The sequence below is a fragment of the Vigna angularis genome, chromosome 1 (genome assembly GCF_016808095.1).
Source record: "Vigna angularis cultivar LongXiaoDou No.4 chromosome 1, ASM1680809v1, whole genome shotgun sequence".
NCBI lineage: Eukaryota > Viridiplantae > Streptophyta > Magnoliopsida > Fabales > Fabaceae > Vigna > Vigna angularis.
The window spans coordinates 14,308,796-14,429,641 of NC_068970.1; the positions used below are offsets into that span (position 1 = coordinate 14,308,796).

The 120,846-nt window shown below is 30.1% G+C and overlaps 9 protein-coding genes and 1 long non-coding RNA gene across 12 annotated transcripts; 8 read left to right on the forward strand and 2 right to left on the reverse strand.

Annotated features, from left to right (window-relative positions):
- Window positions 1-12,512: 12,512 nt before the first annotated feature.
- On the forward strand, window positions 12,513-13,595 carry LOC108339810 (dehydration-responsive element-binding protein 1E-like). The gene has a single exon (XM_017577025.2). The coding sequence runs from the start codon at window positions 12,581-12,583 to the stop codon at window positions 13,322-13,324; it is 744 nt and encodes a 247-aa protein (XP_017432514.1). The 5' UTR covers window positions 12,513-12,580; the 3' UTR covers window positions 13,325-13,595.
- Window positions 13,596-28,082: 14,487 nt separating this feature from the next.
- On the forward strand, window positions 28,083-31,527 carry LOC108329219 (uncharacterized). Its single transcript, XM_052870989.1, has 3 exons — window positions 28,083-28,808; window positions 30,598-30,724; window positions 30,821-31,527. The coding sequence occupies exons 1-3, from the start codon at window positions 28,113-28,115 to the stop codon at window positions 31,393-31,395; spliced, it is 1,398 nt and encodes a 465-aa protein (XP_052726949.1). The 5' UTR covers window positions 28,083-28,112; the 3' UTR covers window positions 31,396-31,527.
- A 5,417-nt stretch (window positions 31,528-36,944) lies between these two features.
- On the forward strand, window positions 36,945-42,319 carry LOC108338433 (protein HOTHEAD). The gene is made up of 5 exons (XM_017575725.2): window positions 36,945-37,282; window positions 40,096-40,435; window positions 40,519-40,820; window positions 40,887-41,272; window positions 41,522-42,319. The coding sequence occupies exons 1-5, from the start codon at window positions 37,201-37,203 to the stop codon at window positions 42,152-42,154; spliced, it is 1,743 nt and encodes a 580-aa protein (XP_017431214.1). The 5' UTR covers window positions 36,945-37,200; the 3' UTR covers window positions 42,155-42,319.
- An 8,155-nt stretch (window positions 42,320-50,474) lies between these two features.
- LOC108335813 (molybdenum cofactor sulfurase) lies at window positions 50,475-52,580 on the forward strand. Its single transcript, XM_017571988.2, has one exon. The coding sequence runs from the start codon at window positions 50,624-50,626 to the stop codon at window positions 52,418-52,420; it is 1,797 nt and encodes a 598-aa protein (XP_017427477.1). The 5' UTR covers window positions 50,475-50,623; the 3' UTR covers window positions 52,421-52,580.
- A 5,483-nt stretch (window positions 52,581-58,063) lies between these two features.
- LOC108329211 (E3 ubiquitin-protein ligase SIRP1) lies at window positions 58,064-58,597 on the forward strand. The gene has a single exon (XM_017563321.1). It carries the CDS (start codon window positions 58,064-58,066, stop codon window positions 58,595-58,597), a length of 534 nt encoding a protein of 177 aa, XP_017418810.1.
- Window positions 58,598-63,664: 5,067 nt separating this feature from the next.
- On the forward strand, window positions 63,665-68,724 carry LOC108326113 (hydroxymethylglutaryl-CoA synthase). The gene is made up of 12 exons (XM_017559429.2): window positions 63,665-63,924; window positions 64,523-64,629; window positions 65,530-65,662; window positions 66,102-66,245; window positions 66,440-66,598; window positions 66,824-66,897; window positions 66,991-67,066; window positions 67,223-67,278; window positions 67,367-67,454; window positions 67,630-67,770; window positions 67,864-68,013; window positions 68,344-68,724. The coding sequence occupies exons 1-12, from the start codon at window positions 63,862-63,864 to the stop codon at window positions 68,533-68,535; spliced, it is 1,383 nt and encodes a 460-aa protein (XP_017414918.1). The 5' UTR covers window positions 63,665-63,861; the 3' UTR covers window positions 68,536-68,724.
- A 3,632-nt stretch (window positions 68,725-72,356) lies between these two features.
- Window positions 72,357-73,751, forward strand: LOC108336929 (transcription factor TCP9). The gene has a single exon (XM_017573374.2). The coding sequence runs from the start codon at window positions 72,515-72,517 to the stop codon at window positions 73,589-73,591; it is 1,077 nt and encodes a 358-aa protein (XP_017428863.1). The 5' UTR covers window positions 72,357-72,514; the 3' UTR covers window positions 73,592-73,751.
- Window positions 73,752-87,409: 13,658 nt separating this feature from the next.
- LOC108331872 (bifunctional dTDP-4-dehydrorhamnose 3,5-epimerase/dTDP-4-dehydrorhamnose reductase) lies at window positions 87,410-88,701 on the reverse strand. Its single transcript, XM_017566862.2, has 2 exons — window positions 88,105-88,701; window positions 87,410-88,015 (listed from the first exon to the last, which is right to left on the reverse strand). The coding sequence occupies exons 1-2, from the start codon at window positions 88,555-88,557 to the stop codon at window positions 87,566-87,568; spliced, it is 903 nt and encodes a 300-aa protein (XP_017422351.1). The 5' UTR covers window positions 88,558-88,701; the 3' UTR covers window positions 87,410-87,565.
- Window positions 88,702-94,580: 5,879 nt separating this feature from the next.
- LOC108341903 (uncharacterized) lies at window positions 94,581-96,909 on the forward strand. 3 transcript variants are annotated; one of them, XR_008246189.1, is made up of 3 exons: window positions 94,581-94,776; window positions 94,895-94,975; window positions 96,132-96,909. It is a non-coding gene; the product is annotated as an uncharacterized LOC108341903 (long non-coding RNA). The 3 variants fall into 3 exon arrangements; XR_008246192.1 differs by having other exon boundaries at window positions 96,197-96,909; XR_008246193.1 differs by having other exon boundaries at window positions 94,582-94,776; window positions 96,289-96,909.
- Window positions 96,910-99,103: 2,194 nt separating this feature from the next.
- Window positions 99,104-105,518, reverse strand: LOC108334191 (homeobox protein HD1). The gene is made up of 6 exons (XM_017569934.2): window positions 104,981-105,518; window positions 104,745-104,865; window positions 99,843-100,033; window positions 99,596-99,727; window positions 99,377-99,513; window positions 99,104-99,300 (listed from the first exon to the last, which is right to left on the reverse strand). The coding sequence occupies exons 1-6, from the start codon at window positions 105,257-105,259 to the stop codon at window positions 99,285-99,287; spliced, it is 876 nt and encodes a 291-aa protein (XP_017425423.1). The 5' UTR covers window positions 105,260-105,518; the 3' UTR covers window positions 99,104-99,284.
- Between the last annotated feature and the right edge of the window lie 15,328 nt (window positions 105,519-120,846).

Here is a 120,846-nt window from a genome sequence, read left to right on the forward strand (position 1 = left end):
TGGAACTTGTGACCTAATTCCACCCACTACAGATTTGGGTCAGGTTAAGTTAAAAAATGAAATTTTAATATGGGTTAAATTTGAGTTCGATCTACTAAGAACCCGACTCATTTGGTTGAATTCATGGTAAATTAGGTTTGCTCGTCAATCCACCTGAGTTTGTTTTTGTGCTTACTTTTAAATTATATTTAGAGTTTAAGATAATTTTGGATTATATTATATATTTTTTTTATTTTTGAATTGTTTTAGAATTTAACATAATTTTGGATTAAAATTTATTTAGATTTGAATTAGAAAAAAATTGTTTTTGGAATTGAAAGAAAAAAACTTATAATTAAGTAAGATAGTAAGCCAATTCATTTAACTCACTAACTCATGGTATGTTGAGTTTGAATTTTTTTTCACTCGTTAATAAATGAGTCTGGTTGAATTGATTCATTAAGTAATTAACTGTGATTATCATATAGAATGTAGTTGGGTAACTGTGATTATCATATAGAATGTAGTTGGGTGGTGTATTTTGACAACACTACAATAAATATTTTTAAAAGGACCGGTGAATTTTTAAAATTAGGGAACGAGTCATTAAATACTAGTAAACTGCATAAATGAATTTCATCCGTAAATCTTTTTGTTTTTCTATAATAGATAGTTTGCTGAATTCAGTTTCGAATGATTAGATAAATGAATGGATTTTGTATATCTGAATATAAGATTATGTACATGCTACACGGAAATACCAGATGATTATGGACCGTGTAATACTAAGTGTCAAATACTCCGGTGAAAGCTTCTGATAGGTTTAGCATAGCAGAGATATAAAGAGTGTTTCATCATACACCAGCATGATTGCAACAATTTCCATGTCTACAGTATCAAACATTTAATTAAATGAAAACATCCAACCAATATAAACGTGCACGCACTGGTCCAGTAGGGTTTATGAGTCAACAGTCATGAAATATGCCGGACGAAGAACGAAAAGATTGAACAAGTCGGTCGTGAAAAACACCGTGAGGTTTATACAGACAAACATGATCTTCAATGTTGTGTGCTGTTGTTTACGTGGAGTGAATTTATTGATCGAAAAGGGAATACTGACATTGATTTTTTTGTCTGTGAGGAAATACATTTTTGAGTGATGTGCAGAAATTTCAGCAGCAAACTTTGAAAATAAGAAGCAAAAGATTTTGACTACAGTAGCCACATAAATGGCCGACATCTTTGTTAGGGACCCCACGTCTCTTTCCCTTCATTACTCCAACTCTATTTATATCTATGGAGTTTATGTGTTATATATATATATATATATATATATATATATATATATATATATATATATATATATATATATATATATATATATCAAGTGGTTTGGTTTGGTTTGGTTGGTGACCTCTCTCTTTCTCTCTTTTCCTTTTCTCCCACAAGCTTTTAATATAGAGCAAATCATTTGTGTGTGTGTATATATACATGTTTAATATACATGTTTAATACACATGTTTAATATCTCCGTCAAGCCACAGATTTTGTCAAAAAGATAAACTGAAAGACATGAAGGGATTCAGCTGGGCCATTGTCAAGCCAGTTGATGCATGTCAGAAGGTGGATTTGAATATTGAAATTTGAAACACGATCCTTACGCGACCGTTTCTACCACCTTTTGTTTCTTCCTTTTCGTACTCTCAGTTTTCAACATTTGATATTGCGGCATGGCACATAATATTTTTTGTCATATTTTTACCTTTTTATTCAATATAAACATTTCAGGATCTCAAAAATTTGCTGGTATGGTGGGGATTATCTTTTATTTATATGTTGTTTTCGGGTTCTATTTCTAATATATGAGTTTAGTGTTATTACTTATATCATCTTAAAATATAATTCATGTACTATAGGATACCTAATCCTCCAACTGTCGACCAATAACCCGACGACAATTAAACCACTGCAGGACATTCTCATGCCCGTAATGACATTCGACCACATAGCGTGGTCGACCACTAGATAACCGACCGTAATAACATGCGACCATGTGGCGTTGTCGACCAGTTGAGGCTCGACAACCGACATGAAGCATATGTGCGACACGTCGTCCACTTAGGTCGACACAAATGATGATCGAAATACAGTATGCGACATCGTGATCTAGCGGTTACAGATAAGCAGTTACACATCTTGGCTACACAGCGCCGTGAATCACGGCCATATATCACGGAAGTAATTGACTCGGTATCAGCACACGATATGATGGTTACAACTTCTAAACAGTCAATTTCAGTAACCGACCGGATTTTCAGGTAAACGGTTTATTATGTTAATTTAAATATACAAAGCACACCAGAAAAAAGGTACGTTTTTCCCCTAGGAGAAAATTAAGAAAGATTTGGTTGTTCTAAAAACACCCCTATTGACTTGAGCGTCGGAGTGCCTTTGCAGGTACCCAGCCCACCTTACTCAGAGACTTGGAGAAGAGAGAAAGACAACATAGTGAAAGCAGCACAGAGAAGGAAGAGAGTAAGGTTGTTAGGTTCGTATCTTGGTCTCCACATCCCTACTGAAACAATTCATATTCTAATATATAAATTGATATTATTTTTAATTTATGTTGGATTTTGAATTTTGCAACATCTCTTCGTTTCTTTATGAATTGTCTTAGAAAAATATGTTTTTTGCACGTGACATCTAGATTTTCTTTTTAACAGTAGGAACATATAAATACTGTTATATATATTGTAGATGAAACAAAATAAAATTTAATAACGAACAAAGTAGTTATAGTGCGCGTAAGTTGAGTGTTCAGTTCCTAAATGTTTTTTAAAAGGGGCATCCTGCGAGACATAATCATATTATTCCCTTTGACCAGATTTAATTGGTTAACTGTATGTGCTCAATTCACTTCCTCCTTCAACTTCAAAATAAGTTATCATTTCTTGCTTCTTTTCTTTTTTACTGTTGCTGCATCTAATCATCTTATGATTTTGGTTTTGAAAAGTAAAAGAGAAGAAAAAAACATCAAAAGAATGACAATAAGAGAGAAAATTTGGTGCAAAACAAAATGTTTTTTAAGCTAATTATAGTAAGAACAAAAGTATTCTTTTTTACCTAATCGTGTAGACAGTAGAAGGAAAAAAATTGTATATATTACATTTTACCCTTGTCCAGAAACCAATTATTAAATAAGTGTTATAAAATTACTATATATTTTTCGTTTTGCCCAGCAAAACAATAATTGAAAACTTTTCTTTTTGTGACAATAAAGAGTGTCACATAGTTATCTCAAAAGCAACTCAAATTATATCAAATACTTCAATAACTGTATTAAAGGTGTTGGTCCACACTTTTTCACAAATCCTTAAAATAAAGTTTGCTAAAAGATTTAAGTCCACTGATTTGAATCTCATGACCGAAAGAAAAAAAAAACGTCATATATATAGTTAAAATCTTGATGTCAAGTCCCGTCAAAACTTAAAAGAAAAATGTAAAATGATTGAATAATATGTATAAAGTTTTACATCCTAAGTTCAACTTACATGGATTTCCATTGGAGGTCACAACAAAACTTAAAAAACATTAAAATCATATAAGGAGTGTTTCGGGATGGGTCTAGATCAACTGTCCAAAGTTTGGTGATTTAAAATTAGTTTGAAGTCTAAATTTTTTTCATAACTGTTTATCCAAACTTTTTGAAAAATACTTACCGAAGACACTCCGCTTAATATTAACAATTTAAATATTAATTACTATAGTAAATATAGATCACTTATCTATTTATTTTAAATATATATTTATAAATTTTAAAGTGATTTTTTTATTAATATAAGTTTAATTACAATTTAATTATAAATAATATACTTTATTTCTAAATTAATAACATTAAAATTAATTGATCTGACTCTTAATCGATCATTTTATTTCCGTAACTATTTAATTTAAAAGATGACTCACATAAGTCTAAATAAAGACTGATTATCCAATATGTGTGACTCACTATATAGTCATACCACTAGTAAAAAAAAGGCTTTCTAACGCGGTTAATAGGTCTTAGTTTGCACAAATCCGAAGCAAATATAAATGCGGTGACAGTATTGCAATTTGAGCAAACTTATAGGCTTCGGTTCAACAGGAACTGAGGCATAATAGCAATATTAACTCGGTTAGAAACTACCCGAAGCATATAATCTGCGTATAGGCACCGGTTGGAGGAAGGAATCAAGGCAGTAGAAGTCAATTACTTCGGTTAAAGGAATAATCGAGGCAAGTTACCCTACCTACTACTGCACACTTACCCTACCTACTGCTGCTCTTCTCTCTACTGCTCTTCTCTCTGCTGCTCTTCTCTCTGCTGCATCCAAAAAATACTTCTCCACTTTTCTTCTTTCTCGCTGCATCCAAGCGACCCACTGCATCCAAGTGCTCCATCATCATCTCCACCACAGGTCGCCGATAGGTGGTCGCCGCCGCTACAGTGTTCTCGCAGCGCAAGATCTAGATGTTAGTACTGCCATCCAACCACTGCCTCACCATCGCGCCTCCCCGTTGTTGCCTCTCTGCTGCTCCCTCCCCGCTGCGTCCACAACGTCAACGCCGCAGCCTCCCCGTTGTTGCCTTGTTGTCGCGTGGTCAAGACAGTGTTGCCACCGTCCGTCGAGCTCCCTCTGGTCATTGGCGACCTGCTTTATCCGGGCGAGCCTCCCGTCACCAGCTTCATCCATTGGGGAGCCACAGAGCCCACAGTCGAGTGCGGGGAGGCTCGAGGTGGGGCTCAAAGCACCGTAGTGGCCGCGGAAAGCAGGGCTGATGTTGACGACGTCGAGGAATGGGGCTTGAACCACTGGACCGCGGTGCGGATCGGCGGCGAGTAGAGAACCACCCGAGGACGGAGGAGTGAGGGTGGATGGCGGAGGGGATGACAGCGCCGGAGGATTCATGGAAGGCGGGGGAGCAGAGGAAACTGGTGACAGTGGCGAGGGTTTTCTTGCTTCCTGTTGATAATTTTTTGGGTTTTCTTGCTTCCTGCTGATAATTTTTTGGGTTTTCTTGCTTCTGCTGATAATTTTTTGGGTTTTCTTGTGTGCTTCTATCCTCTGATTCAAATTCAGCCTCAGAAATTGAAACAGCGCAGGTATCAATTGATTCAGATTCAGCCTCACTGATTTGCTACCATTTCATTTGCAACGTGATAAAGTAAAACAGGCGATACTATGAACCCGAATCCTAAAATTTGAAAAAAAAAAATACGCTACTGCCTCGGTTATCTAAAAACCGAAGTATAATCCTATCTTGTTTTATCTCGGTCCTTGACCTAGACATAAAACCTACCTTTTTACCTCGGTCATATATACTTCGGTTGCATAACCGATGCCTATAATCAAAATTAGCCAGTATCTTTTCTTCTTATAGTGTACTGTATGACTAATACTGTACAAAGAAAATAAAGATTTCATATATCTAAAAATACCACAAAGAAAACATTCTATATTTTATGTTGTGTGTAATGTGATTCTTCTGCAATACAAATTTAATGACGTTTGTACAAATCATAGGAATTTGTGTAGGGCTACATAATGCTAAATCTTGTGCAGTGTGATTTAAAAAAAAAAAAACACACATATATATATATATATATATATTAACTAATTTCTTTCATAAATATTTTAAAAGAAGAAAAATATAAAAAATTGTATTAATTAAATTAACTTATTTACAAGTTAACTACTCGGTTCTACTAATTTCTTTAAATATTTTATTAATTAATTGACATCTTTTATTGGATCCAAATTATCATTATTGGTAAATTATTTTATTATAGTTAATAATTAAAACTTGTTTTTGTAAGAATTAATGGTCTTATATTCAATCCATTACGTGTTGTATTATTATTGACAATCTAAATAGATCAATATTACTCGTTTATTACTTATGTTGTATATGTTGACAGTGTTATCAAATCGAATTAAAATTCATGGGTTAATTTGATTTTCACAGATTTGAGTCAGATAAAATTTAAAAATAATTACAAATTTTAATATACAAATAAAACGGAACCCGACTCATTAAGTTTTGATGAGTTTTAAATTTTTAATAGTTTTAAATTTTTAGGGAGAATTGCATAAATAAGAAAATTAAGAAGTAAATTTAACCAATAATTGAAGAAATAAAAAGGATAAATAATTGGTCCAGAAAAAAAAATTAATTTTTTTCAAACTTAAAATCCGTGGACTCTATGGACATGTGATAATATTAAAACAGTGTTTTGATCGCTCTTCCGGTTTGTAGAAGGACTTCTCAATAGGAGAAGAAAATCTATATGCAAAGACTTTATGACACTTAAATTAACAAAAGAATCAAGAGAATGAGTTTATGAACGAAGTATTCTTAAAAAAAAAATACTAGTTGTACTTATATCATTATATGATTAACCTGTATCATGAATTTATATTTCTATCAAAATAATATTTATTTAAAAAATATAATAACAATATAATAAATAATAATAAAATGATAAATAATAACCATAATAAATTATCGAGATTTAATTATACATAGGTTAAAAAAATCATATTGAGTCGAACTTTTTAATATGTATAGACGAACGGGTTCTAATGTTAATATTTTTTAACAAACACATGTAGCAATAATTAAACACTAAACACATCTCAATTATATTAATAATTAATAAGATTCAAATAAAACTGAAGTTATTATATTAAAATGATAATTTTTCCTATTTACTAAAAATGGAATATATTACTATTTTTTGGACGGATTAATTATTTAAAAAAAAACTAACCTGTATACTTTAATATTAAATATTTTAAGATGAGACCAAATCTAAAAAACATTTAAGAAAAAATAAATTAGATTTTAAAATTGGTTCGTTTTAAAAGTTTAGCAAAGTGGGCCTAAAATGGACCACCACATTTCTACACTCTCGGCCTCGGGCTTGGTGTCGATGCATAATAACGAATTGGACCCTAAAAATGGGTTAGAAAACCCAAGAAGTTGACCCACAAAATTATCCTAAAATTCAACATATTATTTAGTGAGTTCTTTCAATTGTTTTAATTCCTTCGTAAGAATTCTGGATTGAAGGTGCAAAAATGTTTCGAAATAAAAATTCACAAAATTCTATCATTTGCTTCATTCAGTCAAAAAGTTATTGTGCGCATTATATTTTGCCAAAAGTTATTTTGACATCCTTTTTAAGAATATATATGTTTGATACACCTTTTCAATAATAATAATAATATATATTATAATTTTAAATTAAAAATAATATAAATATAATTAAAATATTATTAATTTTGATTGTTAAATGAGTGTATCTTGTTGTTTTAGTGTCAAAGTATAACCTCTCTTATGTCATGTAACACGGAAGAAAAAAAGCCCCACAACAATTTGCGAAATGGTTTGGAAATTTGAGAATTTTAGTACCCCTCTATGTAATGTGAATGAAGCTATTTTATAATGTTTCAAAAACAAAATACTAATGACACACATTTCACATTTATTTAACACATATTATAATAATAAAATAGTCATAAAATAATGAACTTTTATATTATAAAAATAAATAAAAAATAAAAAAATAATATCAAATGTAAAAAAATTATGCATTAAAATATCATTTATGATACTAATAACTATGCTAATTTTAAACCTAAATTTATGTATTAAAATAATTTTATGTTTTTATTTAAAAAATGATCAAATTTTACGTTGTATTAGAGTTAATTAAGCTTATACATCACAATTTAGCTTATATTATTATTTAGAAGATAAATTTATATTTTCTTAGTAACATGGCAGGGCCAAGTAATAATATATTAAAGAGAATTTCACATAAGAGAACAAATTTGTATTTGCTAATTTAGATGGGGTAAACTGAAAAAGAAAAAAACAAGGAAAACCGTTCCCTTCCTGTTTGGAAATAATCTCTTATTCAAAGAACTATGGATTTAATTAAAAAAATAAACGTGTTCTCTCCAAATTTCCTTCAATGATCCTAATCATGTAGACTTCCATTTCTTTTATTAAGAATCACATAATATTATTTTATTAAATATATAACTTCTAAATTCTAAAAGTCTTGAAAAGTTAATCTCTTCATTTTTTTTAATGAATAAAAATAAAAAACCTTTTAAATATATATTAATTTTTTACTATAAATACTTTTTATTTTCAATAATATTTTTAATTTGTTTTACGAGACCAAATATTTTTTAAAAGTTGTAATTTTGAATTTGTATAGTCAGTTGGACAAAACTAAATTAACTATATTACAATATGGTTAACTATACTAAAAAAACTAAATTATTAGAATAATAATTAAACTATACTCTCTTAGAGATCAGTTTTAAAAACCTCAACTTGTATAAATTAATTGATAATTGAAGTGTTCCTCTTATTTCTTTTTTAATTTTTCCCTTTGTCTTTTACATTCTACAGTCACTTTTTTATTTTATCTATATAAAAATAAAAAAAATTGTATAATTAAAAAATTAAATTTTTAAAAATTTAAATATAACTTAAAATTTTTAAATCTCTTTTAATTGCTTAATTGAAGAGTAAAAGTAATTTATATATTATAGAATTTTATAATCAACTTTTTTTTGGCTATGCCTTACCTTCGATCTCAAGCAATTAATTTACCAATTTTTTCATAGTTGTATTTCTCTAACCAAATCAAAAACAATGATGAGTTATTTTTGTTTTAAAATTATACAATTTAAAATTTATTCTCTTACTTTCTAAAATATATAATTTTAGATTATATAATCAGAAAGTAAAAAATAACTTTTTAATATTGTGTATTTTATTTTTAAATTACATAAAATGACAAAGTAATAATTTTATACTTATAAAAATGTAGACTTTATGAACATGAAAACTATAGATATTTAACAAACATAAGATAAGTGGTTGAAAATAAAAAGACTCAGTCTCATATTTTAAATATTTTCTTACTCAAGATGTTAAGAGCATTAATTATATCAATAAAATAAAACTGTTAAAACTTTAAGTGACTTAATAGGAGGTGTTAGTCATTCTCATCTTTACTGTAATATTAGAGTGTGAATTCACTGTAGGAAGAAGAGTAATTAGTACTTATCGTAGTTGTTTAACGTCTAAAATAGTAAAAGTATAGTAAAAGTACTTGTTTGCACGTAAGAAGATGGTTAAAAAGAACATATTTTTCTATATCTTTTTATGAAAATCTTAAAAGACTTGATAAATTTGAGCAAGGTGAGTTTATATAAAAAATTTATATATTTTTTAGTTTATATTTAAAGTTTTAAAAAATTATGAAATATTTTATTTTATTTTTGTAGAGATAGTTTGGATGAAATTGGACCTTGAAGTGTTATTATAGTTTGGATGATTAAAGATGTGTTGATAATTTATATTTTATAATACAAGTTATATTTGAAGATGTATTAATTTTTTGAATTTTTTTTATGGGAGGACCTTTACTCTTGGGTAGTGATAAATATTTCCTATCTACTTAGTTTTATGTATTTTATTTTTGTTTATGAAAAACTTATAGTATGAATGAAGTGAATAAATACTATCACTTTTAATTTTTTAATTAAAAAATATTGCAGTTTGATTCAAAACTAGTGCAGTTTGATTCAAAATTAGTGTAATTTAGTTCAAAAATAGTATAGTTAGGTTCAAAATTAGTGTAACTCAATTCAAAAATAATATTTTGCTTCAAAAATAATACAGTTCAGTTCAAAATTAATGCAGTTTAAGAATAATTAAGATACATAGCAGTTCAATTCGTATTACAACAGTACAATTTAATATAGTGTAATTTGGTAGAAAAAGAATGGTTTAATTTAATTTGTATAAACTAATTTTTAATTCACACCAATCAAATTATTTTTAGCTTATTGTAGGTTTTAACAGTTTAGTTAATTTTATTCATCCTAATCAACATGAGATGAACAATTTTCTAATCGATGACATAACATTTAAATTCATTGCTTAGTTAACATATAACTGTTTATACAACATGATATATATATATATATATATATATATATATATATATATATATATATATATATATATATATATATATATATATATATATATATATATATATATATATATATATACACACGTGTGTGTGCACGCGCGCGGGCGTTTACCATCTAATTGAACTTAAGTTTAGCATGATTTTGTTCATATTAAGTCAGAACTTAGATTGATTAAATAGTTTTCGAATTTAGATTTTTTTTGTTGAATTTAGTTGGTGTTGTATTTTCAAAATATATTTATGAACACTGATCAAATATGTTTTAAAATATATTCAAATGATTTTTAAAATATTAACATAAGTGTATATTGTTAATGATTAGTAGAAGACATAGCAAAAAAATATTAAAATAATTTTCATGTATGCAGATACTATTTTAAATAATTTTTAAATTTTCATTTTTTAAATAGATTTTTCGTTTTATAAGTACATAATTCTTCTTTTGTTGGTATTTTGATTCGATGAAACTTTTTATATTGTAAACTTTTTTAACCTCATGGGTGTTTTTAACTCTGACCCATGTAAATGAGCCATAAGAACTAGGGTTGGACAAAAATAACTGATCTATACTGTACTATAGTTAACTATACTATATTACTAAAAGTTCAGTATACTATTTTATGGTTTAGTTTTTAAAAACTGAATTTATAATAGTTTTAGTTCAGTTAACTGTGAGAACTGTATCTACTCTTTTCTCTTCTCTAGTTCCCGTTCAATTGCTCCGTCTTATTAAGAAAACATTATTTAATAATAAAATATTAATAAAAGAAATCGTTCAAATAAAAAATTAATAATGAATTTTTTAAGACAAAATTTTTTTATCACAAATTTTTATATTTTTTTATCAATAAACATATATTACTTTTTAAATAATATTATTTTAAGTAATAAAAGTAAAATATATTTTTTAAATTTTATTTTATTAAATGATTAAGTAACATAAATCATAAAAAAGAACTATATAAAAAAAATAATACTTTAAATATATTATATTCTTTAACATATTATTAAATATGTAAAAATATGTTAAAAAAACTTTTAATGATATTAAAATGTGTGTAAGCGCACACACTAAAATAACTATTTATTTTAAAAATCAACTTACTTTAAAATAAATATCAATATTATTATTTTTAAATGATAATATTTTACATACTAAAACTAAAATATATTTTTTAACGTTAAATTTTATTAAATGAATATATAATGAAATATCATAAAAAAAAATAGTAATGTAACAAAAATAATTAATATTATAGAAATATCAAATGACAAAAAAATTAACAAACGTTTATTAAAAGTAATTTTTCTAGTATCATCTTTTATTATATTATAATAATTAATAAATATTAGTTTAATTTTTACATAATAAAATATAAATAATAAATAATTGATTAATAAAACAATTTTACGAGGGAACAAAATAAATATAAATAAAAAATTATTTTAAAATAAAATAAGTAGATAAAAAGATAAAATAATTATATACACATATAAAACAAAAAAATATAAATAAAAAATTAAAAAAATAAATATAAAAGTAAAATAATATTTATGACGAAATAAATATAAATAAAAAAATAAAAAATAACATAAAATAAAATAAATAAATAAATTGTAAAATAATTTCCATACACATATAATAATAAAATAAATATAAATAAAATAAAAAATAATAATATCAAATAATAAAAAAGTTAATTTATAAGACACTTATGAATAAAATAAAATAAATATTAAAATAATTTTCAATTAAAAAGAACATGTATTGTTATACTATTCAGTTTAAAAACTAATACAATTCAATTTTAAAACTAGTACAATTCAGTTTAAAATTAGTATAATTCAGTTTAAAATTAGTATAGTTAGTAATTCAAATTAATTTATATTGTAGTTTAGTTTAATTTAGTATAGTTCAGTTCAGTCCAGTTTGATAAAATAAAAAACAGTAGTTCAGTTTGTTTAATTTGTTTTATAACTCAGTTCAGTTTAAACAAATTAATTTTTAATTTAATATATATTTTAGTAATATAGTTCAATTTTATTTCGTCAACCCTAATAAGAACTATGTCAAATTGAGAGGTATACAAAATATCATGTTTTATTGTTTTACTGTGTGGAAACGGGTACTGTAAGTGTAAAATTGGAAACACGTATTGTACTCTGGTTCGCCAAACAGCCAAATGGTTCAAACCATTGGTGTTGATTGTATTATCTGAATCTGGTCATTGGTCACTGCAGCTTTTAAGATGGTACAACCAGTCAAAGTGTTAACTTTCGCAGGTAGCAACAGATAATGACAATGTTGCGAACGTTACCAAGCGGAAAGAGCAACTGGCAAAAAAACCCGTGTCCGTGTCTACATCGTAGCCACGTGCGTCAATTTCCTGACTTCCCAAACCTCAAAAAGTTACTTATATTCAACACCACTGATAACATAGTTCACTAACATCCTCTCATTTTTCAGTCAGTCAATTTCACAACTCAACCACCACTAAACCCAACCAATCCATTGCAAACATTTTTCCACAAATGAACGTTAATTCCAAACAATCATTACCCCACTCCAACAACGGTTACTACTTTTGCTCCTCCCCGGAAACAAGCTCCTCTCCCAACGCCCTTCACTCCGACGATGAACTACATGCATTAGCGTCGGCGCGCCCCAAGAGACGTGCGGGGCGCCGAATCTTTAAGGAGACACGGCACCCCGTGTACCGGGGGGTGCGACAGAGGAAGAACAACAAGTGGGTCTGCGAGGTTCGTGTCCCCAATGACAAATCCACAAGGATTTGGCTCGGAACGTACCCAACCCCTGAGATGGCCGCACGCGCGCACGACGTTGCCGCGCTCGCCCTCCGAGGAAAGTCCGCTTGTCTCAACTTCGCCGACTCGGCGTGGCGGCTGCCCTTGCCGGCGTCTACAAATGCGAAGGAGATACGGCGAGTGGCGGCGGAGGCTGTTGTGGCGATTGCTGCGGAAGACAGTTGCCTCGAGCAATTAGAAAACGAGAATGTGAATCCCGTGGTTGACTGCGAAGTTAGCAGCTGTGGTGCCTGCACTGATGAAGATGGCAATAGTAGCAAAGTGCTGCGGGAGTTTGGTGATTTGGATGAGATAACAGTACCAGTTACATTAGGATTTGAAGACATGCATGAGTGGCTTCAGAACTTGGCGGATGAGCCTCTGAGATCTCCTTCTTTTTTAACATATGTTAGGGACTGGACATCTCTTGAGGATGATGTTGAAATTTCTTTGTGGAGCTTCTCCTTCTGATGCGCATGCAATTATGCGTTTTGCTGTATGTAGTGTGTAGTTTTGTTTGTTTTCCTTTCGTTTTTAGTTCTTGTACATGATGACCAAATTCTAGCAGGAACTAGGCGATGCAGGCAGCTACCGGGAATGATCAAGTGTAAAACTCTGACTTTTTATCGCCTAGAATATTCAGTTTAAGTGTATCGTTTCCTTGTATAAATTCTTGTTTATAATTGATTCTTTTTTATTGATTTTAGTTGAAATTATGGTATTTGTATTGCTGTTCAAATTATACTATTTGTATTTCTGAATTTTCTACATAGTTTTATAGTAATTTCATTGATCACTGTATTCATTTTCAGCCTCTAAAATATGACTCATACTATCAAAATGATACGTTTCGATCGTTAATTAATATTCAATGGTAAATCATGTATGACGAGTCACTTCAGTGACAGAAGACAAATAGGTCCAACTCACTCATGAGATAGCACGTTTTTTTAGATACCTAATGAGAACGATACCAAATATGTTGTAAAGGTTGACAAGAGTAGAATAAAGATCACGAACAATATACTTTCTGAGGCGTGTAAATCACTGTCCTTAAGGATTTATCCGCGGTGTATTGCGCAAGCCCCCAGGATATAATAGGAACTTCTCAGAATTTTTGAGGATCTCAGAACTAACAAGGATCTCTTAAAGAGAAATAATGAAACCCATAATAAGAGAAGAAAAAGAGCTAAAAAGAAACTAAAGAAAATCTATGCAAAGGAATGAGAGAAAGCTCAATAACAAGAGAGAAAGAGAACACTCGGTTTGATGATTATTGGAATGAAAGCAGCTTCTCTATTTATAGAGAAGAAAATAACCGAAGTTGGCCCAAGGCCCAAAACCAACGGGAAAATCCCGTATCTTGATAAACCCTCTTCACGGTTTAATCCCAAGCCTTGCGGGAGTGGTTTTGACCACGAAAGGTTGCAGCCACGTGAAACCACTTCTTTCGGAAGAAGGATGCAACAGAAAGCTCCACCGCGAAATCATATCTTTTGGAAGATATTTTGCAATATAACGGTACTCTTTTTATAACAATCCCCAACATATTGCAAAAAATATATATAAACGAAAGAGAAAAGAAATTATTCTAGGTTTCACAAGATGTAATGCATCAGAACTGGTATAGCAAGCTATATGAACCAGTCCTAGATCAAGAAACTTAGCACACAGTGTAGTTGGTATAGCAAGGTATATGAACCAAAGACACTTGAGTGTGTTAGAGGTTTATCAATCACAGTACACCCCCACAATCCTTGTTGTTATCGCTGTGATGCGCTTACTAGGCCATGCGCGTGCCCGGTATTCATGAGTGCTCTAGAGATCATGCCAAGATCTCATGCAAGCGGCCCCACTTGACACTCATATAGGTGATTTCATCAAGTGTATGCTGTAAATCATACACCACCCGTAAGGGATATGAAGATCATTAAAACTTTGATTAATTACAAAGTTTAACCTCTCAATAATGCAGTCTCTAGCACTTTCACACACACCATAGGAATGGACATATTTGATTTAAAATAAAATTAGTGCTATCAAAACTAACAAGTGACTTGTTTTTACCCATATGAACCTTATTCATGGGATCTCCAATTACAAAGGTTGGGTTACCATCATTTGTTTGTTTGCTAGTGGCTTAAGTCCCATTCCCCTCGATGTTTCTAAGATCATATTTCTTCCTAAGGGTTTTGTCAGAGGATCAGCTAGATTCCATTCTGACTTCACATAGTCAATGGAAATAGTTCCACTCTTTAGCAGCTGCTTCACCAAATTGTGTCTCAATTGGATATGTCTATTCTTTCCATTGTAATTCTTGTTTTTAGCTATAGCTATTGCCGATTGGCAATCACAGTGTATTGACACCGATGTGGTTGGTTTCATTCCTAGTGGAATGTTTGCTAAGAAGTTTTTCAACCACTCAGCCTCACTTCCAGTCATCTCAAGAGCGACAAACTCAGATTCCATTGTTGATCTTGCAATAATAGTTTGTCTGGAAGATCTCCATGTAATCGCACCACCCCCAAGTGTGAATACATAACCACTAGTGGATTTTGTCTCATCTGAATCAGAGATCCAGTTAGCATCACTATACCCTTCTAGTACAGCAGGAAATCCATTATATTCAATGGCATAATCCATTGAACCTCTTAAGTATCTCATGAGCCTGGAAAGTGCATCCCAATGTTCTTGATTTGGACATTGAGTGTACCTACTTAGTCTACCTACTGCATAAGCAATATCAGGTCTAGAAAAGCTCATCAAGTGTAGTAAGCTCCCAATTATCTGGGCATACTGAGGCTGAGATAATGATTCTCCTCTATTTTTCATTAATTTAGAGTTAGCATCATAAGGGGTACTCACGGGTTTGAAATCATAATACCCAAACTTCTTAAGAAGTTTCTCAATGTATTGTTCTTGGGATAGTAATATACTATCTCCCTTCCTTATGATTCTAACACCTAAAATTACGTTGGCTTCACCCATGTCTTTCATTTCAAAGTTCGATCCTAGAAACAGTTTAGTTCTAGTAACAATCTCATTGCATGTACCAAAAATTAACATGTCATCCACATACAAACATATAATGACACAATTACCATTTTCAAATTTAGAGTACACACATTTATCAGCATCATTAGGTGAAAAACCATCACATAGCAATACATTATCTAGTTTTTCATGCCACTATTTTGGTGCTTGTTTTAATCCATACAAAGATTTTAAAAGTTTACATACTTTATTCTCTTGACTAGGTACAACACACCCTTCAGGTTGAGTCATATAAATTTCCTCTTCTAAATCACCCTTTAGAAAGGCAGTTTTAACATCCATCTGGTGTATCACTAGCTTATGGATTGCTGCTAAGGCTAACAGAACTCGAATAGAGGAAATCCTAGTCACAGGGGCAAAAGTATCAAAGTAATCTATGTTGGGTTTTTGAGTAAAACTTTTTGCTACTAATCTTGCCTTATACTTCTCTATAGATCCATCAGGATGATACTTTTTCTTAAAGATCCACTTACAACCAATAGGTTTTACTCCTTTAGGCAAATCTACTAAGGTCCAAGTATTATTTTTCTGAATTGATTCAATTTCAGTCTTAATGGCTTTATCCCACTGTTTTGCATCAGGAGCACTAATGGCTTCTACAAAGTTACTTGGATCATTATCAACTAGATAGGTATAGAAATCATTACCAAATGAAGTTTCCTTCCTTTGTCTTTTACTTCTTCTTAATTCCTCACACATGACATCACTATTATTATTATTTTCTATAGGTTGAGACGTCTCACTAACCTTTAAAGGAAAAACATGTTCAAAAAACTCAGCATTTTTCGTCTCCATTATAGAATTTCTTTCAAGTGTATCACTTTTAAGAACTAGAAACCTATAGGCAGCACTATGTTCAGCATAGCCTAAGAACATACAATCAGAGGTTTTAGAGCCTATTTTCCTTTTCTTAGGATCGGGTAACATCACCTTAGCTAGGCACCCCCACACTCTTAAATATTTAAGGTTAGGTTGATAACCTCTCCACAGCTCATACGGAGTTTTACCAGTTTTCTTATGAGGTATTCTATTTTGTAAAAAACACGCAGTAAGCAAGGCTTCTCCCCAAAGGTTATCAGGTGCACTAGAACTAATAAGAATAGCATTCATCATCTCCTTAAGAGTTCTATTCTTTCTCTCAGCTACTCCATTAGACTCAGGTGAATATGGTGATACCTTCTTTAACACAATAGTCATTAAATAACACATACTCACCACCTCTATCTGATCTAATCCTCTTAATTTTCTTATTTAATTGATTTTCTACTTCTGCTTTATAGGTAAGAAAAACATCAAAGGCTTCATCTTTATGTTTGATTAAGTCTACTTTGGTGTATCTAGAATAATCATCTATAAAGGTCACAAAATAATTTTTACCTCCTCTAGACATTGTTTGTTTCAAATCAGCTAGATCAGTATGAATTAACCCTAACAATTCAGTTTGGCGTTCTACAGCAAAACATGTTTTCTTAGTTATTTTAGATTCTACACATATATCACATTTACTACTCTGTTTATCATGCATATTAATTAATCCTAGTTGTTTTAATTTCATAACATAGGAAGAATTTAGATGTCCTAATCTAGCATGCCATATATCATATGAGTCAATAATATAAACAGAAGAAGATGATTCATTAATATTTTTAGAAATGTTAAGTACAAAGAGACCCTGATCACAATATCCCTTCCCCACAAAAACATTATTTTTTGTCATTACAATCTTGTCAGACTCGAATGACACTTTAACCCCCACTTTTCCCAGTAGTGCTACAGAGATTAAATTAACTCTGATTGATGGCACATGTAGCACATCACTCAAGGCCAGAGTCTTTTCAGATGTGAGTTTGAGAAGAACTTTCCCTTTTCCCAGAACAGGAGTGGTCCTGGAATCACCGAGGTAAACGTGTTCTTCTCCATCCCCTACACTCGTGTAAGAGGTAAAAGCACTTCTGTTTGCACAGATATGCCTAGTAGCACCAGAGTCTACCACCCATTTGCTCACATTGGTCATCAGATTTACTTGAGAAACGACCGCAGTAATAATGTTATCTCCTTCGACTATATTAGCCTTAGGAGGATTGTCGTTTCTTACTCTGCGTCTGCACTGCGGTGCATGATGCCCTGGCTTCCCACATACGAAGCAATTTCCTTTCTTCTTAAAGGTGGGGTTAGAAGTGTTGGGGCGAAATTTTCGAAAATTATTTTTCTTATTGTGATCAGGTTTGTGTTCGTACCTTTTTGGAGCAGGTTTGTCTTCTACCATGTTTGCTTTTGCAGACAATGCTTTGGCCCTCACAGCAGCACATTCTTTCCTGTTGGTATCTTCAATAATTATGTGAGTGATCAGCTCTGAAAGTGACATTTGCTTGTGTCTATGTTTTAGTTGTTGCTTGTAATCAGTCCAGGAAGGCGACAGTTTCTCGATCAGAAGCTCTGAAACAAACTCATCTGGAAGAAGAAAATTCTCCGCTTTGATATCTTCGAGTAGCTTGTGGTACTCATTAATTTGCGACTTTATGTCCTTATCTTCAACCATTTCCCAGCGATAGTAATTCCCAATGATGAATCTTTGTCTGACTATATCTTCAGCAGTGTATTTGAGAATCAACGAATCCCAAATTTCTTTCGCTTCCTTATAGGAACAGTATACATCGAACAAATCGTTATAGAGTGCACTAAGTAAAGTATGACGACATACCTTGTTTGCATGAACCCAGTCTTCAACTTGTTTTGAATTTGGAGGGAGATTGGAGTCGGGTTTTGAAGATGAAAGAGCAAAAGCGACTCCGTACATGTCTAAGAGAGTTGACACGCGTTCTTGCCAGCGTCGGAAATTCTGACCAGACAAGACTTCAATTTTTGATACATCCGGGAAAGGTTTCGCGAAGACCGTCTGAGTTCCGGAAACATTATTCTGATTCTCCGGGATTGAGTTGTTGTTGTTGTCAGCCATAAGTCCTTAAGATTGTTGTAAAGGTTGACAAAAGTAGAATAAAGATAACGAACAATATACTTCCTGAGGCGTGTAAATCACTGTCCTTAAGGACTTATCCGCGGTGTATTGCGCAAGCCCCCAGGATACAGCAGGAACTTCTCAGAATTTCTGAGGATCTCAGAACTAACAAGGATCTCTTAAAGAGAAATAATGAAACCCAGAATAAGAGAAGAAAAAGAGCTAAAAAGAAACTAAAGAAAATCTATGCAAAGGAATGAGAGAAAGCTCAATAACAAGAGAGAAAGAGAACACTTGGTTTGATGATTCCTGAAATGAAAGCAGCTTCTCTATTTATAGAGAAGAAAATAACCGAAGTTGGCCCAAGGCTCAAAACCAACGGGAAAATCCCGTATCTTGAGAAACCCTCTTCACGGTTTAATCCCAAGCCTTGCGGGAGTGGTTTTGACCACAAAAGGTGATAAGTGTGAAAAAGAGTTATTTTTATACTTATAAATGAGCTCAATCTTGTAATTATTCATGTTGTTCCTCATTGAAAAGTTGTAATAGGTAGCAGATTATTATGTAAAATATTGTACAAGAAATGGTGTATTATTTAGACTCTGTCAACCAATTTTCGCAAAGCGAAAGCCAAAATTCGCTTTGCCAGAAGAAGGAAATTCGCATAGCGCACCAGTACTTGTACGCTGAGCGAATAACATCAATTAAAGTGCATCAGTTAAGAAAATTCGCATAGCGCACCAGTACATGTGCGCTGAGCGAATTAATAAATTTAAGTGGCTTTAAAAGACGTGACAGAGCGACATAAACATTTTCGGCGGACAGAAGTTCCGGACAAAAGAAAGAAACGAAAACATCTCAGGAACTTCCGGAGACTACTTCAAGGCATCAAGACACCATTGTTGCAAGGGATTGCTTCAAATGTGTACGTTTTAGATGACTAGGAGTAGTTAAATTTCTCTTTCGTTGGGATTGGATGTAATGAACTTACTCTGATGTAATTTTCCTGTTCAATATATGGTTGTTCGTTCATATGCTCTTTCTTGAATTTATTATCATTATATGAAAATATAATGTTATTTGAATGTCTTTGATTACTAACGTTGAACATGAACGTAGATAGAACAATTAAGTGATTGGGATCTAGGGATAGACTCAATAACTTGATCATTCTTAACATGGGACTTAATGCAAATTGTATGTTAAATTGACTAAGGGATTATCATTTTAATATATTAATTTAGAACTAGTTGCTAAGGGATTAAGACTAGTATGCCTTGATGTGAATGTTTGAATGAAGTAATGAAATATTGAACAGAGTTGTATATTCATATGATTCATGAAACCTAATTCCAAAGAAGTTTCTTTTAAATATAAATTCCTTGCACACCAACTGTTTGATAAAATACCAAAAATAGTTTCTTGTGTTGTTTTGTACATTTTGATGTCTAATTGAGTTATGAAAGGAAGAATTGTCATGTGTTGCCCAAGTCCCTTGGGAGACGATACTTTTACTTATTCATTGTATTACTTGGAATGATTTGATATACTTGCCAATAAGATATCAAAAGGTTGCAGCCACGTGAATCCACTTCTTTCGGAAGAAGGATGCAACAGAAAGTTCCACCGCGAAATCATATCTTTTGGAAGATATTTTGCTATATAACGATACTCTTTTTATAACAAAATATGCACAAGCTTCACTAACGTAGAAATTCTCAAACCATGACCTTCTAAAAATCCTTCCATGCAATGTTAATCATGTGCGGAATTTGAACTATTAACATAATTCCAACCTGGAAATCTAGATACAGACTTGAGAGAAATAATAAATTATAAATATAAAAAATAAAACTAAGAAAAGGCAAGATATTAACAATTAATAATGATTTAGAGGTTTTGACTATAATATTTGGTGTGTAAGGGTCTTGTGAAACACTTTGCACCTTACCTTCTTATTTATCAGCAAACTCATTAACACAGCGGAGGAGGAAATAAGTTGCAACGGTACCATATTGAGACAAAAAGTTATGTGATTCTATATTTTTTTTTTTATATTTGCTATTTAATCATATATTAAAGAGAAGACATGGATTGACACGATATGTCATGTTTTCTATACATTTTAATATAATCTTTTATATGTTTAATTCATAGTTGTTAGTAGTTAAATTTGAAATAACTTTTTAATGCACGTAAATATTCATAATATTTTATGGTACTAAAAAAGAAATAAAGAACACAATTTTTTTTTCACGTTAAATATTTGACATTCAGGATATAATGTCATTTAGTTTAAAGAGATCAACTTCGTATATCGCGTTTGTAGCATAAAAATATATAATATTATTCTCTTTGATAATATGTGTGAAAAAAATATTCAACATACTAAATTTTATCATCATTTACTATTCAAATTCAAATCATGTATAATTAATTAACTGTTTTTGTTTTTTTATGATAGACTAGAGAAGTGAGTGAATTTGATAAAACAATGTAAAATTGAACTTGTTTGATTGATGCTTTGTTTATTTCACGGAATAAAAATGCATTTATTATTGTTTACGAAGCACACAACAAAATAAAATAGCTACACAAATTGAAAAAAAATATTTATTTAACTTTCTCTTCAACATTGAAGAGATTTGTAAGAAAAGTGTGATGATTTTATTTTTAAATAAAGTTATTTTTAATATAAATAATAATAATAAATAATAATGATGATATAATGATAATATAAATAATAATAATTTTTTTCTTTTTATCAATTAAAATATTTTTCTAATCTATTAAATTCATCACATCACTCACCATTTTCATAAATTTACATCTTAAATATCTTCATTTTTCACAATCTTTTCCTTAACACAAAAAAATCACTACCACAAAACAAGTTTTAAGTTTGTTATTTCATACCTTTTAAGTTTGTTTTATGATCAACTTAGATTCTATAACGAATTTAAGTCTCTTGTGACCATAAAAGTCTTAAATTTACTGTTTTTTTTTATTTTATTTGTTTAATCATGAAACAAAACCTAAAATACAACAAATTTTTAAGAACAAAAATATATATTTCCAATGGTTAAATTCAAGTACATAATAAAAAAATATAAAATCAAAATAAATAATAAGATGTCTAACTTAAAATTTATAGTCTAAACAAAGTTTTATTTAAAATTTCAAGTTTAAAAGTAACCTAAAAAAAACTTAAACAACACCTAATAAAAATTTAATCTCCAATTTAGAGGAGATAACTTGCTCCTTGATGTGTTATTTCGACAATGGTCTCCTTTATTATTGGTGATGAATCATCGAACACCTAGAACAAACAATGTTATTATGTAGTGGTGTACCTAAACATATCCTTCAACAATTCCAACAATTTTGTGAAACTTTTATCAGTTTATTCATTTTTTACTTTCAAATGAACAATTTCAAAGTTGGAGACAATCGTGTACAAATAATGCATCTTGTATATAATTTTTCCTCTGAAACAAACTTCAAAGAATCATACATGAGTTCTTCCAAAAAAAATTTCACTAGGTACCATATCCTCTAAATGATCATTCATCCACTATTCAACATATTCAATTGTTTGTGACAAGTAGGGTTGTCTAATACTTTTTCATGCCAAGTCCAAATTGTATAACTCTTAACTATAGCATAAATGAATAGATGATCACTATATCGCTCAAATTTTGACGTATCTAGTTCAAACAAAAAACACAAGGACAATAGCATATTGCAAGAAATAAGCAATCCCATTTTCACAGTCTTCATTGAGATGACGTGCATTCATCTAACTTCAATCTATAACTATATTGGTAACAAACTCCATCATTCTCACATTTTAATTTCTCACAAAGTGAGCTATCCATTTGGAAAATATTTTCACTAAATCTTAAATGAAAACTAAGATTCATTCAATGACTACATCTAAATATAATTTAAAGTATAATATAAATTACCAAAACATTCTGCATGCAAAAATAATTTAAATAACTAACAAAACATATAATAAATAAATAAATTATAAAGTAATCATTACAGAAAATCAAGTCAAACAGGGTGAAGATAGATTCCAATTCAATACCCATGCAGGCAGAAATTTAACCCTCACTTTTAGCTTAATATATATGTTTTTCTCTTGTTTCTCTTATTTTATGACATGGTCACTATTTCTATTCTTTTCTTCTTCCTTCTTATCTTTCGTATCCCCCATTCCAATTATCTCCATTTAGTTTGAAGTGTTAATTCAAAAAAAAATAAAAAATAAAAAGTAAATTCCTAACATACACCATATCATCAAGACGAAAAAAAACCAAATTATCAAAAAAACATTATATAAAAAATCACTCAAACTATACATTGAAGTTAAAATAAAAAAAATAAACATATCAAAAGTGTGAGTAATGTATCTTTTTATAGTAAATACATTTAAGAATAAATTTTAATTATTAATAAAATTTATATGTGTAAATACTTTTAAAAATATTCAAATTTACATAATAAAAAATCAATAATAAGTAATAGTAAAAAAGTTCAATTGCATAGAAAAAAGGATTATATATATATATATATATAAACTAATTATAATCTTAAAATAACTAAATAATTATAAATTAAGATTTGAAATTAAAAAAAGAACGAACCATACCAAAATGTGACAAATATATATTTTAATTATAAAACATTCAGTCAATCATTTAAAAGAATCTCAGTCAAATATTTGATGGTGGGATTTGTCCGATTAATTGTTAAGGATATTTTAAGTTTGATTTGGTTGTATAGTAAATGATATGTACAACTCAGTGCACAGTACAATCTTTTCAATGATCTTGTAGAAGTACAAAAACTTCTAGAGAAAAATTATAGACACCAAATTTAAAATGTGCAAAACTTCCAACGCATTCTATCTAATTGTATTTAATAATCAAATTCATCTAATATTAATTCACTTTAACTCATAGATAATTCTAACAGAGATAGCTATAAAATAATTTATTTTAACATGAACTTAAAACTTTAACTTAGTAAAAAAGAAGAATAAATGAATCTTAATTGACATAGATAAAAAATAATTTTATTAATATTAATTGAAAAATTATAATTAGCATAAATTAAGAAATTACTATAATATAAGTTTTTATTCTGTATAAGAAAACCTTACATGAACTAAAACGTATAACAGTATATGTGGACGTTGCTTGAAAAAATTGTAGTTGACAGACACCATTTAATAAATATTGTTAATATTGACCAAAAGAAAATCTAGAGAATATTGATTGATATGATCTTTAAGAAATTATTTCTTATGATGATAATAAAAGAGAAAAATAATTTCACTAACATAAAACTAACAATGTTTAACCATCTTCATCTTTATTCGTGATTTTGGTAATATAAAAAGATAATAAAAAAAATTAATTTTTACTAAAACAAATATGAAATTAACTAGCTATAAATAATATGAATGTTAGATTTTTTTAAATATCTTATCATACAGTCCCTCCAAAATGAACAAAATCTTTGACAGAAGGATGACAGAACAATAGAAAGAGAAAAAATAAAAAAAATGGAAAACAAGTTCATTAATCATATGGGATTGTCCAAATCCATAGTCAATATTTTCACTGCTAGCAACATCATCATCACTGCTTAGGTAGCCATTTCCATTCTCTTTCTGATATCTCATTTTCTTTTTTTCTCACTAAACATTGCTATTATTCACATCTCACACAACCATTTTCCATTTCCTATCATACCATAATCGTTTATCACATTTCTCATGAATTTAATTATAGTGCAAAATATCTTTTGTTTTATTGTCCATCATTAATATGCATAACTTAAATAATTTGTCATTTCTTCTTATCAGTTCAATTTTTACCTGTCTATTCCAACCACTCATCATTTCACTTCTCTAAAAAGATCTATTATATAAAGGATAATGTTACTTTTTAACAACATTTAAACCTTACTTACGTGTTATTCTGGAATTGATCCATATTGGTGTTTATGATTATTATTATTGATTATAGAGTAATTTTGGATCAATCACATGATAACACGTAAATAATGTTAAAATATTATCAAAAAGATATTGTCAAACTATTATTATTCTTATTTAAAACAGAATACACACATCCTTCATATATATAAAAAAAAAATTTAGTTCGTTATAACTGTAAGTTGGTGGAAGAATTTGTTATCGATTGACAAACGTTATTGCAACTATCATTAGTTAAGGTTAATAGCTACTGTGTAAAGGTTGAAAAGTGAAAAAAAAATTTTAAAAGTTAAAAAGTGAAAATGTGAATGCACTTTAAGTTAAAATACTTTTTTAAGTCTATTAAAAAAGTTACAGACTTAAAAATATTTAAGTCTATTAGAAAATTAATAGACGTAAAACTATAGTTATTTAATTCTATTAGTCAACTATATACTTTAATAACAAACTTTTATTTACTAAACTGTTTTGTCTTCTTCTAAGCAAACTTAAAATCACATATTTAATAAATCTATTTTGTATAAATGAATCCCACTTTCTCCTTAAATTTACTTAAATTCACTTATCTAAATTTATCTTAAAAAAAAACACACCCTGCTTTAATATATATATATATATATATATATATATATATATATATATATATATATATATATATATATATATATATATATATATATATATATATATATATATATATATATATATATATATATATATATAAAGTCATTTAAGCCATCAAACCTGTTATAAGGTTTACAATTTTCTTTCACAATCCTAACCAAAGTTACAATAGCCAACATATTGTGTTTTTAACATCGTGCATATCAAAATTATCTAACTTAAAAGAGTCATTTGTCTTAGAGAATATTCGTGTATCATGAGTAGTCTTCTAAAAAGGATACGACAATAGTAATATTTGTAAATTATGTATGAAAATAAATAGAAGTCACTTACGCAATAAATCATAAGAGAAATTTCTATTGTTAGTATTAGGATATTTGCTCTATCTTGCCAACTTATACACCAGTACCATACCTTATACATTGCATTTGAAAACTATTCTAAGACGTTATGTTCATAAGTTCTTTTAATTTGTTATTGTGTTCAAGTATTCACTTATCATTCCTCTCCATTGAAAAGTAAACATAAAAAAACATGGTGATGATGAAAATCATATACCAACACATTAGGAAAAGTAGCTTTATAATGCAAATCCTTGAAACCATATTTTAGTCGCATGAGGACTCTTACTTTCACTTTTCTCTGATTTCCAAATTACTTTCAAAATTTTCTTTTATTACCCTTAAAATTTCATGTATCTATGTGTTGAAAATGATGAAAAAAACTTGAAAAGCTATAACTTTAACGTAAACAAAACAAGTGAGACAATACTAAAAATGTTTTCAATTCTTGCATGTTTTATATGTTGAAGCATAGTGTTTCAATGTAATAGGTTGGGGAGTTGTGGGTGGTATAAATATTGAATGATGTCTAGAATTTTAATTTTGAATGGGGCCAGGGGCTGTCCAAAAGCAAGTGTGGATTGGCTGGTACTACAAACTAATCGTTCAATTAGTCATAATATAAATATCTAGAAATTACCATTTAATAAATTTAATAATTTAATATACCCACATAAGATTTGTTCCATTAATTTCTTCATAAAAACTTAGATTAAAAAGATTCAAACCAACTGAAAATAAAATAAAATTATAATATATAAAAGATCACAAATATTTGTATTCTAGTATCTTAATTATATATTTATTATATCAAATGAAGATTAATCACTAGGACTTCCCACATGGACTTTGTGGATACTGGTGAGAAAGCATACATAATGGCACTGATTTGGAATAGAGTCATCATGAAATAGTTTTCAGGGCAGATTTTAGTGTAGAATTGAGTCCTCCGATTTATTCATATATAATGGACAAAAAGTATTTAACAATATTTTCAGTCAGTGTGTTAAAGAATTATTTTCAAATTAAATTTAAAAGTTAAAAGAAGTTAATATTTTTTTTTTGTTATAGTCAAAGGAGTACTGTCTTTTGTTACTTTTGTCATCAAAACAGCAAAGTAAAGAAAACACACACAGGGAAATACAATATCAACAATACTTTTATATATGTTCGTGACTTCAATGCCTTTTTCGAAAATACTTGTTATGTTAGTTATATACAAAACTCATTAAACAGAGGATAAAACCATACAATTTTACGAAGATAACTATAGTTTTAAATAATAATAAAAAAGGTGGTTTAGAAATTAAGAATATTGATACTTAATAGAATTTATGAAATATGTATTAGAAGATTCTATGGAACTGAAAACGTATCATAATAGTGTTAAAGAATTTAAAATAAGTATTTCATGTTGAAAATACCTTATTAAAATTTTTAGAAATAGGTGTCTTAATTTAAAAATGACAAAAAGAGTCAAATTCGATAAGCCAGTTCACTAATCAAAGTTAAAAATGGTGGACTAGAACAGTCAACTTGGCCGGACAATCTATTATTCACCTTTTTGTAAAAAATAAAAAAATTTAATCTATTTTAGGTAATATTAAATTTTTGATGAAAAAAAAAGGGTCAACCACCCGACTTTTTTTGATGGATAAGAGTTGGTTTAACATTTGCCAACTTTTTGAAATGTGGAAAATGCTTTTATACATAAAAATGGAGTTGAAAGCAAATAGTAAGAAAAGGATGATGAGATTAGTGTCGGAAGTGGTAAGTCAACAGGAGGATCAGAAACACGTGGCACGTGCCTAAGCGCGTGGAGAGAAATTCATAAATAGTCAACTACAGGTCTATTTACAGTCCAAAGTATGCAGTGTGTATTTGTTTATCTAAAATAACTCATTACACAACAAACTTCAAACTGAGGCAATATTAATAAAGTATTCCCTCTTGAGATTCAAATTTTAGTTAAGAAGCATCCAAGCTTCTTCTTTCTTGTATCTCCACTTAAACTTGATTGTCTTATAGTTTCATCGCACGCTTCTTACTTCAATACATCTCAAAATTTGTCTCCTTCCCACACACTCTTATTTTATTCATCTCACAGACTGTTAAGTTTTGAGATCTTCACCGCCGAACCTTCTATTGTCTTTCCCCACTCACAACTTCTTTAACAATATATATATATATATATATATATATATATATATATATACTCCCTAAACTCTCTCTATATTTCTCCACCCTACCTTCTTTTTCTTCAACTACGATCACATGGCTTTCGCTGCTGCCAAACCTTTCTCTAATAATTCTCTAATGCACACTACCAAGCATCCCCCAAAACGTCCCCTTTTGCTCAAGGACTACCTCAGGGACGACCTCGGTTCCTGTTCATCCAACGGTTTTAAATCGTTGCCGCGCCGACGATGCTGCACCACCGTGGGATTCTTCGTTGAGAAAGATCTCCAACTCCAACGCAAAACAAGGAACACACTACCTCGACGTCGACGATCATCCGTGTCGGCTCTGCAGAGAGCTTCCGTGGCCGTAATCAACGCGATAAAATCGCTTCCGACGTCACAAAAGGGTGGTAGAGCGAAGAGAGGTGGCGTTCTCTGTAGAAGCCTCTCGAGGAAGCTGTTGAGTAGAAGCTTCTGGAAAAAAGCAGCAGTGGTGAGGGAAGAGGGAAGCCAACAAGGCGTGCCGCGGAGGAGGACATCTTTCCGGGAACTCATTATGCTGGATCAGGAACATCATAAAGCGACGTCGTTCATTGAGTATACTGCATTAGCTGCCCCGAGTTTCACCACTTCTTCTGGTTGTGGCAGTAACAGTTGGGGAGAGAGTGAATTCACGTTTGCATCTACCGCTGCTTCCTCTGAGAGCTCCAACGAAAACTACCTCCTGCTTGAGACAACCAAAGAGTATACACCACGACGTCACAAGGTAGAAGAAGAAGTGGTAACCAAGGTAAGTACTACTCTAATTTCCAACTTTCGATTCTTTCACTATCCTTTTCTTTAACTTATATATATATATATATATATATATATATATATATATATATATTGTTCATCATTTAGAAAACGAAAAATGTTCAAACTTCAAACTAGTCAGATCCGGGAAGAAAAATACATATCAGCTTTTAATTAATTTGAGTTTATAATGTTCATGTGCATGTGTTCTATATTACTATGATCTTTGATTATTAGTTTTTAATAAATAAGTATAAGTAATATATATTTTTGTCTAAACTGTAATGGAGAATCCGATTCCCTGTACTAAACACAGCTTGTAGCAGTGATTTGCACGTGTAGAGTGGGGATAATTAAACGTTTAATTATTCACGAGAAGATGTGAGGTCTGCGTAAGCGCCTTCCGCGGCGCTGAAACTCACTACGATTTTTTTATTAAAAATTGTGATTAAATGAAAGGTTTAATAGGTCGGCAAGTCCCTATTCGTTTCAATTGGGTCTTTCAATTTTGAAAGGGATCAATTTTGTTCCTAATTTAACAAAATTGAGTCAATAATATCCTTTCCGTTAAATGTAATGGACGACATTAACTTTTTAAACATGTGGTATATTGAAGCATCCTTCAAATAAAACTGTGCAACCTACAAATAAAAGGATGCCTCAACATGCCACATGTTTAAAAAGTTAATGCTGTCCATTACATTTAACGGAAAGGGTATTATTGACTCAATTTTGTTAAAATAGGGACCAAATTGATCACTTTCAAAATTGGAGGACCCAATTGAAACGAATTCACAAATATAAGAACCTCCGAATCTATTAAACCTAAATGAAATAGTAGTATGGAGTAGTTTATTAAATAAAATATTGTTTGAAAGTCCTTAACCGTTGGTTTATTCAGTCCAAATAGGTGATCGTTTGGGAAGTTGGGTTTCACCTAATCTTGTCATTTTCAGGACGGCGGCTAAGGATACACTGCTTTGCTTTTTTAAATTATAAATTTCAGTGCGTTGCGGCACGAGAACTAGTAGGGTTGGGTCTATGCCCTAAGTTTACTCCATTTTGACTTCTCCTTCCAATAATTCACAACTATTTAATACTACTATATATATATATATATATATATATATATCATTATTAAACATTTTAAGTATTTTAAAGTTTAATGATTTTTTTAAAGTAAGAACACTGGTTAACAAGGGTAGTTCATATTCACCATCCAAATATTTTTTGTAACCAAATATTTTGAAAGATTTAAAAACTAAAAGTAAATTAACAATTATTTTATTTCAAAACTAAAAATGAATAAATAAAAATCTTAGAGGGGTAACCTGAGAACAACTTAGTCTTGATCTTAATGGAATTAAGGTATTTGAAAAATAAAACGAACACAACAGCAATTAAATATAAGCTAATTAAAGTATTGTAGTTTATACAGATATCCTTAAAATAAAGCGTTTGTATTTGAAGCATTGTTGAAACTTCTGTCCACATCTCTAAATAATAAATTGATAAAGCATTTGAAGAAAAGTTGAACGTTTTGGGTAAAGTTTGAGTATTTTGATACCACTTCATAAATTTGGTAATAATACTCTATTAAAGTTAAACTCTTGAATGAATCCAACTAAATTATAGTACAGAATTGATTATGTGCCCATCCACTCCTATTGTTAGAATTCCAGCATTAATAAAACTGTCAGTTGTATCTAAAAAAGCTTTGATGATATATCTCTTTCTCTGTAATGAAAACGAGACTGATTAGCGAAATGGATCTTGTGAAACAGGAATACTGGGCAAATGAGAAAGAACAGTTTAGTCCTGTATCGATACTAGATTGTCCATTTGTAGATGAAGAAGAGATTTACAAGTGTCGTTTCAGATCCACTTCCTCTGTTGTTTCCATCACGGAAGGTAATGTCTTTCTTTCGACAAAAAAATGTCATAAACTTCGATGCCATTCTTCCACTGTTTTTGTTTTTTCTTTTCTGACAAATGAATAAAATACAGGAAGGAAACACAAGCATATGCACGAAAGATGCCATTTAGAAAGTGTGGCTTCACCGGAGCCGGTGATTTTAGAGAAAAGGTTTGCGCGGTTAGAGGCGGGGGATGAAACACTCAAGCATTCTACAAAACAACGTTCCCGCGTAGTAGTGCCAGCAGCGCGTACTCGAAATAACTTGCGTCCTGCAAACAATCACGACATTGAGGAGAACGCTCGAAATCTTCTCAACTTCGTTAAAGGATCAAATCCACAGAACACTTTGATACTTAAGGCAGAGAACCTGCTGTTTGATTACTTCAAGAAGAGTGTTGGAGAATGTAAAGAAATTGATCTGTCAAAAAAGCTTCACCTTTGCAAGGTAGCAGAGGATTGGATAAACGGGCGACCCCAAGAACTGTATTTGGATTGGGAAGAACAAGGACGAAGGTCTGTGTATGTTAGGGAGATGGACAGATGTGAAGGGTGGAAAAACTATGATCAAGAAATACAACAATTGGGTGGGGACCTGGCAAACGAAGTCTTGACAATTCTGGTTAATGAGTCAGTGCTTGATCTTATGATACGTGCCAGCCACTGAGATAACATGCTGCCGATTACCTTTTTCCATTGTTTCTTTTTCCTTTTACATCGATTGTATTCGTCTCTTCTCCCTGTCTCGGGGATACGAGACTCTAAATTTTGGAACAATTAGGGAAAATTTTTGCTTTTAGTTACCATGTTTTTCTTCCCCAATATCCTGCGTATATCGCTTTGGCTTCTAGTATTTATTAGGACTTGGGAAAAAAAATTAAATTCATCTTCTCCGAAGAGCTTGCACACATGAGCTCTTATAAACTTAATTACCTATCAACATTTTGAGGACTTGTATTTTTACACAATTCTGAAAAAAAAAACTTTAAAATATAAATGTTGTATAGATTACTTATATGAAACCCATTAATCAACAACGCATTAAGATAAAAGAAAATAGTATTAAGTAAATGTAAAATATTTCGTGTTTTGAGTATGAGATTAACGTTAATGATTTAATTAAATTGTGTGTTTAAAGTCTGAATGTTGTCAAAAATTTTAAGTAATGTATCGAATTGCTAGAAGAGTGTTGCAGAAGATGTTAAAGTCAACTCAACTTTAACGGTTAATAATTAATGTAACAGTAAATTGTAAATTACTTATCTATTTGTAGTCACTAGTTCAATTATAAATAATGACATTTCATCTTTAAGTTAATTAACATTAATGTTAATATGCTAATTCATGACTAAGCAGTATGATTGATGTTGACCGAATTTATTGGTAGTTTGCTAAAGTAATCAAACTATGACTGACCATCCAATCTATGGTTGATAGAATAATGTACATTTTGTATTAAGAATAATAAATTAAAATAATATTCATTACATTTTAATATTTTAGGATACTAATTGTAAAGTTTATATTCTGATTATTGATAAATATATTTTTATTTATATTTATTAGAATATTTTAATTAACTTCATCACATTAAATGTTTTTGACTTGAAAAGTTAAGTAGGTAGAAAATTGTTACAGATTCAAATAAAAGAGTAGAAACCGTATTATAAAATTAGTTATGGACATGTTATATTGATTTCACACATTCGTACAGTTTTAGTCAGTTACTTACCATTTCTTACTCTTAGTTTTGAGATTTTATAAATATTTTCAATACAGAAGAAACTCAAATGATAACAGAACAAGTCAAGTTGGAATGAAAAATTATCTTATGAAGTAAACTAAAAGACCAGGTAAGGCTTGATACGGAAAATAGGCCAACTCAAACTAAAGGGCCTGCAGATATGTCTAAGCCCATAAATCAACTAAAGGTCAGTATGAATGATGGGCTCAGGACAATACTTAAAAATATGTTTTCCTTCAAGAATGTATTTTCTACTTTCCTGAACACATACTTAATACAAACAAAGTCATATTTATTTTGTATTTTTTACTTTATTTAGGTTAAAATGAGTCTAAGTTTTACATTGAAAAAAAATAAAAAATAAAAATAAAAATTTATTATCACCTTAAGATTTTGAGAAGAAGGCAATATCAATTATTTATATGGTTAAACTGAGATTGCATTGATATTGCATCATATAAAGATTAAGATATATTAATCCATTATCTTAATATTATAAATAAGTTTCATTGATATTGTATTTTCCTAATGCATCTCTCCTTGATAAACGTGCACTTTAGTGTTGTTCAAAGATCTAAATGAGTTTTAGGAAGTAAGTTCATACTTCAAGCATTATGGCAATTCATCAATATAATTAATTTACTTGGTAACTAAATATCACTTATTCATAGTTTACTCAGCTGTGCTGTCTTATAACGAGTAATATGTTCCAGAAGTTCGTTTTTCAAAAATGGTCTGGTCTGATATCTAGTACTGTTGTGTGTTGGTGTGCATAGTTATCTACGACAACAATTACAAATGTTTTGGTCAGGTCTATCAGGTTTTGAAGTCATGTTCCCGATTCATTTTGGATGCGTAATCATTTTCAATCGTAATGTGCAACCAGGAAAAAAAAAGTTTGGCATTTTGGAGATCCATAAATTATTAAAAGAATTATCATGGTGAATAAGATACTTGATAATTTAGTTATTGACTAATCCTAATAGTATGGTGTTGTTATTATTCTTGTCATTGTCTTACAGCTAGAGATCTTGCTATTATAAGTGCGTCCATGCAAGAACAAGACAAAGAATCATGTTACTGCTTGACATTCAACAGTGGTACTAAGTCATTTGATTATGTTATAGAGCCAAAAAGCATTGGCCATGTATACATGGGGAGATTTAGCAATGCTGCCAATTGGCTCAAACCAAATGCAAAGGAAGACAAGTTCCCTGTTGCTCTTTTTTTTTTTTTTCATTATTAAAGCATTAAAAAGTATGTTGTAGATTAGAACACTAAATTATTTTCAGAACTTTTCTTGATTAAAGCGCCAAAAATTGTGTTACACTAACTGTATGTTCACTTGAATGGATTTGGGAAAGAGTGATTTAATAGATTTGAGAGGATTTGAAGGTAAATTTTTTGTTGTTTATTTGAGTGGATTTTGGAGGTAAATGAGAGTGAATTTGGAAATAAAGTTTGTGAAAATTAGTATAGAATTTGATTGATGTGACAGATTAAAAAAATTTACTTCCAAATTCACTCTTACTTATCTCCAAAATCCACTCAAATAAAGAACAAAAAGTTTATGTTCAAATTCTCTCAAATTCATTCAATCACTCTCCCTAAATCCATTCAAGTGAATAAAGTGTAAAAGTCGTACTTCAATTTACATCTAAGAATTTGTTTAGCTAAATTACTAATTATCTCTAATCGAAATTCTTATTAAACTAAATTATTAAATTATACCTTATTGGATTGAAATTCTTGACACGTAAAGTCAGCATAAGAAGATTGAAACATAATAATAATTGTTCTTAAATAACGTGTTCATAGATGAGTAAAGCTACTCCTCCACCAACTCCAAATCTAATACATATTTGTTTATATTTTGGATATGCAAAACGAATTCCAATAAACATCAACTCTACCAAATTACCTAAGTGAGTAAAAACATGTCTTCATCAAATGTTGTAAGTGAATCCCACCTGTTTCAAAATGAATTTTTTATCATGTCATTTTCCAAACCAAACTCAACAAAAACAGGTTTTAACCTTACAAGTACATGAGTCATTTTATAAAGGGCATTGAATCGCCGCAAAAATAAGATATGGTATTATTGTGCAATTAATTTCAGTAGCCCTTGCTGGCATCTCCAACCGTATTCATTTGTGTCCATTAAAGAATTTATTGTTTCTTTGTATAGAAATTATGTGAAAGCTCCTTTATTGAAGAAACTGAAAATTGAATCTCGTGAATACCATGAGTTCATCCCCACAGAAGGAATTGGTGAGATGTGGACCAAGTATTTCCATAAAAGCTGTCCTCAATTTATGTTTTGCTACGCCTCCAAATCCTCTTATAAAATATTATTTTATTCATTTTTATCTATAAATATATTTTAATCATTTGCTATTTATAATTGAATTTTTAAAAAGTAAAGCAGTTTAATTTAATAACAAGACTTTTATCTTAATTTACGATCAATGTTAGAAAATTGGGTTTGCGAATAATCGAGTATCGTTGTTTCAATTGATTCAAAAGAAAGAATTGTAACTTTAAATATAATGTCTGCATTACGTACTTTCCAATGCTTTAAAATATTTACATACATCACTAATTCCCTGTTATTTTGTCATTATAACGTAATAAAAGTCGTTAAATGAAGTCTTGCTGTAATGACCGTAACCAATATTAAATTAAACTTGGGATCTACTAAATAATGATTCGAATTTAAGTTTTATAGAAAATAAATTCAATATATATATATATATATATATATATATATATATATATATATATATATATATATATATAAGTTAGTCTGATCAATTAAATTTTTTTAATGAAAGCTAATCATCAATAAAGTCAACTCTTTTAGTGTGTTGAATAATTTTTTTTAATGGATGATTTTGAATTAATCGTTCTCAAATTCAAATCCTATTTGTCAATATCGATCAGTGATATATGTTAAAAAACTTCTGATATTAAAGTTAACTTGGTTCAAATTATAAGGATACATAATGTGTAATTTATCTTCTTATCTCGAATTACTATTTATGGACTTTATAATGAATATTTTATTAAAATTGATCTAATTATTATTTAAACATAACTAATTGTGATTTAGTCTTTAAATAAGATAATATTAGAATTTGTTTATTTTGCTTAATTGCTTTGTGTTTGTAATGTTTCAATCGTTTAGTTTGATTCACATCTAATGGTCTTTCAGTTAATAATTAACCTTGTATATTGCACATCAACAAATATTTTATATTTATAATATATTAATAATAAAAAAGTACAATTGTGATATATTTATAATTAAAATGAATTAGAAACTTAAATACACTACCTGTATTAGTAAAATATTCAATTTTATTTTTATTACTAGGATTTCATCATGGTAGATGAAATATCATCTGGATAGGACACATATCATGTATGTATTGTAATAATATGATATTTTATGTATTGTATCGTCATTTAAAGAGAGAAAAAAACTGTAATTATAAGAGTTATATGAAAAAAATATATTACGAGAATCATTAACATAATTAATACAAAACTATTTTATAAATAAATATTTATAATTTATATGATATTTTTGAAATATTATGTTATTTATACACAAAAATATATTATTATAAATTTTTAAAATCTATAACTTAATTCATATTGAAGAAGAGTGTTAGTATTAGTCAAATTCATTTATAGTTTGTTCAGATAGAAAATTTTGGAATATAATTCAATTTTATATAAATTTTGAGTTTTTTTAATTAAATATGTCGTCAAGTAATGAATTTTAAAAATAATTTAATTAGAAATATGATCATTTCAAAATTTATCTAAAAGTGATAATTTGAAAATTTCCATATATATTTTTTTATTTGGTTATTGTTAGGATATATTTTACAGAGATATTGTTAACTTTGTTCAGACTAATATATCTTCAACCTGGTAAAAGTAAGAAGTCATAAGTTGAACATCATTAATATCAATAAGGTCTTTTTTATACTAAAATCGATCATGATTATGTTAAGATCAATTTTTCTTTGATATAGATTAAAGTTATTTTGTGACGAACATTAATCACAACAAATACAAATTTAATTGCATGTGAAGTTACTAAAAACATATTTAATATTTTTTTGTCAGTTAAATGTTTTAATAAATTTTGGTTTAAAAGATAGCTTTAACTAGTGTTAATATAAAAGTATTGCCACACTATCCAGCACACATTTTACCTTGTTTTATTTAATTTTCTTTCTGCACTTTTTTTTTTTTGTATTTCGTACAACAAAAAAAGTGTGGAAACTAAAAGAAAGTGATAAGCATGAAAGAAGTAGAAGATGAAGGGACAGTGGCAGTTATTAGGTGCAATAAAAAAGGCCAACTGTCTTCCCATAAATCGTGTGTTTGCTGTAGAGTTTTGGATTGGTGGCAACCACTACTATATATTTGCAAGCCGAGGACATGGGAAGCTAATTTTGAATGATGCCTCTTCAAATTCTCTGCATTTTCTTCACTATTTATTTATCACGTCCCCACACATATGACTAATTCGAATTAATCTCAGTTTTCCGCGACCAAAACAGCTAGTAATCTTTATATTGCTCAAATATGGCCGTCATGATCGTTGAGATTATTCCACTTTCAACTCTATAAATACCATTTAATAACCTCACTTCATTACTTCATTACTTCATCACTTCACTTCAACTTCTTCTGCCTCACAACTCTGCAATGGCTCTTTGCTGCTCCACCTTCTTTTTTGCTGCTCTTTCTTCGATTCTTTTCTCAGCTCCACTCCGTGCTTCCCAAAAAGGTCATTCTTCTTTTTCTTGTCTTATTCAAATGTATTATCATATACTTGTGTAGATCGGTCAAATTTTGCAGGGTTTTACTCCAAATGAACTGCATCTGTGCTGATAAACTTTTTATCAGGACACAGTCAAAAGTAAAACACTCATCTTCATGCTTGAGAGTTAATGGTTTAACATCTATGTTAGCTTTTTAGGTTGAGTATCAAGACAATTTAAAAGTATAATTTTTTTTTGTTTGAAAGTATGATTAATAGATTTCACTGTGATTTCTAATGCATTACGCACATGATTTTTAGGACACATGTGTTAGAAGTAATTACTGACAATATTAAAACATGATTTTGGTTCCTTATAACCATTAGCTAAACCTTTTGATAGGCAAAGCTATATAATATCTGTGGCATTGTGCGGAGTGTGGGACACTTTCTGTTAATTGGGTAGCTTCTGATGAAAACCGAACCAAACAAAACAAGAAAGCGATTCACTCAAACTGGACCGAACTAGAAAATGGTTCTTCAACCGAATTGACCTATTTTTTAGTTTATTTATACAGTTGAAAATGATTCGAAAGTTTGAACTCTTGGGTTGAGTTTGGTTTGTAAAATTACGGTTAGGTTGAATGAGGAAGATTAATCAAACTAGAAAATATTTCTTTCCAAACTGAAGCTTGTTTAACAGGGTAATCTGGTAAGAATGGATAGGGTAGAATTTGGTTTGTGACTCAGTTTTGATACATTTTGTCATTAATTAATACGAAAGTATAGAGCCAGAATAGAATTTCACCACATCAGTGGTGTGTCCTTGCTAACCTGTTAAGGAAGTGTAATAATTGCAAGAAGGAGAAAATAAAGGTAAATTCTCTCAACTAACCACCACATGTCTACTCATTAGCTAAGTAGGACCATCAAACATAGGTAAACCAAACACTCTTCTCTCAACTAACAAAACTCAACTCAGTTTGCAGTTCTTTCAATCTCTTGAATAACGAACTAGATGCTCATTCATTTTGGTCCACTCAAATAAATGAGACAGAAGAAAATGGAACACAATGCTCCATTTTGTTCTGTTTCATCTCCTAATGGAAAAGTCTTGAGCCATTCTTCTTAGATATTATCAGTCTTGGGTAGGAGATTCCCTTAATTTTGGTAAAACAAATACTTTTTTTAACCAACTATTTCAACATTTCAAGAGAATTAATTTCCGATTACTAACTGTCAAATACCTTTAATATGTAAAGAAAGTATGCATTCATAGTTAACTTTTAACTACTGTTTAAGCATTAATTATGCGAGTTATAAACGAGTATATTAAAATTACCAATCAACAACAGAATATGTAAAATGTCTATGCATCTTTTATTTGGGGAAGGGGGTATAACAAACTTTAAAGAAAAGTTATCTATTCGTGTGAAAGATGTCCTAATTAAATAGGGCAGTTGAAGAATGCCCTTGAGCTTTGGGGTACTCAGCCTCTGAGATTGATTTTGATTTTCAAATGCCAGCAATATTGTGACCCATGTTTTTCTTTATTTGTTGTCCTTTTAATGCGGTGATAGAAAATGACGAGAAAAAACAGGGGAAACATTTTGCATTGTCACAGCTCGATGAGAACGAAAGTGATGAAAAGGAAACTTCAACTAAGTCTTTCCTTCACATTAATTAATCATCAATTTGGTCCACACATTGGAACTCTCTAACTCTAATTACATTTATAATGCTACAGTAATTAAGTCAGGGAGGTGATACTTAAAAAAAAAAACATTCACTTGATGATTGTTATATTCATTTTTTTTTTATTTATTATTTGAAAATACTAATATATATTATCATGTTATTAAAATGAGTGGTAAAGTAGTTGCTTTATCTTTTTAGGTTTTGAAATTATCATTTTTGTTAAGTTAATTCGCCTTCTTTATTACGAATAAAAAATCCATGATGGCATACTCCTGTCATTACTTTAAAGCTAAATATATTTGATCTTTGAACTTGTAATTAGAATGTATTTCTAATAATAAATTTCACATTAAAATTGTGTGTTCTAATTGGTTTTATAGTTCATTTGATTGATTTATAACACACACACATACATACATATATATATATATATATATATATATATATATATATATATATATATATATATATATATATATATAATATGTAAGTATACTAAGATTAGATTTTAAATAATATATATTTATTAGGTATTAACAAATTCTGAACATGCATTATTTCAAAATATTATAAATTATTTATTTCAATTCTTGACATTTAATATGAAATCTTAACAAAATGGATTGATCGGGGAAAATTTTCTATTTGACACTTCTTATCTTAATGTAAAAACTATCCAAATTTAATCAAGTTACATATAATTCAATATTATTTAATGTTATTATTTAAATGGGAGTTTTATCCTTCATAATATTATTTAAGAATAGTTTAGAAAAAAATGATATAAAATAAAAATTAAATTAACTTAATTAATATTATTTATTAAAACTGTATATTTTGTTTATATTTAGCTATGCAACTAATTAATCATGTGACAATGCTTATATATATACCAAATTCGGTAACATTTATCTACACCATCCATTTACTTCACTTAGACAAACATTAAGTACTTTCCCGAGTGCACAGTACTAGCTAGCTAAGAAAGGGAAAACACTGTTAGTGACAGTTAGATTGTTTGGTTCTTCTCATCATTCATCATTCTTTCCATTTTCAAAACCTTAGAAAGGGAAAACACTGCTAGTGCGATTCAGATTTCTTGGGAAATCTAACGAAGAGGTGTTGGTGATACGAATTTACAGTTTCCAACTACACATTTATGCGCAATGCAACGGCGGCACCAGACATCTCATACTACGACTACATCGTAATTGGCGGCGGCACGGCAGGTTGTCCTCTTGCTGCGACACTGTCCCAGAATTACAGCGTGTTGCTCCTTGAACGCGGTGGCTCACCCTACGGGAACCCCAACATCACCAACTTAGCAGCCTTCGGTGCTGCCCTCTCCGACACCTCCCCCACCTCTCCCGCTCAGCGTTTCATCTCCGAAGACGGCGTCATCAACTCAAGAGCCCGCGTCCTCGGCGGCGGAAGCTGCTTGAACGCTGGCTTTTACACTCGCGCCAGCCCTCAATATGCAAGGTAGAGGCAATACGCAACCTCATTGTTTTGTTATCGTTGATATTATATATGATAAGGATTATCGATTGTTTGTTTATGGGTAGGGAAGCGGGGTGGGATGGAAGGGCTGTGAATGAGTCGTACGAATGGGTGGAGAAGGTAGTTGCGTTTGAGCCAGAAGTGAAGCAGTGGCAGTCAGCTGTTCGGGAAGGGCTGCTTGAGATAGGTGTTGTGCCTAATAATGGCTTCAGTTATGATCACATTGGTGGGACTAAGGTAGGAGGCACCATCTTTGACCACCAAGGCTTCAGACACACCGCTGCTGATCTTTTGCAGTATGCCAACCCCTCTGCAATTACCCTCCTTCTCCATGCCACCGTCCACAGGATCCTCTTTAGAGTCAAAGGTCCCTTCCACGTCTTCATTTCCTTTTTCTCCACCCATTAATACTCACCAATTTAACTCATTGCAGATGGATCTAAACCAATGGCGCATGGAGTTGTGTTCAGAGATTCATTGGGTCGTAAACACAAGGCGTACCTGAATCGTCATCCCAAGAGCGAGATCATTGTTTCGGCTGGTGCGCTTGGAAGCCCACAACTTCTTATGTTGAGTGGAGTTGGGCCCAGACAACACCTTCGGGCCCATAACATCAGTGTAACATTGGACCAGCCTTTGGTGGGTCAGGGAATGTCAGATAACCCCATGAACGCCATCTTCGTCCCATCCCCTCAACCGGTGGAGATATCTCTCATTGAGGTGGTGGGCATTACAAGTTTTGGCAGTTACATTGAAGCTGCCAGTGGTGAAAACTTCGCCGGTGGTTCCCCTACGGACTACGGAATGTTCTCCCCTAAGGTACTCCCATTATATACTTCTTAGTGTAACCACGAATAACTTACATTAAACAACTATATTATATGAAAATTAATCAGAATAACCCGATCATATTAAATTATAGGGTGAAATTTGTAATAATTATTAAAAAAATTACGTATAAAATAATTGATGGAGTGGATGATGCAGTTGACATATTGAAGTTAAAGTCAAATTTAATAATGAAATAGATTTTTTGAGAAGATAAAAAGGATAAGTTGGTTGACGCAGATTGGTCAACTGTCGAGGGTGCCGCCAAAAGAAAGGACCCCAGAGGCCATTGCTAAGGCAACAGAAGCGATGCAGGGTCTGGACCAAGCAGCCTTCAGAGGAGGGTTCATCCTGGAGAAGATAATGGGTCCGATTTCAAGCGGGCATTTGGAGCTCCGAACCCGCGATCCAAATGAAAACCCGTCGGTGACCTTCAACTACTTCCAGGATCCCCTGGACTTGGAGAGATGCGTGCAGGGCCTTAGCACGGTGGAGAAGATAATCGAATCCAAGGCATTCGCTTCCTTCAGATACCCCAACATGCCACTCGCCATGCTTTTGAACATGACTGCAAATTCCCCCGTTAACTTGCTGCCCAAACACACCAACTCCTCCCTCTCTCTCCAACAGTTCTGCAGAGACACGGTGATGACCATTTGGCACTACCACGGAGGCTGCCAAGTTGGAAAAGTCGTCGACAGGGACTACAAGGTTCTTGGTGTCGATGCACTTCGCGTTATCGACGGTTCCACCTTTAACTACTCTCCTGGGACTAATCCTCAGGCCACTGTTATGATGCTTGGCAGGTACATGGGAGTTAAAATACTCACTCAGAGACTTCGTGCCACTGCTGCGGATCAAACACAACAATAAATTGTATAGTTTTTTCTTTGATTTCATCTTTTCATCAACGTTGCTTCTGAGGCAGCCCAGCAATGAGAAAAATAAGAAATCGTCATTATTCTTGTAGTTGATGAACACATAGAAGTTAATTAAGCTAGGCAGGGAGAACATTTCTTCTCGTATATTTTTATTACACGATGGATGTTATTTCTTGCAACATCTTCAGTATTTTTTTTTTTACGTTTTCAATTAAAAAAATCATAATTTATTCTCAATTCAGCACTCATTTTTATAATACCATTAACTTTATATATTTTATCAAGTGAATCTTTAATTTTAATTTAAGAAAAATATAAAACACGTAAGTTGTTAGTTCAATTTGTCTTTTCCTTTTTTTTTTACAATTCCAAACAATACTAATTCCAAAGGGGAAGGTTCGACAGATTGGCGTGGTATTAATAGACGGGCTATTGAGGAACTCAAGATTTTAGCAATATATCACCAATAATTTAACTAGTAAAAGAACAATTGATATATATTCTCAAAGAATTCAAAGATTAAAAAAGGCTGCACATTCTATGGTACATAAGGAAGTGGAATGAGCTTTTAGTATTTAAAAATATCAGTAAAATCTGTATAGTGAAATTTACTAAATAAAATAGGATCCTGATACGTGAAAATCTTTATACAAATTATATACATTTATATTTTTTAATCTGAATATAATATTTTATTATTAGAAGTGGTCTTTGGATAAAATATAAGAGATATAATAGTGTACGCCTCTGCAATACTCTCGAGACACTACAAACGTAAACCTTTGAAACTGCTATCGTAGGTTTGAAGAATGAGTCACTTGAAATTGAAAGCACTGAAAAAAAAAAGAAGGAAAATAATGAGAAGAATATAACATGGGATATTCCATATAAGGGCAGAGATATTAATATTGTTGCCAGTTTTTTATACGTTAAAGTAAGAAAGCATCTACCAATTGACAACACCTCCAACAGTGAACCCTTTCCACGTTATTCCTAAAATCCTTCTCCAGAGGCAAACATGGCTGGAAGGATAGAGAATTCTGGAAAAAGAAAGCGATCTAATAAGAATCTGTAAACATTGGAGAAAGAATTTGAGGTTGTTTTTGAGAGACAAGATTTCCATGCTTTGCATGGAATGCGTAGAAAGCAGGCACTGGCATATGCTTCAGCATATGCTTCTTCTTCAGGTCACTATAAATATGCCTCAAGAGCTGTCTCACTTAGTATAAAAAAAAACACAAACAAGACAAGAGAAGAGAAATTCTTATTCATTCGGGACGTAAAGTTTGAGATAAGCGAAGCAGTTACAGGGCATCTCTTCTTTGGCACATACTCGAGTCTCCCAACAACAACCTAATCGGTTTGTGTGTGCGGTTTCTGTTCTCGACGCGCCAAAGGAGAGTTGCCCTGCAACTCATTCTTGCTTAGCACAACATCGCAGCAGCACCATCTTCTTCGTGTGATCAAAGGGTATTGTCATTCCTCTTAAACCATAAATATATAGAACCTTGTTTCAATTTCAAGTTCTCCATGAATTATGAGAAAGAAAAAGACATTAGTTTGACCGAGTGTGGCAGTTCAGATTTCAGAGACTAAAGTAAAACCGTGCTGCACTCGCTGTTTATGAAATACTCCATTTGGAACAAACTCTATGTGCCGATAGTTCTTGAAAAAGTAACTGAAATAATTGATTAATATCCTTATTATATCTGATTTATGCTATCAGTTACCATTTCAACCTGGTTAATTTCTGTTTACTAGTTATTGATCTCTACAAATTCAATGATCGGAACATCACACACCTCATGCTGATATTTTTTCATAAATACCCAACAAATAATAGGTAAATAATCATACAGATCTTTTCGGATGGAGTAGATAGCGGGTAAGTAGTACTCCAGTTATCATCCCTAAAAACAACAAACCTTTTATACAAACATAATTTCTCAAGTACTTCTCTCTTTGATAAATTTGTAAGATATTTTCATAAAGAATCCAATGCTTAAGTAAAATAAAAATCATTCTTAAGCTAAAAGATAATTTAATCGCGATCAGGTTTTCACATTTTTTTTATGTGGAAAAGTTCTAATTTACATTTGATCTAAATGAGTGAAAGACATACAAGGAATTCGAATGAGAATGAGAAAAAGAGATGTTACTGGATTTAAAAGAAAAAGAGGATACCTTGCTTGATTCACAAAAGAAAAATAAATAAATTTACTAAAATACTAAGAAGAATCAAATATTAAAGATATAGTTGTTAGAAGTGGCCTCTAAGACTAACTCAACCCCACAAAACCGGCTTGTAGAGTGAGGTTTGCACCACTTATAAACTATGAATTGACCTTATCTCTAGTCGATGTGAGACTTCCAACACACACCCCTCACGCCGAGGTATATACATCTCGAGCGTGGGATTAGATATTTTTAATGGATGGTCCGATAGCGGCCCGATAGTAGGTGGAACAATATGCCTAGCAAACAACAAATATCACTAGGATAAGCTCTAACCATGGTTCTAATACCATGTTAGAAGTGGACTTTAAGCCTAACTCAACCCCACAAAATCGGCTTGTAAAGTGAAGTTTGCACCCACTTATAAACTATGAATTGTTCAAGCATTGTTGTATTCAATTATTGGAAGAAACTATATTTATTAAGCTTTATTTCACAATTTAATCAAATTAATTTGTGACGATACTTTGGGATATATATATATATATATATATATATATATATATATATATATATATATATATATATATATATATATATATATATATATATATAAACAGTATTTTCATCTAATATTTTTATGAGTAATTAGCGAATAAAAGAATGAAAAGATAATGAACTGCACGAGAAATACAAAAGATTAACAATAAAAACACACTAAAAAAATGAACCGTGAGTAAAAAATTAATCTTTTATAAGATCATTTTTCTTTTCTTTTCTTTTCTTCAAACCAGGCACCTTTATCTATTTTGTTTTACTCTCTTTCAACTTTATTCAATTCAACCGAAAATTTCGTTTACTCTATTTCATTTCATTTTCTAATTCACTTCTCTCCTCGTATTATACTTCTCTCAACCAAAAACTTAGTTTATTTATTTAGTAAAGAAAGATTTCAAGATTTCTCAGCCAACTAATTTTGGAAGTAACTCAAAACTGAATGGAAATAGATTTTAAAATGCCGCGTTCTTTCCTTCAAAAATTTGAATTACGCAAAAATATATAAATATCTTTCCTCTCTTCTCTTTACTCATTCCCAATTTCTTATTATGTTAGAATTTTAATAGTACAAAAGTTGTAATATGTTATTACCAGAGTGTGAACTTCATACATTGTGTTAGAATGTATTGGATTAGATAATCTTAACGTATCTTCTTGAATGTTGAAATGTATGTCAGTAAGAATGTTGGATAACAAGTATGAATTTCACAATATCTTTACTAATGAAATACATGATGACTTTCGAACTCTATCTCATTTGTGTGATTAAATAAACAATATCACCACATGTTATCCATTAATGATTATTAAAAGCTATAATAAAACTATCAAGATTTAGTTATGGATCCTTGTTGGCCATATCACTTAACATATTTGGACTTGATATATATATATATATATATATATATATATAAAAGTTCTCTAGTATCAGAAGTTTGATTTAATATAATGAATGCTAGTGATTGTTCTTGTGGTCAGGCTTCGCCAACTTGCAAAGTTTACATGATGATTGGCTATTCAACTAAGCTTATATATTATTTTACCATTAAGTCGAGCTTGCAGGTGCATTTGTCATTCGGTCGAGCTCATATGTCGTTTGGTCATTCAATCAAGCTTGCATGTAAATTAGTCATTTGGTCGAGCTTACTTGGAAATGAGCCATTTGGTTGAGCTCATATATTGTTTGACCATTCAATCGAGCTTGCATAATTGGTCATCCGGCCAAGCTTACCTGTAAATGGGCCATTCGACCGAGCTCGTGTGTCGTTTGGCCATTCTATCGAGCTTGCTTGTAAATAGGTCACTCAACCAAGTTCATTTGAAAGCCACTATGCAAGAATAATTATTCTGTCTTATTTTGTAGACTTTAAGAAGGCTTTATGCTAGGCTCTCGACCTGGGTAGACTCAATTAGGTGTTGCCGACTTTAGGCGAATTTTATTGGTGTTATCGGTTTTGGTAGATCTTGTTGCTTATTTTTGGCTAAACTGATGATGACTTTTAACTTGCTTTTATACTATATTTTTATATCATTACTTCACTTCAAGCACCCACTTCAAGTATTTATGACATCATTCTTAATCTTTTTCGCATTTGTCCTCACTTTTATTATCCTCTCTTGAAATCGCCTAAGTAGAAAAAAATGAAAGTGGCCAAGGTGAAGATCAAGGTGGTCGGTCGAGCTGGCTTGTGTTCAAAGGTCGACTAGAAGCCGACGAGTGAAAATCTAGAGGTGTCACAACTAAAAGGAATCGAGGCAAAATTCAAGAATATTTAAGTGAAGGCAACTAAGGTGACAATCGAGATGGATGGTCTGGTTGGCTTGTGTACGGAGGTCGGCCAAAAAGTTGATGAACAAAAACTAGGGTTGGCATAAAGCTCCATCTGTTTTGGTAAGCTAACTTCTGAATTCTACAAAACAAAGGACGAAGGTAGGCTTTGATGTCCAAAAGACCAACAAGTGTTGGTCTCTTCAAGAGGAGGTGATCTATCTAAATGAAAAGGTTATTGACTTTGAGGTCAATGTTGTTCCAGATTAAGAGAATATCAATTTTATAACTCTTGTACTTAGATATTGTAATGTCGAGAGTTGCTCTTGCTTTTGTACTTGGATATTGGAATTCCAAGTTTCTCTTGTACTCGGTCTCATGCTTTATTTCAAATGGAATAACTCAATGTTTCTTTTGCTATTTTGTTTTATTAACTTGATGACTTGTGTCACTTGGAAAGCTTTATGTTGGGCGAGCTTCTCAACCAAGCATATTCTCTGCTCGAGCTTTAAATCACTTCTTTAGTATGTAAGATATTGTACTATGGTGTTCGCATTTAATTGTTAATCTTATCCTATTGTCATTCTCTAGCAAGATGCCACTTAGAGAGAAAGACAAATAAAAAATAGGTTATGAGCCTTGTTATGTTAATCATAAAAGAAGAATGAAAGAATAAAATGTGAATATTAGTTGTAAAGATGTTTATATATTATTAAGACTCAAGCGTGGAGCCGTTGAGTTCATTATATTGCCAGTTAGATGCATGATGTATAAGTCATGCACGAGTGTGCTTTGGTAGTAAATGATTCCTCTATGTTGAGAATACTCTTTTCATAACTATCCTCGAGCTTTTAAGTCTCAATTTTGGTTGGTTGTCTTCACTTGCCATCGCTACCTTGAGCTACTAAAGCTTGGTGAAAACTTTACCTTTGGATCATGAAGGTGGTTGTTAGGGACACAATGTTTTCTCTCGTGAGGGAAATGAGCTTCCTTAGTCATGGTAGATCTGAAACATTTGGAAGATCTCATACAACAATCTAGTCTTGACCAGCAGGTGTCAAGAACTTTTTTAGATGATTTAATTTTTTTTCTGAAAATCTTTTTCTTAGTCGAACTTCTTTCCAACTAATAAGTTTCTCAAACTAGTTTCTTTATTACGTTGTATATTGTTAGGACCAATAAATCACTTATCCTTCAAAAATCTTTCCGTGTCAAGTTTCTTCTAAGCAAACAAAACTAATTTTTGGTTGGTTTATCAATTTGATATTTTGAAACGAGATATATAACTTTTTGGTATATTGTGTTAAAAGGTGGTATTAGAGAGTTTTCAATTACTTATATTTTTTATATAATTGTGAGATAACCTAGTCAGTGCGTTACAATGTAACATCCAAACTACAATACAAAAAATAACTAAATCAACTGCATCATTTGTAATTTACATCTTTCTTCACACTTATACTAACATTATAAGTTGTCGTATCAACAATTTTTACTACATTATAAGTTTAAAAATATCTTTTAAATTAAAAGAAAACGTATTATTATATTAACCAGTAGTGAATTTTACAATTATAAAGTTATGTTTTTTAATATTTTGAAAAATAATGTCTTTCCATTTTTAAAATATAATTAAATTTGCAGATAAATTTTGTTGGACAAATTTTTTAAAGGCAAATCGAGTTTTATTTATGGAAAATGAATAAAAATAAATTAATTATAATACATGTAGTCAAAGTGGCGGGTCCAAGCACAAAATGGTACATTCATAAAAAGAACGACGTCGGTGCTCATCCATTGATTCTACTTGTTGACTGCCACAAAAAAGGGACAAGATAATCCACTGCTTCACATGTTCTTGTGGAAAAGATAATCTACTGTGCCACGTGATACCATGCTTTTTTTTACCAATATTTATCAAATTATACTTTTAATAATATTTTTTTTGACAATATTTTAACACTAGCTAGGTGTCATTATATTAGTCCATATTGATATTTATGATTATTATTATTATGTGATTGGTTCATGTTAGTATTTATGATTATTATTATTCATTGTGAAATAATTTTAGATCAATAACAAGATGACACATAGATAATATTAAAATGTTATTAATAAAATGTTGTTAAAGTATCATTATTCTTTATCAATAAACTTAAAATTATGGATGTAAGTTTTTTTTTAAATTAGATGCAAAGATAAGTTATGACAAATTGGTACAAGTGTGAAAAAGTCATTATTTTATCAGACGATTTTTGACATTTGAAAAATGAAATTATTTGAAAAATGAAATTATGGAATCACATAACCATTTTTGTGTAAATTGAAGTTATGTCAATCAATCATAATTTTAATTAATATTAATTACACTTAATTAAAATTGTAGAACCAGTATATATAATTTTACTAAAAGTTTTTCAAAAATAAAGATATACTAGTCGTGCAGTAGAAAAACCAATTTATATATTTTCATTGAAATAAAGTCATCTTGTAATGACTTTGGTTTAATTTTTAAAAAAAATATATGCTCTGAAATGGTGCAAGTGCTTAACTACTTTTATGCAGAAATCATGTCCTTAAATTTTTTATTTAACGTTTTTCTATTTTGTAGACTTTAAATTTCTTTTAACGTTCTTCTATTTGTATAGAAGTAGTATTTTGCGTATACGAGTTTTCCTTTTTCAATTTTAATGCACTTTTTACTTTTTCTTCCCTCAAATTTTACGGCATCTTTTTCATTTTTAAGAGCATGACTTCTCTTTTATTAAAATTTTCAATTCTTTCATTCTATCACTTCTTTTTATTTTTATTTTTTATTTTTGTTTTTTTAATTTGTATATAAACATACTTTTATTTTTAATTGTTTTTTTTCAAGTATTTGATTAGTTTATATTTTCAAATTTTTTATGTTTTTAAAATTTTTAAATAGTTAACCTTTTTATTTTGAGATGTAGTTTTTTTAAATAATATGGCTAATGAAGTAAACAAAGAATTGTATTTTTTTTTTAATTTATAAATTTGTTATACTTTCCTTGTATAAAATTATTATTTATTTGAAGTCTTTTCTAATAATCTATTTCTTAACATTATAAATGTAAATTTTATTTATTAAAAATATATATGAATATTGTAAAAAAATATGAAAAAGTTTTAATGTTTTAATTTAATTAGCTAATAAAATTGTCTAAATTATTTTAAAACAAAAAATGTCTATAAAAAATTAATAAAATGGAAGTTGTATATTCATATAACAAAAAAAAGTAATTATTTAAAAATTACGTGATTATAAAGATTTTTTATGTTCGTTGAGTTGATTGGAATTGAAAAGAATGATTTATATAACGAAATTTCTTTAATTTTAAAGGATAAAAAACGTATTAAAGCTGCTTTAAAGAGTATATAAATAATTTATGAGAAGCAGTAAAAAAAACTGTCATTTTCTCAAAGCACTAGCCCCTGAACGATTGATGATTGTGCTGACTGCTGGGTGCTAATTTACTGTGAAAACAAATCCAAAACCCACCCTCTGTCCTTAACCTTGGTTGTTTTTTTACCCTCTTAACAAACACTTTTCATCTTGACTAAGATGGCTCAGATGGTAAGGTCCTTGTGATGATCTCACCACACAATTATGGACCAGCCCCTTCCAGACGCAGCTGTCCTGGACAACGATCTTCACCGGTAATCTCTAACCACATTAATCAACATATCTAGTACACCATCTTCTGTAATAAATGTGTCACGAACTTCTCAACTTTGTTGGTTAAGAAATCAGTATTCTCATAAGCATAGTCAACCCTACATTGTATGACCTAAAACCTTTCCCTGACACAACCAGAAAACGTTAACTATTTGGTGGTTGAACGACCATCAACTATTTAGCCATTTACATTTAAAACAAAACTCCTAAGTCAATGTTTTGAAATTTGAGGGGAAGACCGAGTCCAAACACCCAAAATGCACTCATCTCGTGCTGAACCAGCAGCCTCACAACCCTGCTTTAATGGCTGCTTTCCTTCTCCATTTCTTGCCTCCGAGAGGACCCATAAGCCTAAAGTCAACAATGTAACTTCATCACACGATGACTTCGCCGCAGCCACATCCTCTAGCCTTCACCCTCACACACAATTCACCAACCCCGACTCCCTTCCATCTCTGCACGACTCATACATCAGCTTCACCAAAGCATTCCCTCACTTTTCTGCTACTTCTCAGGTTGATCAAATTCGAGCCCAAGAATACCATCACTTGAACCACTCCAACGCCTGCTTCGATTACACTGGATATGGCCTTTTCTCCTACGCTCAGCAACAGAGACCTTGCCCCAATGCTTCCATTGTTTCTTCTTCTTCATCCTCATCATTCTCGCACTTTACACCAGACGCCTCCTTCTTTGATGTATCCTACAGGTCGGTGAACTTGCAGTCCCAGGTTCTCTACGGTGGGCACCAGTCAGAACTGGAAGCCAGAATCAGAAAGAGAATCATGTCTTTCATGAATCTCTCTGAAGCTGAGTACACCCTGGTTTTCATTGCCAATGAGGTATCTGCTTTTAAAATTGTTGCCGATTCTTTCCAATTTCAATCCAATAGACGCCTCCTCACAGTGTATGACCACAGCAGCGAGGCATTGGATGTGATGATTGAGAGTTGCAAGAAGCAAGGGGTGCGTGTCTTGTCATCGGAATTCTCCTGGCCCAATCTCGGAATCCAGAGGAGGAAGCTAAAGAAGATGGTCATGAATAAAAGGGATAAGAGAAAGGGTGGTTTATTTGTTTTCCCACTTCATTCAAGGGTAACCGGAACACCATATTCCTACGGTTGGATGTCCACGGCTCAGGAAAATGGGTGGTGCGTCTTGCTTGATGTGTGTGCATTGAAACCTAAGGAAATGGACACCTTGGGTATGTTACTTTTTAAGCCTGATTTTATGGTTTGCTCCTTTTACAAAGTTTTTGGTGAAAACCCCTCGGGTGTTGGGTGCTTATTTGTTAAAAAATCTAGTGTGTCTGCTTTGAAAGATCCTTGCAATGCCACAAACATAGGAATCATAAGCCTTGTCCCAGCATCTAAACCTGAGGCTGAACAAGTAGTGATTGAAACTGAAACGGCTCATCTGCAAGAAGGGCCATCATCAACCTCAGAAATTGAAGAGTTAAGCACACCCTTTGACTCATCCACGGATAGAAACAGATTAGGTACTAAAAATGAAAGCTCAGAGATTCAATGTAGAGGATTAGACCATGCAGACTCAGTGGGTTTATTACTGATCAGTAACAGGACCAAGTATCTGGTCAATTGGCTGGTTAATGCTCTGATGAGTCTTAAACATCCGCATCATGAAAATAAGCTTTCCCTAATTAGGGTCTATGGGCCTAAGATAAGTTCTTTCCGTGGACCTGCTGTGGCATTTAATATATTTGACTGGAAAGGGGAAAAAATCGATCCTGCACTTGTGCAGAAGCTAGCTGATAGGAAGAACATATGTTTAAACAGCTCATTTTTGAGAAATATAAGGTTCTATGACAAAAATGAAGAGGAGAGAGTTTGTGAGGTTGAAGGGTTGGGGATGTCGAAGAAGACACGTAGCCATGAATCTGGGATATATGTTGTGACTGCTGCACTGGGTCTCTTGACAAACTTTGAAGATATTTACAGACTATGGGCTTTTCTTTCTAGGTTCCTGGATGCAGACTTTGTGGAGAAAGAGAAATGGAGATACATAGCTCTAAATCAAAAGACTGTTGAAGTATGAATTTCTTCCTTCCTATTGTTTCATTTCCTTATTTCTCTCATTGCTTAACATTTTTATCGTTACATTATTTTAGAGTAATGTTTTGTACTAAAGTTTTGTACAATAAATGTATCTCTAGAGAATTTTTAGAATCTATAAATTACGCGACCTTTATTTTTCATCGGGTATCTTATACTGTTTTTTTTTCTTGAATATTATTGCTTAAATTTAAACAATTTTTACTTATATTTTATATTTTTAGGCAAATATGCATATAACAAAAAAAAAACCATACACATAAGACTTTATATATATATATATATATATATATATATATATATATATATATATATATATATATATGCATATCTTTATATTACTTTTTATGTATGTAAAAAAATAAATAATCCTAAATGAAATATATGAAATAAAATAAATTCTATTAATTACATTTATATTTTATTTACAATGTACTTCATTATATTTTATTTTCAAATACATTTATTTTAAATGCTTGAATATATGACATAAAATAAATTGTGTTCTAAGTCTTTACATAAATACATGCTCCTAAAAGTATCATTTCACAATTTATTTGACTATATCTTACTTTTACTAAAAGAAATATTTTAACATCGAAAATTTAAAATTTCATTCCTATATACAAACTTGTTGTTTCTACCGTTAGTACAACACTATTTACACCCTTAATATATCTCAATGAATTTCAAAATAATAATATAAAAATAATATTATTAAATGAAAACAATCTTTTAAACTTATTAATATCAACTAACAAAAAAAATTCCACATTTATACACAAAATATATACATTCTAATAATGACTAATAATTATGAATATATTCTTTATGTATCTTAACATTAACATTATAGTTGAAATCTTTTTTAATATTATATGTTTATTAATATCATAAAACATAACGCACACAAACCTATACATATATATATATATATATATATATATAAAAGTCTCAAAATAAGAATAAAAATGAAAAACAAATATCTATCTAAAAAGGTATTTGTTCTCAAAGAAAAAAATTATTTAATCAAAATCCAAACACAAGTTAGTATAGGTAGGGTCGAATTAGACTCAACACAAAATCATCTCAAGTTGGTTAAGATGTGTTAGGTCAGGTCAAGCTAGATTAAGACCATATTAAGCAGGTCAAGATGGACATAACTTATAGTTGGGTCACATATAAGACAAACAGAGTTAGGCTAGGTCTAAATAAACTCATGACAAGCTAAGTCCAAGTCAAGGTCAGTTTATCAGACACGAGTCATGTTGATTCAAGTTGAGCCAAGCCTAATTTGAGCTAAATTCATGTTGAGCCAACTTTAGCTTGGACCAACTCAAGTTAGACTAAGGCAAGCTTGTTTTAAGTAAATTAAGTTAGGTTTGACCCATATTAGGCTAAGTCTAGATGAGGTTAAGGCGAGTCATGCCTAGGTAATATCAAGTTAGATTAGGCCCTAGTCAAGCTAAGTAAGGCCTAGGTTAATGTGGGGATAATCTTGTAGAGCTCATGTTAAGTTAGGTTGGGTTAAGACCATATGAAGCAAGTTAGGTTAGGCTAAGGTCGATTTGCGTTTAGATTATTTCAAGTCTAGGTCAAGCTAAGTTGAGTTGGGTCCACGTTGTACTAAATTGATTTATGTCTTGGTTAGTCCGAGCTAGATCGGTCAATGTTACTTGGACTGAGACAGGTCTAACCCACTTGGGCCCTAATTAAGCCCAGTTAAGTTTGTTAAGTCTTAGTTTAGGTTAGATCAACCTAATCAGTTTAAGTTGGTTGAACTATTATGATGCCAAGTTAGCGAGCCTAAGTAAAACTGAGTTGAGTCAAGCCCAAGACAAGTTTTACTTAGTTTAGGTTGGGCACCTAGTTTAGGTTGGGCTCAAACAAAGAAATGTAAGGTTATGTTGGATCCAATCATGTAAAGTTGGGTTGGATTGAACCTAAATCAAGTTGGATTGAATTAGACCAAAGTAGCTTGGGTTGGATCTTACCTAAATCAATACGAGTGTTGAGTGTAGGTCAGATTGAGCTCATATTAGCCTAGGTATGACCCAGGTAAGACCATGTTATATTAGGTCAAGCCTAACCCAAGTCAAGACGAGTCAGGCTACATTTAGTCCAAGTCATGCTTGGTTAATTTGGGTCGAACTCATGTTTCGTCAAGCTAAGTATATATTGAGTTGATCAATATTGAGTTCATACTTAATCATGTTGGATTAGATCAGGTTAGACTCAAATTAGAAAACGTTTAGTTAAGTTGAATCCAAATCATATAAGATTGAATCGAGTTATGTCTAAACAAGTTAGGTTTGACTCTAATTTTTTATTAAATTAAAAATAATAGAAATTAATTAAGAACTAACTTTCCATTAATGTCAAATATTTAAGAATTAATTTATAATTTAGAATATTTAAAAATTATTGAAAATATTTAAAAATTAATTAAAATTTCATTTTTATATTATAGTGGAATAGTTAAGGTTAATACATTTTTATGTGGATTACAAAATTAAAGTCAGGCTTTTCAGAGCTCAATGGTAATAAACTTAATATAAAAAGAAATGAAAGTTGATCCATGGATCATAAAGGACATTTGTCATAAATCACATTAACAGGTCCACCAAATACAAGAGGTTAAAAAATTGCAAGGAAGTTTAAATATATGATATTTCATGTAACCAAGGATTTCAACTTTAGGTGATGATAAACGTAATATATGCATACATATACACTTCCCATAGATCAATGACTCTCCTTGTAAGAAAAAATGGACCACTTTTAATACTGTTTCTCTTTTTTATGTGAATATGAATTTGACGTATTATTTTTGAACCAAAATGATTTTTTAAACTACACTGTCTTTAATCTTTATGTATATACTCTATCTATTTAACTATTTCACTCTTTTTTTATCAATATTTCTAAGTTACATTTAAATATTTACATAAGGAAAGTGTAAATATTTAAAAACAACTTTGTATCATAATTTCAATTATTTATTATAAGTTTAAATATACTCAAGAAAAACGTAATTTATGTTTGTTACAATTAAGAAAAAAATATATGTACATTTATTTTTTATTATAAAGAACGATAAAAAACATCTAAGTATAATTTAACAGTTAATTCAGTATAAATATATTTTAGAAACTATTGAGAATGTGTGATACTCGTGCTAATGTAACTTGATCTCTCTGTTTAAAAGTTACTAACTCGTTAATATTCGGATTGTAATTATTTTTTAAACTCGACAAACATCAAGTTAGTTCGGTAGTTGTTCATTTAATTAATTTAGGTGAATTAGTTACAATATTTTTTACCCCCATTAATTTAATTGTATTGGTGGTGGTTCATTTATTTAATTTAAGTAATTTGGTCACAGGAATAAAAGGTGTTATATTGCTTTGTCATTGAAACTTAAATATGGAATTGAGATTTGTTTCTTGTTTTTGTTTTTTTTTTTTGCCTTTATACATCTATCATCTTTTGAAATTAATATATTTTAAGATACAGGTCACATTTTTAGGTGAATATATATATAGGGGTTTGCTAACGCGCGTACGCCTGTTTTTCAGTTGGTACGTTTTAGTAATGTGTACCGGGTTTTAGTAGACAAAAATATCCTTATATATCATGAATTCTAAGTTTTAAGGTTAAGGGTATTTTAATAATTTTCATTCTCAAAACTAAAAAAAAAAAAAAGAAACCCCCAAATCCTTACTCACCTCTCTCATTCCTCTCAACCCTTTCTCTTTCATCTTTTTCACTCCAACCTTTTCTCTGTCATCCCTACTGTACTTCCAATTGAAAAAATCAGAAACATTTGCCTTTAAACAATTTGCCTTTGTAAAGAGTTGAGTCATTAACATATTCACCTTCAGGCAAAGGTTCATTCAAGATCTCTTCAATTTCACCATCTTCACTAACCTCTCTAATTTCATCATCTGCTGAATCACCATCTCTAAGAAAATCCTCCAGGCCAATTACCAATTCTTTTGGATGTCATTATGCTTGTGAAAATTAGATAATATACGACAAAAATTATAAAATGAAAACTCATTATAAAGTCATTTTTTGTAAGAAATTATTTAACAATGAGTGTTTCTGATTTTTTCAAGGCCAATTATCAATTACTTTGATGTCATTATCCTTGTGAAAATTAGATAAAATTATATAAGACAAAAATCACAAAATAAAAACTCATTATAAAATCATTTTGTAAGAAATTGTTTAACAACGAGTATTTCTGATTTTTTCCAGGTCAATTACCAATTCCTTTATGCTTGTGAAAATTGGATAAAATTAGATAAGACAAAAATTATAAGATGAAAACTCATTATAAAATCAATTTTTGTAAGATTGTTCAACACCAAGTGTTTTTAATTTTTCCAATTGGGGCTACAGTAGGGATGACAGAGAAAAGATTGGAGTGAGAAAGCTGAAAGAGAAAAGGTTGAGAGAAATTTTTGATTTTTTCAATGAGATGACAGAGAAAAGATTGGATTGAAAAAGATGAAAAAAGTAAGGGTTGACAGGAATGAGAGAGGTGAGTAAGGATTTGGGTTTATTTTTTTTTTTAGTTTTGAGAATGAAAATTATTAAAATACCCTTAACTTTAAAACTTAGAATTCATTGATATATAAGGATATTTTTGTCTACTAAAACCCGGTACACATTGCTAAAACGTACCAACTAAAAAACAGGCGTACGCGCGTTAGCAAACCCCATATATATATATATATATATATATATATATATATATATATATATATATATATATATATATATTATCTAGAAACAAATGAAAAAGTCTCTTGCTCAAAAATTCCTCATATGCGAGTTTTACTGTAAAGTATTACTCAAGCGAATGAATTTTATTTAAACGATAGTTCACTTTTGAAATAATATATTTTACTAGTTTAGCATTTTAAATCCTTAAATAATATATGATGTTCATAAATGTTGTGTTTTGTAATTTTAATGTTTATTTCTCTTAATTTATATTGGTTATTAAATTATTTTAATCAAAATATGAATAAATTTTTAATTAGAATAAATGATATTTATATGTATTACAATAAATATCATCTCTCTTAAAAAACACGTTTTCTTTACCATATTGATTTATTTTTTACTAATTTGTCATGTGTTTATTAGTGTTTTGTAGATGCAATATTGTATGTTCGCACATAACGTGAACTAGGATCACTCCTACAAGAAACACGCGTATTAGCGGTGGATAATTATCGACGGTCAGATGTTCTTCGGTAATTTGCGTCTGTCGTAATATACTAGCGGATACGAGCCTTCGGTATTGTACACGATGACTTAACCAAAATTTTGGTATTCTCTCGCTCATTTGCAATTTCAGCAGTTCCTTTCCCCCAAATTTCTCTCTTCTCTTTCCCGAAATTGAAATCTGAGGGCATTTGAGGGTACCTCCAAATTTCTCCTCCTTCGTTTGGTTCCCTTTTGTTTGCACATCATCAGTCCCTTCCATCTTCTGTTGGCATAGCAGTGTTGTGAAGAGCGCGAGCATTTCCGGTGGTTGAGCGTGTTCGTGCAATCTAAGAGGGTGCCTCCCTATTAAGTTCACAATCATTCGCAGAGGGAAACACCTCTGATGGAGACAACGGCAGAGCCAGAAGCGAAGACCTACTGGTGCCACGAATGCGATATGAGCGTGTCCCTCACGCTCCTTCCCTCGCCTTTCCTCTGTCTCCACTGCTACACCTCCTTCCTCGAACTAATGGCCTCTCCCTTCTCCCAAAACAATGTCGAATCACCCTTCTTTGGCGTCGTTTTCCATGACGCACTCTTACTCCTCTCCCCCAAGCCCCTCCCCGCCAAACCCTGCCCTTTCCCCTCCGTCAATGTCACACCCTCGCTCCTTTCCGCGCTCGACCCCAATGGCGTCGTTTTCTGCACTGTGTGCAAAGACCAAATTTCCCTCTTTGACGCCGAGGCCAAACAGTTGCCCTACAAACACCTCTACCATGCCAGTTGCATCACGCCGTGGCTCGACCTCCACGCGTCGTGCCCGTTGAGCAGGCTCCGCCTTGAGGAAGAGGCGGCACAGGAGGAGGAAGACGAAGGTGACGACGTGGTGAGGGAGATCCGGAGGGAGCCTCGAGGTGCCCAAGCGCCTTTGCTATAATGTGGTGCTCTGTCTTTTCTTTTTTTTATCTTGCATCGCTTTTTTAGTGCTAAATTAGACCAGAATTCTGCTCTGATCAACTAGCTTCACTATAATAAACTCTAAAAATGACAAATTGAAAGAAACTTACAATATATATATATATATATATATATATATATAAAGAAATTCAATTTCTCTTGCTATTCTTCTCCAGTATAATTGCTAATGGAGAAAGTCTTCTACCAGATCCTCTATGTAAACATATATTTTGCTGATTATATTGTGATAATTGTGAGTTTGAAACTCCAATTTCGGTTGGAGTTCGAGATGACCATTGGAGAGATTATATAATTTTGGTTCGGTTAATGTGTGTGTTGTAATTGTTGAAGAGTGTTATTGATGACCAATCCTAATTGTGTTTTTCAACTGGGATCTTGAAACTTGAAACTTGATTTTGTTGAAGGAGGGAATACGTTATTGCTAGACATTTCAGGCACAAGGATCCCTTAAATGCTAGATCATAGAGGCATAGGCATTTTTGCCCTTGTACTAACTATTCTTCAGGTTCGTTACTGATCCATATCTAACCTTGCCTAGATAATTTTCTATATAAATTATGATAGCAAAAGGAATTAAGAAAAATAAGTTAATTAAGGTAAGGTTGGCACTCATATTTGCGGCCATTAACATAGTTTTTGGGGATGCAATTATTTAACTGTGTTATGCATGATCATCCAACATCAATGCAATGTTCTTTCTATTTTTTGAATGCTATATTTAACTCAAATCAATATATAATTAAATCAAATCCATATATAATTAGATTCAAAATAAAGACTATTTATTAAATTGAAAATTTATCATGTTGTGTTTGGTGTTCTTTGACAGTTGTAATTTTGTTTTCCCTTTGCTAAAGGAATCCAAATATAATTTTTTTTATTAATTACAATTACGACATGATATTTTATTGTATTGTTATTTCATAGTTATTTTATTTATATATTGCTAATACTTAAATTTATTTCATATATAAGGTTAATAGTCAAACTTGCATATTTTCATAAAACAATAAATATTTATTTTTTATTTTATTTATTCGAGTGTCCCATTTATATATACTGGTTTTTTATTTCCTTAACTTTGTTAATTCCTCTTATTACAAATTGCGGTTCCTTCACAGTATACACCAACAGGAAGTGATTGGAAGATAGGCTATGGGTTCCTTTTTGGTATTATGGTTACTGCAGCGATTGTTCTTGAAGAATTGGCTTATTTGAAAAGATCAGAGATGCGTTTTCTACCTCCTAACTTCCAAATAGACCTTGTTGGAGGAGCTACATTTCCAAGTAATCAAGCCCTTTCTTTCTTTTTTTCTTCCCTCGTTTTATATAATATGTTTAGTGAAAATGGCGCTGAAAAAAAAGAACTTTTAGTTCTATCTACTGATTATGTTATATACCACTTTTATGGAGCAGGGGGAATGTTATTGCTACTAGTTTTACAGTTCCACAAACGTTGTCAATTGTTTCATTTAAAGCAGCCCATACATAACCAGCTACGAGTTTGCCAAGTTGGACAATCCCTGTTTGGTATTCTCACTCAATTTCACGAGATTGAAGTCTTCCTATTTTCTTATTCATTCTTCGTCGAATTTCTTTTGAAGATTGCCAAGAATGTAAATGACAAAAGAGCTTTCTTATTCATAAGAGCTTTCTATTTACAGTTAGATTTTATAATTCATAGCCTTTTTTCTTCTGTACTTTGTTCTTTGTTGAATGACAAAAGATTACATTCATTAATACCTTCTTCAAGAGATATGTTCCGGAAAATGATTTAACTTGAAAGGAAATTACAGAGTTCATCGCATTACCAATTGTATTACAATTTGCTAATGATTTTAAATGTAGTTCAGTGATTCTTTACCCTTTAATCCTGCTTGATTCTTACCAAAGACCTTTGCCTTTCGGTAATTTAACGACAAACAATTTAACGACGACCAATTGGTCGTCGCTAATCCGTCGATAATGGGCATTACCGACGGCTTTTTGGCTATTTTCGATGGACTTCGGCCGTCCGTAATGTCCTTCTTTTTTGTAGTTACAATGATAGTGAAATAATAGTGAAGATATGTATATATGTGTTTTTGTTAGACATCTTTTATTTTCATTCTTTTGTATGTATTTTGAATTGTTTTGTAATGTATATAATCATTTTATATGGTTATTTTTATCTATTAATTGTTTAAAGAAAACAAATTTTAAATTTAACTTATTTAAATAAAATTAACTTGTAAAATAAAATTTATATTTATTTATAATTTGAAATTATTTCTATACAATGTAAGTTCTTCATTACATCTCTTAATATTTAAGATTGAATATCTCATGTAGAATTATGGAAACTAATAGTAAGTGACACAAAGTCTAATATTTTGCTATAAAATGTTTCAAATTATTCGGTTAGCATTTGAAAAAAGTGAACTTAAATTTAATTTAATTCATAAAACTAACTTGTAGAATAATATTATGCATTCATATATATATATATATATATATATATATATATATATATATATATATATATATATATAATAGGTTGATTCATAAAACTAATTTATAGAATAATATTATGATAGGTGAAAAATTGTATGTCATAATACATTCAACATATTATGATTGGTAAAAATATTTACGTCATAATACACTACATATTATAACAGGTAAATAAATTTACGTCATAATATGTTTTGTCATATTATAACTGATAAATGAAAATTTGTCATAATAAATTGTGCATATTATGACTGGTTATAAAATTTACGTCATAATATGTTCAAGCTATTATGACTTATGACGTAAATTTCTGCTACGTCATAAAATGCGCAGACCTACTATAAGGCCCAGAACTATGTCCCCAATTTATACGTTATAGTAGATTATTTTTGTACGTCATAAAGTGTGATTTTTACAGTAATGTGTAAAAGTATTTCTAACAAGTTTTTGTTAACAAACACATTTTTATGATTTATACTTTTAAATTACTTTAATATAACAAATTCACATTTATATTTCATTCATATATATATATTCTCTAAGGATGTCATATAACAACGGTTATAAAGAGACTATAATAAAAAAATTGATCGCCGACAATTTTATCTAATAAGAATTGTTTTTTATCGTTGTTTTATGCATCATATGCTATAGTTAATTTTTAACCATTATACTATTTACCTTACAATAACTATGCTTAATGAAACTATTAGCATATAATATACAATTCGATGGCTCTATTTACAACTTTGATCATAAAATGATGATTGTATACACATCCATCATTAAAAATCTAATGACGATGAACACATACAATGATGATTCTATATATATCCATCACTAAAAATCGTTAGTTTTAATGACCGTCCGAACAATGACCATTTTAAAATCATTATTATGAAATATTTTTAATCGTCATTAAAATTCTATTTCTCAGTGGTTGTTATGAGAGATTTTTAATTTTCATTAAAATTCTATTTTTCAATGGTGAAACTTTTTTATTTTAATAAAATTCTAAGAGATATAACTTATTTATTGACTTAAACCTCAAAATTTTGAGTTTTCCATTCAATCGTAATAGTAATAGAGGTGAGTTTATTAAGAGTGGAGCTCCAAATAGAAAATTTGATTAAATTTTTTATTGCAAGACTTTGCCAAAAATTTGTTTATTTTTCTTCTTTCTTCATATCCACCCAACTAATAGAGGACTAGATTCTCTTCACCTTTCTCTTGTCAGAGTGAATTCACAATATAAAGTTATAGTGAGCAATAAGAAATTATAAGTTCTTTCTAGATGTAAACATATACTTCTTTCTATAAATTCTATTTCTTTCTCTTCATCATCTACGGAAAAGTGCATGCATGTAGGATTTGTTTGAGAAAAAAAGGATTTTTTTTGTGCAATTAAGTATATATGGGATATTTGATGATTACAAAGTTTTGAAGTGATAGAAGAGTTTTAAAATTTCGATTTGACTTGTATACAATGAATGTTCTGAGTCGGGATCCTTGCATGTGAATAATATTTAGCTCATTTTAAAAGTTTGTTGAATTTTTGGGTTAGACGATTTATATTGTTGAATTTATGTATTTGGATTTGTTTTGTGATTAATGTAACTAAATTGAACTGTAAAACAGTCATAAAGTTAAATTAAATTGCTATATTAATTTAATTTAAAAAATGAGTTACCTATAAATGGATCTTTTTTAACTACATTGATTTATAGTTTATGACTTTGTAAAACATATTTTGAAGATGAAATATATATTCATAACAGTTTAATCAACTAACATGGTTTAAATAACTCAAAAATAATTTAAAGAAGATTACAATATAATATAGTTAGATTAGATTTATTTAAATTATTATACCGTTAAAATCCAATGCTTTTATAGTAACTCATTTCAGAATACTAGAATTCAATTCATTAATTTTTCTCAAGATAATACGTAGCCTTTGGAGGATCAAAATTAGCGTGATTGCGAAAGAGAGAGACAGAAAATATTTTTGCGAGGACAATGATGACGTAGAAGAAGCACAGTTTGAGACTGTTTATATACCCTCTCCCACCAAACTACAAATGAAATGGTTGGTGAATTTTTTATTATGTCCTTCAATGTAACAAGACACATAGTTTAGATTTAAAGATAATAATTTATTGTCCTGTTAACGCTATTTTTATTTTTTAAAATTACATATTTATCATATTAATAAAATATAATTCAAAAAATATTTTTAGGCCTGTTTTAAAATGTGTTTGATTAACTTTTCATCATTCAAAAATATTAAATTTTAATATTTTTACTTACATTTTAATGAATATATTAATACAAAATGTCATGCGAAAATGAAAAAAATTCCGTCCAATGGACAGCTCTAATAAATAAAAGAAAAAAACATTTAGAATGTGGTTATACGTTGGAACATGTGTATGGAAGAAAGGAGTTGTGAGGTTCTCGCGGAGGAATGGCAAGACCCGGTAATTAGAGGGAAACACAAGGGTGAGATTATTGAAGCAAAACAGCCAGTTCTACATTTGTTGCGACCTAACTTCCTCTCTCTACCTTCAAACTTTCCGACGTAAGAAACAACACGACAAAACCATCTCGTTGCTGCTAGCTGCTTACTTTTACTTCTTCCACCTGTATATAAATATATTTGCACGTAAGGCTCTTCATCCAACCCATCCTTCTCTTTCTCTCTTTTTCTCGGAAACGTTACTAACTGCGATGGCAAAGAATGTGGGGATTCTCGCTATTGACATCTATTTCCCTCCTACTTGTATTCAACAGGTAAACGCTTCTATATTTCAATCTTAATTTCACTTTTATATTTTCCTTAATCCCATCATTTACACACAACTCATCACGCGCGTGTTTGTTTTCTCACGATTAACGAATAATAAGGAAACTGTCACAGAAGTTCAGTACAGGAATTAATTTTGTTTACCGATTTTTGCTCATGATTGAATAATGAAGATCATCTCATGAACGTTAGTTGTTTGTAGTTTTCAGTAGCCAATTGCACAAGGGCCTCACAAAATTGTTATGCGTTTTTCTTATCACTATTGAAAAGGACTGGGCCTTACTGAGCCATGATTTCTAGTTTTCATATATTGTGTTCTGTGACTCACATAACATAACTCTGTTTTCTGCGGGAAAAATCGTGAGATCTTCTTAAATTGTATCGTAATCCAAATTATGGCGTGTTCGGTTCTCCATTTGTCGGCAGCAGAAGGGAAGGGAAAGAACAGGACTTGTTGTTGTAGATTATTATGGCTTATACGATACGCATCCATTTGTTTTGTTATCTTGCTGATGTAAATTGAAGTTCTCCACACTTTTTGTCTGTTTCCTTTATAGTAATGTTTTCACTTCTTCACTTGTGCAGGAAGTGCTGGAGACTCATGATGGTGCCAGTAAAGGGAAATACACTATTGGACTTGGTCAAGATTGCATGGCGTTTTGTACAGAAGTAGAAGATGTCATTTCGATGAGGTTTCTGCTTTGGGTTTTATAATCTTTATAGTTTATATTCTGCCTATAGTATAGATATTAGATGCTTATTCTGTTTGGACTTGCCATTGTATATAATCACTATTGAAGCTTCCTCAGTAAGAGATTTAATGTGAGGAGAGACACGATAAACATGTATAACAATAATGACATGAAGAAATATACATGCACAGTTGGGAACAAGCAGCATCTGGGGAGGGCTAAAACAAACGTAGGAATAAGACCTAAAGGAACTCAGATTTTTGAGACATAAAGCCATTAGTACTAAAAAAAGTTTGAGACCTTTTTTTTGGAGATTTAAAGTAATTAGTAGTAAAAAACAAATTTTTTGAGTCTTTTTCTCTTAGAGGGCTTAAGCAAAAGCTTTATCTACTTAGACCTTGAGCCGGCTCCGGTTGGGAAGCCATCGCATACCCGTGCCCTCTTTCTGCCTCTGCTTGCATCTTATGTTTATATGTGTGTGAATTGCTTAGGGTCTCGTTGCTCAGATTTCTGTAAATGGTGAATTGAAGTAACTTATTGTGGCATGTGGAGTCAGTTACAGAAACTGAGAATGTGAATTAGTGTTCTGGTAAATCCTATCGACGATGAAAGTCTTCCCAAAAGTTTTCAGGAAAAATGAATGTTTGGACCCTTTTATTTTTATCATAAACCATTCATAACTGTATAAAGGAGATGAGTTCATTGCATTATACAAAGGAAATATTTAATGCCATGAAATTTTTTAATCTTCTGTAGTCTTATATTTTTGTGTTTTCATCGTACTACATGTATAAATACTAGACGTACCCACCAAAGCAAACTTGATATATTGCTCTGTTTGATTTAGTGTTAAATGTTAAATAGGACTTTGTTGTTGAGGACTAACTCTGGCATTTTCAGTTTGACAGTAGTTTCTTCCCTTCTAGAGAAGTATAAGATAGATCCTAAACAAATTGGTCGGCTGGAAGTAGGTAGTGAGACTGTGATTGACAAAAGCAAATCCATCAAAACTTTCCTAATGCAGATCTTTGAGGTATGCTTTCAATGTCGAACTGCATGGATAGATGATTCTCTTTGTTAATGAAAATTGAGTTTCTTCACCACATAATCGTAGTTTAAAAATTCTTAACTGATACAAATATATAAAATATATGGAATGATTAAACCTTAAAATCAAGTGTTTTAATGCTGGATTGGAGGTGTTTCGTAGTCAATGTTGGGTATATCATCTAAAAGAGAGCATGGCTGAAGTGTTGTATAACTATCTGGGCTCTTTTTATCTTTTGTTCTATAACAGATCGGATACTAGCTTCTGCATTTGAATGTCATTAAATAACGTTCCACTGTGTCGAATACAATAAGTATTGCTAATAATCAGAATTGTGTGGTTCTGTTAATGACTTTGTTAATCAAATGATCTACTTTTGTATCTTTTTGAATACAATATTCATTTACTTGTATGAAATACGCAGAAATATGGAAATACTGATATCGAGGGCGTTGATTCAACAAATGCATGCTATGGAGGAACTGCTGCTTTGTTCAATTGTGCCAATTGGGTGGAGAGCAACTCATGGGATGGGCGATATGGACTTGTTGTTTGCACAGACAGCGCTGTAAGATCACTTCCACAGTCATGGTCTTTGGACTATATATTTAGTAACAGTGAACATGTTTCCCATTCCCTTTTAAATGTGCTATTTTAAGAACTAGAAGTTATGAACTCAGATGCATATCCTATATTCTGTTGTACCCTGATGTCAATTTAGTCTCAACTCAAGCATCTGTCAATGATGAGTTCCTTTCTCAGGTATATGCTGAAGGACCTGCTCGGCCTACTGGTGGAGCTGCCGCTATTGCCATGCTAATTGGTCCCGATGCTCCCATTGCTTTTGAAAGCAAATTGAGAGGAAGTCATATGGCTCATGCCTATGACTTTTACAAGCCAAATCTTGCCAGTGAATATCCAGTAAGCTGTTTAGTATCTTTGTACTTTTGTGTCAGAGAACTTAACTTAGGACTAAGGGATTTAATGTTTGAAAGCTTACTTCCATTTTCCCCACCAGTGTGAAAGAAATCATTGCAATTTTCTTTTCGTTTGAGAAAGTTTTACGAGGGATGACATTTTACTGAGTCCATTCTTTACTTGTGTTTTGACTAATTACAATAAATCCATGTGACTTACGTTTTATAGGTTGTTGATGGAAAGCTTTCTCAAACTTGTTACCTTATGGCCCTTGATTCTTGCTATAATATCTTAAGTCACAAGTAAGCTTCTAGTGTTAATATAGTTTTTTTCTGAAATTTGGTTTGTAAATTGTAAATTTAAACCAATCACATTATAGCATTGCTCTTTTGCAGATATGAGAAACTAGTGGGAAAACAATTTTCTATTTCTGATGCTGAATACTTTGTATTTCATTCTCCATATAACAAGGTATGGCTACGAGGATCTCACTTAATATCTTAACAACGCACAATCCCCCTCTCACTAAGAATGCTTCGTATAATAATCATTCATGATTTCTCTACTTAATTGATGCCTACATGAGCATTTTTTCTCTGCTTATATTAATACTTCGAGTTATTGCAGCTTGTTCAGAAAAGTTTTGCTCGTTTGGTGTTCAATGACTTTTTGAAAAATCCCAGGTTCTTTTTATCTTTTCATCTCTGGAAACCTTTTCAATTTCAAATTTTTCATGTATTGGTAGTGTTTAAAAGTTGGTTATGATTACAGTTCTGTGGATGCGATTGCCAAAGAAAAGCTGCAACCTTTTGCAACATTATCTGTTGATGAGAGCTATCAAAGTCGGGATCTAGAAAAGGTCTGAGAGCTCTAAATATAGTTTGGGAAGTGAAATAATATTCTTCTCTTTCTCTTAGTCACTCATTTTTCTTTTTGGTTGGAGGGCAAAGATTTTATTTCCCATTTATGTAACTATCAAGAAAATGGACAATTTGAAACTTTTGCTAATGGTGTAAAGTATTCTTGATTTACAGGCATCCCAGCAAGTTGCAAAGCCGCAATTTGATGCAAAGGTGCAACCAACCACCTTGATACCAAAACAAGTTGGCAACATGTATACCGCGTCACTTTATGCAGCTTTTATTTCACTTATTCACAACAAGCATAGCACATTGGTGAATGTTCTAAACACTACCTTAGTTAAATGTAAGTATCTTTTCAACAAAGGTTCGTGCTTCTGATTAAGATTTACATTTTACAATTTGTAGGACAATAAGAGGGTGATACTGTTCTCATATGGAAGTGGCTTAACTTCCACAATGTTCTCCTTGCAACTACGTGAAGGTCAATCTCCATTTAGCTTGTCAAATATTGTCAAAGTGATGGATGTTGCTGGAAAATTGAAGTCAAGGCATGAGGTATTTTATCCTTTGAGAGTCTTAAGAAAATAGAAGTATTACACGGTGCCTACCATATTTAAGATTTACTTTGAATATATTACTCTCTGCTTCTTCTGCAATACATTAATGCGTCAATTTTTTCACATAAAAAAAGAAACATTTGATTTTATATAAAATAATCGAGTAACTAGTTCCTAAGTTGATAAAAATACACCGTTTTTGTGAAAAATTTTGTTTTTTTTCATCTTTTAGTTGTGTCTCCTTTACTAAGTCAGAATAGTCTAGAATTTCTTTTTCACCATCTTGTTTGAATGCTCACGAACACAACCTTTGTGGTTTTTTATGCAGTTTTCGCCAGAGATATTTGTTGAAACCATGAAGTTAATGGAATGTAGGTATGGTGCGAAGGAGTTTGTAACAAGCAAGGACACTAGCCTTTTATCTCCAGGCACATTCTATCTCACTGAAGTTGACTCCATGTATAGGAGATTCTATGCTAAGAAAAGTAGTGAAAATGATTTGATCACCAATGGTCACTGATGTTTACTTAGAGGATGTGTAATACCTAGAAGCCACCAAGTCAACTTTGTCTAGCATTTAAAGGTTATTATTATTGATTACATTAGGCGTTTTGAGAAGCATTAATTATGACTAGGGTAGCAGTATATTGATTTGTCAAAGTATGTTACTTTAAATAAGAGTTATAATATATTTAAATTACTTTTTAAATGGTAATGTTATCACTTGAAAATTGTTGAGAGGAAAGAGTATAGTAATCTTGTTTTACCTTTAATAATATTTAAAAATTATAATACAAAATATATAATAAAAAAACTGATGTAAAAAATAATAAAAAATTAAAAGATAGTGGAACAGTGGAAAATAAACTAATAGATAGGAGAAGTGGTTATCATTTTATTATTATAATTCAATTTTAACTAAATTTAATACAAACTTGTAATTAATAATTGAGTAGACAAATTATAAAGTGAATTTAAATATTAAGTAAATATCAAGAAAAGAAATTTGTACTTATAATTTTTTTTATGTAAGAAATTAAAATCACTTTAATAACATGAACATTTACGTTAACCTATTATCATTTTCAAGAAATACGTAATATTTTTATCTATGAAATTTTATATTTTCTTCAAATTTTACCAATTATAACTTATATGCGATGAAAAATAATATACGAATTTCCTTTTTAAAAAAAAGTAATATAAAATTTAAAAGTTAATAATTATTTTTATTCCTTCTCAAAAAAAAGTAATATAAGAATTAAAAGTCAATAATTCTTTTTATTCGTCTTGGTTTCAAAATATGAAATGAAATATCTCTAATTTTATAATAATAAAATGTAAAAATAGTGAAATGTTGTTTTTATCCGTTTCATTTCCAAATATATATATCTCATTTGATTATGACTATATTTTAATTCACTTTATTTCAGTTTCTGTCCAATCTAAAGTTCAAACATATATTTTTAAAGAACTGGTAAAAGTCTATATGATGATTTTGGTATCATTTGGTGAAATCACTTATAATAGGATACATGTCTGGATTCTTTTATTTTTTAGGTTATGTTACGGTGGAAAATTTTCTTAAACTAGTTTCAAAATCTTTGATAAAGGACACATAGCATGATTATGAGTATAAGAGACCCTACATGAGTTCTGAAATGGTTATCCAACAGTGTGAAACAACCTTTTTTTCAATAGAAAATAGTGCGATAAGGGAAGTTTTGAATCCAATATTACAAGATTTTGGATCCGACATTTACGCCTTGTATTTATATACAAATTCTACTATTGATAAAAAAAAGTATAATAGAATATATTAGCATGAGTATAGTCTTCATCATGTTAACAAACAACTATCCTGTTTTGATAATTTGATAACATCAAAATGTTGAGAGGCCAAAACCATCCATTTTAAATGTTAATAACTAAAATGAAATTTTACTTAAATAAAGGATTAAAAATATATTTTAGTTGAAAAAATTACAAAGTGAAATTTTATGTCATTATTTAGTTAATTATAATATTACTGACATAAACATTGTTAATGACAAGTATAAAACGTAAGAAAATAAACTAAAATTCATAAATGAAAAAAAAATTTAATAACTAAAAAGATTACTTAAATTTAAAAAAGTAAAAACACATTTCACCATTTAATATTTAACAAGTAAAACTTTATACAAAAAGTTAAAAATAATTTAATATAAACAAAAGTTTTACAGTGTTTTCCTTTTAAGTCCTGGTGTTTTGCATTGAATTTTCTAGTTTTCTGATGGTGTGTGTGATGCAGCATAAATTAATGGTGTATACCAATGAAAAGAGTTAATTAAGGCAGAAAGGTCAACTTTAGGAGACCCTCTCAAATCATCTCTGTTGTCTGATTGGTCTAAAAAGGAGACCACCTCTTCTTGGTGTGGTCCAGGAATAAGATGGATGAGAATTGGTAGATCAGATGGACCAGGTCGTAACACGTGTCAGTCCATGGTTCCTTCACAGGTTTGATGAAATTACAATAGATAAGTTTTCCACTTGGAGATTTATACCTGGATCCCACCCAGCCCCTACAAAATTCCTTATTAATACTCCTACAGCTTATTGTCCTATGCAACTAACTACCCTTTCAAAATAATGATAAATACAATATAATGGATTCTTATCAAATTTACATCTACACGTAACAACAACTCCCAATTATCACACAATTTCATCACCAACAATATTATCTTTTCATTTCAGATTTTCTAATATTCTTATACAACCATCTCAACCCATATAAAGGGTACAAAATAAATAATTAAGGTTTAATTTATTTTAGGTATCAAAAGTAAAATATATATATATATATATATATATATATATATATATATATATATATATATATATATATATATATATAATGTAGTTTTCTTTTATAAAATAAAAAATTTAATTACCTTTTTTAAGTATATAATAAATTTAGGTGTTTTTAATATGACTGTTTTTATTTGATTTTTTCATACATTGTGTAACAATATACCATATATATCACATTGTTCATCATAAAAAAATGTGATATTTTGAGTTAATTAAAATGATATTATATTTAATATAAAATGATAAGTAACTTAAATTATCACCAAATGATTATTTCAGTTGATGAAATATTTATTATTTTTGATAAAAAAAATCATTAATATATTATTTTATATTAATTACAGAAACATTGTATTTCTTATCACATAAAAATAATGGATAAAATAATAATCAGATCATCGTCTTAGGATTTAACTGAAAAATATAACAATTTTTAGTAATCAAGGAATAAAAATTAATAAATATTGAATTTAAAATATCCAAAATTATTATACACTTAAAATTTAATTAAATTTAAATAATAGTAAGTGAAATTAATCTCCAAAAATCAAATACTTTGCTGAAAGAAATTACTTTACAAGTATGGTACAAAAATCACACAATTTAAATCATAAAGTTTATTATGAATACTTGCAATTACAATTTAAGTTAATCAATTTGGCATACTGTGATTCTGTTTTATTGGATTGATTGCTTTCTACAAAACATATGTGATATTTTAAATAAATTATTATACAGTGGTTTTTTATTTAATAACAATATAAAAGACTATTTGCATGATAACTGTATATACTATTTATACATACGGCAATATTTGGTGTTAGTTTCGAAAAATATATAACATGTTTCTCCTATATTATAAAATGAGATTTTTTTTTATGGAAAAACATCTTTTTATCTCTTATTTATAAAATAAAAACAATACATGATATAGTTGTAAATAAAAATCTAAAGTAGACAGTTTACTTTTTAAAAACAAAAAGTAAATGTCAATATATTTCTGTTAATCAAAAATATATTTTGTTGAATTATTAAAACATTATTAAAGAGATAACAAAATATTATAAACTCAAAGTTAATTGATTCATATATATGATAGAATAAAAGTATTATAGAGAGTAAAAAATGATAAACCACAGTCAGATTGTATTTTGTGAGCTAATGATATATTATAATATAAGTTGTATTTAAATAACAGTCTGATTTAGTATTTGGTGAGCTAATGGTATATTATAATATAAGTTGTATTTAAATAACAGTGTCTTTTTTATTAAAGGTAGATATAAATTTTTAATTTATATTTTTTGAAGTTATAAAACCTTAAGTAAATTATGTAAAATTAGATTTAATCAAAAAGTTTATCCAAGGATATTAAGAATAATGTCTTTAGCATTGGAGAGATGTTAGTGTTTGAAGTAGAGATATCTTTACACTTTTTATCCGTGTATTTAATTAATGATTATTTATATGACATTCCATTTGTTGTAGTGCATTTTGGTGTTTTAGCCACCACACCTAAAAAATCCCTTCCTGCTCCTTCCTTGAATTTCACTGAAGCCAATCCAACAAAAAAAAAAATAATCTTTTGTATCCCCAGTCTTCCAAATCTCTCTAGATTAATCTTCCAATTCAGAATCAGTGAAATGGCGTCCAATCAGGAGGAGCAGGACATGGATCAAGACCAAGATGGAGGAACAACGGACCTCAGCACCAGCGATGTCGACGCAGACAAAGCCTTATCCCAAAGCACCAACCTCAATGGACTTCAACAACACTTCCAAGACAAAGCCATAGCCTTCCAAGCCTTGCCGCTCAAAAACGAGCCAACGGATTCCGACCCTGACCCGGACCCCAACGCGCCCAATCCTCCTCCACCGCTGCCGACGATGCAGCTTCAGCTCAAATCGCCCAGGCGCTCCTCCACCAAGGACCGCCACACCAAAGTCGAAGGCCGAGGCCGCAGGATCCGAATACCCGCCACCTGCGCCGCCCGGATCTTCCAACTGACCCGAGAGCTGGGCCACAAATCCGACGGCGAAACCGTCCGGTGGCTCCTCGAGCACTCCGAGCAGGCCATCATAGAAGCCACCGGCACAGGCACGGTGCCAGCCATCGCGGTCTCTGTCGGCGGCGCGCTCAAAATCCCAACGACCTCGAGCGCCAACCAAAACAGGGGCGAAGAAGGCGCGTCTAACAAGAAACGGAAACGCCCTTCTAACAGCGAGTTCGTGGACATAAACGATACCGTTTCGCAGACGTCCGGTCTGGCCCCGGTTCAAGTACCCCAAGGACTGGTCCCGGTCTGGGCCGTTAGTAACCCCAGCATGGTTGTCCCCGCCAACACGTTCTGGATGATCCCGCAGGCCGCGACCACCAGGAACCCCTTGGGCGGAGTTACGGGCCCCTCCAGCCACCAGCCTCAGATATGGGCCTTATCTCCCTCCGTGTTGAACGTGGCGGCCAGGCCCATATCGCCTGTCGTGACAACAACGAATATTCCAGAAGCTTGGTCCGTCATGACGGCCTGCTGTAACGGTTCAAACTCAGCAGCGGTGAGTACGAGCACTGTGGGAGCTAGGTCGTCTACCAATTCCAGCATGGCCCCTAGCGTTCCTTCCAGCGCCACCAAGACTCAGACGCTGAGGGATTTTTCCCTCCAAATTTACGACAAGCAAGAGTTGCAGTTCTTGGGCCGGTCTGGCCCAAACGCCAACCCATGAGAAACACGTTAATCCAGCATTAGGAACCTTTTTTTTTTCTTCTTTTGTTTAGAGTTTCTCTTGAATAAATGTGAGCATGTGCAAATAATGGAGAGTGACCAGTGTTGGTGGTGTTTTCGCAGTTTTAACTGGTAGTGATGATTGCCATGTTTGTTTTCCGTATGATTGCATTATATATGGTTTTGGCTGGAGTGCGGAAGAATATTTATGGAAGTTCTGGGAAGGGGATGGAAGAGATGGGAGTGGGAGAGAAAGAAGGTGAGTGGAAAGTGTGACACGTGTGAGAAGGGGGGACTGAGGGAGTGAGGAGGGTGGCCCACCTACTAATGGAGATGTCAGGCTAGGAGGATTGATGATGGGTCTCCCCTTCCCCAATAAATGCAAATGCTTTTCACATTCTACAGTACTCTCCGTAACCTATTATTAGGAAGAGCAAATTACACAAACACCCATCTAATCTCTCAAAATGCATTTTAGTGTCATAAAGAAATTTAATTTTAAATTTTAAATAGAATATAAAGAATTAAAGTATTGATTTTGAAAAGTTGAAGGGTTGTGGGGGCAAATAAAGGGTTTTTTAACAGTGGGTGGGGCCTACGCGTAGCCTAAAATTCAAAGCCGCCAGCTGCGCCTGCACTACGTGCATACTCATCAGAGTTATTGTCTCACCCAACAACACCGTCCCCTCCCATTCGCTAACACATCGTGTCCACGCCCCGCCATCTGTCACTGTGTCGTGTGCAACCATAACGCAGTATTTTTCCAATGTGTGGTCTCTTGGATCAATCACAAACCACGCACGCGCTTCTCTCTCCAACTTCAACTTCTATTCTTTTACTTTTTCATCATCATCCACAATTCCACCTACGCTATGTTCCTCTACTATACTTTTATTTTATCCACAATTCCATCTACGCTATGCTAAGTTCCTTTATACTATGCTTTTATTTATTACCAAATCTTTTATGCAGTGTGTATATGCATGGACAGGTACATATTGATAAACATATTTTAAACCCATTTTTTAAGTTTGAAGGAGATTGGTAGCATACTATCATAATTTAAATATAAAAAGTTTATAGAAAAATTTATAAATATTGATCAAATGTAGAGTTACTAAGATTTCTATGATACATTTGTTATAATATTAATTGCATGATTGAATTCAAACTCATTTAGACATGGAAGAGAAGATAGTTGACGAGTGATATACAATTGCTTTAAGTAGATATTTGAATCCATACATTTAAAACATTTTGACGTCCATCATAAAGTCGAGCGAAAACTTTTGAAGCATATATGATGAACACAAGGAACATGATAAGCAACAAAGCACAAGAGGAAATTTTTAACAACCAGATGGACTCGATGAAAATTGTGAGAAGGATGCGTATGCATATGAATGAGATGCAAATGAAGTACGATGAAGAGATAAAGGCATCATTGGCAAAGAACGAGATCATTCGAAGGATAAGGGTGATAAAGGACCTATGTCATCCACCGGCTCTTCAAGGACCAATAAAGCAGCCTTGGGAGAAACATGACTAAACAGTTAGTCAAGCAGTTTTAGTGCGAGCAAACAACACCACTACTTCTTCACAATTATGAACACGTCTAGCATGTTGTCGTTCGTTATTGGGATCATGAACACCCTTTACTAGATAATTGGAGGATGTCAGTGTTCAACAAGTGAATTAGTGACATTGAACACCATAAGTGACATTATGTGATGTCAAGTTTTCTTTATCTCTTTGAAAAGGGAAGCCATAACTTGGTTTTCTATGTTTCCAACCAACTCCATAAACTGCTTTTAGACCATTTGAGTGAAGTTCAGAGCTCGATTCATGACAAGTGACCATATCACTTGACATCAATCGCCCTGGTTAATGTTAGGCATGAGAAGGAAGAGTTCATTTGGACCTTCAAGGAAAGATTCAAAAAGCAAATTCGTCCGAGACCGTTTGTCCACAACTTATGCATGAAACCTATTGAGAGCATGGATGAGATAAGGTAAAGAGCGGCCTAGTTCATGTAGGTCGAAGATATAAGGGACTTTCGCAAACGAATGTGTGCAGAATTGTTCGAAGGAGAGAAGAATGGGGTGAATAAGAAGTTGTCCGAGGGCAAAGAAAGACCAAAGGACCCTGGTTTAGCAATTATACTTTGTCGAGTATACCTCGAGAAAAAATTATGGAAGAGACCCTTAGTGTTAATTTGTTGCCTGCTACCAACAAGAAGTTGACCTCACCCAATGCCATCGAAAACAAGTATTGTCTCTATCATAAAAACCTCGGTTATACCATGAAATAGTGTTTGGCGTTGAGAGGCAAAATTGAAGAGCTCGTTAGAGCTGGCCACCTAAGGCAGTTCGTGAAGAAGAACCACTTGGATAGAAGTCATCCTTGTTTGTGGAGCCTGATGTGTAGTTCTAAAAGAGATAATTGTAGGACTGGGAGGAGGAGGGATATATCTAGGTGCATAAACCAAAGTAGAAGCAAAAGAAAAGACGTCCACTCAATGAGCATATAAACACCATCTTAGGAGGGTTTGTAGCAGGTGGCTCATGTCATTCGGCCAGAAAGAGGCATGTGTGCGCTATAGAGACATTCCACTTGGTGGTTTAAACCATGCCTCTGATCATGTTCATAAACAATGACTTTCAAGCCCCTAATTCCAATCAAGATGACCTCATGGTCATTTCGGTCGAGTTGGTTGAGTATGGGGTTAGCAAAGTGTTGGTTGACTAGGACAACTCAGACAACATCTTGTACTAGAAGACCTTCTAGAAGTTGAACTTCGTCCTCGATCGGACCTGGGTCCCCGATTGGACCTTTATTGGCTACTTGAATGAGTGTCCTAACTCCATTTATAAATGCCAAACTCTCCTCGAATGACCCATGATTCTTGGACGACGACCTAAGCGATGACGAAGATGCAAAAGTGTCATTGACATACCCTTTCCTCCTGACCAGAAGAGTCTTCTAAAGAGATCTTGATGGCAGACATTATTACCTTAAGCAAAAAGAATTAGAAGTCGAACAGTGCATAAATGGATGTTAAAATTTTTTTGTAAAAATGACAGGACTACGTAGTCCCTATTTATAGAAAAGTTTGAAGACTCATTACATTTTCATAACCACTAGATCTAACAACATTCAACAATAAAATGCATGTCACACTTTGCATTCGGTGTCAGGCAACATGGTTGACTAGGCAATGCGAACGATCATATTTTGACCTAACAGTCATATTTTCGAAGACGAGCTGAGCAGATGTAACAGTTCATGAAGCATCGACACGGTTCACAGAACGACACGATCTTCCATCACCAACGACCATATTTTTCATGATAACTCTAGCGATAACAGACCTTTATCACTTATGGTGTTAATTCAAGCTCAAGGCATGAGGACTGTGTATTGTATATGTGCCGACTAGTACATATTGATTGAATTACCCCAAACCAATCGTCGAAGCTTGGAGGAGACAATAAGAAATTATAAAAGTTAGCTACTCTAAACATATCAATAATCAAGTTTAATAAAATTGGACTGTGATTAGATCGACTATAATCAGAAGCCCAAAAAAAAATACAAGTTAAATGTGTAATTGTTAAGATTTTTACAACATATTTATTATAACATTAATTATTTAACAACTTATTTAAACATTAAATATCTCTAACAAATACAATAATATGAAATTTTGATTATCCTATAATAAAGACAACTTACAAGTAATAGAAAAATAACTGAATACTCATCCTATTCGACCGAGATATTTTATAAAATCAAACAACATACACTTTTTCAATTAAAAAAATTGGAATTTATCATCATATTTTAAAGATGGTTAGATATCAAAATATATAAATATAGATTATGTGACATCTTTTCATCATAAAATCTAAAAGTCTATTAAATATGGCTTTTGACTTTCCTTTTCTACAAATTAAAAACCGTATCATTTTGAGCATTATATAGTTAAACAACAACGTAAACAGACTTAACTCTAGTAAGAAAAAAAATCATAAAAAAATACATCTTGTTCAGAAAACTGCACTAGTGCAGAATGAGGAAATGACATCGGTTAATTTTGTTTATGGGCATCGGTTTTGCAACCGAGCCATATTCGGACGATGTAAAAGAGGGTGACTTTATGCCTCGGTTCTGAACCGAGTTAAAAAAAGATAGGATGATGCCTCGGTTCTTAGATAACCGAGGCAATTGCGTGTTTTTTTTTTCAAAACAATCCACTTCTCCCTCTTCGTTTCACAGTCCAAGCAAGCAAAGGGTTATTAAATTTTTTTCCCTTTCACAGAACCAAATCTCAGAAGATACAGAACCAAATATCAGAATAACACAGAAAAATCAACTACACCAACCTTAACAAAATCGCTCCCAAAATAACAGAGAAAAAAAAGTATGGGTTTTGATACAATGAGCATTTGGGGAAGAAGAAAAGATTTGGGGAAGAAGAAAAGATTTGGGGAAGAAGGGAGGTTGCTCGCCACCGCTGCAGGACGCCTCGCCGCCACCTCTTCGTTGCTCGCCAACGCCACCGCTGCAGGACGCCCTCGCCATGACCTCGCCGCAACCTCGCTGCAACCTCGCCGCGACCTCGCCACCACCTCGCCAAGGAACTCGATTCAACTCTTAGATCGGTGAACCTCCCATCATCTCCAAGGCACCATCTTCTCTGCTAGCCAAACGCCTTAGATCGGCGAGCCTCCCATCATCGCCGCCGCAGTACTCGTCTCCACCATCGTGCCTCCCCTCCGCTTTCGACGCTGGCCACCATCGCGTCTCGTCCTCGCACCGTGGCTGTCAAGTGGGAGAGGAGAAGAGAGATCGCGCCCTCTTTGTTTCTGCCAGATGAAAGTAAAATGAAAAAGGGGAGATGAGAGTGCCAGAGGAAAGAATCGCTTCGCGTAAAATGAAAAAGCGGAGATGAGAGTAGGTCAGGTGTGACTGATTTGACCGGGGTAATAGGCCTCGGTTCTACCTTTAACCGAGACAATACGCCAAAATACAGTCTCGGTTCCACCTTTAACCGAGTTAATAGCCCAAAACACAGTTTATATGCTTTGGTCCTTACTAAACCGAGACATATAAATTCATCAAAACTACAAAATTGCCACCGCTCTCTCATAGACTTCAGTTTTCCTTAAACCGAAGTCTATTGGACGAGTTAAAAAACATAATTTTTACTAGTGTTGTTACCAATAGAATAACAGTGAAATAAGAACGTTATTATTAGATGAAGGTCAGAAAAATAAATATTTTTAACACATTGATTTAATCAACAATATTCTGAACTGTTGTCCGACACTCATCTCCAATATGCTTTGAGCATTTGATAAAAAAAAAATCACATACACACCTTTTTATTTTGTCTACAGTTTTCTAACATTTAATAAAAAAATATTATTTTTATTAATTCATTTAAAATATTTTATATTTAAATTTAAAATTTAATTTTTATTTATTGTACCATACGGACTGGATGGTCTAGAGAGCAGCACCGATATCAACCTAACCACCGGTGTGTACCATACGGACCAGGCGGTCCAGAGAGCAGTGCCGACGTCAGCCTAACCGTCAGCGTTTGTTCAATCTTTTTTACTGCACTTTCTGTCTATCACTCATAGCATTGCTATACAGTTTGCATAAACACTCACTGCGTACTGTTCTACTCGACCATTCATCCTTTCACTCGGGTGAGTAATATCTATGTATCGTACGGACCGAGTGGCCCAAAGGGAGCAGCGCTGAATTGATTCAACCGGGCGGTTGTACACGATCGGCCGGAAGGTGAACTGGGTCATTAAAACCATGATTAAGGTAAATAGTGATTAGAGCCATTGGACTAGACTTGGGCCGTGATTAACTTTTTACTAATCCCAAGCCCATGGCGAAAACTATAAATATAGTCAAAGGTAAGTGGTAGATAAATTGCATTTACTGCACATTTATTACTGTTCTATTGAATTGCCGAGCGGTTTGGTATCGGAAGATCTTTGACAGGTTCCCTCCTAGATGGAAGAGCAAGACAACGAAACTTGAAGCATGACTGGACGACAAAAGGACAAATTGTGAAAGAGTTTGGTGTCTCAGCCCATAACCGAAACATTTATATTGAATAAATATAAAAAAAATCCAGTAAAAGAAATGTGCAATAATGATTATAGTTAAAGATAGAGCAGGGTGAATCTGTCTAAATGAAAATATAATATTTATAAGGATCAAAGTATCGCGTGTCAATGCTTGATTGAGTCACACATGATAACGTAATTTAAAAAGAAAATATATTTACACAGATTAAAATGAAAAGCAGCATTTCCGTAATATTTTCCAAACATTTTACGTTAACACCTCAATCACTCGTACACGAGACAGTGGTAAATATAATTTCTAAAAATCTACTACAAATATAATTAAATAGATTAAATTTGAAATCAATATTCATTTAATTGGATAAAATAAAACTGATACAATTTTTTTTACAAGTGGTTTAAATTTAATGTAAAAGCAGTTCTTTTTAAAATGGGCATATAATTTGAATTTTTCAATAATGCTACATTAGTATTTAACTAATTGAATTGAATAGAATTTTGAATTAAGAAAAATATTTGAGGTAAGAACTTATAAATAAATATTAAAACTGATATATGTTTTAAAATAATGAAATCAAGTATTTTAATATTAAAATAATTTAATATAAATAAAATTTCATAAATACGTCTCACTCATCATCTCTCTAATACTCATTTTCTTAGTTATCTTTTTTTTTTCTCTAAGATTTCTAATTCTTGAGACATATGTTCGACGATTAGGAAGTGCTTAGTAGATCACGGTAGTGAGTTCTCCATCCTCTACCAATCAGTCTTCCATATAAAGTAAGTCAATTTCTATTTATTTTCTTTAGTTTTCAGTTTAAGACACATGCAAAGGGGATTTCTTGCATGTGTTATTCAACCTCTTTTGTTAGTTCCTTATCGATCAGTGATCCTAATAGCATATCATGATCATGATTTCGTTGTTTGTAGGCACAATTAATGTTCTTGGATTTATGAGAGTTGTTTGGGATTCTTTAGGATAGTTTGGTCTTCTAACAGGTAAGGGAAGCTAATATTTTCTCTAATTTCATATTAAGAAGTATGTAATCATGTTTGATAGAGTGTGAGATACATATTTGGTTGAATATGTTACAATTTGTATGAAGTTTGTATTTTGATGAGTGAATGTTTGGCTATTGGTGAATATTGTGGTGTATGCTATGAAATGATGCTTGCTTGAACATGTGATTTCCTGTTTTAGAGTTATATAAAGTATACATTTGTTATGGAGTTGAAAGTAGTAAAAAATGAGTGTTGTTGGGTTGGTTTTTGGTCTAAATTGGAGTTTTGGTAGGTGAATTTTTATAAAAATGATTTTGGAATTAAAATTGGTGTTGGTGAGCTATTTTTATATCATTTTAATCTTTTCTAAAACTTCAAATAACCAGAAATTTAATGTCAATTGGGGAAGTGGAAAATAGGTAGAGTTATAAGCTAGTTTTAATTTAAAAAGAGAGTTTTATAGGTGATATTTTGATATAGGGGTTGAATGGGAAAACTTGAAGTTTAAGGTCTAGTTTTAGGCTTTTAAAAACTTGTTTGAACTCTTAGTACAAAAAAAATAAGGTTGGTAAGGTGTCAAATCTGATATGTTAGCTTTTGGAGTGTTGGTATGAATTGGTGCAACTAAATCCTAGCTAAAGATCAAAATAGTATCCACTTTTGAGTATAAACATGTTTGTGAATCAATTCTATGATCAATGATACTAATTTTGGTCATTTGGACGAGTCTTAAGTGCAACCAAATATGAAAAATCATGTCAAAAGTCAAAACTGACAGGGATAATCGATTATCTTACTTGATAATCAATTAGCTCAATTAGAATGTTGTCTTTTTTCAAAATTTTCAGGAATAATCGATTATCAAATGTGATAATCGATTATTTCAGTCAGAAGATCGTCTTTGTATGAATTTTCTCTAAAATAATTGATTATCAAGTGTAATAATCTATTATCCTTAGAAATTTTAAAAATTTAAAATTTGTTGGGTGCTTTGTTTCTAAGTTTTATGTTTTCCTTACTTTATATTCTTTATTTGGGTAAGTAGTTTATAAATTTGTTATACTTAATTGATTTAAATAAATTGATATTTATGAGTTTGGAGTATGTTTATGTGTATGTGTATGGTTGATGAATATGATGGTTATGATGATTTTGTTTTGATTATGTAGATGGTTGATGAACGTAATTCCATGACTCTCGTGGAGAGATTCCATGGTGATGCTCTATAGTGTAGGTGTTGATGTATGAAGCTCATTCTTAGAGGTTATCCTAATGCTCTAATAATTGTTTCATCTCTGATAGGGAAGGAGATTACGTGGTGAGGAATAGCAAAATGTCCTAGTTTATGGTCTAATCTTCTTTGTCCATAGGTGGTTGACAGACTAACCTTGTGTGGTAGTTCGAGAGGTCAGTTGTTCCGCCACCATAAGTGATTGACCCTCCATAACTTGACATCAATACTTGTATCTAGATTTGTCAAGTCTATAATATGTATACATGCTTAGGTTCTTATTTGATTTTAAAGTGAAATGTATTGAATGTTGTTTTTTTGTAGTTATTTTCTCTTTTACAATAATCACCTTAGTGGTGAGAGTTTACAGAATGTTAGAGGTAAGAAATATTAGAAAACAATAAAGCTGAAAGGGAGAAATCTTATCAATGTAAAAACTTTATTATATACTTTTTTTTGTTAAGGGTAAGAATTTTTTTTTATATGTTACATTTTGAACCATAAAATCAATTTATTAAAATAGATTTAAAATAACTTTGAGCAATATAGTTATAGATTAATATTAATTAATTGATTTTCTTTTCGATAACCTACTAAGACAGTACAGATATAACGTCTTCAGATGTAAAACATATAACAAAATTTATTGTACTAATATGTTGTAAATTTAGAGAGTTAGCAATCACTTGCCATAACGTGTAAATGTAAAACAGTCCAATGCTGATACTTAGGAACCTTCTGTTCTGTGGCCGTGAGACTTTCGATTGATTTTTAAGCTAACAATGTACTTTTTTAAATTGGCTTCTAGAAAGAAAAAAAAACGGTAAATACCTCTAAAAATTAGTTAAGTTTATATAAGTAAAACAATTGCATACTAATAAAAGGATAAACGAAAAGTTCTTTTAATACACAAACTAGACTTAACAGAAAAAGTGGACCACTTATTTAATTAGGCATATTTCTTATAACATTATCTTGCAAAATGAGGCAATTATTTATTATGGTCCCAAATATGACAGATTGGTGAGAGTCACTGTAATCATTTTATAACATTTTTGTCGCAGTTAAAGATTCAAATTTAGTGAATAATTTTTTAAAAGAAAGAAATAATACACAAATTTTTTCCGTTCATTTATACTATCATTTTTTTTTTAATTTTAAAAATGTAAAAACTTATTTTTTTATAACATGGTATATGTGTCAAATAAATATATATTTTTCATCTTAATTTTATTTATTTTTTAACAACTTTGCTTTAACTCTAAATTTAAACAGTTAAGATCAATCACTATGGAAGATTATGAGAGAAAGAAGCTAACATTATAAACAGAGATAACTTGTCACACTCAAACTGTATCAACATTTTTAAGTCAATATCAATTTTATATGTGATTTTTTCTGATACGTGATGACAGAAATAAGATAATATTGTTAAAAGTACTGTGTCAAAGCCTTTTCTTTTTATCTGTATGAATTGACCACATGTAAAAAGCTTATACAGCTCATGTACCATGCTCAATCAACTGACAAAAATCTTTTGACACAATAGATCATATTATTTGGTGTATAAAGTAAAATTATCCCTTAAAAAGAATAAGGTAAAATAAATAATATGATTTTAAATCTTTTGAATGTAAAAGAGTATTTATTTTGAGTATATTTTTCATAAACACTTTTTGAAAAAATATTTTAAAAAAAAGCTAAGATTAACTTAACAATAAACTAATTTGTAGAAGTTCTCCAGTCTTTAAATTCTTATTTTCAATCTATACATAACTTAATTTTAACTTATAAAAAATCCTGTTTAATTTTTTATTTTTATTTTTTCTCATAAATGTTTATGGAAAAATTTATCTAAACAAATATCTTATAAATATACAGAGAGAAATTTATCTTAACAAATTTGTTTATGTAACAAAAATCGATAACTGCTACAATAGATGATAATCTTTTTGAGAATGAAAACTAGTGGAGAGTATTGAAGCATTACGTGTCAATCTCTTAGCCTTGGACAAACAATGAGTTTCTTGAACTATATAGGTCTTTAATGAGCTTTAATATCGCAACAGTCATTTAAAGGAGTTTTAATCATCATGATGCAAAAGCAAGATTCATCAAATACATTAGAAATATGATTCATTTCATTAAGGTTTAGAACAAATTGTTGGTATTAGAAGATAATATTGAGAATTTAAGTATTTGTTTAAGTTTTATATTGAGTATAAATAAATTTTTTTATTACATTATAAAAATAAATATTTATAAATTTATTTTTTTAATGTGTTAAATTAAAGATATTAATATATTATGTAATTGAACATATGTCTCATTCGTTTTTAAATTATTTTGAAAGATTTCTAAATAATATTACACTCAATAATTTATCTTCCTAACTTATTTACACAAATACATATTGGTATTCGTATTAAAGTTTAGAAAAGTACATTTTGATATAAGAGAATATATGTTACTTTAAGATTTTTCTTTTTGTTAAAAGTGATATTAATAATTTAAATGGTTGGATTCATGTTTTATTAATATAAAATATCTATAATTTAAATTGAAACATTTCATGAAAGATGTTAGAAGGTATAAAAACATAAAACTATTATCAAATGTATTTAGGAAGGGAAAGACTCTTTTTATGGTAAACTTATTAGTTATTTATAAATTAACTGAAACACTTACTCTTTATGTTACTATTTTAAAATGTAACTTTGGATAAGTGACTATAATGACTAAAAATAATTGAAAACAAATTGATAACATAATACTATTTAACTACAATGTAATTATAATTTTATAAAGTATAACCTCTTCTAAACATGATACCATTTTTTATAACAAAATTAACAAGTTATATTTATTTCATTATTAACTACATTGAATATCGTTTTATTTACTTGGCCTGTATTTATAAAAATAAAAGCAAATACAGAAGTAATTATTGGACGTATTTGGTTTTTGTGGATCAAATCCGTTCATTTTTGTGTCGAATAGATGGAGGCAATCATAGTGATGCATAGAGAATATATATGGTGGATATCCAAATTCTAAAGTCAAGGCACCAATAGTTTTGTATATTATTTATTTATTTATTCAAGGGCAATTCATCACAATCATATGTTATATTTTGTGTTAATTATCATGTTGTGTGACGGGCGCATGGTCCATAATTTAATACTATAAAGACAAATTGGGTGACATGTGACAAATTTAATGGGTTCAGTTGACGAGTTGTTTTAATTCGGGTATTGTTCCCTCCACCATCACACCTTTCTCCTTCCATCTCTCATTTACTATCTTGTCTCTCAGTAAAATTTTATTTTTAGGGTTATTATTTTTTAATTTTACCCATTCACAACCTATTTCATTAATAACCTATTCTAGTTCCGTTCATGAGTAAAATACATTTCTTTCATTTTAATTTCTTCCTAAAGGTTGGTGGTGGTGGAAAGAATTATCAAGCAGTCTCCCTCTCGTGGTGCAATTCGTGGAGTGGTGCAGTGCGTGGAGTGCTTGCTCGTATTCGAATAAACCTTGAAATAAAACCCTAACAACGTAACCTTTAAACGGAGGTAACATCCTTCAACAGATGTCAACATCTTTCAACGGATGTCAACATCCTTCAACGGATGTCAACATCCTTCAACGGATGTCAACATCCTTCAACGGATGTCAACATCCGTTTAAGGAAAAACGGATGTCAACATCCGTCATCCGTTTTACCTTCCGTTGAAGATGTCACCTCCGTTTAAAGGTTACGTTTTTTATTTTAGAGTTTGTTTTATTAGGGGACATCCGTTGATGTATACTTTCTCACGCTGATTGATGCTCTGGACGTTCTCGATGTTCCTCCACACCACGGCGGCAATGGAAGCTTTCAAACCAAAAAAAAAAAACTGGGAAGAAAAAGGAATGGAAGTGCGGGAGGTGGGGAGGTGAAACGAAAATGAGGAAAGGGAAAGAAAGTTCCGTGGATGGGTGCTGGAAAAGTAAAATTAGGGTTTCAAATTATTTAAAATAAGGTAAAAGTAAAAATCTTTTTAACTTAAGAATATAATTGTATTTAAAATAATGTGGAGAGGTGGAAAAATTATAGGATGGTGATGGAGGGAGCAACACCCTTTTAATTCTCCTAACCATAAGATTGGGCTTCTCTCATAAATTAATCTACTTAATTGGTATACACGTGACAGTTATTCTCTATCCTACTTGATTGATCACATGGTTGGAATTTCAATATTTTCTATATGCAAATGCATGTTTTGACATTTTAATAGAAACAACATACAAAGTTTCAAATATAAATACAAGTTAGCAATTAACATCACAACAAAAAGAAGAAAGCTCTGCACTACAAACTTTAAACTAGACAACATATCCTTTTTTATTAGGAGAAACTCAGATTTCTTTAAGATGTAACCTTTAATTTTACTTGATTTTAACATTCAGGTCTAAAAACAATGTAAGAGAATCCTTATTTAATACTATAATATTGATACTACACCTTACATAAATCGATATCCTAAATTAAGCTTCTAACATGATGAGTTATTTTTGAAGTATTTGCTAAATTTTTTCCTCAAATGAAATAACTAATATATTAAAAGTTTTAATTTAATAATCTAAAATACATATTTTTACTTATTTTAATTTAGGTCTACTGAAAACTTATTTATATTAATTTTTATTTAAGTATACTTTTGTTAATATTATCTTTTAATTCTTTACTTTTTAAAACTATAATAATTAATATAACTTTCATTACATATTATACATGTCAACCTAACGCAAACACTTAACATAAATCATTGTCTAATATTGTAGATGATGTAACACTTTAATATTATAACTGAAAAAGAAGTAATAAAAGAAACTTAAACTAAAGTTTTAAATTTGTTAGATATCCCATTTAAAAAGAATATTAAATCAATTATATATTGATATAGAAAAAAGATTGATCTGCACACGAGAATCCAAAAATGTAAAGAGTTGAGATATCGTCATGGATTAAGGCATGTATCATTGGCATTCAACAAGTGTTTATTTGTATTGAACTCACAAGTGATAACCAAACCCAGACACACTCCAGCTCTCTTTTTGCAACCACCAAGGGAAGGGAGAACCGAGTTTGCCAGAAAAATATTTGACTTCATATAACAATTAATTATCAAATATCGATAATATTTTAATTTTTTTTTCTTATTATTATACTGGTGAAAAATTAAAATAGTAAATAAATCCTTTTTTTTTCTCTATCAAGCAAGTAATCTGTTTGAGTAATTGATTTGTTTCCCTTCCTTTCATTTTTGTCTACAGAACCATTTAAAAAGTTATGGAGGCAATTCTTAGTGGGTTTTAATATATGTTCCTTTCTCATTTTATCTCTACATACCAATTCTTTCCCCACAAACCATATTCACTTGGCACGCAATGTGTAATATAACCATCATAAAGCACAAGGTAAGAAAAAAGGAACCCTAAAAATCATTGGAAAGTACCTAAAACTACTTATTCAATCAGCAGAAGGTAAAAATTCAAAATACAACATAAAATAAAAATACAGGCACACTTAAATCAATGAGGAGAATAATAATGATAAAAGAGGGAACCTTTACACTTAAGCTTTAACCTTCTGGTTAGGCTGGAAGACATACTTGACGAGGGAGTCCTTGATAGACAGCAATTCTGGAAATTCAGTCTTCAATTTGGTGGCATCAAGCTCATTGTTGCTCCTGGGAGCAACAATCACCTTCGCCTGTTCCTCAAGAGTGAAGTTCTTCCAGGTGAAGTTCGGGTCAACATACTCTCTGTACATCTCTAGAATTTCATTGTGACTAACCACTCCAGGGTTTGTGAAGTTCCAGATCCCAGTCAGATTCCTCTTCGCCATCTCAATCGAAATGGGAAGAAGTTCATCCAATATAGTCATGGAATTCGGAATATCCACAACTTTCTCGTATCGAGTGATCTTCGTGATGAAGTTGCGCGGATTCGATAAATCAGACGAGATAGGCATCCTCACTCGCAAGGTACACACATTATCGTAGTTCTTAAGCAGATCCTCCACCTGTCACAACAAGGTATGCCAATCGATAATACGAACCAGATCTAAAATATAATGTAAATTAAGTTGTGTTGAATTTGTTAGACTCGTACCATGGCCTTGGTCTTAGAGTAGAAGGAACCGGTGAAATTGGGAGTGTCGTTCTCTTTGAAGCCGATTCCGGATCCGAGAGGATGACCGGAATCGTACTCGAAGATGCAACCGGTGGCGTAGTTGAGGAGGAGAAGGCCGTGTTGGCGGCAGACGTCGGCGAGAGTGAGGGTTCCGACGACGTTGGTTCGGATGGTTTCGACCTTGTGGGACTCGCACCAGTCCACGTTCGGCCGGCCCGTGACACCGGCGGCGTTGAATACGTGGGTGGGCTTGACCTCAGCTATGTCCTTTTCGAGGGAGGCCCGGTCCTCGAGACGGCCCGAGGCGTACTGGAAGGGGATGGCTTGGGCCTGGCAGAGGGTGCCGAGGAGACCACCAATCCAGCCCGTACGGCCGTAGATAAGGAACTTGATGGGGTGGTCCGCTGAGGCGCCGTTGGCTGGGAAGCCCATGTCTGAGTGTGAAAGAGCAAGAGAGAGAGGGAAGAGTAAAAGAATAAGGTAGATCTCTGCGTCTCTGCTCTTCTTTTCTCCTCTTTCCAACTCCCTTGGCTTCTCTTTCACTGTCCTTTATGTTGCCACGCATCTACACAACACAGTACTCTATTTTATTTCCAAAATTATAAACAATCACGTTATCTAATAAATATAAATGAAGGAGAATTTTGACATTGTAATTATAAATAATTTCAAAAATAATAATATTTTGACATTTAAAATATTTTTATACTTTATTTTACATTATTTTTTATTTTATTTTTCCTTAATTAATACGAATTTTCTTTTAACTATTTTATCCTTATGTCAATGTTATCATATTACTTTTTCTTTATTGATAAGCGTATATATACTTACTTTCTCCATCCGTTTGACTCCATCTTTTTTATTTAAAATATATCTAAATCAAATATAAAGAATATTTCTAGCTTGGTGTTGTTCAATTTAAACCAAAATAAACAAACCATACTACATCATAATTTGAATCAAAATTTCTTAATTTTAATTTAATTTTATTCTTTTATGATGGGTTCATTATTTATTTTATCTCTTAAATTTAAATATGATAACGAAAACATTTTACTTAAGACTAATAAACATATTAACTAATAAACCAATAGATATGTAAGACTAAATATTACAATTAGTAAAGTTAAAATCATATATTTATAAGGTTTTAGTATGCGAAAATTAATGATAATGATGAATTATGTAAAAGAAGACATAACAATATCAAGTTAAGACAAACTTAAGAAGTTGGTCACGATAAAAAGTTAACAACTTCGATGGCAGAAGAAAGGAATAAAAAATACCTGTGAATCAAAATAAATAAATATATCTATATATATATATATAAAGGGGTTTGTTAATACGCGTACGTCTGTTCTTCAGTTGGTACATTTTAGTAATGTGTACCGAGTTTTAGTTGACAAAAATACTTTTATATATCATGGTTCTAAGTTTTAAGGTTAAAGATATTTTAATAATTTTCACTCTCAAAACTTTAAAAAAAAAAAAAACCCCAAATCCTTGCTCATCTCTCTCATTCCTTTCAACCATTTCTTTTCATTTCTCACACTCCAACATTTTCTCTATCATCCCTACTGTAATCCTAATTGAAAAAATCAGAAACACTTGTCGTTAAACAATTTGTCTTTGTAAAGAGTTGAGTCATTGACATATTCACCTTCAGGTTCATTCAAGATCTCTTCAATTTCACCATCTTCACTAATGTCTATATTTTCATCATCTGCATATGTTGAATCATCATCTCTAAAAAAAACCATCCAAATCAATTACCAATTCCTTCGAATATTGAATCATCATCTCTAAAGAAATTATCTAAACCCAAAATCGTGTGATACTTAAGGGACGAAAAACATATTTGTAGGGACAATTTTTATCTTAAATAATTTTTTAGTGTGTTTTTTTGCATTTATTTTTTTATTTAATTTTTAAAATATTTGTAGTATGAAATTTATATTTATTATTAGATGTTGTATGTTTAAACAATTGTAATTGTATTAAGATTTATTATAATGATAATTAAACATTAAGTGAATCTTAATTTCCATTTGACATTTTGTATAAATGATTGAACTTTTAATCGTTTCTATTAAATCTTAAATTGTCTGATCGGAACAGTTTGGAAAAATTATTTTTCATAATTTGTTATAACATGTACATTGAAGTTTATGCATAAATTTGATAAGGTTTTGATTGAGATCATTTTGTCTTGTTCTCTGAATGTATACTTGATTGTGGTAATAAGTGATCACTTTTATTTCGTGTATTTTAAAGATCAATCACTAGCGCAGTAAAAAAAACGACAGTTGTTACTTTTGACAATATACTTCGGTTTTCGAACCGAGGTATATACCAGCGAGGTAAAAAGTTGGGGGACTTTTGGCCTCAGTTCAAACTGAGGTAACAACATGGGCTTATGGCAACAGTTCAGGCTAGAACTGATGTCAAAGCCTTTTGTTTTTTTTTAAATCACGTGAACTCTAAACTGCCAACCCAAGCCAAAAATACATTGTTGGGCTACTGACCCAAAAGGTTCACTCCAAGTCTGCCAAAACGGAGCTGTCAACGCCGATCACCTTGACACCTATGGCCACCACAATCAACGCCTCCCTCGCCACCACTCGTGCAACCAAAGAACAACCCAAAATCAAATAACAAATGAGAAACCCTAAATTAAGAGACGAAACCCATATCCCAGCCATCAATCTTAACCAAAATTACAAGATTAAAACACCAAAACAAGAAAGACCCCAAATTCAATTTGAATGAAACCCTACATCTCAAATCGTAGAAGAAACCAGATCATCATAACAAAAACCCCCAAAATTGAAGAACAACCTAAGCCCTAAATCGCAGAATCAGCACCACCAAAATCATAGTGACGTTTTTGACGCTATCGTCACCAGATACTCAGCCCTTTACCCTCGTCATCGTCGCCGAAGGTCACTTGCGACACGTCGTCGTCATCTTCTCTCGCCAATGCGATGTCGTTGGCACCTAGGCTCGGTTAGAACCGAACCCGCGTTTGCTTTAAAAGGGAAAGCTTTCACGATCCCACCACCACGAGAACGCCCGCTGAGACGCCGGAAAAGAAAATCCTCCCTACGACGCTTGGACCAGAACGAAAGAAAAGGAGGGAAAATGGGAAGAAGATAGTGGCGCTACCTCCTCTTACATCGCGAGCCAGAAAAAGAAAGAGAAAAGGAGAAGGTCTACCAACGCTACAAAAGGACCCTAAAAGTCAACACCAACCGCCATTGAAGGCGAGAACACGCTTGAGTCACGCTTCCGCAGTGCCGCCATTCTCACCACCGTGAGGTCATTGTCTCTCTTGGAGACGCAGAACTTCCCGCCCCCAAGACTGGGTGGTCTGAGAGAAGAAAAAGAGGAAGAAGTTGGTTTCTCGCGTTAACTGGAACAGAGAAAAGAATGGGGAAGAGTTTTCTGATTAGGGTTCTTAGTCTGAACCCATTTAGAAAAAAATTCGAAATAAAAAAAAAACTACGAAAGGATATGGCCTCGGTTCCGTGTCTAACCGAGGCCTATTCTATTAAAAAAAATCAAAATTGATATGAAAATGGCAATTTTAATTATTTTTCAACTTTTTTGCCTTGGTCCCCGTTAGAATCGAGGCTAAACCTGTGACGGTTTGGGTGCATCTTTATGACAACATACTGCAGATGTGGAATGTTAGAGTCTTGCAGGGATTTTTGGCCCCGGTTTTGCAGACAACCGAGGCCATATACCCTATATGGCATCGATTCTAAAACAACTGAGGCCTATACTGTCAAAAAAATTTCAAAAATGCCACCACGTCATTTTATGCTTCAGTTTCTGATAAACCGAGGCATAACAAGCGCTATAATATCTATGGTTTTTACTAGTGAATGCAAAATGCTACCGAAATTTTATCAAGTTTATGATGTTAGACTTCTTTGTATACGTTTTAGCAAATTATGAAAAATATTTTTTTAGAATAGGTAGGACCTAACCTTATGAGAGTTAAAAATTTGAGATTGTTGAAGTTTATTACGAGCATAGTATGGATCAAAACTGAATGAATGAACGTCGCATATGTGAAGAGGTATGAAAATGAAGTTTCTGAATTCTTGCAATATGTTAAAAAACACACAATCTTTGTGAAAGAGATATATTTTTTGTCCTTGTGTTCATTGTTTTAATCAAATACAACAGGACTTGAACAACATACACGATCATATATTCATCTTTGATATAATGATGAGTTCATAGAGTTTGGACTTGACATGAAGAATTATTACACAAATAACATCACGAGGAACATATTTTGTAAGCGAATAGATGAATGATCATATCGAGGACATGATACGTGATGTTGGTGAAACTTTTTTTAGATGAACTCGTTTATATGATTCTCTTAAGTTCAATTCAGAGGAAAAGTTGTGTCTAGGATACTCTAACTTTATACAATTGTCGGCAACTTTGAAATTATTTAGTTTAAAAGTAAGAATTAATGGATCGATAAAAGTTTTACAAAATCATTGGAGTAGTTGAAGGAGATACTTCTAAAAAAATAATATAGTTAGGGTTGGTTTAAAAATAATAAAAATATTTAACAAAAATGTGAATTTTAATAAAAATTAAATTTGATCTCAATTTAGAAGGGACAAGTTTGGGAATGGATTCGAACAAAATTAATAAAAATTAAGACTAAATTAAACAAAAATAACAATAATTGGTCTGAATTGAATAGAAGACCTTGAAGTGTGACAAAGTCACTAACATGTGACACTAATACTAATTTGACATATGACACTAATATTGTTTTAATACATGATACTGACATTATTATATGACACAATATTAACTTCAGATGTAAATATCTTTATTCTAAATTAAGAAAAAATCTAAAAAAATAAAATAAAATAAAATTATAAAAACTATGAACTAACATTCATAGTCGATAGTGTCATGAAAAAAAACTACACTATACATAAATTACGAAAATTAAGATTATTTTAAACACTTAAATAAAAAATAAATAAATAATGGTATTCAGCCTAAATATAAAATATTAATTATACACTTTCTAAAATTAAAATAAAATTTAACAAAAGTAATACAAATTAACCTCGTGCACCGCCAAACTAGACATCATTATCTACATATTTGTCACTTTCTTACATAATCATTAAATATACACCACGTTTTGCATTAGCAGCCCTAAAATATACACATCAACACGTAATAGAAATCTAAGATGCCCGAACCTCTGTTCGCTCCACCGACAAACCACTTTGGTAGACTTACTCACCAGAATTACAGGTCTCAAAATTAGCTATCATAACAACATAACATTTTTATGCATATCAAACGTAGAATTAATTAGACAATACTAATAAAATGATAAATTTTATTCAGACAAATTTTAATATAATTTTAATACAATACAAAGTTAAAAAATGAATTTTAAATTTAATTTAATTTTATAAAATAAATTTTGTATTCATTTTATATAATAACTAGTTTATGTCTAAGCAAGATTGATTTTTTTCCTGTGTATTTATTAAAATAAAGTTACATATCCAGAAAAAAATAATAAATATTTTCAAGTATATAATTAAGTTTTGAATAAAACTAATTTTAAAATTAATTTATATATGATTTTTAAATAATATTATTTTAAGAAATAAAAGTAAAATACATTTTTTTTAAATTTTATTTTATTAAATAAATAAGTAATTAGAAATCACAAAAGGATAAAATTAAAAATAAAAATATAATATAAGAAAGTTCAATATTTTAAATATAAGATATTTTTTTTATTTAATATTTTTTGTATACTCATATATTTTTTATTGTTAGATTCCTCTAGTGATATATATAATTATATATATATATATAATTATATATATAATTATATATATATATAAACTTGTTTAATGACAATATAGATACTAATGTATTTAAAGACAATTAGTTGGTTGTTTTCATTTTATTTTATTAAATAAATAAGTAATTAGAAATCACAAAAGGATAAAATTAAAAATAAAAATATAATATAAGAAAGTTCAATATTTTAAATATAAGATATTTTTTTTATTTAATATTTTTTGTATACTCATATAATTTTTATTGTTAGATTCCTCTAGTGATATATAATTATATATATATATATATAATTATATATATATATATATATAATTATATATATATATATATATATAATTATATATATATATATAAACTTGTTTAATGACAATATAGATACTAATGTATTTAAAGACAATTAGTTGGTTGTTTTCATTTTATTTTATTTTATTAGTTACAAGCATTAACTACATGAAGTTAGAGAGTGAAAAATGAATTTTCTAAAAAAATTATAATATTATTTATAAGAGCCTGAAAATGTAAGATTATTGGGCCCTGTAGCCTGGCCCAAGAAGCTAAGGGCACTAGGACCTCAGAAGAGGTCTCATTTTTTCGGCTTTGAGTTCATTTTCCAGTTCCCCTTTCTCTCTTTAAACTCATCTCCATTTTCTCCTTCTTGCCCTGCCTTCTCTCTATCCTTGCACTCATTTGAACCGTTGAAATTTCAAATAGGTGGTGTTCTTTCGCTCACGGAGTTGAAAGCTTCCCTTCTATCCGATTAGATTTCTATTTGGACGGGTAAGTCAGTTTCTCCACTTTTTCTTGAACTTAGGGCATGCAACTTTATTGGTTGCATGGTGCTCCTTTTGATTCTCTGTCTATTCTAGCTCTAAGAGCTGTTTCCATCACCATTTAGGTGGTTGTAGGGCACTGTTTGGGTTTTCTCTGTGAAGGTACGGTTAAGGCACTCTAGTTGACTATACTGCTCAACTTCAAGGTAAGGGGAGCTAATTACTTTTGTATGAATTTATTTTATAAAAATATATGCATATGAATGTTGAACTGGTGTGCTCTTGTGAAACTGTTTTATGACTTTTATTGTATTGGGTGTTATAACTGAAACTGTGAAATTGTGCATATTGTGATGTGATGAATTTAATCTGTTTTGAATGAGTTTGTTGGCTGAAATAAATCTTGTTGGAAGGTCTGGAGGAGTAAGGGTTCTGTAATAACATGTATATATGGGTATTAAATAGATGTACATGTACTGTTTGAGGTTGCTGTGAGAGGAAGTGAAAATATTAAAATTAGGCATTTCAGATTTAGAGCATAAGAGAACAGGGTAGATAATTTAAATAAATTAATTGTTAATTGTTGAGAGCCTTTCTTTGTTGGTAGGATAGAGTAACCTTAAAAACCTGAGTTGGCACATCCCTGATCATAGAGCAGCCCTGGCCTGGTCCAGTCAGTTGTGACTAGTCATATGTGTTGGCATTGAAGGTGAGTTTGATGCGTTCAGACATCTGGGTCCTCTCCGGTGACCAATTGGGATAAAGAAAGATCTCTATTAGGATGAAAATAGATGCATAAAGTTATCATGTGTTAATTTCTAGTCAATTATAATTTTAGGAAATCAGTCATTCTGTGTTTGGAATTTAAAGTAAGGATCCATAAATAAATAAATATATATATATATATATATATAATATAATATATATTAGTTTAATATAATATATATATATATATATATATATATATATATATATATATATATTAGTTCAATATAATATATGTATATATATATATATTAGTTTAATATAATATAAAAAAATATATTTATAATGTTACGTATTATATATATATATATATATATATATATATATATATATATATATATATATATATATATATATATATATATAATAAAGTAAGGATAGTTGTTTCTTATATTGAAACGTGAGTGGTAATCGATAATTATATTACTTGTAGGTATGTATAAATTGATGCATTTTATGAGCTGCTATGGGTTAGTTGGAGGTGTTTGGTTCTTGGTATTGATGAACTTAGATTCAATTGTGGAGATGTTATTTTTATAATTTGTGAGTGGTGAGTAATGTATATTGTTGAGATTGTGTATATGTTGATTGTGGCAGAAAGTATATGATTACAAAGTGATGAAAGTATGATCCAAGTTGTAAATCAAGTTCCATTTGTGTAGGATCTCTTGGTGAGATCCTTAGTGTAGAATGATTGCATGGTAGCTCAGTCTTGGGGGTTTTCCTGACGCTCCAATGGTCTTTTATTCTCAAGTAGAGAGGATTGATCCATGTGGTGAGGAGTAGCAGGAGGTCATAGTCTTGGAGTCTTGGAGGCTTCCAGTATGCTCCAGGGCGCGGAACGGATTAACCTCGTGAGTGTGGTAGGGTGGAACCCATTGGCAACGGCTTTGCAAAGCAGTAGAGGCCACCACGAGTGCATAACCCGCCATAGCTCGGCAATCATTCCGGTCCGGACGAGTCGATCTATAAAGCAATGGGTCATTGTGATGTCGATGTACTATGTTTGAGTGACTTTTGCATGTCGTGTGTGATTGAATAACATGATTTTTATATCTAGCTCACACTTGCTTGTTTGTATTGCTTGTGTATGTTTTCCTTTTGCGATGATCATCCATTTGAATTAGAGCAGATGGCAAGGAGGTTCCTTTGGAGACAGCTTTGGAAGCCGAGGACAATGTTGCTGCCTAGTCTCCTAGAATGTTATTAGTTTGATTGGCTATTCTGAAATACTAATTCCCATTTCAGCTTATATTTTAAATCTCTTTGGAGTTTAAGCTTATATTCTGAAATTACTCAGAGGATGACTGTAATCCTATTTACTCTGAACTGCTTTCCTATATTATGCATGTGGACGTCTTTATTATATATGCTCTCTATATAATTGGGATGTCACATTATGAAATGTTATTTTTTTATTACTAAACTTTTGAAATAAACTATTAAGTATAATATTTTTATTTATTTTATGATAAATATAATTATTTAAAGAGTTAAATATGTTTTTAGTTTCAAAATGTATAAACTAATTTTTTTTCTAACTTAATTACGTTAAACTTTTTTCCATGTCAAGTAGTGTTTTATGTTGGTGTTTGAGTTGTTTACACCTTTTAGATATTTTAATTCAAATGTTAGTTTGAAAAATAATTTAAGATGCAAACAAATTAACATCAGTATATTAAAAGGACTATATCCATCTACTTTTAATGTTGAAAGATTAAATTGTATCAAAATTTTAGTCATAATTATAATTTTACGAACAAATTATAATCTTACATTCAACTTTAAACATTAAAAACATACTTAGACCTTATTTAAATTTTTTTGCGAAGTTGTATCTACATATTATTCATGGTAATTCTTTTATCAAATAATATTACTTTAATTTTTATATAATAAAAGTATAAAGAAAATGTATATAATAATTTAATATAATAATGATAAATATAATTTTTATTCACAGGTTTTTTAAGATAAAATTATTACGTGACAATGTTTTTATACTTTGTATTATTAATAAATCTATATAAATTTTAAAATAAGATTATTTTAATACATTAAACTAAAATATATTTTTTAAAATTTAACTTTATTATATGACAAAGTAATTAAAGATCATAGTACAAAATTAAAAGAGAAAATATAATATAAAAAAGAATTAATACTTTAAATATAAGTTAATTATTAATAAATTATTAAATTACCAAATAATTAAAAATTATAAAAGGATAAAATTAAGAATGAAAAAAATAGCATAGAAAAAATAATTAATACTTTAAATATAAGTTATTCAATTAGTATATTAAAAGTACATTAAACAAAAAATTTTAATTATAGTTAAAATGTATCAAAGAACATATACTAAAATAATATTTATGTATTTCAAAAATTAACTAATTTTCAAAATAATTTTTAGGAATGTCTATCGTGGTTTAGGTTGATTAAGAAAAGAAAAAAATCATATGGGAGATAATCTTTTATATGAAATTATAAAAAATTTGTATTTTTAATAAATATATATTAATTTTTAAATAATATTATTTTAAGAAGTAAAAGTAAAATATGCTTTTCTAAATTTAACTTTATTAAATGACCAACCAAATAATTAGAAATCATAAAAGATAAAATGAGAAATGAGAAAAATAGTATAGAAAATAATAATACTTTAATATAAGTTATTCTTTAACAATTTATTAAAGTAATTAGAAATTATAAAAAACTAAAATTAAAAATGAAAAAAAATAATATAAAACAAAGAAATTATATTTTAAATATAAGTTATTCTTTAATAAAATATATTAAAAATATATTAATTTTTTAATAATGATTAAAATATATTTAAAACACACATTAAAAGAAATAGTTATTTATTTATTTTAAAAAACGACAGGTTTTTAAAATAATCTTTAAAAATAATATATACTAAATTAAATTAATTAACAATATAATTTGAACTTTATACATAATGAATATTTCTGAGATTGATATTAAAATTTTAAATTTAAGAAAATAATAAATATAAAAAATATAATAAATAGATAAAAAAATAAAATAACTTTCATGCAGCAAAATAAATACAAATAAAAAATATGAAAAATATCAAATGATAAAAAAACTAATTTTTAAACACCTGTTAATAAAATAAGATAAGTAATAAAATAAATTTAATAATATCTTTTTTCTTATATTATAATAGATTTCGATAATACTTTTTATAATAGTTTTGCATATTGGGAGCTTATTCTTTAACATCTGTCACTAATAGCTAAAGAGAGGATCAAACTTGCTGGGTAAGTTTTTACTAGTAATCTTCATTTCTATCTATTTTTACAATCACTAGATTGACAACTTCCCTAATTTTAAGAAAAGTAAAGGATAGGAGCAGAATATTCCGTCATTAAATCCTCAAGTGTCTTTTTCGTTTTTTCACCCATCGTATCAGGTATTTCTCTCTAAAACTTTGACAATGGTTAATTGGTTGTTCAGGCACTCATATTATCTTGTAAGCATTAGTATCTCATCTAAGAGCGGAATCGTCCTTAAATTCCCTTTGTCGTTCAGCAAAGTAATTAATCCCACCACAAATTATGTTGGTACTCATAAATGTCACAATTTACAAATAAGAAACACTTGAAATGGAGGCAACACACAGCAAGAAGAAAACTGTATCCGTTATATAATCCAAGAATTTACAAGCCATCTTATGTTATAGAGCATCATCACCTTATCTCCTGCACCAGACTGGAATCCTTAGTGGGAATACTCCCTGCCAGAAATAAGCATAAAGTAATTAAAAAAGTTGCTATGTGTTTTGGAATCAGGAAGAAAGTAAATCTCTCTACCTCTTGCGCTTGGACTTGAGAGAGGTGACAGATTGAGAGTTGCTGTGCCAGTTGCGTTTCCTTTGGTTGATGAACCAATTATTGATTTGCTTCAGCTGCAACCCTGTCTCTTCCACAAGTTTTGCCTTGTCATCTTCCTGAAAGAAGAACAAAATTAGCAACAAGTAGAATGATTGATACCCAATTGCTCAAGTAGAAGATGGTTTATTGTTTACTTACAGTTGGGTAGGGCCATTTAGCGTGCTGCTGCCACCATGCCTTTAAAACCGATGTTGTGTCCCCAGGCAATTTCCCGGCCCTCCTTTTCCTTAATATTTCCTCCCTAACATCTTCGATTCTTGACTTGAAACCCTGCAGATATCAAATCTGGTTTTTGGTTCAAACCCACTTAAGAAGGAAAAAGGAGATTGTGAATGACACCCTTGCACGACATCATGCACATTGATTATTGAGTTGTAAGAATGACCTGCTTGAGCTCAATTTTGAGCTCCTGACGAACTCTTTCCATGAGGGACCTTTCAGATTCTGTAGGAAGCAATGGACCAAATCCCATCATGTCGTGCCCCTCAGCGCTAGACTGATCTAAAGACCCATCCATTTGAAAATCCTCTTCGTCATCGGACATTGTTGCACCCGATCCTTCTCCCAGGCTCACTCCTCAATTAAAAATATTCAATATGATATATTAGAATTTCAAAACGTCTTTCACTTTTTGTTTTATTAACTAGAGTTGAGCACATAGATACATACACACTTGTATATCGTCAGCATTAGATGCAATGCAAGTTGTGTAGTAATAAACATCACATAGACAAATATATAGAAGAGTCTTAATATATAATAGAAATAATATTCTGTATACATAATTTTTTCACATTTGATATTAATTTTTTTAATTTTTTTGAATACGAAAATTTAATTTTTTATAATTATTTTATTGAAAATTCAACGTCAGGCGTGAGAAGTCAAATTAAGAAATGTTGCTTTTGGATAAACATCAATTAATGTATGTTACATCCAAATTAATTGACGTCTCTTGCATAATCAACAAACATCAAATTATGAGTATGTTTCTTTTTTAAAATTTTTATTAATATTTTCCTCTATTAAAACCATGAAAAATCAATATATAGTACAAGAATACAACACAAAAATTTCTATAATTTTAGAAGTAGTATGGGTATCTAAAATAAAAGTGTATACAAAAATAGGTGAAAATACTAAATAAATAAAAAAAATACCTTAAACGATGGATTTTTAGAAATTTCATATCATTCCATATCCAACAACTTTCATTTTTCTAGCATCTTCATTCCATATCCATATCCAAAGTTATTACCATTTAAAGTTTACAAACTCAGTTAAGCTAAAAATGCAAAAACTTTACCTTTTAATGTGAAATGTAATAAGAGAGAATGAAAGTTCCACCCAAACAATCACCACAATGGCAAGATAAAGTGAAATGAGTTAAAAAAAACTTATTCCCACGAGTTTAGCATCGTTATTGCACTTTGATGGAAAGTTTCACACAAATGTAAAAGAGAAAAACGAGGACGCATACGTTGTTTCTGAAATTTTAAAGGATAAATTGATCTCGGACCCCTCACAATAAACGTTAGTTTGCAATTTAATGTCAATTTTAGGACCAACAGACGTTAAATGACATCAAACCTAAGATAGTTTGACATCATTTAATGTTTCTTGATTTTAAGACCGATGTTAACATTTTTAACATAGAATTTTGCTACTTCGAGTGTAAACATACTAAGATTGTGAGGTCCTTTTATACTAATGATAAGAAACTAAGAGTAGTTGATGTACTTAATTTGTAATTTTTATTTTTAAATAATGAAACATCTTAGACATATTAAGCAAGAAGTAAATTTAACTCAATTGAGAGATTTAACATTGCTTTATTTATTTGATAATAGACAATCAATTATAATTATACGAAATGAAAGTGAAAATCTATTCAACCCCTTTATCTAAACTAATTGTTCCAATATATATGATGTAAACTATTTCTAATTATTTTGGTAAAAAGAGTAGAGCAAACAATAGTCCGGATAGAAAGAAAAAGTCATGACAAAATTAAACTATTTATGTTTCTTTAATTGTGATTATATATATATATATATATATGTGTGTGTGTGTGTTTGTTAATTTATTTAGTAGAGTGTACAAAGTTTTAGGTTAAAAAAATCCTCATTAAAAAAACATATTAAGGATATTTTAATAATTTTAAAATTTAATTTAAAATAAAAAAATTAAAAGTAGTTATTTATTATTCATGACTTTATAGTTGTTGTCATATGTATTAGTTATTTTTTAAAATAAAAAATAAAATAAAAGGTAGTTATATATATATACACGAGATTAGTAATTAACTTTTTGGAGGAGATCCAGAAAATAATAGCTATTTTTAACTTTTTGGAGGAGATCCAGAAAATAATAGCTATTACTTTTAACAGAAAAAAATATGTTAATAAAAATGTAAATAAAAGTTGCAAAAGAAATTTGTTACCAATACTTTGTTTCACATTAACGATCCACTCTTTTTTAAAAACAATTAATACACATTGTAACTATAAAAATTATATATTCCTAAAATGATTGTAATTAAAAATATTAAATAACTACCTTTTATTTTATTTTTTATTTTAAAAAACAACTAATACACATAGCAATTATAAAGTCATAGATAATAAATAAATACTTTTTATTTTAAATTAAATTTTGAAATTATTAAAATACCTTAGATTTAAAGTATGTCTTTTTAATAAAGATTTTTTTTAACCTAAAGCTTGGTACACTACCAACTAAAAAGACTTTACATAAATTAACAAACTATATATATATATATATATATATATATATATATATATAATAATGATGGATTTATGTATTATTTTATGTAATTATTGACTAGAATACTATTTTTTTTACGCGTTACAATAATTTTCAGTCTATTCCTTTTCTATCTTTCCTCACTCCAACATCTTCTCATATTCTCTTATATCTTCTTTTTTCCTTATTACTGATTTCCTGATGCTCCACTACAACTACCACCTTATCAAATACAAAGTTTTCAGCATGTTTGGTCACACACTCCTTGTAACCACCACTATTGAATTTCAAATTACAGTTGTCTTGGAGACTTAGATCCTTTCAGCACGACGTTCTTCAAAATTAGTTTAAATTAATATTCTTAAATTCAGACCTTAATTTGTTTTTCTTCTACTTATGTACACATACAAGTAATAACTTTATTTAGTGTCTTATGGCATATGGTATAACATGGATGAATGTGTAATTTGGAATATCCTAATCTTAATCTAAATTGGATATATTCCCACCAAACTTCTTAAACAAATTAAGCTACTTTAATAAATTTAAACTAATTTATATATTTTTAAAAATTGTCTTTTTAACTTCTTAGAACTTTAATCGCAATGATACGTTTGATTTGTTCTATATTTGTTTACGAGTAATACTTTTATTGGACTCTTTTCTAGATGTAAACAAAAAAAAAAACTTTAGGAATCAAACTCATATTTGATTCTTAACTCTATCCTAATTTATCACTTTCTTCTGTCTTTGTGGAGATTTTGTTTATTATGACCTATATCTTTAGAAAAAAAAATCAGTGTTTGAAAACTCGTATAAATTAAACTTAAAATAATCACATTAATATTTCTTGAAATTTCAAGAAATTACACAAACTCTTATTATGTTGAATCGAATAGATTAACGTAGTAATAAACACTCTGAAACCCGTAAGGACGATTAGTATAAAGGAAACTTGTATTTAATCTTTGTTATTTACAACAACTTATCGAGTAAAAGATAACTGACACTCTGCTATTGTATTTCCTTATAAGAGGTGGTTGTAGATGCTAAAAACACATATAAAGTCTATACAATCACACAAAACCTAAAAGTTACTTTTAAAATTTTAGAAAATTTGAAATGCTTGTCAGATGTATTTCTTTGTTTAATCCCTCTTCATTCTCTTAATTTTATCCTTAGGCAAATCAGTTCATATTTATTAGTTTTTTTTAATTAAGATAAGATAATTTGATTTCATTATATGTAAAATTTAATGTTAAACATATATATATATAATTAAAAAATTTAACATTTGAAAAATAAATATGATCTCATTTTTATATTACACAGTAGTTAATAATTAAAAACATAAATATTAACACAATTTTGACAAATATGGAGAAGAAAAACGGATGAGAAAAAGAAAGAAATTGAGAGGAGGCAGAGAGAAAAAATGGAAAGAAATAAAGGGGAAAAAAATGAAGGACGATTAGGATACATAAAAAGAAAGATGAGAGAAACAAAGAGAAAGAAAGGGGAGAGAGAAAGAAGAGAAAAAATAAAGATTTTTTTTTATTATTCTTTGAAACGTTATCGCAAGCCGTGAGAATATTTACGTAGTTTAAGAAATTTAAATTTTCCTTGACTTATTTACCAACCTCATATTTCTCATTTTCTTTTTAAATTCTTTAAAAAATAATATGAACAAATCATGATTAGAACAAAACACAAGAGATATCAATGTAATTATTCTTAAACGTATATCAATTACGAGGTTATGAATAATTTATAATCAGGAAGAACTGTTTATTATTTAAAAATAAATAATAACAATAAATACAAGTAATATACGTTTCACATTTTTCATTAGACAGTGACTTGGAAAGTATTGAGAATTATGAAAGTAAAAAAAAGAAGAAGAATAATATATGTATATATAAAGAAAATTATTTTGTTACTTTATAGAAAGGAAAGAATGAGTATGTAAATTGTGGAGAAAGAATTTATTAATAAAAAAAAATATTTTGAACCTTTTAATATATATTTTTGTTAACCTAAAATCATAGATTATTTTGAGGGTTTGAATTAATTAAAAAATAAAGTTTTTAATTAGTATTTTCTGTGATTACTTTATAGTTGTGTTAGGTTGTTGGGAATGGCAGGGTGGGCGAGATTACCACCCTCCACCAAACTAACCCACTCTTTCTATTCCTATTCTTATTTGGCGTGTATAGTTCTCTACAGAAACTTAGCTATAACAACCACTTACATTTCCCTTAACGTAAAATACCCACAGAACACATACGGGTTGATGCTATCACAATGCATCTTTTTCCTTTCTCTCAAATCTCACACCACTAATATACTCTACATACCAAACCATTTTTATTTCCTTTAATTAATTAATTAATTAATTAACTAATACACCACTGATATTGTTATACCTAAATGAAGTGATCCCCTTTCCCTTGTTGGCATAATTAAAGCCAACAGAATCAGAATAGGAATAAATTAAATTGAAGAGGAGAGTGATGAGTACCTGTCAGAGCTTGCAAGGTGCTTTCAATATCACGGCAGGCCATCACAGCCTCCACGGCATGCACCCGAACATGTTGCTGAAGCTGCTCTTTTAACGCACATAACACGATCAAATACTGTGTCTGCACTAATTAAGAGTTAAATCTATTCAAATACTTATTAATCTTAGAACGTCTTAAAATAAAAATTCTCTCAAATTTAAAAACATTATTGAGAAAGGAAAAAGAAAAGATGTACCATGAAGTTGTCGAGCTCTTGTCGATCATGGGAATGGGAATGGGAATGGTGTGAGGCGTAAGAGCGGAGGAGATTGTTGAAGTGTGATAACTGAGCGTCGATGAGTGGCAACTGGTCGATGGGTGTAGCGACGCGGAGGCATGAAACGTGTGCAGCGAGAAGCTGTTCGTAAAGTGGATGGGTGGCTATGTCCGCCTTCAGTTGACGGTGGTGGTGGTCGGCGGCGGCGGCTGAGACTTCTGCGCTGAGCATATTCATTGCCAGCCCAGCTTCTTGCATCTGCAGTGCACGGGGAGGTGAGTGATTAAGGGAAGAGAAAGGGGTTAAGATTATGGAATTAGAGAGGGAGGGATTATTTAAGGGAAAAGAGTGAGGTTGAGTTGAGGACCACTCTATGTATGGTAATGGTAATGGTGATGCAATGCTAGCATGGAAGCACTGAGACTTGTAAATTCCGATCTCTCCTTCTCCTTGTCTTTTTATAACCCTTACATCGCTCTCTATTTCTCCCTCAGACGTCAACAACGAGTTTGCACACACCAAGACGCCACGGAGAAAAAGCAACGAAAAACATTTGTGCGGATAAGGTGGGGTATTAATTTTTATTATGTAATTACTTATTGCATAATTCTTCTTTTTCATATTTTGTTTACATTTTTACATTTCTGTTCCAAAACACTTTCAAAGAAATAAATAAAATATTCTCATAACAAATTACTAAAGCATAACTTAATTTACATACTATCTCATATTTTCTGAATGTTATTTGTTAAAGAAATATATTTTTTAATGCATTTATAATTAATTTTAATTTATAAATAATTTTATATGTTTATCATTCGTTTTCTTATTATATACGTGTTTTCTTAAAATTTTTCTAAACAGACAAATTTTTTATTTATTTTTAAAAATATAGAGATATACGATCCTTATTTATGTAAAAGAATTGAAATATTGAATAAGATAACATTGTACTGAAAATGTAAAAGTATACTAAATTTTATTTTAGAAGAGAGAGCAGTCCAACAATATAGGAGTAACATACCTGTTTTTCAATTGATGAAATTTGAAATAAAATCTTTTATCTATTGAGTTTAGGTAAAGTTTGCACAAAAATTACAAAGATTAGTGCAAAAAAAAAGTTCATTTAACTTCATTTTTAATATGTATTGTATTTTTTAAAAAAACTAAACTTTATAAGTATACAATGACAATTTTTTAAATTATTTTGAATGTTTAGGCTTCTATTCTCTTAAAAACAAAAGCCTAAAGAGGAATATAAAAGGCATAAGCCTAAAAAGGAACATAGAAGCTTAAGCCTAAATATTTCAATAATTTAAAAAAGTCACTCAATTTAAAATATTCTATTTTAGTGTGAAGTTTTAGGTTTCAATAATTTAAAAACTTAACCCTATTAGGGTATAAGTTTCAATTTTATTAAGAATTGTGATTTAGGTTTAATTTTCACAAAATTTAGAAAGATGTGAAGTCTCTGATTTATTACACCACTATAATAATTCTCATTCTCCCGTCCTCTTCTACTATGAACGTTGCTCATTCACCATTATTGGTCCTCTCTTCTTTTTTGCAAAGTCAACAACTTTCTTCTTCTTCTCTCACTACTCAACAATCTTCCTCGACCACTAAACCCCATGTCCCTACTTTCCGCTACGCCCTGAACAAGAGTTCTTGAAGACCGCCACTCTTGCTAAAGAACTCCATTTCTTCACCACCTTCATTCCTTGTCATTGTTATTGCACTAGAACAATGTTGAGTGATTTTTCTTTCTTACCTATTAACACGCACACGCACCCGCACCCGCACCCGCACTCACACGCACACACGCACACGCACATGCGCACGCACACACAGATATATGCACTAATAAACTATGAACAAATGATTAATACCTTTATGGAATGAAAAGATGAATATAAAAAAAATTAACCCATAACATCTATGTAAGTCTTTTTGTATGAATAGGTTTCAAATATCTTAATTTTTAGATGATCCTCTAGAAGAGTAATATTCTAATAATTTATGTTTTTTTTTTCTGTTTACTTTGTTCTTTATTTCTATTTCACAAAATCTTTAGGAAATGAAGAAAAGTTTCATCAAGTTAAAAAAATGTCAGTATCTCTCTCTATATATAAAATTCTTTTTCATGTTTTAAAATTCATGAATAATTGTGAAGTGTATTCTGTATTGATCTTCGGATACATATTTTATTATGATTGATTATCACTTTAATTTTGTGTAACGTAAAGACCAGTGCAAAATACTTGCAAAATTTCGTGAAATATGATATGTTTTTTAAAATTGATATATATCAATAAACAAAAAAAATGAATCTTCTTGAATGAGATAACATCACACTTTGAAAACAAAATTGAAGTGATCATTCATTTGAAGATTAACATGATGTAAGTTTGATCTCTTGTCTTGGTGAAAAATTGCCCTATTAGGAAGAACTTCCAAATTTTGAGAAAAATCATGACAATTCTTTCATGTCATTTGTCCCTGTATACACTCACTCTCCAAAGCAATAATTTAACTTAAACCTAAAAAAACTCTACTACAAGAATATATATATATAATATAAACAAAAAACAAAAACTTATAGTATCTTTAACTTACACCTACACTATTGTTTGTGGTAAATGATGTTGGACTTTTCAAGATGTATTATTTTCATTAACTCATGTCAATACGTCTAATTTTCCTCAGGTACTCTTTACATTCTTCACTTTCAAAAGTATTTCAAATATTGGACCAATATTACATAAACACCTTTAATCTCTTCCAGAACAAAAGTCATCACATTTTTGTGTTATAATTATGTTGGCCACACTCATTGTCATCTTCATCTTCATATCATCTCTTTAAACTAAAACCTCTCGACCTCATTCATAGCCCTCTTTTGTCCCGAGTTGCAGTTCATTGTCTCTTAAAAAGAAGTGATCTCTATTAGTACTGTCAAAACGGGGCTACCCAGTCTAGTCCACTATGGGTTGACCTTAAGTCAACCCAACTCGCTTCATTTATTAGCGAGCCGAAAAAGTTTGAACCTGACTTGGCTCACCACGAGTTGGTGGGTTAAACGAGTTGACTCACTAGATCACTTAATTACAAGTTCTTCTTTTTTTCAATTCCAAAAAAATTATCAATTTTTTTCTAATTAAAATTTAAATAAATTTCAATGCAAAATAATTTGAAACTTGAGAGACAATTCAAAATTTAAAAAATATAATACAATCCAAATATAATCTGAAATCATCTTAAATTTCAAATATAATTCAAAAATAAACACAACAAGATAAAATTAGGTGGATAATCAATTTTGCTCATAAGAAGTTTAACCTGAGTGAATTAGATTCTTAGTGAGTCGGACTCAAAATTAACTTATATTAAAATTTTAAATTTTTTTAGTCTAACATAGCTCAAACCCATCATAAATCAAGTTAGTTCGTGAGTTCCAACTAATTTTTTTTTAATACAAAAGTTGTCGTAGTAGCATGTAGACACATAAGGAAATAACGTATAACAATTTGGTGTGGCTTACATGGTAATAGAGAAACTCAATTTTGACAATATATAATAAGTAATTATATTTAAAATAAAAATGGATCAGAGTTTAAATATGTGAATATTTTAAAAAGTAATATTATTTTATAAAACAACATTTATAATTTTTTCTATATAAAACTTAAGTCATCGGTATATGTTATATTCATTATATAAAATTACATGATTTTATGTCAAATGTCCGTATTTCATAATGTTTAGATGTAAAATTTGAACTGGAAAACGGTCTAATTTGATAAATAAGTGGGAAGAGTTATATTTTTGTAATTAAAAAAAGAAAGCTATATTTCTGAGAAAACTTCCTCTCTACTCACTGTTTATGTTTTACTTTTTTTTCTTTCCTTCATCTTTACTTTGTGGATTCTACAGTTACGCATCTAAAATACTATTTTACTTTTCATAATCGCATTTAAAATGTAAATAGAAATAATTTAATCATTTTGAAAGAATTAAAGTTTTAATTTAGTTTCTCAGAATAATATAAAGAGTATACATTAATTTAAGCACTTACTTAATTGATTTCACAATTATACATCATTAACTTTTATTTTGTGTAATTTAACTTCGTCTTTTTTTTATCTCCTGTAAAGTAATTTATTTGTTTTTAAAAATTAGAGGTTACAAATAATTGTATTTATTTTTTATATCGCATTATTTTTATTAATTAATTACTTTTCTTAATGTTATTATAATCTATCTTAAAAATTAATTATTTCTGAATAAGTGATTAATAACTATAAATTCCAACATCTTATTAAGCAAGAAACATCTTTTACATACGTGGCCTTACATGTTGGGTTTTGAGAACCTTAGTTTCACTAGTGATAATTCCTTTAGGTAATCACAATATCGATGTCTCCACCGATTTTGTAAATATAACTTTACATACAACATTCTAATTAGTAATACATGGATTATTATGTACACATATAATCTATATAAAAGGAATTCCTCACATTTGTTTTTTAAATTTATTCTTTAAATAATTTTTTTAAATTAAAATAATTAATTTATCAATTTTATTACTTTTTTTAATTTAACTGTATTTTTCAATAGATCATTTTTAAAATTAACTATTTTTAATTATAAAAACACCTACAAAACAAATTAAAATTATTTAAAATATAATTATAAAAATTAATTTTATTTAATTATTTTTTATTATCATATAAAAGTGAACATATTGTAATTATGTTTTCACTAGTATAAGTAATGATTTAGCGTTCAAAAATAATTTATAAAATAATATATATATATATATATATATATATATATATATATATATATATATATATATATTCCAAAAGTATTAGCTTAAAACATAATGTAATCTTATTCTCTTCAAATATCAGCTTCTCTACATTAATATTTGTTTATATAACAAATGCAATCACAAAATGATTCTATATAAACAATAAATAATTGTAATCAAAGATACATACATGTATTGCTATTAAACTAAGCGTAAGATAAATAATTAATAATAAAGAAATTTATCCTACACTGAAATGAAAAATCAATATTATATAACATTAAAAACATATCATTTAATAAAATCCAACAATAGATTTTAAATTGCTTCGAATTTGAATATTATGGCTACTACTCTCTAACTAAGAAGGATGGATATATTGTAAAATAAATAATACTAGTAAGCTCTTCCTTACTTTAAGCATCGAATATTTATTTTAGTCGTTTACTATTTTTTATAATAAAATTAAACAATCCACGTGTACCAGGATAGTTATTAAACCGTAGTCAAACATTCATGCCAAACACGCATAGTTCGAAGCATTATACAATATGATTCCACGTGTAACATGTTAAAGTGATGTATCACACAAGGGCAAAACCTTTATTAATAAATTTTTAATTGCTAAAGTATTATTTTTTGTTGGTAAGCATTTAATATAATTAATATATTGATTGCTTAATTTTCTTTTCTTTTAAATAATAAGAAACCATTATAGAACTAATCATAATGACAACTGATAATGCTTGGGTACACTATTATATATAGTACTTGCATTTCAAAAAAATATATATGATACCTGTCTCGTATAATATCCGTAAAAATAATAATAATATTATTATTATTATTATTATTAATCATATATATATATATATATATATATATATATATATATATATATATATATATATATATATATATATATATATATATATATATATATTCATACATGTATTGCTATCTAAACTAACAGTAAAATCAATCATTTATAACGCTGAAATGAAAAATCATTATTAAATCTTTCAAACATAATCATACAACATTAAAAACACATCATTTAATAAAGTCCACTCTTAACTTTAACTTCACAGCTCTTCATTTTATAAAATCTAACAATAAATTTTAAGATTGTTTTAAATTTGAATATCATGGGCTATTATTTTTCAAAAAGAAAAATACATTGACATTATATTTGCTTTGTGGTAACTAGTTACGAATTATAAAGTCAAAAATATATAATTGTATTTCATACATGAGATAATTTAACCAATTATTATATTATGGTTTAAAATAAATAATCATATAATGCAAGTATATGATATTTGATCATATTTTCACATACTTATTATAATTTTGTCATATTATTATTAATATAAAATTTATAAGACACTTCTTCTATATAAACCTTTAAATTTGATTCAATCTCATAAAATAACTTATAAAATTATAATAGGTATAGTTTGTCTATTTTTTTATGAAGTGTAATTTTTATCATGTGATTTTTTATTTTATTTTTAATAAATTTTCATGTAATAAGGAATAATTAATTGATTTTAAAATGTTAGTAGAGATATATCAAAGTTTATAATAATATAATTTTGATTTAATCTAAAATGAAATAAAATATTTTGACAACCTTAATTTTTTTTAACTCATGTATGCATTTTATGAGACCTTAATTTATATATAACTTAACCAATTTAATAATGAGTATATACGTGAGAGTAGATCGTTAAAAAAATGAAGGAAAAGTTGGTATGGTACAGTATTTTTAGGTTATAGTTATTAATTTACCAACTATGAAGTGGTGAAGATTTAAATGTAGACGATTGTGGTTGGAAAGAGATTAATGAATAAACTCTAGAGATTAGGTTTAGCATTAAGCATGTATATTATGGGTGAGCTATGAATTAATTGAGGACAAACTTGGTGATCACTTAATTTATTGATTGATTGTTAGTTGCACCAAAAAGAAATACAGAGATGACTATAAAAATATTATAAACATGGGCACCCAACAATAGTTCCAGTTCCAACGAATATACTCAACAAAATGTACAAAGGAAATGAAATCTTAACCACATAGGATGCAGCAGTGCACACCACTAATTAAAGAAGACAATGATATGCAGTTTGATAGTTTTAATATGGTTGAACTGTCAGTGTTTCATTTCACTTTCTGGTGGAGCTATGCCTTTCAATTTTTAATGATCTTCTGTTTATTTATTCATTTTCGTACCTAATTTTCCATGCCCTTCTTAGTATTTGGAGATTACCATAATTTTAGGGGAAAAAACTATTGCAATGAAAATCTGCGTTACATAAGTACGTTTACCTATTGTTAGTTATTAAATTTTTAAAAAAATGTTATATATTTGTTTTTTTCATGCTGATAAGTTTATACTGTTATTATTAAATCACCCCTCAAGGGTGAGTCCCTTCCACATAGGTATACTCCCTCTGTAGTGGAAGCATTTCTAACCAACCACAATCACGAGTAGTCCTTCGTACTGTCGTTCATCTTACCTGAATATCCTTTGTCAAGAAGACTTTCGGTATAGGTAGGGACCGTTATACTCGTTTGAGTCGGTCACCAAGACAGACTATTGACTCTGATACCACTGTTGAGACTATCGAGAAGGAGGTTCACCGGAGAAACACAAACACCAATGACTTCTGAGTCCAACCACATAAGGGATTGACACCACTTTCTACCCAAAATCTTACGACAATGAGTTAATAGGTCTTTCACCTAATACTTTCTTATTTTTATTCAATGTGAGACTTGGACTCACACTTGAATTTCCAACAAAAATTCACGTTCTATATAACTATAATTTTTTTTCCTGCAGTTTTTAATTGTTAAGGATTGATATGACTGAATAAATGTAACACGTGTTTATTTAAATATTTAATGGTACTTAATAAAATTTGTATAATGTAATAAGAGTTATTTATGTAATTTAAAAAAACAATAAAATTTAATAGGTTGTAATTAATTGTGAACTTTGGTTTGTCAACAAACATTTTAATCTTGTATATGTACTTAAGTTCATTAATACGGTGATCGTTTGAGAATAGGTTTTGGATATACAATATATCATTGATATTAGAAATAGTACCCACTTTATTATCACGATTATTATTATTATTATTATTATTATTATTATTATTATAAATTTAAATAATATGGTTAAATTTCCTTTATTATCACGATTTTTAAGTACCCACTTTATGATTTCTCCCACTGATAACCTAGAAATTAAAATGTATAATTAGGTGAAGAAAGATTTAGTCTCTCCATTTCTAATAATCATGCAATGCGTAGATCCTAGTACTTTTTAATGTGTTTTCAGCATGTAATATTCCAATTTGGTGTTCTACTTCTGCAGAGTATATTATTTTTACAATAAATTTTCTTATATTTGATATCAAAAACCAATTTATCCGATTTATTATCGGATATTTAAATTTTATTAATCCTCTTAATATATATTATTTTATGATATTTGCTTTAAATTATTATGTGTATAGAGTTTTCAAATAATTGTTTCCAGAGACTAAATTTAACCAAGGAGCTTTTACAGAGCGTTACATTACATAGTACCAACGTAAGTTTCGTGTTTTTACATAAAGAAAATTTAAAAGAAACCACTATCATAAAATCCGTGTTTTTTTGGTATATAAAATTATCCTTATTTTGTTGTTAAAAAAATTATAATCTTAATTATATAATAAATTTATTGAAGGTTTAATATGTTTTTAATTTTTAAATTTTGATGCGAAATTAAAATTTATTTTTGTTAAAACTTTATATATTTTGATATTTAAATTTTAAAAATAAAAGTATATAATCATTTTAATTTAATTATATTAAATTTTTTTTGACATATTAAATATAATAGTATTTGAATTATTTATTCGATTTGACTTGTTTTTTTTAATGTATGTAGGAAACTTTTAAAAAATTTTAATATAATTGAATTAAAAAAATCACATTCATTTTTGTTTTTTAAAATTTAATAATCAAGATATATTAAAATTTAAAAAATAAATTTGAAGTTAAATCAAAGTTGAGGAATTAAAAAAATTTTAACTCATTTATTTATATATTTTAAAAGCAGAATACTAGTGTTTATTATGATAAATTATTTATTTATATAATGTGCAAAATATTTGTTACATTACTTCCGCTCAATCTACAAATTTCAAGTTTTCACTTTATTTCCATGACTTCTTACGGGTGTGTTTGGCACCAGAAAATAAAATGTAATATAAAGGAAATAATTCAAGAAAAAAAACATGAAATGAAATGTTTAACTTTCTTACCTTTATTTAATATAAAGTTTAAATTATCAACACAAAATTACTTTATTGTAATTACGAGCATGGTAACCAGGTTGCTTACAAGAATATGACCTTTGTGATAGCTGCAAAAACTCTATGACAATAGGAAGATGCTTTATTCATGCATCCCAAGTTTTTCTTCTGCATTCTAAATTTCACTTGATGTCTATTACAACCATAAAGATTATATATAATTCATGGATTTTAAAATTTGAGTTCGAAATTAGCCGTATTTTGAAATTAAGTTTTAGATTTTTTTTCATATTTTAAAATTTGATTATGGATTTTATCCAGTTTTAAAATCTGGTTTTAGATTTTTCAGATGCTGCTTTCCTCGAAGAAATTCATCAAAACAAATCTCCAAAAGAAGGAAAGATAAGAAGTCATATGTGGAACGAGCTTTAATACATGAGAGTGTAAGAAGATATGGGTAATTTTGGTCTTTTACATACTTCTATGGGTGCAAGTACAAGATCTGGGACTGCAGAAAGAACTACCCTTAAAGATATAAGGTGTAGGAAGAAAATGATAGAGTGCAGGAAGTCATTGCCAAAGCCTTAACATAAAGAGGGGCTTAACGTTTTTGTGCTTATGAACCGGACCTAAGTAAATGTATTCTCATAGTTCAAACTCCACATTGGCTGATTTTAAAACCAAAATATATATTTACTGCTATAGAATTTCTTTATATTTATTTAACTCTAATACTTAGGTATTAGTATCTAAGTAATTAAGAAAAGCATAAGTATAGAAATGATAACAGAATAATATCTTCATTAGGTAAAGATTAGTATAACAACTTAAAATCTAAATGCTGATTTCTTTTTGTCAATAAATAAATTTTAAGATATTATATATAAAACGAAAATCCGAAAGCTTTTGTATAAATTTCTCTAAAAGATTTTGACTAGAGAAATTTTATATCAAATTGTATTATTAGGATTTTCTTTAACTCAAATACTGAATGATGTTTAAACCTTAGATAATACATCATAAAATATTGTCTATTCTAAAACTTAAAATTTATTTGTGATTTTGTTATTAAAAAACAGCTTGAAAAATAAGAAAAGAAATGTATTTAATTTATAGTTGAGTGTAACTCCAAAATAATGTAAGATTATTAAATATATAGAAATAATGTTTTAATTTGAAAGTTGTTAAAAAGTGAATTTTAAACCTAACAAACTTTATAAATCGGTTGAAAAATGAGTTATATATTCACTTATATACTATGAAATTATCTTATTTCTAGTCGATGTAAAATTTTTAACACTCCACGCTGAGTCATATGCATCTTATGTGTGAGACTAGACATTAATGAGTAATCTGATAGTATATGGAACAATAAATCTAACAAACATCCAATTTCGTTAGGATAGACTCTAATTCATTGCTCTAATACTGATTGTTGGATCAAGCGCTTATCACTAGACTAAAAGTTATAACGGTTAGTTAGAACATAGTTCTTTATATTTAAAAACATAACAACTCAAACGCCACAATTTGATTGTGACTTGGCCTATTCAGCCTCTGTCACAAGACAATTTATCTCAATTCCAACAATTAATTGTTTGATTGAGTGTTTATCATTAGGTCAAAAGTTATACGTGTAATCAAGGTGCAACTCTTTCTAATTAAGAGCGTAACATCTCAAGCGTCACAATTCAATTGTGACTTATAACTTACTTGACCTCTGTCATGAGACTGCCACATGTAACAATTTCTCTCAATAATTGTCTCACAATAAATCACACTCGATTATGACTAAATTCACCTTATCTACTCCATAATTTTTAAACCTAATTTAATCTTACATCTAAGATAAGATTAATTTCTATTTATATATTATAAAATTATCTTATCTCTAATTAATATAATAATATTATAAAATTATCTTATCTCTAATTAATATAATACTTCCAACAAAAGTATTGTTAGGTTTTGTTTTAGGTTAGAACAGAGGGCTTCCAAAAAAATGGAACAACATGAACAAAGCTGATCTTCTTTTCTATCAATCTTCAAGGGCGCCATGATGGGTGTACAAGAATTTATTCAGAAGCTATGTTCTGGGAGACATCATAAAAGGGTTCAGTTAATTTTCGAATGTTTTTCTGTGTCATCCTTAATGGAAAACCTAAAGGCTTCTCTAAAACCAACAAATGCTCCCGCAAGGTCGTGTACAGTGTGTTTCAATTAGTTTCGTAATAAAAAAAATTACCAATTAATTTTGGTATCACGATTTTGTGAGGTACAAAATTAATTATTATTTCTTATCCCAGTACAGTATTTTTTTTTCTTATCTATTACTCTTTCATTTTAAATGAATTGATATTTTAGCATTTGAAATGTAATCGTATTAGTTAATGTTTTAATTTTCAATTTCATAAGAAAAAATTATTTTAATTTACTTCTAATAAATACTATTTTCTTAAAAATTCTCAACAGAGTATTTAATTAATTATTTTGTAAGCGATTAAAAAATATTCTTACAAAATTACCCCAATAAATATCATTGTCTTAGAGTGTTTTTGTTTTCAATTTATGACTTATGTTAAAGAGAAATAAATTTGAAATGGGAGGAAATACTGAAAAGGTTGAAATAAAAAAAATGTATTTAGGGTATCTTTCTTATAGGATTTGTTAAATGACAGGCACCTTCACTCCTTCGAAGTCTAAAAAATCTCATTTTTTTATTGTAATTCTCTATTATTTTTTCCTTTTTCACACTCTCTTCTATGACATGATATCTAAAAAAAGGAGAAATTAAAAGGATAAAAATCTGGAGATTAGTTCCATCTATAAAATGTATATACAGTCCTGAATTGTCGTAAAAGGTTTGTGGTAATTGTTATATCGTACAATTATTGTTGTATCGTATTTATAAAAATCCCTTGAATGAAATGATATTTGAGCAAAGAAATTATAGAGAGATGCATGAAAAAGTGAAGTTGGAGTAGGAGCGAATGTGGTTCCCATGGTTTGCAGATTTCAACGTGGATTCTGGTGGTGGGAAATAAGTAAATGAAGGAAAGGAGGCTTCATCTGCCTCACCCGCATGCTCCTAACACGTGACACCTGTGTAACATGTCTGCTCTCTCACTGCCTCCATCTACGCATCTCGCTTTTACGTCTTCTTTTTATATTCTTACTTTCATTATTCATAAACGTTTTACATAATTATCTTATACTTATTTTATTTTCAGAATAAACTAAAAACTAATTAATTTAGTTTCTTTATTATTTTGATATTTTTTAAATAACGAATATATTAGCACCACATTGGTAAAAGAAGGTTTTGATAAAGTTTAGTAGTTTTAATTCTATTTTTATTAAACTTTTTCTCTATTTAAAATTTTATATTTTATAATTGAGTTTTGGTGGTTTAATTTTTCTCTTTAACAAGATTATATGATTTTTATTTTTATTTTACTTATTTGTATCACCGTATCTATCAATAAATGTAAGGTAATATAATTAATATAAAATTATATTGCATGATTAATGTAAAATGACGAGTTATTTGTTTTCTTTTTATCAGAACATGTTGAATAACAAAAATGATTTCATTAATGGTTAATGACTAAGATAATCTTTTGATTATTGTAAGCAATGTTGAAGTTAGAACATGTTGAATAACAAAAATGATTTTATTAATGGTTAATAACTAAGACAATCTTTTAATTATTGTAAGCAATGTTGAAGTTATAAGTAAGCATGACAGTTTCTTTATTTAATTGAGAAAAAAAATTATTATATGATTTTCACTCATTTTTTTTATACAATTTTTTTATAATATTTTATTCCTATAGGATTAAATTAATTATACACTATTTTGTGTTGTTATACAAACTTATCATTTAATTAATAAAATACTTTTATTTCGACATTCCTTCTCAAGATGGTAAATATATATCATATTCATCCATCTATCTAATAATGTTCTAAAAGGTTTGTATAGTTGGTTTTCAAATAAAATATTTGAAATTTTTTTAATGTTTTTATCAAGTTTTTTCAAATGAAACCTCCACATGCTTCATGTTCATGTTAAACAGGTATACTTTTATTGTTATAAAACAATTTAATAGGATGACGCTAAATTTAGTTTTTACACCAAATCTAACTATAAATTTCAGCTTCTTGCTTATTATTATAACAAGGTTATATTTTATAAATGTGAAGTATATAGAGATTAATTATCAAAAGTATCGGTCCAATTTGCATCAATGTAAATCATCACATCCTTCAAATTGAAGTTCTTACTTAACAAAACTCCTTCTTCAGGAACAACTTTTATGTACCTTAAAATTAATGTAGCAATATCTATCTATGTTTAACTTGGATTGTGCAAATATTTCAGTATAATATATATTCCATATGCTTATGCATACTTGTCATATATGTAAATATTTTAATTATACCATTTGCATTAAATTTCATAGTCTATGTCCTATCAATTTCTTTTCAACTAGACAATCTACCAATTCTCATGTTTCATTTCTTTGTAAGGATCACATCTCCTAATTCATATGATCCTTCCACTTAGAGTTAATTAAAACTTCTTGCGAACAATTAATAATAAATACAATAGATAAACGAGTTACTGTTTGGTACAAACAAAATCTCACATCACATAAAACAAGAGATAAACATGAGTTTATACACACATAAGATATTGGTAAGAGGCCTTTTGGAGTGGTACCAAAAGCAAATCCGTAAGGACTTGGCTCAAAGCGGACAATATCTTACCAGTGTGGAGATTTATGTGTGTGTTGAACCTCCCTACAATTACAAGTATGAAATTTGAGTTAAATAAATGTAGTTACTCATAGGTTAACCTACCTTAATCTTGATATTCAAATTGTTTGAAATAAAGACAATATTTCTCCAATAATTGTGTATTTAGTGTTGTTATTTGTAAAAATACTTTTTCTATGAAAAATGTTTAAGATTTTTTATTTATCTAACATCAAAAGTCACATTATCATAACACGCATGGATAATTATTCACGCAATACTAAAAATAATAAATTTGCTTATTAAGATTTTACTATTAGAATCATGATTACCCACACTTGTAACAAACATTATGTATTTTTTTATCCTCTTTTCCATTGGTAATTATTGAAAAATTAAATTTCTTTTTGAATTCTTCTTTGATGTTTGACTATAATTTTGTTATTCGAGATATCCTATGATTTCATAGCATCATTCTTTGGTATGATCCTTCTTATTACATTGATACTAGCTCGCTTATCATCAAATAGCATCATAGCAACGTTGCGAAATCATAAATTATATATTTTGTTTTCAAAGTTGTTTGTTAAATAGTCTCTCTCCAAATCAAAGCATAATATTCGTCTAAATGAGATATCATATATTTTTTTAAGATTTCTCCATGAATTTTCTCAAAATCGTTATCCAATTTAGAATGAAATATATGCACCCTTAATCCTTACATTGACTTCTGATATGACTTCATATCATTAGGTTCTTTATAGCTACTTTGTGATGATTCAATTTTCTAAAAATATCAACTAACTCTCCATAATATTTAGTTATAATATTTAGTTAAGATTCTATTATTTTGTTTTGTAATAAATTTCCTTCGGTTCATAATAAATAATTGTAACTCTTCACTTGTACCATTGAAGACTTTTGACAAATCATTCCAAATATCAATCAAGTATAATGGATAAGTGAACATACATTTTTAATGATTTATAGCTTCAGGAACATTAACACTCATCTTCACTTTTTTGGTACTTAACAATACCATTTTTATATCGCCCATATTTTTTGTGAAGGGCTTTAACTTTCCGTGAATGTAAGATAATTTTTCCATCTTTTTCATGTGCACTTCCATCACTTGTAACTATATATCATAATTAAAGTAGATTCATTTAAAATATGTCTACATTGAAGACAGGTTCAAATGGAACTTCTATTGAAATTGGATTAAACCTTTATCTGTCCAACTAAAGTTTCCAAAAATTAATATAAAGAAATAAAACAAAAGTCCTAAACTCTTGTACCAAATTGAAAAATATAATACTCATTTATATGCTTTATATAAGTTTGTATAGAGATATTCTATTCCTATAATATTTTACTCCAACAAATAAAAAAAAATTAAAAATATTTTGATTATAGAATATTTTCTTTCACTATACAAACTTATAATTTAATTGATAAAATATCTTTATTTCACCGTATCTAACACGTTTTATAAAAAACATTAAATATTACTGGTCATTTTATATTAACTATAATATCACTTTTATATTATTAATTACAAGGTTTTATGCTTTTCAATATATTAAGACAAATATAAACAATATGACAGAATAAAATAAAATAAGAATCGTATATCTGGTTAATGAAACAATTTATAAAAATCTAAATATCTAATAAAAAACTTATTTTAATAAAACTTAATTAAAATTTCCAAAATTTATGAATTTGAAATATAATTACAGTAAAAAGAAAAACTTACTTGGATAACTCCTTCATGTTCACAGCGACAGCTGGTGAAAGCTTGGGGTGTGTTTTTCTGAAGCACTTTTATTACTCTCACTCCTTTTCATGTAATAATATGCTTATTTTATACACCTTAAAAAAGAACGTTAATTCTCATGTTTTTGTTTACTACATTGAAAAGGAGAAGGAAAGAAAGAGGGAGAGT

Coding starts and splice junctions, on each gene's coding strand:
- LOC108339810 (XM_017577025.2), top strand. CDS start 12,581: ATGAACGTTAATTCCAAACAATCATTACCCCACTCCAACAACGGTTAC.
- LOC108329219 (XM_052870989.1), top strand. CDS start 28,113: ATGGCTTTCGCTGCTGCCAAACCTTTCTCTAATAATTCTCTAATGCAC. Junction 28,809..30,597: donor AAGAAGAAGTGGTAACCAAG/GTAAGTACTACT, acceptor CTTGTGAAACAG/GAATACTGGGCAAATGAGAA. Junction 30,725..30,820: donor TGTTGTTTCCATCACGGAAG/GTAATGTCTTTC, acceptor AATAAAATACAG/GAAGGAAACACAAGCATATG.
- LOC108338433 (XM_017575725.2), top strand. CDS start 37,201: ATGGCTCTTTGCTGCTCCACCTTCTTTTTTGCTGCTCTTTCTTCGATT. Junction 37,283..40,095: donor ACTCCGTGCTTCCCAAAAAG/GTCATTCTTCTT, acceptor ACGAATTTACAG/TTTCCAACTACACATTTATG. Junction 40,436..40,518: donor GCCAGCCCTCAATATGCAAG/GTAGAGGCAATA, acceptor GTTTATGGGTAG/GGAAGCGGGGTGGGATGGAA.
- LOC108335813 (XM_017571988.2), top strand. CDS start 50,624: ATGCACTCATCTCGTGCTGAACCAGCAGCCTCACAACCCTGCTTTAAT.
- LOC108329211 (XM_017563321.1), top strand. CDS start 58,064: ATGGAGACAACGGCAGAGCCAGAAGCGAAGACCTACTGGTGCCACGAA.
- LOC108326113 (XM_017559429.2), top strand. CDS start 63,862: ATGGCAAAGAATGTGGGGATTCTCGCTATTGACATCTATTTCCCTCCT. Junction 63,925..64,522: donor CTCCTACTTGTATTCAACAG/GTAAACGCTTCT, acceptor TCACTTGTGCAG/GAAGTGCTGGAGACTCATGA. Junction 64,630..65,529: donor GAAGATGTCATTTCGATGAG/GTTTCTGCTTTG, acceptor TGGCATTTTCAG/TTTGACAGTAGTTTCTTCCC.
- LOC108336929 (XM_017573374.2), top strand. CDS start 72,515: ATGGCGTCCAATCAGGAGGAGCAGGACATGGATCAAGACCAAGATGGA.
- LOC108331872 (XM_017566862.2), bottom strand. CDS start 88,557: ATGGGCTTCCCAGCCAACGGCGCCTCAGCGGACCACCCCATCAAGTTC. Junction 88,016..88,104: donor ACTCTAAGACCAAGGCCATG/GTACGAGTCTAA, acceptor TTGTTGTGACAG/GTGGAGGATCTGCTTAAGAA.
- LOC108334191 (XM_017569934.2), bottom strand. CDS start 105,259: ATGCAAGAAGCTGGGCTGGCAATGAATATGCTCAGCGCAGAAGTCTCA. Junction 104,866..104,980: donor AAGAGCTCGACAACTTCATG/GTACATCTTTTC, acceptor TAATTAGTGCAG/ACACAGTATTTGATCGTGTT. Junction 100,034..104,744: donor CACCTTGCAAGCTCTGACAG/GTACTCATCACT, acceptor TTTTTAATTGAG/GAGTGAGCCTGGGAGAAGGA.